Source organism: Psittacula echo, assembly GCF_963264785.1.
Source record: "Psittacula echo genome assembly, chromosome: 1".
NCBI lineage: Eukaryota > Metazoa > Chordata > Aves > Psittaciformes > Psittacidae > Psittacula > Psittacula echo.
In genome coordinates this window covers 164655069-164799247 of record NC_137735.1, presented here as the reverse complement: position 1 = coordinate 164799247, position 144179 = coordinate 164655069, and the positions used below count along the sequence as shown (strand labels likewise).

General features: G+C 43.7%; 1 protein-coding gene across 3 annotated transcripts; it reads left to right on the top strand.

Annotated features, from left to right (window-relative positions):
• The first annotated feature begins 63764 nt into the window (after positions 1-63764).
• On the top strand, positions 63765-128993 carry PRKCQ (protein kinase C theta). Of its 3 annotated transcripts, XM_080622846.1 has the most exons (20): positions 63765-63852; positions 80769-80933; positions 81027-81178; positions 82292-82417; positions 87770-87969; positions 89896-89956; positions 91660-91819; positions 92819-92850; positions 92945-93030; positions 94208-94337; positions 95040-95149; positions 96080-96203; positions 98537-98712; positions 101127-101300; positions 111935-112026; positions 114273-114335; positions 118326-118464; positions 122272-122460; positions 125515-125643; positions 127113-128993. In XM_080622846.1, exons 4-20 carry the CDS (start codon positions 82300-82302, stop codon positions 127266-127268), a joined length of 2139 nt encoding a protein of 712 aa, XP_080478972.1. In that variant the 5' UTR covers positions 63765-63852; positions 80769-80933; positions 81027-81178; positions 82292-82299; the 3' UTR covers positions 127269-128993. The 3 variants fall into 3 exon arrangements, with proteins under 3 accessions (XP_080478972.1, XP_080478973.1, XP_080478974.1); XM_080622847.1 differs by lacking the exon at positions 80769-80933 and having other exon boundaries at positions 63782-63852; XM_080622848.1 differs by lacking the exons at positions 63765-63852; positions 80769-80933; positions 81027-81178; positions 82292-82417 and having other exon boundaries at positions 87918-87969; positions 89900-89956.
• The last annotated feature ends 15186 nt before the right edge of the window (positions 128994-144179 follow it).

The following is a 144179-nucleotide window of genomic DNA, read 5'->3' as shown; positions in this document are numbered from 1 at the left end:
TCTGATTTTACACCATTGCTGCTTGTTTAATCAGATCAACACAGATCAGGCTGATCAGACTGGCGAAAAGGAATAAAGCAAAAGCAGCCCAGAACAAACACGTTTGTTGAAAAGCAACAGAGCGCTTGGTGGATTATGTAACATTGCAGTAAGTAACTGCACAGCTTAATTTTATGGTTTCCATGGAAACTATCAAAATGAAAAGTAAAGGAGTTCAGTGTTCTTGGCTCCGAGGAGCCAATCTCTTCATTGCAATAGGCGTTTGGGGGAGCAGGGATTTTGTCTGTCTCGCCTGGCTTTGGAGTGAAGGAAACCTTTTGCAAGCTGCAGGAGGGCTGCTCTGCAAGGTGTGTGTGTGCCCTTTCCAGCCCTGGCTGGGTCCCACAAGTACGTCACATGTAGATAGAGCCACATGAATTTTACATGTGATGTGACCAGCTAGAGATCCCAGCTGCATTCACATGGGCTCTTGGTGTGACAGTGGGCAGCCTGTTTTCCATGGAAACTTTTTGTTAATAAAAAAACATCCACTTTTGCCTCATTTGGGGATAATAAAAAGCCATGAAACAAGAAAGTTGGCAAAGGTAGAAGGAAAGGTTTCTGGCTATTTCTGTTAGTTTTGGGAAAGACCAGAGCTAGTTCTACTCTTTTTGCTGGGGTTCAGCCCTGCAAATCTCAGTGGTGTTAATGCGAAGGCTCCTGCTGACCTCAGTGAGTTGTGGATCCGATGCCTTGTGTCCTTGGATTTGACAGTTCAGGCCTGTGATTATATTTAAAGCAAGATGGAAACAGGTTTAAGAATGGGCCAAACCCATCTGCCCTCCCATAGCTTTGTCTCAAACACACAGACTGGCAGATGAGTGGAAAGGCTGTAACACATTGACTCAGCCTCTACAGGCAACATGGGCAAGAAGGTCCACTTTGTCCTTCCAGACAGCTACAGGACATGGCCAGAAACTGCCTTATAAGCAAAAGCAAAGGCTTTACGATAGGGGCAATGCGCAGGTGTGGTCTTCAGAGCAAGCTTAGACCTCAGTTTAACTGACAATATAAATGCACCTTCAACAAATTCATTTCTTCATTTGTATAACATAAAACTGTAATACAATGTCACAGACCCTAAGAAGTATTTGTTATAGTTCTACTAATTGCTGTTAGCACTGTATCAGTATTAAGACGTACTCTTGTACCAAAAAGTTGATGCAAACAATTCAAAAGGAAGATGAGGGGAGCAATCCACAGACAAGAGTGATGAGGTTTTGCTAATGAGGGAAAAAGCTCATTCTTTGTTTCAAAAACCAACTTCTGATGATTTTCTTATCTTATTAATACACACAGCTGTACTCTGCCTTGACACAGCTGAATTTCATGGTGGTGTTGAGAGTCTAGTCATCTGGGGTGATTTTTAAGTACCCCTGAGATTACTGAGGGTCTCAAGCAGGTGAAAAAGATGCATCTGGTATCAGAGTTGCAAAGCAAAGATGTAAAAGGTGGCCTGGGTGAAACCAGAAGACAAATAAAAGTGGTCTGAAACATTTCCCTCCTCTTTAAACCCATGCCATTATTTTATCAGTCTCCTGATTTTTCTTAGCCTGACTCAGCACTTGGTTTGAGTTGGTTGTTTTGGTCCAACAAGCACTGGCATTGATAACAAAACAGCTAAGTTTGAAATCTACAGTTGAGCCTCTCTTTCTGTGTCCTTTTAAAAGGCAGGGAAATGGAAAAAGCTAGGAAATCCCAAATAAATTAAAAAACCTTAAGCTGATCATTGCTTGCAAGCCTGGTTATGATACCTGGGAAAAGCCAGCCGAGATTTTTTCTGTGATATGGTTCTGGAGCAGTAAATCCTGGTTCAACAGGATCAAAAATTCTGGAAGTGTGCATTGCTCCAAGGATGATTTCAAACCTACCACAAGTGTGTTTAAAACCTTAAAAAAAAATAAGATTTTGCTTTATCGGTCCAGCTTGGGTGCCTCTGTTGGAAAGATTTTCTCTGTGGGATCCACACAGATTCTGCTGGAGTCTCCTGGGGATGATTTGGAGCATCTTAGCTGGGCTTCTGCTCCAAACATGGAAATAAAGAAAATTCAGATGAAACCAGTGCTGTCTAACACTCCTGATGGTGTGCTGCGCCCTATTCTGTACTGCCTGTACCCACTCTCCTTTATTATGTAATGCTGCATGATTCCCAGCCATAAAGCTCCCTCAGTCATAGAATCATAGAATCGTAGCATGATTCCGGTTGAAAGCTCATCCGATTCCAAGCCCTTGCCACGGGCAGGGACACCTCCCACTAGAGCAGCTTGCTCCAAGCCCCTGTGTCCAACCTGGCCTTGAACACTGCCAGGGATGGGGCAGCCACAGCTTCTCTGGGCACCCTGGGCCAGCGCCTCAGCACCCTCACAGAATTTCTTCCTAATATATAATCTAAATCCACTCTTTCAGTTCTGAAATACCCTGTTTCAGTCCCAAAATAAAATGCTTTTATAGTACTCTTAAACTCATGCAAACCATAGATACAGATGGGGCTGGAGAGAATTTGGAGCCCAGCTGTCCTTGCACCCGCTGAGCTGCTCTGCTGGTATTCTGAAGTGACAAGTGAGTAAAGTCATTCACAGATGTTTCTTGAACCAAGTCCTAAGGGTTTAACTCCTCACTTCTAATTCCATGTCTCTCCTGACTGTGCATTCAGCTCATTTCTTGACCTACTGCATTGTCATCAGAGCTGCAAGCAAGCTACCAGTTTAACAAGTTGCTGTGGAGCAGCTTAGCCATGAAAATTGCCCATAGGATCATAGAATATTTAGGGTTGGAAAGGATCTTAAGAACATCCAGTTCCAACCCCTCTGTCATGAATTCCTTCATAAAGAACCCAACCCATGAGGTAATACCACTTCTTTTTTTGCCTAAGGGCATAAGCATATCCCAGATCAAGTCACTACTTGTTTTTCACAGGCTGTAACCACAGATTAGCCAGTGTGGGATGCTCTCTAAGCCATGCTGAGCCCTACATGGATCCAAACCCTTGGTTTGGAGCCTCAAGCGAACAAAGAGGAGTTGTATTAGATGTGTTCTTTAACAGCTGTGAAGCCCCTTGCTCCTTGTTAGTCCCATGTTCGACATAGGACTGTGGTATGGGAACTAGTTGCATGAAATCCTTTGGGTATCTCAGTGGCAATATATACACTTATGGCTACTATTTCAGAAGGCTGAGAAAACAAGATTGAAGAAGATGTGTAAGTGTTTTGACCCTTATTTGCATGATTTATCCACCAACTTGCCTCTGGTGTAACTGATGGCTGAGAAGTGCAAATATTTAATTCTGACACAGATTTTCCTGCTCTAAGACAGCCTCAGAGATGGGGTTTTCTTGCTCTGAAAACACATCCTGCTGCATCAGTCAGTGTTACCACACTACTGCACTCTCATCTCTTCTGCTGCTAGCTCTCTTCTTGTCATTCAGCCTTATACTCAGAACCATCTCCACAAAATCTCTGCCTCTGCATTTCTTTGACTGTCTCGCTCTGGTTGAGTTTAGTCCAATCTTTGTTTTAGAGCAGATGTACTGGAGAAGTAAAAAGTCTTCTACATCAGCAACTCTTCCTGTTTCTTCATGGGGCCAGTTCCACACACACTGTGCCTCACCTAAAAAATCCACTGTGCAGGCCCAAAGGGTTTACCCACACTTGCAAAGCCCTGTAGCGACAGGCGAGGGATGAAACGGCAGGTGATAAGGTGCACTGGAAGCTGCAGACCCAACCCTGCATGCAGGTGGTTCAGGACATTGGTCACTCGAGATTGACCCAGGAGATGACAGTCTTGTTTGGCAACATCCTGAATGACCAAGCAGCCTTTTTTCCAGCCGGATTTGCCTATCCCACATTGTCCTTTTAGTCATCACCGCGCTTGTGGTAAGCGTGGGTAAAGCCCTTCCCAAACCTTTGTTCGCGAAGCCAAGCCATCAATCAATATGCAGGGTCAGCAGCATCGCCTTGGATTGTTGAGTGCTCCTCTGCTTCAGTGTGAGCTGGGGGTTATTTTTATCCTTTTACGTGTGGTTAGTCAAACTTCCTCTTCCTTTCCTGGTAAAACCAGCAAGGCTGGTGTTGGGTGTTAACAACAAAGCTATTTCTAGGGTTTGGGCACTGACACCAACACACCTGTGTGTTAAAACCAGAAACTGCTTTCCTATTTGAATAGAAGAAAACCAAATTAATGGGAAAATGCACTTAACAGAAAGCCAATGACTCACTGTACCCGTAGCAATGCACTTGGAGCAAAACCAAAATGACATCCAAAAAGAACCTGCCTACTGCACAGGGCTGGTGTCAGTAAGAGATTGCCATCCACTGGTGCTACTGAGCATTGCCAGCGTCACTGGCTTTCAGCAAACCTCTGCAAGTCTCAAGCTTTCAGCAAATGGAACTAGCAGATGCTAGTCTAGGAGACAGAAATGAGTAACTCTTCCCAGTTTGTACCGAAGTTGTGCAGGACTTTGCTGCAGGAGAATCTGGTTGCCATAACTTTACATGGGTTCAAAGAAGGAACAGGAAAAGGGAAGAAAAAGGCATTGAGGGCAGTTAAACATAAAGACACTGATTCTGGCTTGTAATATTGAAGCAAGTTGTTGGAGGAAAAAAGAGTACTTGGAGAGGCATATATATCTATAAAACACTACAAGGATTTATGCTTGATTAGTGGTGGAGACAGACTGCCAAGTTAGTGTTTGGAAAATGTTGTTCTGAAAAAGTTATGTTTGCATTATCCTATTTCCCTTAGAAATAGCATTGAGATCCTCAAATACTATAAAAGGGCCAGAGGGCTAAAACATACCTGTGTGCTGAAGGGACCAACATCTTACTCAAGGTACACTCTTCCTCTCACTCCTGATCAAGGGAGTTAGGATGCACACCCTTGTGCAAGTGTGTGAAAAAGGTTGTGCATCAGGCCGGGTGATGAGGCCACATATTGGCATCTCTCATTACAATTGCACTAGGACTCTGCCCCCTAACACACAGATCGCCTCCATCCAAAAGCTCTCCTTCAGCAGCAGAAGCATTTCTTTGCCTTCCCAGTAAATTACCATAAATGCCTCCCAAAATGACTGTTTCTGCCTTTATCTTGTGTTATGGCTACATCCCTTTGCCTGATTTGATTCCACATCCTCCCCTTCTCCAAGGTACAAGGTAATTCTTCTGGCTATCAGCATCTCAGCCCCCACTTCTGATCCTCCCTCATCAGTTAAGGATGCCATGAGGCTAACAGCACTTGGGGAACCCTCAAAGGCTTCTGTATGATGGGATACAAGCACAAAAAGGATGCTATTTTGATGGTCTAACCCAGCTTCTAATGCTTTCCATTTAGTAGGTCCCAAACAGAGGCCACAGACGGTAATTGTGGAGGCCAGGCTGTTTGTGCTTCTGCTTGTTCTTATTTCAACCACCAACTTGATTTTATTGATGGGAAGGTACTATTATCTTCCATGAAAAGTTCACACACATGATGGATGCTTCGCCACGGAAAATTAGATCTTCTGTTCACAAAATCCTCCATGGAATACACACTCCTATTGTGAAACATTTGCTGCCAGATATTAATGCAGGAGATCTCTTTTGCCAGGGGCATTATTAAACAGCATGGGGAGAAATTTTGCATCCAGAATCCACCTTAATATTGATATGTTCATATGAACAAATGTCTCCTTGCTTGCTTCACAATGTGTTAGCAGGTTAGAGATTTTACACAGCAGCCTTAATTAGAAGCGTATTATTTGTCAGTACAAAAAGACCCTTTTGGAGGTGTAAATCCCTGCAACACAGAGCTTCTCACCTGCCTCTTCCCCAAGGACATCTACAGTAAGCAACAGACTGCTCTCCAAACACTTTGCACTTCAGAAATGCATTTATCCTTAGTTTCAAGGTGAGACAGGGCTTGCCCAAGATAGGCGAGAAAACCAGTGTACAACAGAGGAAGTAATTCAGATCCATGACCCCTAAGGGCTAGGCTGATTCTGAAAGTCCTCTGTTATTTCACGAAGTCAACACGAGGTGTGATGCTGCACTGCTGGGACAGTAACAGCAACTTCTTCTTTCTCGATGAGACTGCCCCAACTTTATTCTATCCTTGTTGCATTAGAAAGCTACTCTCCACTCTTCATCCTTTCAACCCTCGCAGATGTTTCTCTGCTTTCTTCCAAGGAACAGCCTCCAAAAGAAAACTTGCAATGTAAATGATGGGGAAAAGGGCAGAGAAGAGACATTTAGCACCAACTAATGCTGTAAGGTAGGGAATAGTGTATTTCAGCTTAAAAGTCTGTTTTTTCTGCTGCTCCTGGCTGGATTTTCAGAAAAAAAGGCAGTTTCAATGTAGGTACCTCAACATAGCTCATGTCCCCAAAACAAGACTTCAGTGCCATGCTCTCCTGCCCATCAGTACTGTCCTGCCCATGCCCAATTCCCATCCTACTCTGTGCTCTCAGAGATGTTCAGATCCCCATGGGTTTCCTTGTACAGGAACCAGTTATTGCACATCAACAACTTTATCCAACCATTCTACAAGCTCTTGTCCATCCCACAATGTGTCATTCAAATCTGCTTTTCTATCTCGCACACTTCTAGGTGATGCTGGGAGAGTTACTTCTCGTGCTTTGGGTGAACTTGGGGAAACCAAGATGTTAAATCCTTTTTGCTAACTTGTGTCCCCATCGAAAATAGTCTTTAATGTCATTTATTGCCTCTAGACCAAAATATGTTTCTTTTTTGCCCTTGTGTCTTTCTGTAGGAAGATCTGTCTGTTTGCAGTGCAGTATTTTGTAAGAAACTGCTTTTAGATAGAAAAGCTTTCAGATGGATTTTTGTAAAAGAAGGAGGACCTACTTCTCAAACGGGTTTTGAGTTCAGACTTCCCTCCAGTGCATCTCCTCAAGCTTAAAAATTCCTTTCCATCTAAAATCCAGATAAATCCTTTTGACCTTAAGGAATTCATTTTCTGTTATCATATATAGCAAAATGGACAAAGAAATAGAAATTTATTGGAGAAAGAACACCAAAAATATGAAGAGAAGGAGTCTGAAAAAGTATTCCTGGCGATGTTCTCTGGAGATGTACCTTAACCAAACTTGATATCTGAAGCAACTTGAGATCAGCAGAAGTTATCTGAGCATTTACCACTCTGAGTTGCCATCGAGGAATGTGAGTCAAGCATTGTATGTCATGTTTAGATGAGAAGCTGGTGATATTCTTGTGGGGACAGCCCAGAGAAAGATTTGTAACCCATAGGAGCACACCTTATTTTGGAGCTAAAAAGCTTCATTATATTTGAAGAGGAGAAAAACCCATTATGACCTTAGTGAGAAGGGTAGCATCCTTCCAGATAACACACCACATGGACCTCTTCCCGCCACATAAAGGAAGAGGAGCAAGCTCCAATGAAGCATTTGAGACTTCCAACTAGGAACGAGACAGAACAGGATCTATTAGTTCTGATCCTTCAAAGCTCTGTTTTCCACTAGGTTACTTAAGCTTGAGAGATGCTCTGCTCCTGATGTTCAAGATCTTTTGCTTCTCCATGTCCTTGAAATTGCTCTAAATTCAACAGATGTTGTCAGGGCCACCTAAAACACCCTGATAGGGGTGAGCTGTCTGTAAAGTAAAGTCACAGCTCCCACCCACTTTTAAACTGTGACTGAATGGGAAAGGGATGCACACTTTAGTTTATTAACCAGGTGCTAATACCTTAAAATTGCCCATAGAAAGCCAACAAAGACAGCAGTGGGGAGGTTCAATGTACTCATTATGAGTATGGTCACATAGCCAAAGAGAGTCCTATAGCTAGCTGCAGTTTTCTTGGGGATAATGCCTGGATTTGACCAGGCAGCATTATGATCTGCAGCTCTCCGTGGTCCAGAATGGACTCAGATAGCCTAAGAATGGAAATATGTCAGTAACCATGCTCATTGTCAGGACTCCCTACTTGAGAATGGTTGCTTAACTCACACCCCACAGGAATGCATGTAGATGCTTTGAGTTGAAGTCCCTTTGCTGAGCTTGTCCAGTGCTGCTTCAGCTGCATGAGGAACAATGCTCCTGGAACTTACACCAAGGTGCAGATCCAAGAAATGGCTCTGTATGGAGCTAGAGGAGCCTAGGAAGAACTTGTGGGGAGGTCTGAAGGCCTCACGAAAGCAAATAACCTGATCCTCGGCTGAGCTGGGACTGGAAGCAGACTTGCTTCGTTTGCATGGCTCTGCCTCTCTGCCATGAGATAATCAACCTGACAGATCAAGTTGGCCTGAGCACAGCCAGCTCTGTTCTTAGGGTACAGTTTATCTACTTAAGTTATCTCCTGCTGTGACTATCTCTACAATCTAGACTTCATTTCCTCACTGGTAAGTTTCCAAAGCCTGGGGTGTTTTTCTTGGAAATGCTAAGATTTGGTGCTTACATTAGCTGAGTCCTTGGAAGGATGCTGCCTCTTATCTCAAAGAACATCTATGATGTGCTGTTTATTTGATTTTCTTTGCTTTCTAATCCAAACTCCTTTCCTACTCCACATCAGCAATCCTTATAGCTCCCTTGCAAATGCACTGACACATTATAAATGACCTGGAAAGAAAGCTGGATCTTAGACTTTCAGGAAAGTTCTTATGAATGACATTTAGGATATCTTTATATTTCCAAAGTCTCTGCAATTACAAAGGAGTTCACAGATGCCAGAAAAGCGTCAGCTGTTTCAACCTCTTTCTATCTTCTGTTCTTCATGTGGAGGATAGGAGGACGTGTAGGAACCAGTATCCCATTATCCTGAAACTCAAGTAAAACAGTAGGTAGTGCCTTATGGTTTCTCCTCTGCCCTTGTGCTTACTGGCCTTCCACCAAAGTCAAGGCAAGGTGAAGATGCTCAGCTCCTTTTCTGGGTCAGCTCCTTGGTTTCCAAGGCAACTGTTCTTCAGTGAGATTTAATGAGAAGGTGTGGAGATCCATGAGCCCCTTTGAACATGCCAGGGAATGGAGAGCTTACAGCAATGACTGCGCTTTTTAGTGGAAAAGGACAGGAGGGTGGACTGTAGGGACAATAAATTACCTGACATTTTAATGGGTTAAAATGATACTGCAGAAAGTAACCTGAATAAAGTGTCTCAATCCCCATGGAGAAAAGTAAAATACTTATAATGAATAAAGGAGCCATAAGAGGCTGAAATGTGGGTTTATTCAAACTGAATGGAAGTGAAAGGAGCAAGTTACTTCCCTTGTTACAGCCTCTTAACAGCAGTTGGTCTCAAAATGAATTAGAAAAATATATCTGTGATAACCTGACATAGAAAAGCTGGCAGGGTAAGCTCCATAAAGCACAGCCTTTACATTAGTGCCACAAATAAGAAGCTATTTGCAGGAGATGTTACAGCACAGGCAACAGGTACGTCTTGTTCTAACCTCAAACTGTGTCATCTGTTACAAGTGAAGTGATATTGCTGCTTGTACCCAGAATGTCCCAGATCATGTTGACATTGTGCCATGTGTTTTTGCATCCTCGGATTTCCCAGGTTTATTACAACATGACTAGACTTAGCTTTTAGCGGCAAGAAAGCTCTTGTAAATACAAACACCTATCAATCCTAGATAGGAGATAGACCTAACTCCTGTATAGAGGAGAGTTAAGCAATTATGGGATTTTGATTCTACAAGAAATACTGATATTTTAATACTTTTCTCATTGTAACTCAGGTATAAAACTGAAAATAGTTCACCTTTATCATTAGAATAAAGTCTGAGCTTTTTCAATTTAGTATTAGAAAACTTCTTTATCTAAAGTCAACTTTGACTTGAAAGTGGCTTTGACCACTACATCTCAAAAGGTTTCAACAAACTGTGAGAAGCATTGATATTGCAAACTCTTTCTTGGGGGGATGAAGGGAGAAGTGTATTGGTCAACTTGAGGTGAAAAACCAAAGGTAGTAATCTTTTTAAATTAATTAAAGAGAGATATTTCAAATCAAAACATTTTTTGTGGCTGATGGGAAATTTAAATTCTTTTCTTAACCATTTCAGATTAAGTATTGGCAATTTCAGACTTGAAAACAATTATTTTACATCTGAAAAAAGAAGAACATTTGCTTCTGAAAATGCTTAAATATAATGTTCCAGCTGGTGCTTGGCTGGAAAAATACAAGAAGGGAATTTTTGACAGAAACTTCTTCCTCATTTCCACCCAGTCACTAATAATTCCAGCCCTATTGTCACCCTGTGCTACCCCAGGTTTAGATGTCAGTGAATAAAGTGTTCATACAGCTTTAAAATAAAGGTAGGAGCTTTGAACTTGTGAGAGAAAGACAGGAGACCATTGCGAGGGAGACTATAGATCCAGTCTGCCTGGAGCAGTGCAAGACCATGTGCCATACTGATCACCCCTAATTCTGGAGGTAATGGTAAATCTGTGTCACCCTGAAGTCAACAACAGACTTCTCTATGACTTCCATCCAATAGCCACAGGTTTAGGTTCTAGAAACTGTCAAGGGAAATTATAGCCCAGAGAGCAAAAGTCGAGATGAAAAACTTTTCTATTGTATGGGTGACTGTGGTACCACTCACCCCAGGTGAGATGTCAGTCAGAGAAAGATGGGGACCAAATATACCTGGAGGCTCATGTAGTCTTCAGTGTTCTGTCTTTCAATTTGTAGTCAGGCTTTATCTCCTTGCTTTTAATATCTCATCTATTTTTGTTGAAGGGTCCTTGTAAAGAGTTCCAAAGAGAGTGTCATGCTTTAATACAGTCATCGTAGGGAGACAAGTGAGTGAACAATTATCCCTTCTAATACAATGCTGAAGGGCACAATTTTAGCATCTATGAAATGTTTTGGCTTTGTCGGCACTTTTTGCTCATGCACCTTTACGGAGTGACTTTAAAATGTTGTCTCCAACCATAAAGTTCTTCCCAGTCTTTAATCTTACTGACTGTTTTCTTCAATGTTATAGCCAAGATCACTTGACTAATTCAGCTTACAAAGTACTACTGGGAAAGAGTATTTATGGTAGTCCCAGCAAGGACAACCAAATTAGCTGTAGCAAGCAGCGAGCCCGAAGAAGAAATCAAAAGCGGGCTAAGATAACTTGGAAAAAAATGTAAAAGAAGCACAAATCATTTAATAAAGTTTTCCCCTGGAGGAAATTTTCCAAACAGCTGAACATCGGAACAGCCAAGGGGAATGAGGTCAATTGTGTTTAGACACAAAATGCACATCTTCTTTTCTAAAATGATCCTCATTTGTCAAACTTTATGGGCCAGATTCTTTCCTCAGTTTAACTGAATTAGAATTTAACTCACTAAAAATAAGATTTTGTCTTTAATAGACAGGAAGGTGGAAACAGAGATTTATTTCAAGGAAACTGTAAAACATTCTCCACAGTAGAATGATAATACTGGGGAGCAAACATGGAGTGAAAGCAAGAAGTAGAACAGACTAGCTCTGCTTTATCAACAAATGTAGCAAACAGACACCAAATATCTGTAATGCTTTAGCAGGGTCCTGGGTTCAACATTTCATGCTTTACATTCCTTTCATTATGTTCATAAATCTAAGTGCAGGCATACATAATAGAAGTATTGGAGTCCAGAAGGACAAGAGGTATGGGGAACAAATATTGCCCTCATTCTCAGAATAAAAATGCTTTTTTCTCCCTTACTTCAGATGAAAACCTTATGGCCATGTCTAAGTTCAAAAGAGACCATTTCCATTTTCCACTGGATGTTTGCTCCCCATCTGCAATGGATAGGGAATATTTGAAGATGCAGCTCACTCATGTAGTCCTTCGTACATCTGGTCGCATGTTTGGTGCTAACCCACTGCCATGAAAAGTGAAGTACCATAGTTTGATGTAAGCTGAATCTCTACCCCAGAACTTAATGATAGGGAAAAGGAAAGTGTTTGAGTTGTTATGATTTGCTTTTTTCCTGATCACTGGAAAAATCAGTTATTTTTTCTCTTTTGTATTGCAGTAACCACTAATAAACTCCAATTCCTCTATTTAAAAAAACAGAGCCGAAGCTTATTCATTCACTCTGAAGCTGATCTGACATGATCAACAGCAGAAAGCTCTGCTGCAAGATTTCAGCTTGATTTTGTCCGATCTGTTTTACATCTTCCGCAATTCCCTCTCCTCTAAAATGAAAACAGGTCAAATTAATTTTTACATTAAGATATATCATTAACCTTATTAGCCAAGAAAGACCAGGACTGCTCAGGGAGTTCAGAGAACAATACAGCAGAGAAAGATTCTGCCCTGGATAAGATGGTCTTGATGGGCCTTAATACATTAAAGACTTAATGGGTCTTTTCTCATCTCTTTCCTCTCTGACAGCTTCAGAAATTCAGCTTAGTTCTGGGAGAGGGCTATAAGGAACTCATCGCAGGAGACTGTGAAGGACCATGACTGATATCCATGGTAGCTGATTCCTCAAAGAGAAGTGACATCAGAAGGGACATATATGGATTATGGATGTGAAAACCCCATGAGAGCAGATTTCATGCCGCACCATGCTGGGCCTCTTCAAAAAGGCTGCTTCTGTCTGACCACTCTTTGGATGGATGGGAGAAAGTGGTGTTAAGTGTCCTCCATATTCTCATTCTCTTCTCGAACGTGCTGGTATAAGATTGAGTGGACAAGGCCCTCACTATGCTTAGTTTCACCTCTATCTCATACAATCTGCTCCTACCTAATCCCTACCTTCAACAAGCCTCTCTCTGCGAGAAAACCCATCTCTTTACTTGTGAATCATAGCCACAGCTAGATGATCCACCTGGACCTCCACCTAGACAAGGGAATGGTCCTAGGTCTACACTGCTGCCAGAGGGGCTGTCTCAGCTCCTTAGACAAAGACCTGTATGTCTTTGCTCCCATGTCCTTACACAGATGCACTCGGACAAGAAGCACTTGAGAAGTTTACAAGATGGATATATGAATAGCCTAAACCCCACAGCTCCCTCCAGAAGGGTCAAGCAAAGGAGAATGAATGAATTCCATTTGTTAGGACAATAACTAACTCTATTCCAGCCCAAACCAGAACAGAGAAAGCAAAGAAAAGCTGTGAAAAACAGAACAGACATGCCAAGGTTTAGCTGTGATTCATTTGCTACAAATTTGCCCCCTTCCTGGGCCACCAGGAAAGAGCTAGTGAGAGTCACATTAATTTAAGAAGTCTTTGCTGGTCCTAAGTTATATGGCCATCCATAGGAAGAGGTAAACTCCTCAAGCAACTGTGGCTTCTACTGTCTCCTCTTGGAGTTGCATGGCCAAAGTGGCATTAAATGTGAGCTCGTGACTGGTAAGGAGGACAAACTCCCTGATGGAAATCCTTGGAGAAGAGAAGATCTCTCACAGGGAAGATATTAGAGCAAACAAAGTCACTACAAAGCCGCATCTTCTTATTATCCTCTTGCCCATTGCCATGTTGAACATACTGTGTGTGTATGTTTTCTCTTTGAGGCTGAGTTTGATTTAATGTCAAAAGATGCACTGCTTGGAGAGATCATGAATCCTTTAAACGTTTAATGAGTGATGAAGGGGGTACTCTCTCCCTCTGCCCACAGACTCACAACTCACGTCTGGGTGTGCCAGCTTCCCCATGCACTTTGGGGAATAAGGATGCCCTTGAGACTGTGAAATGAAAGCGAAGCAATCTAGGCTTTGGTACAGCCTCAGATCTGTACCCGCACTAAGTTCTGAGGAACAGCAGTTTAGCTATGCTGACTTTTAATTGACAAAGCCCTCCATCCTTTGATCTTTGAAGGGCATGTTTATCCAACATTGTTCTTTGCAGCTCTGCTGCTTCTGGTTACAAATTGTGAGAGTCATGTTCTGTTTCATTGAAACAATGGGATTTAATTATTAGCAGTCTTCAAAGACAAACGCAGGGTTCACAGTCCTCTCTGATTACAAGGTCAGAGCAGCAGAGCAGTAGCTGGGAAGCAACAGAGTGGAACAATCTTGTTTACATTATTCCGGGGAGGTGGAAAGGCTTCGCTTCTCAATTTTAAATTCACTTTTCAATTTTTCTGTATTTGTAGAATAAAAATAAAACAGCCAGCATATAAATCAGCAGCTTGGTTGGATTTCACTTCTTCAACTTTATTCAAGGTTGGTTGTCCTCATGAAATAGCATGCGTTATGTTTGACTGCTAAAGTCAGGAATAGGGAGGTATAGACAGCTATTGGCAGGAGATCAAACAAATTGATGAGAATGTTTATTCTAGGCTTTAAAGATGGGAAGTAATTATCTTCATCAGTTAAAAAAGCAAGATGTTCTGCTAAAAGAGGAAGATTTTGACGTACTCTATTCAGAATAGTAGCTTGCTAAAGAATTGTCATAGGCATGACATTAGGTCACCCCCATGTGTGATGGATTCTCCACTACTGGTAAGGTAAACAGCTTTCAAGACCAGTTTTGGAAGAGACCTTTTTTCTATTATAGATATGTGGGCACAGATTTCTACAGTGAAGCTTGACTCAGATTCCCTAGCATGAAAAGGCTTTGCGTGGCATCATAAACCAAGGAATACCAACTACTGCTAATAATTGTAGTTCCTGAACAGTCATTTAGGCAAATGTGTCACTTCAAGCACATAGTCAGTTTATGGCCCAGTAAGACCATTCAATTAATGATAAATCATCTCTGATAGCAGCCTCTGAAGAAGTCTGTGTTTTTCCTGTGTCTATGTCTACTAATGACAGAGGTAGTCTAGACTAAAAACCTAACTGTTAGACCATTAAAGAAAGTAAGATGGATTTGAATTTTAGTGAAGAATATTTGCAACTCATTTTTACTTCAGAGTTTTCATGGATAATCTGCTGCTTCTCTTTCACTTACTTTCCTTTTTCTCTTACCTCTTAATGAAACAAGAGCTGAAGACAGCCAACGAGGAAAACAGAATACAAGCTAAAGCCCAAACAAAAAAAAAAAAGAACTATAAAAATCCCTTAACTCAAAACCACTGCTATTTCAGATTAATATTTCATTTAATTGGAGCTGCCACTATATACTTACAGGTTCTGATATTAAGTGACAAGTGGAAATTCCTTTAACCAACCTGCTGCTGTGAGAACACAGGGTGAGGAGGGGTGTCCTCTCTAGATGGTGGCAAAGATTGTCATGCCTATCACAGAGCTCAACAAGGACTTTGTCCACTGGTTCAGAGACCTCATTCTAACCTGATTTTCACTACTGAATGGTATTCAATGCTACTTCTTAAAGAGTAAGTGAAGAGTAAGATCAGACACTTGCTTGGATAGACATGGTACAGACTATAACCCAGTGAGGCTGAGTCTCATGAGAAAAAAACCAGCAGATTTAGGCAAAGCACTTCAAAGAAGTTGCACACAGGGCAAAAGTCACTTTCGAGCCCCCTAAGGTGTAAAGAATGGCAAACATCAGGTAGAAGAAGTGATAAAACTTCAGAGCTCATGCAGTAAACTCAAGCACTGGTCTTACCAAGCCTTGACTTACCATGTGTCTACTCATCCAGACATAGGCCTTTGCTTTATATGCTGATGAAGAGTTATTAACTTATAACCTGTTTTGTTTTCAGCTGAGAGAAACAGGAAATCATAGGACTTGCTATACATCACAGAAATAAGTTTTGGGAAGGGGATGTGAGCTGTGCTGACACTGAAGGCCTCTGGAGTCAGGTAAGATGCTTCCCACAGCAGTTCCTTAGCTTGATTGGGCGTAAAAGCAGAAGTCTAGGCACTCAAGTATATTGGGTAGGGAGGAAATATCTGATGTGTCTTTGGGTTTTCAGGCTGGCAAGTGGTTAGTAAATGATTATTTCTAGATCATTATATTAGGTTCAAGTACCTAATTTCCACTGAGATTAGCACCTTTTCCCTCTTTCTTTTTCATCTGTGGAAATCCTTGGACCTGTTCGAAGATGTCACATAGCATAGTGTCGTGCTCTGGGATTAGTCCCACTGACCTGGTGGGTTAGAAGAAATCAGGTTAAAGGAAATCAGGTGATTAAGGCCCCAATCCATTGAGGATTCTTTACTCATTAGCTGCCCAAAGCCTAGTCCTGCAATTAACATTATATTCCCAATACAATTGCTAGAGTAAACCATGCCAGGGATTTCATTTTAACGTGCTGAGGCAGTTCCTGTATTCCTGGCACCTGCAGACTCCATATTTCTGTTTCAGAAGGTGAACTCCCCAAATTAGAATTCATGGTTTGGGCTGTAATTCTATGGCAAAAAGCAGGATAAAACTTTAAGATAAGCAAAATCCCCAATCACATTTGTTGCCATGAAATCACAGCTGGGTGATGTCTGGGATTTGCTTGTTCAGGCTTTTTCTTATTGTATGTTTTGTGTTAGTGGATCCCTGTGATATAAAGCAGGCTCATTCCATACAGCATCTCTCATAATCCCAGCCCCCAGTGACATTATCGTATTGAAGACTACAGCAACAGGTAGCATTAGTATTTCATACACTTTTCAGTCTTTTCCCTCCAATGATTTTTCATGCATATTGTTTGTGATGGGCTTGCTCAGTGTGTGTGAGGCTGTTGAATCATCTTAGTGGATTAGACCAGGACATAGATCTATATTCAATTCCTATCACACATTTACTGACATGACTGTGGGCAGAAGAATCAACTCCAGAGTTGTTTTAAGCACTTAGATTCCTAAATCCCATTAATTTCAGTGCTCAAAAATAATGTAAAATTTACCTGAGGATGTGATTTCCAAAGATCCCTCTCTACTGTTGAAGAAAACAGCTATTTTCAGAGGACATGCAAATTACCCAAGAGCTTTCTGTCTCTTTGATATGCAGAGGTGTTTTGTCTCCCAGACATGCACCCTCAGCCTGGTACACAAAGTTAAATGGAAAGACAACAGGTCTTTGTGATAGAATTCATATTACCTAAATTTAGATGTCTGAAATAGGATTTCTGAGATGGGCAGACACTATCACCTCCCCTCGTAGTCAATGAGACTGTGGAGGGCAGCTCATCTCATCCCATCTTAGAACTCCTTTTAGGCAGCAAAGAGAATCCAAACACACTAAAATACTTTAATTGGGGATCAGCCAGAGCAAATTCATAGGCAAAATACACTCCTCCACCCAAAAGGCTTCAATGTGAATCAGCATGAACATAAATGTGCTGGAATGGACAAAGCTACTAAGAAGCCAAAGTCAAAGCAATGAACAGAGTGATGCTGAGAGCAGGAAGGAGGCAGTGGGTATTTTTGCAGGCTGAAGACAATTGCTTTAATTATACCCACTTAAAAACATTTAGAATTGTTGCTGAGGAACTCTCTCTTGCAGGCCTTTACTTTAAAAAACCTAAATAATGATTTTCATATTCATTGACAAGCCTCATTATCTGGAATTAGAGAACATATCTAACACACTCTCCTCTTCCCCTGTCCCCAGCCTATTGCCTATCAGGAAACAAGGGGAGTGGACATGTCTGAAATGCCTGTGTCAGCACCTCGATGGGAAGAACAAAAGTGTAATTTCCCTGGGGAATGGAAATCACCGCACAAAAATTATCCAAGTGATAAAGTGATAGCAAACACTGTATAAAACTGAACTGGAGAGAAGAAAAGAATATCCAGAGATAATTTGGTGAGGGGTGAATTTAGCCCAACAGGAGGTAAAAATCCAAGACAACCTTTGTCTTAGTCATATCAGGGAAATGTGCACTCTGTTTAATTACAGTCATTTTGGGTTTTTTTATTGGGCTATTTAGCAGGCAGCCACTCCGTGCAGACGGGCAGTTTATGCTATCCCAACAGCATGTATTTACGGCAGGGGTTTGGAAGAGATGGATTGCCAAACGCTGAGTAAATGTTTGCTGCCCTCCTGTGTACGACTGCAAAAAGACACATGCAAGGATGCGAGAGCCCTGGATCTGTCTCTTAAGCCTTTCATCTCCTGCGGGAATTTACCCCCTGATTTGGGTTGGTGAATCATCTGCGAGCTGATCCAGGTTTCTGCTAGTGGATCCGGGCCCTTGTTCTCCCGCCATCTGCTTGTTGTATCCATCGCTTGTCATATATTTAGGTACCATTTGTTGCTCCATGTGTGCAGTGGGGAAAAGGGCTGCGGGTGGAAGGCTGTTCTTTGAGCGCACTCTGTGAGAGCAGCCACAAGACAGATCTGTTTGGAGCCAGCCTCCGAGCTGGCCAGACAGTGTGTGTTGTGGCTCACTCCCTGCACATAATACTGGGGAAATGGGTAGCAATTCAAAGCAAAGAAATCATCTGCCCAGGGAAGTATTGGTCTCTCCCTTTGGGCAGCAGATAGAGAATCACTGACCCTCATCCTTGTTCCTTGAGATTAGTTTATGGTTTTGTTTGCAACACAAATAAATGACCCCTGAATGTTTTGTGTGTTCATTTCTGGCTGTGAGAATTACTGCACAAAGTTACATGCTTAGCTAAGCACAAATCAAGGTGTAGGGTTAGTGTCTGGGCAGTGATCATCTGGCATATTCTTCTTAGTACTGCTTGGCAGTGAGAAAATAATATGAATTCCAAACCCACTATACCAGGGAAAATGCTAAACAAAACCTCACGTACACCTTTTAGACCTTATTTAATCTATGCTATGTATTTACTTTCTGCATTTCTTCATCACATTATTACATTCAAATGTCATTCCCACTGACTATGCGAGCTGCTTTATCAAACCTACATCTGTGCTTCTTGTGTTTATTGCTAAAATCTTACTACAAAATAAACAATCGAAACAAAAGATATTGGAACACAACAGAGTAAATTTCCAGGTAATAAGCAGATATTTCTGTCTTGATGCATTTGCAACTCAATATAAACAATTTGTGATACTAAGACAAGGGGTGATGGGTTCAAACTTAAACAGGCGAAGATGAGGTTAGATATAAGGAAGAAGTTCTTTACTGTGAAGGTGCTGAGGCCCTGGCACAGGGTGCCCAGAGAAGTGGTAAATGCTCCATCCCTGGCTGTGTTCAAGGCCAGGTTGGACAGAGCCTTGGGCAACATCTAGTGGAAGGTGTCCCTGCTCATGGCAGGGGGTTGGAACTGAATGATCTTAAGGTCCTTTTTAGCCCAAACCCTTCTATGATTCTATGAATTTTCCTAGGTCTAAATTTTCCTTGTTTACATTTTGACAAAACTGGAAAATGAGGATAAATGCACACGCACACACACGATATGTTCCAGTACAATATGCAAAACAAATCTCTTCACCCTTTGTAGAGAATCAAACTTCTCCTTTTTGTTTACTGAATAGGTGGGGAATTTATTCACATCATCTCCCTTCTTCATGATTTCAGCTTTGGAGATGACTGGGTTTTGAAGCATTGGTTCTCAAGGTCCTGTTTATGCAGTGTGAGACCACACCTTGTTCTCAGCTATGCCGTCCTCCTTGGCTTCAACTGAGTGATTTCAATAGGAAATCAAGCCACACAGGTGTAATAAGGGGAAAAGAACAGCCCAGTCCAAGGATTCAGCAGTCCCAAAATGACCTTAATGAGGAGGACTGGTAAAAAACCACACTACATCTGCTTGTTTCTATGTGGTTAGGCTCAATGTAAGTGTTCAATCAAAATGCATCTAAAATGAAGATAAAACTGAAGCTGCTTTTATTTCTTTCAGGTCTCCAAAGCCCTGGTTTAGAGAGCTTTCCTTTTTAAAATCACTGCTCTGCAAAACACCAAGGTCTGGCAGTTTGACCGATGAATTTCCTTAGCTTAAAAGCTGCTCTGTGGAATTAGATCAGGACAGAGCAGCACGACATTACACAGCTGTTGTGTAGAGTTAAATAAACAGCCAGGGAATTGAATGCCGTTTCTCAGATAGGACTAAGCTATAATGGTTCTGGCTGCTTTCACATCAGGTTTTTATGAGTTGTTGGATGGAGAACCCAGCTGACAAGGACAAGTTTCCAGCTCCATCACATTTCCTATTCAGCTGCTTTGGCTGGGGGAGTCTGCAGGGCAGAGTTATGCAGTTGACACTTTCTTGGCTGCACGTCCCTGCAGAGGGAAGGAAAAAAGAAAGCAGGACTCTTGTTGCCAAGGCTATTGGCAATCTTGTCACATCGTACTGGCACCTCTGCCAGTGGAGGAGACACCAAGGGTGACAGGGAAGGCATGGCGGTGCCTATCTATCTCCTTCTCTGAGATCTCCATGTCCATGCTGGGGGGTGACGATGAGCTGTGGAAAGCCTGAAGTGTGCCCACTCCTTGTGGGAGTGGAAGGGCAGGCCAGCTCCTCAGGCTGTCTCCATCACTTGGTCCCTAGCATGTCCTCAGAAGACAAAGTGACGCCTCATTGAGCTCAAAATGGCCCAAGGATTGCCTCTCCCTCAAAAGACCTCTGCCCCATGGAAGAGGCTTTAGGGGGTTTGGGGGGCTGGTCAACAAGGGGTCAAAAAAGTACTGAAGAGGTGTGGAATTAGATAATCTTTCAGGTCCATTCCAACACAAACCATTTTAACGATTTAAAGCTCTCTCAGAAGTCTGTGTTCAACACATATTTATAGGGCTGATGACTCCAGTCAAACTGAGGTCCCAGCACAACTGACATACAACTTAAATAGGGGAGAGTCCAGTTAGGTGTAAGGCAGAAGCTCTTCCCTGTGAGGGTGCTGAGGTGCTGGCACAGGGTGCCCAGAGAAGCTGTGGCTGCCCCATCCCTGGCAGTGTTCAAGGCCAGGTTGGACACAGGGGCTTGGAGCAAGCTGCTCCAGTGGAAGGGGTCCCTGCCTGTGGCAGGCATTGGAACTAGATGAGCTTAAGGTCCCTTCCAACCAAAACCAGTGTGGGATCCTATGATTGTATGAATCATTAACAACTCACCTTTCAGATTTCAAAATTATGCTTGTCACAGTCCCCCATGCACAAGTCTTAGTTCAGATGTCCCAATGTCCTCAGATTAGACCTTATTTGTATGTTGTACAACCCTGCCCATGTAAAAATCCCCTTCCTTCATCTTATCAGAGAAGACTGAGCAAAACATTAATCACTCTGATTCATAGGAGGACTCCTGATATAGTTCACCACTGACTGTAAACCAACCCTGTGAGCAGTGTCTCTTGGAAAGATCTCAGCACCAGCTGCCAGCCGATGGACTGCCTTCACTACAGGATAAACTCAGCTGGTAGTGTTGCTCTCACAGAGCTTTTGTTTGTAGCACGAACAAAAATGATTGTACCACAGGCACACAAGCAGTGTAAATTAATCTTTTTCCATGGAAGTCGGCAGAACAGTGCCCATTGAGAAGCCTTGTGCCTTTAGAAGGCTCATTTGATTTTGAATTTAGGGTTGTCTACAGGTTGACATCTTGCAAAAAACTGGTTTTGGAAGCATGAAGAAGATGGAGAAGGGACAGGGCAAATACAGGACATCTTTGAGCTGCTATCTTATGGTCACAGTCATGCGCAAACTGCTGTATCACAACCCTTTATCTGAATTCCTAACTGTGGTTACTTGTATCTCACTATATCTTGTATGTCATTACCACACAATGGCAAGAAAATGAGGGAAAATTGGGATGGAGACAGGGGGCACAGCTCCTCTGATCATCCTCTCACATCATTAGTGCACATACAGACATATGGATGTGAGCTTGACCCTACCATTCCCTTTCTGGGTGATCTTTGGCAGGCTACTTTACCCTGGCAGCCTTTACCCCTGCCTTCTGAGGTCTCTTCATTAGCTGACAGAGCAAAAGGGTAGTTTTCCCATGGATATGAAATGTCGGGTGAAAAACAGCTTCAGCATCTCTTAAAAGGGCTGTCAGTCTGAGCTGGAAACATAAAAGAGCATTTAGAGTAGTGGGAACAGCAAAAGCTTAACTCAATCCCAACCATAGGGAGAACTCAGATTACAACCATGCGAGGTGCTAGCTGTCCAGATGGGACTTCCACTCATGTCTGTAAAAAAGAAATGCATCAGAACAATTCTGTTGGACATTTCTTCCCTCTTCCCTAAGCTGTTTACATATCGCAACTCACCATGCTCACCTCCTGCCTTGTGAATTGCTTTCCCCTTGGCTCTCTCTTCAAGGCATCAGTATTCCCTCTCCTGTTCAGAGAATGCCAGCATCTTTGGACACAGCTGTAAAGATCTTTTCAGCAGAACCTGCCTGTATTGAACTTGAAATACAACAGTGATGCGCACCTGAAATCTCCAATTGACTTTTGTGTGCAGCAGTGCTCAAATTGCAATTCTACTACACGGGAACCTGTCCTTCCAAAGGAAAACTGTTCCGTGGTTGATGTGCAGGCTTGTGCAAAGGAAGAATTAAAGCTTTGCTTTTCTTCTCTTCTCTCAAGTACAGAAAAATGTCCATGGGGAGTCTTCCTTGGAAAACAGCAACAAGAGAACTTCATGGAGTGAAATACTGTATTCAATGGGCCAGCACATGCAACGAAAACCAGGGTTTTCATCAAGACATTAGAAGTGGTGAAAAGACTTAAGCCCTTTCCTCCATTTGTCAACCAATTCGGGGTAATTCTGAAGGAGAATGAGGGGAGTCACATGAGGAATTTTTTAAATGGCTCAAAACTGTTGATGTGGCTACAGAAATAGGGGTTGGTTGGATGTCAGAAGGGTTAAATTCTATTTCTTTCCCTCCTGCTTACCCAGGAAGGAAACATTTCAGTTCTGTCTCCCTCTTTTGCTCATTCAGATGGTCCATTCTTTGCTAGAGGGACCTTATTATTTCTCAGTGTAGTTTAGTACCCACCATAAAAAGAACCTGATTTTTTCTGTTTATAAAAGTCTTTCCACCAAGACAAGGATACCCCTTGACTCTTGGACTGGTGTGGGGTTTTTGAGATGACAGGTAGGATTTCACCCCCTTGACAGTGATAAAAAAGCATAGGCCAGGTTGTTCCATTCTTGGAAGCAAAAGGAGAATGGAAAGACAGCAAGCAATACAGACCCAGGATGATTCCTGAAGAACTGGGTGGCTTCTCTCCCTGACCCTGTATGATAGGCACAACGATTGCTGCTGGGGGTAGCCACGCTTCAGCAATGGTCACCAGCGCAAAGATCCTGGCTGTGCCTTCAGCAGTGGCTGCTCTCCTGCCTGCTTTGCCCTATGTCCCAAAGGAATCTTCTTAATGCTTGTCACTTCTGGTTCCCTTTCTTTCTGATAGAGCTGGAAATAGGTGTATGGGACTCCATCGCATCCATTGGAAACATCCTATGGGGGTAGGCTGTAGCCAAAGGCTATTCAGATACTCGATAGATGTGTCAGTCACATGAAAACAATACACATAGGTTTTCTCAGGGTAACTCCTTCCTGTTCTATGTCTGAATAAGAGAAACTCACTGAACAGGAGCCCTTGGGGGGTGATACATTCCACAAGCAATGGAAAGCAATGCCAGCGTCTTCTCAACGAATGTTTTTTCCTACACACACAACTCTTTCTTCTAACAACCGATTGCAAATAGGTTTTATTGCTCAATGCCTGGCTCAAGTAGACATTTAACAGGCTTAATTCTTCATCAAGCTTCAGATTTTCCACCCAGGGAATCTTCCTCCTTTTCACCCTCTCTCTTTTCTTTTCCGTTGTTAAAAGCAGGACATGACAGCCTGCAGGGTGATGTCTATTGTTATGAGTTGAAAGATCTAGCACACTTCAGAGTCTGAGAGCATGAATGAATTATTAACATCCTTCCCTACTGCTCCTGGTAATGTATGCAACGTTTGAAAAGCCTTTTCTTTTAGCTTAAAGCAGCACAGATATTAGCAGCTATTCAAAGCAGCCTGACAGATGCTGTGTTAATATTGCTTAGCCACTGCTTGACAGGCATGAACTTTGGATCTTTCCACTTGAACAGGAGAAGGGCCATAGTCCAGGAATGGAAGCAGCAGTATCTAAACAGCTTGTGCCAACAGCTGTGGCAATTGCTTTTGAGAGGAGGAAGGTTACACTACCCAGTTTTCAAATAGAAATGCTACTCCTATCTGACTTGTCAGATAACCATGGCAGCTAACATATAAGTACAGCCACCTGTAGCTCACTCAATAGCCAAAAGGATGCTAACAACCTCCCAAAAGTGCTTCAAATCATTCTTCTATAGTATCTGTCCCTCTCCATGGAGTTTGCTGAGCCTCATTGTCACAGCCTGTCTCCTCCTTTGCAACACCTTCTGGCATTACATCCCCAGCTAATGGTCTGCCTCAGCTGTGGTTGTCCCCTCCAGTGTTTCTTTTCCAACCATTCCTGCCTGTGGGGATATTGAGCCCTGGGAACTTGAGATGGGAACCTTGTCTAGTAGCAGTGGGATGAAGGCTACCAACCCCAGTTGGTTGATGTCCCTTTCAACAGGCTGTCATGCACCTTTGCCATGTTGCCATCTCTCACTTGCTGAAGACAAAGCTAGTGTGATGGGCCTTCTAACTGCTCTTTTCCAGCCTTAGCCAGGCGTGATCTCTGCTCCAGGTTTTCTGTGGTCTTGTGGCCAGACGCAGTTGGCTTGGCCAGTGCTGCAGCAGGATGGGTTGTCACACACTGAGTCCCTGAGTTATAGACCCCCTGTCCCAACCTTCTGACTGGCACAGCTGGTCTGCCACAGCCAGTGAGACCACCCAAGACATATGCACGTATATATATACATCCCAAACACACACAGGGTGATATTTTGACACCACCACATGGCAATTGGCTCATACATCAAGAAAGGAGGAACTTGAGAAGATTATTTTGCTGGGTATGCACACCAGTGCTAAGCTACCTCCAGCTCAAGAAAATATGATGAGAAAAGTGTCCCATGGTTCTTTGTTCCTGAATTACTAGACAAGTATGAGATATAACAAGCAGCAATCAGGATCTGTTCAGGGATGATTATTCTGGTTAATGAAGTGTTTTCTAGCAGTTTAGTATCATTGGCCTCACACATTCTTTATCCACAGTCAGCCCAGCTTTCTGTCCAATCTTCTGTAAGGCTCACTTAGCAAAAACCTCTTGCCTATCCTATGGTACCTTCATTTTCTTCTGCATCACAATGTCCTTGCTCTGAAATAGCTCTCACTTCCATCAGCTATTTAGTTACTGGTTGTGGAGAGTGACTGTGTTGGTCTGGGGATGCTCCATGCCTGACTCAGATCATACTTCTGCGATTAGTTAGAGGTTCCCTCAACAAAAAAGAATTGGGCTCTTCTGAGCTCAGTCATGGCCAAGTGGGCAACCCCAACACAGCTGTTCTTAAGCAGAGGCAAAATCATTCCTGTCCCTTTCAAGGTATATGAAGGTCCAGCTCCTTTGCACTGAAGGACAGCATCACTAGGTGGCACTGACTTCATTGTGTAGAGGAGTCCAAAGACACAAAGGTGGACAGAGCTGTTGAATGGGGAGTCCTGATAAACCCCACTTTGGGGAGCCTCCAGCCAGGGGTTATCTTCTGCACACTGTGGACATTTGGATTCCCAACCTGACTGTAGTGCTTTGTAGATAAGAGTGCCAGGAGAACAGAAGTGTTCCCTCCTCTTCCTGAAGAGGATATAAAAGATGCAGGAAAATCAGGGCTTTGTTTTTCAAACATGCTCATCCTTAAATGCTTGGTGAGGTCTCACACATTCTTTTCCTACATTCCCTTTGTACTTAAAGCTAATAACACATATGAGCACTTTGTTAATAAATGTCTCACCCAGACTATACAAAATATGAAGCTCTTTGGGGTTTTGCGTCACTGAGGACTTTAATATGGTCTCCTTGATGTAGCCTTCTCCTGTGAGATCAGGTGCAGTTGTTGTGACAGAGCTTACCCAGCTGCTGCTGCAGATCAGGGTAAAGCATATGGTGAACACCAGTGATTCAAGAGAGCTCCCTCAGAGTGCATAAACCTCTTTGCTATGGGTACAGACTGTGCATGATGAAGTAGCATGAAGCTCTATGAGATCAGAGTAAAGTCTGCTTAGCCACATTTTGTCTCTAGCAATGGCCAACAGAAGGCGTATAAAGAAGAAGACCAAAAACATCCTGACAGCTCTGGGCTTTCAGCAGCTACCAGGATGGTTTTGGAAGTAAAGCCCTCAATCTATCACATGCAAGTGTTAGCATCCCCTTGTCTTCTGGCAAAGCATTTCACAGCTGCTCTTCACACTGCTGCAAGAAATATGTCATCTTGTTTCTTCTGAGCTAACCAGACAGTAATGCTATTTGATGCTCCCCTGGGTTTCAGTATTAGGAAAATTACATACGTGTTGTTCCCTGCTCCTGCTGTTTAAGCCACTCATTGATTTATATCAGATGCCCTCTCAGCAAGCTTTTTTCCCAGAACAAAAGAATCCTGCCGTCTGTAATTGTTCACCATAGATAAGCAATTCTACTTTTTAGCATTTTGCGACTCTCCCAGTGTCTTCGCTCCCAGGATATTGTGCTCTCAGCTAGGTAGAGAGGACAGCAACATAAATAACATAATCTGAAGGGCCTGGGAAGATTTATACAGTATTATAATGATGATTTCTCTTATGTTCTTATTAGTAAAGGCTACATAAAGGAACACAAATGGCACTTAGCTACAAAGCTTTGTATCATAATGAGTCAGTGCCAAAAAGATACCTACTGCATCCATCATGGACCTTGCATGAGAGCTGTAGTTTTTGAGCCCAATATGTCTAAGTTTGCCCATGGATCTCACTGGTCTCTTGGAGAATCATAGAATCACAGAACGGTTTAGGTTGGAAAGGACCTTAAGATCATTCAGTTCCAACCCCCTGCCATGGGCAGGGACACCTCACACTAAACCATGGCACCCAAGGCTCTGTGCAGCCTGGCCTTGAACACTGCCAGGGATGTGATATTCACCACTTCCCTGGGCAATCCATTCCAATGCCTCACCACCCTCACTATAAAGAACTTTTTCCTTATATCTTACTGAACTTCCCCTGTTTAAGTTTGAACCCTTTGTCCTATCCTCAGCAGCCCCACATGGCTCATTCCCTCCTACAGTGAGATTTCAGGTTGCATAGAAGTCCTCTGACCAGTGCAGCTCTGAAGCCTGCTTTCCCTTCTTTCCAAAACTAGTAGGAAATCTCTTTTTAATTAATAGAAAAGGGCAATTTTTCACTAGAAAAAGATCAAGACAGAATGCAGAAAAGCAAAGCACTAGAAATTCAGAGGACACATTTCAGTGCCTAGACCCAGATTCACAAAAGGCAGTGATGCCGTGGCTCTCTGTAAATCCTGAGAGCCTCATATTTCTCAGATAGTCCTGTACAGCATATTGTCCCTTATGTCTGGAACATTAATATTGTGTCTCATCAGCTAAAGTGGCTTCATTTTCAGACACAATGAGAGTAGGATTCATCCCACCTAATATCACCTCTGTAGATACTAATCCCCCTTTATGATTAAAGGAAAATGTGGTTGTTTGTAAAATGTGATTCATCTGACCTGTTTTATATATCTACATTAGTCTGAGTTGAATGTGTTCTGGAAACGCCTGTTTCTTTCAGAATAAAAACCTAAATTTGACCAGACAAATCAGACAATCCAGAAGTATGAAGGAATCCCAATGCAGATATCACAAATATCTTAGGTTGTCTTATTGCTTGGGTTCCTGTGTGTAGGTAAGTAGGTTGAGACCAGGAGACAACATAGTCAGTAGTGACCAGCAGATCATGCATAAGGGTGCAAGCCAATTGCCTAAATAGGGGCACCTAGGGCAACTGAGCTGCTGTAAGCTACCCAAGATGTCAGCACAGGGTTCGTAAATGTAATACAGGACTTACAAGACACCAGTATCCATCCAGAGCAATAGCTGAACGACAGATGGGATGTGTCTAAAACAGCGCAGCCCGTGTGTGGCCATTGACATCTGCTTTAGGATGATGTTCAATCACTCTTCAAGCTCTGCTGCCTGCCTGTGCTAAATCTCCATGGACTGTAGTGGATGCTGACCATCCGACTCACAGGTACACACTTCCATTCTAAAGAGGAAGATGTACATCTCTCAGGGTACCAAAAAGATATGCATTATCTGCTTTTGCTCTACATGTTACATACATTTACTTTTCCAGTGCAGGTGGTTTGATCTTATTTCATCACAATTTCTATGTGAAGAAAACAGTCTTCCCTGAAGCAAAAAAGCTTCTCTCCAACACACAGACACATCCCCTCAATGCTGATGTATGTTTTATGTCATGCAGTATGTGCCACTGTTTACACATTAATATGGAGTACAGAATTAGGCTATAAAATGAACAGACTGATTTCAGTTCTTTCTGTCAACAGGAATAAATTACACCATATGTCAAGTAATGGTAAAGCCTTGGTGTAGAGCATTAATGGAACTAACCTTTACCACTGAGGTACCACAGCCAAGAGAGAATAAACATTTGTTACTTGATGGTAGAGAATGCTTCCCAACAAGCAACAGCTGGAAATTAGCAGAATTAATGGTGCTCAGAGTAAGAAATATTGAAGGAAATCACAGAGACAAAATACAGACTGAGATTTTAATGGTGTTTATAGCTATTTTTTTTTTACTGTAGGGCATACAATCCAGAACCAATCTAAGCAGGACTTGACAACAGTCCCTCCGTAAGGCAGCCTTGAGCCACTGTCATACATATTCCCCAAAGTAGTTCTAACACAGTACTACAGTTAGGAGTGAGTCAGAGCCTTTTAGAGCAAGGGGTTTTGAACAATTGTGAGCTACAGAGGGAAAAACAGATGCATTACTTAGAGAAATGGGTTAAACTACCACAGATTAATTATGGAGGATAAAACTGGATGAGAGCATGTACATCTCTGTAGCAACACATGAATTCAACACATGGTTCTGGCTCAGAGTCACTGATGCTCAGGTATAAAATGGTCCTTTTCCATCTTGCTGAAGCTTTAAGTCCACATCTCAAACTTACTTCTGTTCACTGTTGGCTCTCCAGCAGCTATTTCATTTCTTCTTATAAAGCTAGGAATAACTGTTAGGATGGATCATCCATCCAGATTTAGAGGAAGATGATAGCCTAAAGGATCAAACGCTTTGGAATAAAGTGTTCCTCTTGGCTACCAGGAAAACCAATCTTTAAGGGACAGCAAGCCACACATATTATTAGTATTAAAGGAAAATAAAGCTAGCATGTTTTTTAAGATAATTAAACAGTGCCTAGGAAGAAAGTGTTCTCTTTTTCCCATTCTGAAGGGTAGGTGACCTCAAATTTTGCTAGTAGAATTCTTTCACCTATGAAATGTGGTACATCAGATTTGTGAAACAGCTTTCCAGACACACTTCTCATTTTATTCCATAGGCTTGTTCATGTCATAATTAGCTATATAGCAATACAAGAGGCACAATGCCTATAACTTATCACTGGCATTGCTTGAAGTGCATAGACCCCTAATTCATGCTATCTACTTTTGATTCCATTTATATAAGAAAACACGACTGTGCATCAAGGAATTTACCTATGCAGTCTTGCCATGACACCTATTTTTTGTGGCAACAGTGAGTTCACACAACAGAGTTGAACAGATAGAGAAAAACCATGAAGGTAGTCTTAAGAAATAAGTATTATGTTAGAGAAAAAAAACCTTTTAATGCTAATGCTCAGATTAGTTCCACACTCCACTGTGCATTTCAAGCTTCCTTTTCTTTGGGGACATCACTCAGGGACATTGCAAGTACGACCTTAGGCAAGACAGATGATGTACGTGAGGGTAAAAGGAGATGTCATTTACTGAACAACGTGTAGTGCTGGTATCTGACAACCAAAGCTGGTGACTCAGCCCATCAGCAACCCCACCTGCAGACCCTGATCACCCTCCACAAGTACTTTTGGTTTGAGATTGGATCTGCTTTTTCCATTCACACTCTGCACCAAGCAATCCATGTGCAATTCAAATAACAGCTGAAGCTATGCAGACCCCAGGGCCAAAACTACTTAAGGTAAACTGACTCCTGATGCAGCTTTCCTCTGCTCTTCTCTTTGTGCCTTCCTAGCATCTTTTAGAATTCAAATGCTTCCATTTGACATGATCTTTTCATCTTTTAGCAGGTGAGGCCCTGCTATTACAATCCTCTGCATGTTGTGTAATTATTATAACAGCTCCCTTTGGGCTCAAGTCATTATAACTGTCATTTGATTAGCTTTTGTCACTGGGACTTTTACAGAATGACTGCACCCTTCACACATAACATATGTTAATTTATTGCCACAAACATCCAAGTGCCTTTCCTAAGCTTGACAGTGACTTGATTAGATTTTGTGCTTCTTTTGCATATACTACCTTCTTCTAGCTGATGACCATGATGATTCCATGCCTCATCATCATTTTTGTTTATTACTTGGGCTTATGAACAGAACCAATGCACACATTTAACCTACACATTAGAATCAGCATGGGTTCTTCAGATAGCTGTATAATCATAAGATTAACATTCAACAATTAATAGTTTTCCTATAAATTTTAATATGGAAGAAAATCCTCTTGCCGAACTTTAAGCTATCTCAGTAGCCTGTTAGCTCCTTAAGCTACAGTAGCACTTAGGTTTGCCATTGGCTTCAGTAAGTTAAGTGTCTATGGCTATCAGCTCTGATGAAGCCACACTTGGAACATCAGTAAGCAAAGCACACTTCGTTCCTACATTATCCTTTATGATAGAATCATAGAGTCACAGAATGGTTTGGGTTGGAAATGACCTTAAGATCACCCAGTTCCAACCCCCTGCCATGGGCAGGAACACCTCAAATTAGATCATGTTGCCCAAGGCCCTGAACAACCTGGCCTTAAACACTGGTGGGGATGGAGTATATTACTAATGTTCTTGAAGAGATTTATGTTTGAGAAATGCTGATTTCACTTCCGTTATCTTTCTAATGGTTAACTTACTACACTCTGACCACAATAACAGTCACTTAAAAGGTGTATAATATTCCTCTATCTGTGTTTGATCCTATTTGTTAAACAAGAGGAGAAGTCCATCACAGGCTTTATGTTGCTCTAGCCTGTTGCCAAAAGTTTAAGGTGGTTTGCATTCATATTCGCACTTCAGTTATTCCTGTGTGGTAAAGCTCAGAAGAAAATCTCAAATGGAACCAGAATCAACATCCTAAACTTGCCCAAAAGCCACAGAAAGGGTGTGAGCTGGATGCTGTATTGGAGAAGCACCTCACATCAGCAGTGTCGTGGTGAGCCATGCTATGTGCTGTACAGACATAGGCTGGCCTGAGCCTGGAAATCTCTACATGGTGACCTGCTTCATTCCTTATAAATACAAGTTATTGACCCGCAGGAAGTATTTGCCAGGTCTGGTCCAACGGTCTGAGCTGGGGCAGTCATTTAATTTTATATAACATCTTCTATTCAAGCAGCTGTTATACCAAAGAACAATTTGGATTAGTTCCCTGGTAGAGGAAAACTAAAGGAAACAATAAGAATATCCTCCAACCGTTGCTGCTCAGCCTTGCAGCCCAAGTCTCACACCATGACATTGTGACAACCGCAGTTTGATAGAAAGATGACACAGAAATGAACCAGATGATTTGGACATCTGGTGCCATTCCCACCAAAGGAAAATAAAAGGACTTATAAAGTGACTCAGTGACTTAGAGTCAGTAACTGTCCAGCCACGAAAAAGCTGATGTTTCCTGCAAAAATGGACACAATGGATTTGATGCTTTGCTGTGTCCTGTGTGGCCAGTGCATCACAAATGCATCACAAATCCCAGCATCACAATACCTTGTATCACAGGTGCATTTGCCTTTGGCCTCACAATGTACAACCACACTACATCAGAAACAGAGAAATGCAACTCGGGCTTACAAAACGGTCCCTGATAGATTGTCAACCCCAAAGGGCTGAAAACCATGGTTCCTTTAACTGCTCACTGACACAGATGAGTGAGGTGGCAGCAGGGTGGGTTTTCGTGTTCTCTTCAGTTACAGAACAATAAATTGTGGCTGCTTCCTGTAAAGGAACTGTCTGCTGAGGCAAAACATGATGATCCGTGCCCACTTCAAACACTGTGCTCCGTCCTGCAGCTTTCGTTTCAGAGACCCAACAGTAACTCAAGTGGAAATAATTAAAACAAAAGTGCTGATTTTGTTTTCATTGACGTATTTAGAGGCAAACCTTGTCTGTGAATCAGGCATCTCAATCAGTTGCCACTATTTGCTGTCTAAATAAAACGTTGATGGTAGAAACTGTCTTTTGCTCGGTCCTGGGTCATGTAGAGTCCCAGTAAGGGAACCAAGTACAGGTAATGACCTAAAAGAGGCCCTTAAAAAGCCAAGAGAAGATGTGCAACACTACACCTGTAGTAGTGAGATAAAAGGGTTAGGACACCTTCTCTGTCCCCAAGCCCATTGGCATGGCCTGTCTGGTGTCTAAACCAAGACAGACATACAAAGACAGACCAACAACCAACCTCTCACATGCTAGGCCAGCATGGAGAAGGTACACTTGGGTCATGAACAGGTCTATGCAGACCTGGTGGTTAGGAATACTCATTTCTCCTAAAAGCACAGAAGTCTGATTTTCAGGGAGTTGCTTTGCCCCTGTTGTCTGCCTTGCTCCTCCAGAGCTGAGGACCACACATCAGGGAGGGCTGATGCTCAGCTCCTGCTCTGCGTTGATCAAGGAAAGACGTCTGATACCCCCAAGATGGAAAAGCACACAAATATCCTTCTGCAGGAGGCAAATAGCTGCATTTGGGTGTTACATTTTCCACCTCAAACCAACCCCTGGTGGGCCCAGCAGATAAAGCTTTGCCACAAGCTAAGATAGAGCTCATGTGACAGTTTTCTCTTCTGAGGACCCGAATACAAACGTTTGACACGTCTGGTTTCTAACCACAGAGACAATATCTTCTTCCTATGGGCTCCATGGGGTGGCAGAACCAGGGAGGGTTTCTCACTCTTCCCTCACCCACCCTGACTCATTCACCCATAGAGATACCCAGGCAACAGGAAAATAAACTAAAGCAGAAACCTCTTGAGCAGTTAAACTTGTTTCCCAACCAGTCCCAGCTACATCTTTGAGCCTTGGTCTACTGGGGTCTGCAGTTTTCCCAAGCACAGATGCCCCAGGTCCCAGTGAATCCACGTGGGGCTCTATCTGTTGGTTCTTATCTTCCCTCCTATGCCTTTACCCAAGAGAAAAGTAACACAGAACAGGGAAGGTTATTGGGGTTTGACAGGTGCTACTGAATCATCAAAAACAGGGCAAAAGAAAAACAGTAAAAATGTGTACCCATACATCTTTCTTTTACTTGCCACAGGAAATAGGCATCAAAGAGCTGTTCTGAGGCACCCAGAGTGAAAGGTGAAACAGAGCTGCTCTCATAACCAATGCACTTTGTGATTTGTGATCTTTTGCTTTTCCTAGAAGGAAAAGCAAGGTTTATGGTACTTTTTCCTGAGGAAACTCAAGAAGAATCATCCTCATGGATGCCTTGTCAGAGGACTTTAACCCTTTAACTTTAAAAGTCTTTGATTCAGAGCCTTTCTCAGATGTGAGGTGATCCAAATCAACTGCTCCAGATATGCAGGACAGGCACTGGCACATCAGGCTACAAGCAATATATGTGAAGAGGGTCAGGATGCCTTCCTGCCCCTGCAGCTGATGCTGGACCACAGCAGAGCATCCTGTCTTAAACCCTTCCATGGAAAGAAGTAGTAGTTTAAACTCTCCCTGGCTAGCAAAGCAGCCCAGATTGTCTATTGCCTGCAAGGACTCAGCAACCGCTAAGTTGTCCATACCCAAACTGGCTGCGGACATACCACACAACCAGCTCAACCAGCACAAAAGTGACAGATATTTCACTTGGCAACAGGAACCATGCTCCCAAGGGAGCCTTGCAGAGGAGGCATGAGAGATCACCATCACAGGAGGGACATTAACTTTCAGTTTCAGCCCCAGGTCTCTCCAAACAATTGCAGCCATTGCACCAATTCAGCCTAATGCCGAGTAGGATGAGAAGTGCTGCCAGACTGTGGTGGGGTGGGTTAGAAGACAGGGAGATGGGCTCTGGCTGATGACTGGGAATGTGCTAGGGAGGGAATGAAAGATAAAATTGGGATGGCCAGAAGTACTCGGCAACCTGGGCAGAATTCAACAAAGAAACTCATTCCTCAAACAAAAAGGAGTAAAAATGCCAAGGTGTATTTTTGCTTCTCCAGAATGAAACGCTGGAACTTCATGTAACCTGTTTCCTCTGAAAAGTGGAGCTAACTGCGAACACTAACAGTGTTAAATACAGGGGAAATAAAAGAAACCACTGAGCCTGGGGAGGAGCAAAACATTTCTAACTTAAAGCAGCGTTCTCTGGGTTGCTTTGATGATTTCCAGTGAATGCCCCTCGATGTCTTCCTCCTCTGAAACCCTCTATCACTCCCCACCCATGTTTTTATTCTGTTAATTTCAGCTACCAAGCCCTGAAGTTTGCGCCTGCCCCAGTTCTGTTCACGCAGTAGCTGGTGCAGTGCTGTGTTTTGGTTTTAGTGTGAGAACAGTGCTAATAACACACCAGTGTTTTGGTTGTTGCTCAGTAGCACTTACCCTGGTCAAGGACTTTTCAGTGCTCTGCCAGTGAGGAGGGGCACAAGAAGCCAGGAGGGAGCATGGCCAGGACAGCTGACCTGAAGTAGCTAAAGGGATATTCCATAGCATAGAATGTCAGGCTCAGTACAGAAACTGGGAGGAGTTAGCCAGGAGCCATCAGTTGCTGCTTGGGGATGGATGGACTGGGTATCAGTCAGCAGGTGGCAAGCAATTGTATTGTGCATCACTTGGGTGCTATTATTATTGTTGTTGTTATTGTATTATTAATCCATCATATTTTATTTCATTTCACTTATTAAACTGTTCATATCTCAACCCAAAGTTTTACTTTTGTCCACTTCTCTTCCCCATTCAACATAGAGGAGAGCAGAGTGAGCAAGTGGATGCGTAGTACTTAGTTACTTGCTAGGGTTAAATCACAACACCCAGGATCCTTTGGCAAAGGTCATGGCCTTGGAAACCATGTTATGTGTGCAAAATAGATATGGCTTATTTGCTGCAATCAGGGTGATCCAGCGACAAGACAACTCAGAGGTCCTTGGAAGATGTTTGGTCAGTAGTGACCAGGAGCTAAGTAATCCAGCAAAGATCCTTCCTACAACTGTACTCCTGGATCTGCCAAGGTCATAACAAAACCTTTTAGAAGAACAGTTCTGCACACACCCCTTTCCCAGACCCGTATGTTTAAAATTGCAATAAAGAGTGAGAAAAGTAACAATAGTCAATGCTAACAGAAAGTAGAACTTTAAATGACAAGAAGCATTCAATAACTATCAAGGTTTGGGTAAACAGCAAGATTCTGGAGTCAGTGGTCTTTCAGGTCTCCTGTGCAATAACATCACTGTTGTTGGCGGTGATATTAGTAAATATTTATATTGCAGGAGGCTAATACATGTATTTCCCTTCGCAGTATGTGATGAACATTGAAAGGGTGCTGGCATGCAAGAAGCAACCAGATTAACTGGTAGTAGTAAAATCCATAAAGGAGTATTGCATAAAAAGCCACAACTACAGGAAGCCTATGAACACAAATCTTGCTCTGCCCTGCTACTGGTTTGACTTGAACTCTTGTTCTTGTGCACCTTCCTAGAAGTATTCATGTGCATCTTTACCTGTTCTACTTCAGGACAGGTGATACTCGGAGTCTATAATGAATTTGTTCAATATCTGGAAAGTTGTGCATCTCATGTTGATTAGATACCATTACAGGCTAACAGTCCAGTTGGTTCTCCAGCTGCCTGATCATGTCTGTAGAGACACTTGGATATGGCCCAAGAATGAGGTGATTTACCAACATGTTTATTTTTCACCTAATCTAATATTACTGTTTCATAGAATTAGGTAGGCACTTGCTATATGCTTGAAATCAAACAGCCATCCATGCAAACCCTGTGGTACCCTTACATGGGATGCTTCTAGGTAGTACCTGGACCCACAAACAAACCCAAAAATGCAGGCATCAATTGCCACTGGTGTTGATGGCACTGGAAAGCCTTTACTCCACCCTTAGCTGTGCATGGGGCTTCATGGTGTCAAGTTCAGGTGACATAGTTCTGGCTGTGCTCTGAGGGTATTGTCTCCCAGCTTTTCCTCAATGCACCCTAACCACATTGTCAAGTGTTAATTCTTAAACTGCCAATACTTTCTGACTTTTTAGTTCCTGATTACCATCAGACTCTGATCTCCTATCAAGGAATCTAGCCTCCCACAAAGTGAGAATTTCTCTTCAATCTTAGATTGGTCATAAAGTCTTCTATGTTTTCAGCTTCTTTTGATAACAGCTCTTTTAAAGCATCGCTCTTACATGTCTCTTCTTGATGTGGAGTGCAGTACTCCTTCCATCCCTAATGCACACTTTCATATTTAACTTCCTCTGCTTGAGTTAGGTAAAAATCATTAAAAGCATAAACTGTTTTACAGCCAGCTGCTGACAGAAATGAAGCAACCTTCTGAGGATTTTCTTTTCTATGGCTTTCTTAACATGGTGATACAGAATGAAGCAGTGGCTCTCTTTTCTTCCTAAAAGAGCAGTTCGTTTAGGGTTTATAACCGAGCTCATCTTCCATGGTGTACTACTACTTTTTGTTAGTTTAGTTTATGCCTTATGCCATGAAATGTTCATGAATCACTCCCAAGTACCATGCCAAGGCCCCACTTTCTTGAAGGTCTGAGTTTCAATTCTTTTGCATTGCAGAACTGTGCTACTTTTTCACATGAGGATTACTGTGCAATAGTGTGTTATCATATATTAAATGTTCCTGATTGTGTTTCTATGTTTTTCAGTTCATGGTAGCTTGTCATACAAGATCCTACCAAATGCAATGCTCTTTGTTGCCTTTATTTAGGAGTAAGAAAACTGAAGCTACCTGGTGGCTTTTACACACTGTGATGTGGTTACATCTCCATGTTCATCCTAGTATGCAAAGAACATTGCTTCCAGGAAAATGGCTCCCATTGTTGGTGAAAAAATATGTAAAAGCCACTTCATGTATGAATTGGTTTGTTACTGTTTTGTGAAACGAGGATGAGCAGGGGCTGGAGCACCTCCTGTATGGAGACAGGCTGAGAAAGTTGGGGCTGTTCAGCCTGGAGAAGAGAAGGCTGCGTGGAGACCTCAGAGCAGCTTCCAGTATCTGAAGGGGGCCTACAAGGATGCTGGGGATGGACTCTTCATCAGGGACTGTAGTGACAGGACAAGGGGTAACGGGTTCAAACTGAAACAGGGGAAGTTTAGATTGGATCTAAGGAAGAAATTCTTTACTGTGAGGGTGCTGAGGCACTGGAATGGGTTGCCCAGGGAGGTTGTGAATGCTCCATCCTTGGCAGTGTTCAAGGTCAGGTTGGATGAGGCCTTGGGTGGCCTGGTTTAGTGTGGGGTGTCCCTGCCCATGGCAGGGGGGTTGGAACTGGATGATCTTAAGGTCCTTTCCAACCCTAACTAGTCTATGATTCTATGATTCATAACCTGAATTCTGTTACTATGTATAATACACATGTACATGAGATTGCTGCTGGAATAATATTTAAGATGCTGGCCAGCCTTATTAGCCAATAAATCAAGTTTTGAAAAACTCCAGAAAGTTTTCAAAGCCGAGGAGAGAGTTTCATTCCTTCAGGCATCTTCCAGTTTGTCAGTCCTTGTAGAGTTAATCTTCACAAGGACATATCTCCAGCACATTGCCCAAGAGCTGATAAGCTGCCATTGTTTTGGGAAGCTTCACTTTTGGTACTCAGAGCAAGAAGTTCAAGAAAACCTCACCTTCAAGGGATGACACCCAGCCTCTTTTGAAGTCTGTCCCTGTCATACTCTTTCCATGTGGACACAAAAATCCAGTAGCAGCTCCAAAGGATTTCTTAAAGTCCTGTCCTAAGAGAACTGCTTCGTTTTCCATCTTCTTGTCTTGAATTTCCAGGGTTTGAACTGTGGCTTTCCAGATATGTTCAGAGTGAATTAATTTGACTTCAGGTGAATGTGTCTCTGACATTTCATGGCCAAGCTATTTCAGTGTCAATTTAAATATGACCTTGGTGCTGGTGCTGGTGTCTATTTAATGTTGGTACTTCCTCCTGGTGCCCATCTTTATGAAAAAGAACATCACCCACGGTATTAAGATCAAAAAAGAGAAGCTCTTTCGTATTGTCAGTAAAGAAACTTCAAAGTTCAGTAAGCAAATTAGTTGTATGCATACTGAAAGAGGTTTTTCATGCACTGCCCCTTTTTCCCATTACGCTGTTGCAAAAGCATATTGTATCCACTCTCGGGATTGGAACTCAGGCTAACAGCACACTTTTGTTAAGCTAGTTATAATTAAAGCTTCTCGTCTACACCATCCAAATGTACAGACGTTTTCTAACACCTTTTGTTTTCTATGCCATTGTTTGGTCTCTGACTCAGATGCATCATTTCCATTAAATGTGATGTGGGTTGAAAGCTTACGTAGTGCACTGAAATTCACTGTGTTGCTCATCTATGGTAATTGCTCTTATTTGTGCTGTACAAAAAACATTTACAGAAAAGAATAAAGCCAGACTCATAGGTATTGTAAGTCTGTGTTCAGAGAAATCACAGAATCACAGTAAAATCATAATAAAATAGGATCTCAATAGATTAACTCCTCCATCCTCTGTCCCAGGGCGGGATCAACCCTACTTATTTCATTTCTCCGTATAACTTTGCCTAATTCCTCTTTAAAATCTCCCACACATTTCTGTCCACATGCAAGTTCACTTGACTTGTTCTTAAAACCTCAACTGATGGAGCCTCTGCAACGTGCCTGAAGCAAACTCTTCAGAGATCCTTGGTCACAGCTGATGAAGCATTATCCCCAGTGTTTTCCCTAATTCTCCCTTATTTCAGTTTAAACCCATTATTGCCAGTCCTGTCCCTCTCATTGAAGCCAGTGAACTCATATCACAGCAAAGGCCCTTCAGTATGTTAGGGTTATAATTGCCTTCAGCGTGGACCTTATTTTTACAAAAGAAAAATATATAATAAGGCACCACATTTTCCCCATGAGTGCTTACTATCAAAGAGGAATGACATACTGATATTCCAAGAGTGCCAGAACACAGAAAGACAGCAAGGTAGTGTACTACATACTACCCCATATTGCTTCTCATTTAATTAATAATGTCATCCTGCAAACACTTGAACAGCTTTATTCCTGTAAGCTTGTAGACACATAAATATTGGCAACATTCATTTACAGAGATATCTTTCTTCCTTTTTAAATATTAAGGGCTGTTCACAGGCTCCAGGCTTGATTTATAAACTCAAACAGTCAAAGTCTGAATTGATCCTCATATTTCTGTAGTGATGTACTGGAATAACAGCTTTTCCTTGAATTGTTGCATAAAGAAAAATATGAATATCCACACTTATTCAAAAACCCATGAGTAATAGGTTACCAGGATGTGCCATTGACCAGTTAATTCTGGAGATTTCGTCATCTGTTTTATTTTGGCATGTTATACTGTCAAGGTCTTCAAAATCTTCACATTTGAGATCTGACCCAAACATAAATTCTCTTTAATTAATGGTTCATTTCAGGAGCTTGTCAAAAACTCGGGGTTCCTATGATTTTAGTGGCATTCAAGAGAATGCACACGTAAGTATAAGCACACATATAGAAACATAGAATAGTTAGGGTTGGAAAGGACCTTAAGATCAACTGCCTGCCAAGGGCAGGGACACCTCACAATAAACCATGTCACCCCCTCATCCAACCTGGCCTTGAACACTGCCAAGGATGGAGCATTCACCACTTCTCTGGGCACCCTGTGCCAGCGCCTCACCACCCTCACAGTAAAGAATTTCTTCCTTAGATCCAATCTAAACTTCCCCTGTTTAAGTCTGAACCCATCACCCCTTGACCTATCACTACAGTTCCTGATGAATAGCCCCTGTCCAGCATCCCTGTAGCTCCCTTCAGATACCGGAAGGCTGCTCTGAGGTCTCCACTCAGTTTCTTTTCTCCAGGCTGAACAGCCCCAACTTTCTCAACCTATCTCCATACAGGAGGTGCTCCAGCCCCTGATCATCCTCATGTCCTCTGGACTTGCTCCAACAGCTTCATGGCCTTCTTATGTGAAGGATGTCTCACGAGACCTTATGTTGAGGACATCAGAACTGCACACAATGCTCCAAGTGAGGTCGGTCTCACAAGAGCAGAGCAGAGGGGCAGGATCACCTCCTTCGACCTGCTGGTCACGCTCCTCTTGATGCAGCCCAGGATACGGTTGCTTTCTGGGCTGCGAGCGCACACTGCAGCCGGCTCATGTTCATTTTCTCATCCACCATGTCCTGGGTTCAGCAGTAGCAGTCAGTTTTTCTCCTTTTTAGTAGCTGTTGCAGCACTGTGTTTTTGACTTTCAGCCTCGGAACAAAGCTGGTAACAACTGATGTTTAGACTGACCAAAGACTTTGTGAGTCTCATGCTCTGCCAGGGAGGAGGAGGGGCCGGGAGGAAGCAGGGACAGGACACCTGACCCAAACTAGCCAAAGAGGTATTCCATACCACAGCACGTCATGCCCGGGGATGTAACTGGGAGCTACCCGGAAGGGCACGTGCTCTTTTCGGTCGGGCTCTTTTCCGGCGAGCGGTATCATATTTTCTTCCCTTGTTATTTCTCTTATCATTATTATTATTGGTGGTAGCAGCAGTGATTTGTGTTATACCTGAGTTACTGGACTGTTCTTATCTCAACCCGTGGGAGTTACATTCTTTCGATTCTCCTCCCCATCCCTCTGGGGAGTGGGGGGGGGGGAAGTAGACTGCGTGGTTCTAATTTACAGCCGGGGCTTAAACCACGACACACCAACACCCCCAAGTCCTTCTCTGCAGGGCTGCTCTGAATCTCTTCTCTGCCCAACCTGTAGCTGTGCCTGGGATTGTGTGTGTATATGTATGATTTTTGCAGTTTGAAAACCAGATTCAGCCATCAAAACTCTACACACTGTTCTTCTCTCTGTAATGGAAAAGATGAATCAATCACTAACCCAAAGCGTAGGCCTGAAACTCTTCTCTCCAAATCTGGCACAAACACAAGTAACCCAAATGAATTATTTGGAGTTACACCAGCACAGAAGTAGAGAATCTGAGAGAAGAATAATAATTCTCTGTGCATGAAGCCGAGGAGGTTTATTTTAGTTTCATTTATTCCCGGGCTTTCCAGCTGGGAACACTATGGGGGTTTTAGCTTCATATGGTGTAACTTGAGGCTGCAGTGTGAACTCCTCTATTCTTTTGAAAGTCAGGCTTCCTTCTTCCTTTGCAACATCTGTAACCCTTGACTCTCTCAAGGAAAATGTGTTCCACAAAGACTCCTCACAAGAGTGATTGATTTGAAGCTGGTTTTCAACTTGATCGCATTGTCTGTGACAGGGAATACAGGCAACATTGACCTAATCTTATCATGTGGGGCATGAGAAAACAAATACATTGAAGTGAATGATTTGCATTCACTATGGCTGCCCATTAGATCGATTTTATGGACTTGTTGGCCCCACGTTCTGCAGGATCTGGGAGCTGTATCTACATGGCTTTTATATAAGCCCAGCTCTCATTTATCCAGCTTGTCTGGATCCAATGCATGGCAGCCTAAACTGCCCACAGATATCCAGAGCTCAGCTCACTCTAAGCACCATGTTGTTGTGTTGTACATTAGCAATCCCCTAAACAACTGTCAGCTTCCTCTAGTAACATCCCTGCATCCATTTCAGGCTTTTCTTATGTAGCTGGGATATGCCCACTGTGTGGACCATATGCAGCACCACATAAGGGTACCTTAGGGAGGATGGATGTCACACAGACCTTTGCTGTGTACCTGCAAAGACCCTTCTAGCGCTCACATTGTGTTGGCTTTTCTGGTGTCATGATAGCTTTATCATCTTTCACTCTATTCTCAGTTACCCATCACAGTCAGTGTATGGACTACCTGATGCTATTTGACAGGAGTTGACAGGAGTCTAATATATTATCCTAACCATCCCTCTATCACAAAGCATGATCAGCCCTATCCAAGACCTTCTCAGTAAATATTTGTCTAAGTTGCTTTGAGAAGATAAAGAAATATTAGAGTTCTATCCCTTCCCCATGAAAGCTATTCCAATGCATCACTAGTCCCAGAATAAAAAGCTTTTTCAATGTCTAAACAAATAATATGAGATAAAAAGTTCACACTGATTTCTCAGACACAATCTCTACAGATGTTTCTCTGGAACAATTCTCCCCAAAGCATCATTTATCATCATTATTATTGTTGTTTTTATTATTGCTATTGCTTTCATGTTACTAGGATTACATCAGTTGCAGTGCAATCTGATGATCTCAGAGTCAGGACAAAACTGAAGCAAGTCATCAGTTCAAACCATCAGTCAAAGCTGCAGTCAAACCACGGCTATCAGCCAAACTGAGCCAATCTGATCTTGGGACACCCAACACAGCCAAAAGCAAGGCCAGCCCAGGAAGCCACTGAGGATAACTTAAAAAGCAATGATGCAGACAGAGATTAGAAAGTAAGCCCAAATATCTAATGTAACCAGCCCTTCCTCCAATGTCAGTCCAAAATGTCTTGTCCTCAGCAGACACAGAAAAGACATGCACCTCTTTTTGTGCCCCTATTGGCTTATTTGAAAGCTGTTGGCACAACTTGCTTTGCTACTTACTTCTTTCAAACTAAACATCCTCAATGGCTTCCATCCTTTGCCATGGCCATGTTCCCTGCATCCTGATCTTTGCTACCATCTGCTGGCCTCCACCTCAAGAAACCTTGGAATGCACCTGGAACCCACTGCATTCAAATATAAGATGACCTCAAGACGGTCCAGCCTTTAAATAAAGGTTTCCCAGGCTGCATTGAAACAGCAGCTTTTCCTTCACATGGAGTCTGTGCTCAGCAGGACTTGTCCATTGCATCTAGTCTGGATGGATAGGGTTCAAGCAACAAACTAAGCTTTCCTTGAAAGAATTTCCATAATACTTTGGTTTCCTCTTTAGTTCCTGTCCTCTTGTTTTGTTTAATTAAATATCTCAGGATGATTCAGGAACTCACAGGAACCCAAGCCACCGAGATTCATTTGTTGCAGCAGCCATGGAAGTGACACAAAGCATCAAGCCATGTTCTGTGCCATGTTTCAGATCTTGCCATTTCTTCCTGCCTGTTGCTCTTTTTCCATTAGATATTCTCATCCCTGGAGCAGGGCTGGCAGAATGAATGTCAAGACTGGTTCCTGATGCTGTGACATCAGTCCTTTGCACTGAACTGTTCTAGCAATACCTGTAGTGAAAGCCACTGGTCAGCTGTGGTAAAACTGGCCAGAATTGTTAACTTTAGTAATATTTATAAATCAGATCGACAGAACTAAAGTTTGGCAGCATGAGGACATCACTACAGTACTATTGAAGGGGCAAAGTGGAATAAACAGGGTGAAACTAGTGAAAACTAGTAAAACTGTAGCAATACGATAAGGGGTGATGGGTTCAAACTAAAACAAGGAAAGTTCAGGTTAGATATAAGGAAGAAGCTCTCTACTGTGAGGGTGGTGAGGCACTGGCACAGGGTGCCCAGAGAAGTGGTAAATGCTCCATCCCTGGCAGTATTCAAGGCCAGGCTGGATGGAGCCTTGGGTGACATGGTTTAGTGTGAGGTGTCCATGTTCATGGCAAGGGATTGGAACTGGATGATCTTAAGGTCCTTTCCAACCCAAACCGTTCTATGATTCTATGAAATTTTCCAATGGACATTCTTATTTTGATGCAGGTCATCTTCTCTTGTAGAGTAAGTCCATGAAATCAGGTTAAAGGCAAACCATATATCAGCCTGTCAATGAAAGAAATGCATCTTCCCAGCAATTAGTATTGACAAGACTGCATTAGGTTATTTAACCTGGTAGTCAATAGCATTGCACATCTTTTAACCTTTGCATTGAACTTCTCAGAGGCGCCGTTTTCTCTCTTAATGCAGAAAAAGCAATGTTGGCAAAGATGTCAAATCTTGTACAACTCCGGATAGCAGCTAGAACATAGATAGGTTTATGATTACAAAAACCTGTCTTCAAAGGACTTTTAATCCAGGTTTCTATGTTGTGGTGGTTTAACCTGGCAGGCACAAACACCACACAGCCATTTGCTCCTTTCCCCTCCGAAGTGGGATGGGTGACAGAATCAGAAATAGATAAAACTCATGGGTTGAGATAAAGACAGTTTAATAGGACAGGAAAGGAAAGGAGAATAATAATAATGACAAAAGAATATCCACAGCAAGTGATGCCCAATGCAATTTCTCACCACCTGTTGATGGATGCCCAGCCAGTCTGTGAGCAGTGAGCTACCACTCCCAGCCAATAGCCCCCAGTTGTATTGTTCAGCATGACATCATATGGCATGGAATATCCCTTGGGATCAGCTGTCCTGGCTGTGTCTCTTCCCAATTTCTTTTGCATCCCTAGCATACGCACTGGCAGGGCAGTGTGAGATACTGGGAAGTCCTTGACTCAGTGTAAGCGCTGGTCAGCAACAAGTAAAACATCCCTGTGTTATCAACATTATTCTTATCCCATATCCAAAGTACAACACTGTACCAGCTACTAGGAAGAAAATTAACTCTATTCCAGGTGAAATGAGGACATAGGTCCACAACTTGATAACTTTTTTCCTTCCTAAATCTATTCATTGCTCTTATAAAAACATTACTTCTTTCTACAAACCTTGTGTAACTTTTATCCTCAGGATATCAGGGCTACAGAAACATTCCCATTAAAAAGTCAAATTAATAATACATTAAGGAAGGCTTCTCTGTAAACATGTCTTTCATGTCTTGTGTTTACTTACCTGTAAAGAAACATGAAAGAGGGAGCTTTGCTTTACAGCTCAAGAAAGGTGCAGAGAAAGACGACAAAGATGGTAAAAGAGTGTGGAATAGAAGCCTAAGGAGGAATAGTTAAATAAGCTTGGACTCCTTTTCAGGCTGAAGAGGTGGTTGAGGGGGTATAAGAAAGGTCTATCATACTATCATCCTATCATCTCTCTCCTAAATGGTTTTCTGTTGTTTGACATCAAACCAACAGACTGCAAGGATCATTCCCATAGCAGCTCTCCTGTCTCCACAGATGCTGTAAAATGAAAGACGGACATGGAATAAGCTCAAGGGATGGGCTGCTGCTTGCAGGCTTCACACCCATCAACATATTATCGTTCCGCATCCCAAGGTATAAAACGTTTGTGGTCAGGTTCTTGCAATGAAACACAACTCTAGCACATTCCAGTGCAGCTTTACTGTTGTGACCTTGACCTGAAATAAGATAATAAAGGTATAGAGATAATAAAGACAATGCAGACAACAAACCTGTTTCGGGACCATGGGAAAAGAAGACATGTCATGGAGAAGAGCTAGAGCCCAGTGCAGTGTAGTGTGGACATAGCCAGAAATGAGTGCCAGGACAGGCAATAGGTGCCTGTTTCAATGAAACAGTCTAGATGTAGCCACTGGTGCAGGATCAGGTATTAATAAACATTTTTAGGTGTTTCTCCACACAGCAACAACCTTGGTGAGACCAAAGGCCAGAAGGGACCAGATTCTGGGAAGGAAACAACCTTCATGGAGGCCCAGTAAAGAGCTGTCTATAGTAGAAAACCACCTTTTATTCCTTGCCCAATCTGTGGTCCAAAGACGACTTTTAGATGCTGAAGTTGACTCCCAGTTCCTCCTTCCAAGTCATCCCTATTTTTGAAGCATTAGTCTCCTGTGTTTCTAGCTACCTCTGACAGTGCTAACACATTTTGGCCATGGAAAAACTTTGGTTCCTCAAGAATGCCCTGTGTACCTGGCTTTTTTTTCAGCTCCAGACACACTGTACCCCATACCGTAAGGGGACCTGTGATTCTGCAGCAATAGAAACAATTCATTATAATAACTAAATCAGTGTTTTATTTCTCAGTATGATCTTATTTTGCCTGGCTGTGGGCCTGCAAGGGCACCTCTGGGATTAATTGCAGTGTTGCACATTGCTGAGGGAGGTATCTTTGTTATCTTACAGCTTTACATGGCAATGCTTCCTCTGGAGCACATGCTTGGTGCCATGTCTCAGCCCCATTTCACATAGCAATAAGGCTTGTGGAGCCATTCCCTATGCCTGTCCTTTGCTCCATACTTTTGGGACAATTTGGAGAAGATCAGACTGAAGGCTCTGAGTATTTCATGTTTCATAGAAAGATGCAGATGTTAGAAGATGGAAACCCATCCCCATCTACAAAGGATGCAGTTGTAAACACAGCCCTTATTAGACCTTGGAGAACCCACACAGGGGAAACTGCTGTGCTGCTGGTGAGGCACTGGAATGGGTTGCCCAGGGAGGCTGTGAATGCTCCATCCTTGGCGGTGTTCAAGGCCAGGTTGGATGAGGCCTTGGGTGGCCTGGTTTAGTGTGGGGTGTCCCTACCCATGGCAGCGGGGTTGGAACTGGATGATCTTAAGGTCCTTTCCAACCCTAACTATTCTATGATTCTACTTGGGCCCTGCAAGTGGATGAAAGCAACCAGTCCCCTGCAACAAATTCACAGTTAATTCATGGAATGACTTCTTTCTTCCTTAAACTGTCAGCTTGGAAACAACCAATCCCAGCATTCTCCTTCTGTGGGAAAGGGAGAAACTGAGGCAGGGAACTTTCTATGTGCTCTCAAAAAGGACATCAGATTTCCTGATTTGGATGCTTCATCTCCACATTGCACCACTGTATTGAGCCATACAATTGCCGGCCCTGCTTTCATGAGACAGTGGCTGCAGGGGGTGGTTACAGAGAAGGAGCCCCAAAATCCCCTTTCAGCAGCTTTTGTGCAGCATCTGGACAGCCCACAGTTTCTCCAGTCTAAAGCAATTCCCTCACCAACATCAAATATTCCTTTCCTTGAGGGGGAGGGAGGCTCATCTATGTTTTGAGGAGAGGAGGCAACCAGTGAACTTGAACGAGAAGAATCATGAAAGATTGTGGTAGAAAACACAAAAGGCAGGATGTCATCTCCACCAGACATGGTTAAGAGCATTGTTCAGGTGTCAGAGAATTGGTCAATGGATATTTTTGCCTTCCAAGAGGATTGTGCTGCAGGATTTCACCAAGCCATATCCTGCATTTTCGATGAGCGTCAGACAGCCTTTGAGTGAGTGAGAGTTTGTGATTCCCTTCCGTAGACTCTGAAAACTAACGATGACAGGGTAAAATCAAAGTGTGGGGAAACACTCGGAGATGAACATTTCAGTGAAGAGCATGGATCACAGAATCACAGAATGGTTTGGGCTGGAAAAGACCTTACGATCATCCATTTCCAACCCCCTGCCATGGGCAGGGATGCCTCACACTAGACCATGTTACCCAAGGCTCTGTCCAACCTGGCCTTGAACACTGCCAGGAATGGAGCATTTACTGCTTCTTTGGGCAATCTGTGCCAGGGCCTCAGCACCCTCACAGTAAAGAACTTCTTCCTTCTGTCTAACCTGGACTTCCCCTGGTTAAGTTTGAACTCATCACCCCTTGCTCTATTGCTGCAGTCCCTGATGAAAAGTCCCTCTCCAATACCCTTGTAGGCCACTTCAGATACTGAAAGCTGCTCTGAGGTCTCCATGCAGCTTCTCTTCTCCAGGCTGAACATGTTTTAATTGCCACCTTTATTTCTGTATTTCAGTGGAACGCTCCTAAAGCAATCACTAAGAAATTGAATTCTCATGAAAATGGGCCAGGGTTTGTTTCACTTACTTAAATTTAGATGCCTGGAGCTATCTGAGACCCAGGGTATGTGAGACATTGAGCTATGGCTAGCTACATAGGACCTGTGCCTTTCTGGATGTGTGGCTGGAAGCTGAGAGTGATAGCATGATACTTCACCTTGTCTAAAATTGCACTAGAAACGTATGACAGAGCAACAGTCTGACACCCTCAAAGACCAGGCACCCTGCTACAAAATCAGCTCCATTTTCTGCCAAGAATGTGATATTTAAGTGCAATCCAGCAAGTGATAAACCTGTAAATGCCAAGAAAAGTTAAAGAGCAGTCTGGCACATCACAGCCAACCAGCTCGTTCCTGAAGTATTTTACTAACTTTGATTTTTAAGCCTTTCTTTAGCAAACATAACATGTTTAAATACAAATTACGACAAAGATCAAGATGTTCAGATAGGAAAATACCTCAAAACAACTCTCTGCTTTAACCTTTGCATGATTTTTCCTTATAATCGTATTCCATTCCTACAAAATTTCCAAAGGCAATGCCTCTATAGAGGGTATTTGTTAGAACATAATGTTTGCTGTAAAGTGTAGCTGGGAATTATTGGAAAGTGTCATGAAATAATTGCTCTTCATTAGATCTGTGCTAATTCAGAGGAACATATGATTGAGAAGCAAGAAAGTCTATGCAAATAACATCTGTCTCATAACTAGAAATTGACCCCAAGCCTAAAAGCTTGAGTTTAGGTCTACATCTGAGACCTCATGAAGAGTCAAGAGCTTCAGGGTTGGGATTTAACTGAATAAAAGATCAGAAACCAGTCAAAAGTAAGACTAACAGCAGCACAGAGAGGTCCCAGCACTCGGAGTGTCTGACAAGCCCATCGGACAAGACAGATGTGGAGGCACAGGTGTCCTGGGTTCAGCAGTTGCAGCCATAGTCAGTAGCTTAAACCACGACAACAGGTATCACATAAATTCATCAGTCAGGAGAGGGAGGCCACACACGAAATCTCTGGCAGCTACAAGAATTAAATGTAGATGTGCTATAACCATGCTCTGGTCCTTTAACCATAGAACTGACGTAGTTCAGTATACCAGCCACATTTACCAGGGACAGGGTGCTATATGCTAAGGACAACTAGAGATGGATAGCCACATTTTCATAGAAATGGATTTACCTGGAAAGCTCACAGGACTTTGAATCCTTCCCTCTCCTTCCTCCTTTAGCACGCTGGCTGTCCTGGTTTAGCAGTAGCAGTCATTTTTTCTACTGGTGCAGTGCTGTGTTTTGACTTTTGGCCTGGGAATAATACTGATAAAGCTGATGTTTTCAGTTGCTGGTCAGAATGTTTACCCTGACCAAGGACTTTGTGAGTCTCATGCTCTGCCAGGGAGGAGGAGAAGCTGGGAGGAAGCAGGGACAGGACACCTGACCCGAACTAGCCAAAGAGGTATTCCATACCACAGCACGTCATGCCCAGGATGTAGAACTGAGAGTTCCCGGAAGGGCTGGATCACTGTGGGGTGGGGGCGAGGTACCGGTTGGTGAGCGGTTGTATTCTCTTCCTTGTTATTTCCTTTATCATTATTACTATTAGTGGTAGCAGCAGTGATTTGTGTTATACCTTAGTTATTAAACTGTTCTTATCTCAACCCATGGGCTGCATTCTTTTGATTCTCCTCCCCGTCCCTCCAAAAGCGGAGGGAAGAAAGGTGGGGGGGGGAAGTGGACTGCGTGGTTCTGATTTACGACCTGGGCTTAAACCACGACACTGGAAGAGCAGATGTTCTTATATCACATTGATTTGCATACCATAGATTTACACTGGCCTGTGTCTGTTCACAGGAGATACTTATACCCGAAGGAAACAGCACTTTGGGGTGTAGAAATGACAGCACAAACTGCAACAAAAATCAGGTGAGGTAAATGTGTTGGCTTGATACCCGTGGAAGATGAGGTCCAGCCTGGAGCCTGCTCTTCAAGAAAGCAAGAAAGCTGTGGAATGGAAGAGGATGGCAAGAAAGACCTTGGAAGCTAATTAAACATCATCTACAAGGAAAAGTAAATTGAATTGGAGTGATTTATCATTAAGATAAGGCAAATCCAGTGCAGGCAAGAGAGTCTCTAGTCTCCGAGTGTTACTGATGGCAAATGAGCTAACGAAAGTTACACACAGTAAAATATTTTCCTTCAACACTCTTGGCCTCCAGCAACTTGTATTTCCAGGACTTCCTAAGCCAGGGAGGGTCTCTACTGGAATTTCATAACCCTCAAGGGATTTTTAATCTGTTTATTTGCCTAGGTGCTTTCAGGGGCCACAATATACTCCAGTGAGAGGTTTCACAACCTAATTACAGGTCTTGCATGCTGCATGAAGAACGACATCTGAATGTTTGCTCGAACCTATTCCTTTCATATAATTAGATGATGATTTGACATTCTTGTACTAGAAAAGACTGTGGGCAGTCATCTCTTGCATGTTGTCTCAATGATACTCGTGATTTTGTAGGTCTGTGTCATATCACAGGATAAGAAGTCAGAGGCTTCAAGTTTATTGTGGTGGATTTGGGTTGATGTTAATGAAAATTATCTTTCTAGTGGTAAAGAGAATGAGATGCTGAAATAGATCGATTGGTAAAAGGATTAAGCTTGATTGCATATGTGTCAAGAAGGCAAACAATCAATGATGCTTATGGTGCGGTTTATCACACTCTGAAGTAAATGTCCACGTCCAGTCAATTAAATTGCACTTTCAATTCCACTATTGACTAGATCTCCAATGACAACCATGGAGCCTCCGCAGGCTCCTCACAGGGAGATAACTAAATTTAGAGGAGAAGAATCTGACCCATTTGAGTCAAATAAAGCAAAGCAGGACTGCCAAACTTCCAGCTTTAGCAAAACTGCAGCAATCATTAGAAGCTACTGAAATGTCATGACAATGATCTATTGCCTTCAAATACTTGCTTTTCCTATGTGTTCTTTGATGTTCAACTCCCATATATACTTTTGATATTGCAAACAGTGTAGTAAACACAATTCGCACTGTAGCACATCAAACAGTGGTTGTGCTCTGCCAGGTTATGAAGTAGAACTGAAGCCAAATACTGACCTCCTGTACGAAAGGAGAGCATCACTTCAGTTTCCTTGTGCTAAGCAGAGTCCTGTAAGAGATATTTTTGCCATTGACAGTCTAATGCTGTCAGGATGCTCTCTCCTGTCCCAAACCTCCAGGGACTTGAGGGATCCACAACTGGCCTTCTCCCCTCCCAGTTGTCTTCAGTACTTTTTCTATCTGAGTTTTGCCCTTCAGGCTTTCCATAGGACACAAGCCGAAAGCCCTTGAAATCCATGAAGAGACAGCCACTGACTTAGTGAGGGCTTAGCTCACCCAAAATTACTTCCATGGTGGAAATGACTAAAAGAGGAACTTGACTTTGACAAGCATCGTCATCTTAGCCAAGAAACAATCATCTTTAGTGCCAAAGACCCTCCTGGATTCCAAAGCACAGATCGACATGAGTATTTAGGCTTCTAAATCATAGCTACATTAAAAGCAATAGACAAATGAAGCCTCAACAGTTCCATGTCCAAGGTTCCCCCTGGAGCTGATTCCTCAATCACTGCCACACTATGGCTAATTCTGTGTCAGATTCACCACCTCTCCATTCCTTCCAGGTACCTTTCATTATCACTATGTCTAATTAATTAGATCTAAAAGAATGAGAAACTAAATTTTTTCATGAATAATGGCCCCTCTTAAATCTGTGTACCATAACAATGGCAATTAATTTGAACAGGCCATTTAAAACCTATTGTATTGAGCTGAGCACAAGCCCAATTGACATGCAAAAGTCTTTTATAACTGGGTACTCTCTGTACTATCATCAATTATCTCCTAATTAAACAACAAAGTTTCCTTGCATTGCAGATAAACATCATTATTAAACATTTTGCCATCACTTAGTGGATTAATGTGGCTAAATAAACAACTTGCAGCATGGAGTTGAGCTCCTGGCATGATAATTGAAATGAGGTGTGTAAACCTCTGTAAACTGTTGGCCTATATTGACCGGGAAGATTGCTTTAAAAGACAATAGCTTTATTCTAGTATGTTTTTCCCCATCCTGGGGTAATAAAAACTGGCCACAAACTCCAATAACAGATTGCCATTGGAAACATTGACTTTTCCATGCCCAAAGAAGAGACAGTTTATTGGCTCAAAGCTTTCAGGGGGTGTGGATTTTATGACAACGGTTTGACCAAGGGCTTGTTAGCTGTTGTTCAGCTATCATCCACCTTGCAGGATCTTTGTTCTGAATTGTACACTTCAGATCAACAGCTATGGGAAGACATGAATCATAGAATCAACCAGGTTGGAAAAGACCTTTAAGATCATCAAGTCCAACCGTTCCCAGCACTGCCAAGGCCACCACTAACCCATGGCACTGAGGGCCTCATCTACACAGTGTGAGAACACTTCCAGGGACAGTGAGTCCCCCGCTGCCCTGGGGCACTATTAACAGCACCTGAGGCTGTTTCCTCTTGTCCTACTGCTTGTTACGTGTTTAACCTAAACAGAGAAGATTCTGAGTTGCAAATCCTTACTATATGTGAGTCCACTCACATACTTGATGTGAGGCCACTTCATTCTTTGAATGAAGACATCTGACATTCAAATTTTAGAGCCAGAAATTTCTCATAACTTACAGCACCAAGCACAATGGGTTCCTAATCCATAATGAGGAACACATCACTACTGAAGTGCTTACAATCTTTAAAGGAAAAGCCTCACCTAGGACAAAGCATAGCATTGTTATTTACTGTTTACAGCAGCTGAGAGTGTGAAAAAGCTCTTTTAGGACGCCTGAGATTCCTCTTTGGGGCCTGTTCACATGTCCCAGTGACTCTGATGACTATGTTGACACTCAGCTCCATGACAGCAAAGGGCAAACCCAAATCACGGCTCTTCTACCCTGGGAAGCAGTGAGCCAACAACCTGCCAGTGAAAAAATATCTTAGCAAAACATGATTAGGTGGTACAGCAGTAAACAGCATGCTCGGTGTTTTTGTGCCCTAAGCTATATGTGAGGATGTGCGGAGGGTTCAGATTTGTATTCAGATAAGGCGATCACAGTGAAAGTGAAACTCCCTGCATGATAACTAGTTCTTACTAATGTCGAGCATGTTGTTTGAGTTATTATAGAATCTGAGGCACTTACCAAAAGCAAGCATATCCCATATAATGTTGTTGGGTGGCACTCCAAAGATACCCATGAGACTGCTGGGTGACACACTTTAAACCAGGAGCTAGTCACTAAATCACTTTTAATTTGCAGGTGAAGACCTTGACTTTTCATTTCTTCTGCCTGCTGGGTTGAGCAGTGGCCGCTCCGTTCTTCCCTTTGTGTCAAACTGAGTGCAGAAGGATTCAAAGTGAAAGTCACACACACACGAAAATGATCCCTTTGATTTTATTATGGTCTATAGTTTAACCACTGAACTGCCTTGCAAGACTGACTGCACATTTAGCAGGTTGGATGGAGATCTGGTTATCCATCTTTGTTCTACCTTGGCCTTCAGTGTGCTCACTGCTCTAGGTTGCCACTACCTTACCCCAGACTAGCATGGATATATGTCACATGAATTAGAATAAAACCTATTCATACAAACAAGCACTTCCTGCCTTTCCTTTCAGCCTCACATGTATCATCAGCCTCTGCTTATTATAGTGCCCAGTGCCCAGTCACAAGTGACCGCTTCCCCTTTCTGTCTTTATACTGCTGAATATTGCACAAACAGAAAACCAGTCCCTACTCAAACGGAACAAACTGGTCACAGGGAGGGAAACCACACTGTCTGAGCAAGTGGTACAAATGCTTGCTAACGGGCTCAGCAGAGCAGGCTGATGAAGAACAGGCAAATGGACCTGTGCAATCATAAAAGTGATACCTCAAAGTTTAGGTTGGAGGAGAAGGCCAGATGCAGTGAGTGGCTTGGCAGTGTAGGTTAGATAGTGGTACAAGTCCTCCAACACATAGGTGACAGTCCTCTGCTTGGTCAGCTGGGGAGCTAGTGCCATCTCTAAAGCAGAGCCTGGAGAATGAGATGTGGGACACACGGGCAGGTTAGACAGGAGCAGGCACCTCTGGCACAGTCCCACAGTCCTTAACAGGAACAACAAAAGCAAAACTGCATCAATTCTGTTTAAGTGGCAAGGAAATGGCCGTGCAACGTCATCCTGGGATGCTGCTGTAGTTCTCAATCATCTCCACCTCCTGCTCCATGTTTTCCAGATTATCCCCCCAAAACAAGACATGCACCCTCTGAACAGTCTCCTGTACTGTCTCTAACTGTGCATGTCTGTGCCCATCTCTGCCATTTTCCTCATTTGCCCTTGTGTCCATAAGTCTTCTCAGCTGAGGGACTGGTGGTGACTCAAGCACAGTAGCACTGAAGCAAGGATAAAAGGTTCATGCATGGAAGAGTCAGTCACACTTAGAGAGGAAAATGGCTGTACAGGTATAACAGCCTGAAATAGCTTCCCTGGATTTGTTGGTATTACAAAGCATGCTCCTTCTCTTCCAATATCTGGACAAGTGCAATAAGAATATTTGCAAAACCAGTAGTGAGACTGGTGAAGAATACAAATACACACATGTATAAATACTTGCCTAGACAGATAGGACACAAGACTGTTCTATTGCAGCTCTCCTCAGCCATCTGGGCACCGCTTCTTATATCCCTAAGCTGCTGCCACCTCCTGTTTGCTCTGCTGCTGCAGATGATGAGGCCTTCTACTTGGTCTGAGATGCAGACACTTGTGGCAATACCCTGGGTTGTTTGAGGGTGTTGTGTATATATACACAGGCTCTTTTGAGATCATGTGTAGATGATGCCCTTGCTACTGCCCTGCGTCTAAATATGTCTGCAGATTATACATGGATATGATTTGGCAGTGTTTTTTAGGTCAGTTAGCAAAGTTAGGTTTATTTTTGGTTTCTATGATCTTTGAGGTCTTTTCCAACCTAAATAATTCTATGATTCTATGTATGAATATGGATTTGTATGCACGAATATCTTACTTTATGTTGTTTGTTTGCCTTATGATTAATGCAAAATGGTTTCACTATTCAAAGTTTTCTGGCTCTTAAAAAACGTGGAGTTTTCCTCTTAAACCAGGCTTGTAGCCTGCATCTTACATTACTGTCTTAGTAAACTCCAAGCACAGATCAGTCCATATAGCTTCTGGTTCTAGACATGAATTTCATAAGCCAAAGGTGCAGTCCTTAATGGGAATATATATACTGCCTTATCATCACAGTTATTGTCTACCTTTCGTATCTTCATATTGGCCATGGCGAAAAGCTATCATGCCAAAACATGTCCAGACCTGTAGAAGTGAAAATTGCTGTCCCAGAGAGCTTGAATACTCAACTGAAAAAGAACTGAGGGAATAGAGGGACACTACCAGAATGAAATTACAAAGCCAGATGCATAGCCTGCGATGCTAAGTGAACCGACATCACACACAGTCAGGGCCCTGTGTGCTGCATGACCTTGCAGCTGCCATACGGAGCTGTTTCCCCATTATTGAACATGCAGTGGCCTAAGGAAGATCATGAATTGAGAGTCTGTGCAGTGACATTTTCAAACATGCACTGACTTTTAAGGAAAGTCCACAATTAATAGTAAAGGAGCTGCTGAATTTCATAGGGTTGGTAGGTAGGACCTGACTTCATGTGCGGTGACCTTTTAAAACTGCTTTTGCCACTGCACAATTCCTCTTGTTCTTCAGCCTTATTCATTCTGGGACTTCAAGAGAATGAAGTCTCTTCTGTTGCTAAGAAATGGAGCCCTGGATTCCCTCACATGGAGAAAGACTTCTGACTAAATCTGCTGTGCATGGAAGAGTGCTCAGAGATTATGAGAGCATTTGAGTATAATCCAGAGGCATAAATGAAAAGAGTTGCGGGTTTCAGTTGTTACTTCTGAGTGTTATAGCACCTTGATGCCTTACGCGACAATTGGATTAAGTCCAAATCTGCAAGGCTGTGCTGAAAGATAAAACACAAAGCCTACTTATTACCTAAGTCCCACTTAAGCCTTCAAAACAGACATCGAGTACAGCTGGAGTGCTGTACTTGCCTCCTGCATGGGGGACCTTCTATACAGTCATTTCATTTCAGGGGATGTTTGAGCTTTATCTTAGTTATACCCAAGGAAATCACAGGATAAACTACTTCGGATTAGACAGCAGAAAAGCAGTTGTAGTTTTGTTTTTACTCTCCATCTTTTGTTTTTCTTCTCATTAGCAGGCACTACCAAGCAGGCTTCCAGCATCTAATCCTTCCTAAGAGCTCACTCTAAGAAGGAAATGAAGCCAGAGGTAAAAGATGATTCATACGCTTTCGTGTTTATCATTGTCTGGAAAGCAAAGTGTTCAAATCAAATCCGCCTAAGACAAAATAGCCTGAGCTGCTGCTGTGATGACCTACTTAGAATAACAAGTGAATGCTCCAGGACTGGGTGATTGAGGTAAAGGTGTAAGTGCCTTTTCCTATGGGAAAGGATGTTCCAAGGTCTTTTCAACCTTGAGATCCTGATCTTCTCTAAACAGAGATGGGACCAGATGACAAAGTAGTACCATGGCTTCCATTTTTTTACCAACACACTACAAGAACACTGAAGATACAGTATCCCAGGGTTTATTATGTACCAGGGGTCCAGAGGACTTGCAGCCTGTTGTTAGGTTATTCCAAAGCTGCAACTCTGCTGCTGCAGTAACAAGGACAACACATGACAAAGAACATGATCTAATCACAGATATGGGCTTCTGATGTGATCAATCAGCTCTTCCTTCCCCTCATCTGTACTGTCACAGAGCAACTCCTTGAAAGAGCTACAAGAGCTTGTTTCAGATGAGTTCAGGTGTTTCCGCACTGTACAGGCAGCAGAAGCACCGGCATCCCCAAAACCAACCCGAGTGAGGCAACATCCTCTGTGTTCACACCTACCCAAAGCAAGTGTCTTCACTGTGTGCTGCCCTGAACCACCACCACACTGTACATGAGCTCTTCCGGTCCCTCCCTCACCGCCTGCTCATCTCTCCACACTTCATGGCTTAGGCAGGGTACTGAAGGTCACCTACAGCACTGATCTGTCCTTCATTTCCTTCTCTTCTCCTCTGGCCTCCTAACACAGTGTTGGAGGTTTTCTTGCTTCTGTCTATCCTGCCAGACCCCTTGACCACAGCAGACATGAGGATCACACAAAGCAGAGAGTTACGTTTCTAAAGGCTTGATGGAGTGGCCTTGAGTCATCTGTAGGAAAGTAGCAACGAATGGTTAGCACACAGCCATGAAATACCTGGGGATCTGCCTTTTACTTCTTTCCTCACTGAAATCCTATTCCTGCTCCTGATAGCAGTGCTGCAGACACTTGGGTATTTAAGTGGGTTATAACCCATTGACTGTGGCCAGTGACAGAGAGAGACCATCATAGAGTCCACAGGAGGCCATGGAGATGCTGCGAGGGCTGGAGCAGCTCTGCTCTGGAGCCAGGCTGAGAGAGCTGGGCTGGGGCAGCCTGGACAAGAGAAGGCTCCTGAAGGGGAGACCTGAGAGCAGCTCCAGTGCCTAAAGGGGCTGCAGGAAACCTGGAGAGGGGCTTGGGACAAGGGCCTGTAGGGACAGGCCAAGGGGAATGGCTTTAACCTGCCCGAGGGGAGACTGAGATGAGCTCTTAGGCAGAAGCTCTTCCCTGTGAGGGTGCTGAGGCGGTGGCCCAGGGTGCCCAGAGAAGCTGTGGCTGCCCCATCCCTGGCAGTGTTCAAGGCCAGGTTGGACACAGGGGCTTGGAGCAACCTGCTCCAGTGGAAGGTGTCCCTGCCCGTGGCAGGGGGTTAGAACTGAAGGAGCTTTAATGTTCTTCCAATCCAAACCAGTGGGATTCTGTGATTGCTTTGCTTACCTTCAGGCACCTTCCTAATGTTGCAGTTGCTCAGGACATTGCTCCAAGTACCTCCTCCTGATCCTATATGAGATCGCTGTTGCATCTACCTCTGAGGACCACCTCTCCTGCTGCCAGAGCTGGCCTGAGCACACCTGGTTTTCAGAGGGAAGCTGACATGTTAAACACTATCTAATCTTATTCTCTTCCATGCTGCTGAAAATTGAGTTCTTCATGTCTCTTGCAGGGTGTCCCAAAGTTGAGGTCATTGGTGGAAAGAGCATCTTTCCATCCTCCGATGAACAGAGGAAATTGGAAGTTCATAATTTTGAGGATTTTACGGCCATAATAAAAAGTATGTACAACGGTTCCCTTCACCAGAGCCTCATATGTTTCCATTAGCCAGCACTGGTGGTGAATACACTCACATCAGACATTTTCATAGCACTGAGAAGAAAAGGTTTTGACTTTTCACCTTAACCACTGAAAGCAAGCAAGCCGGCATACCCACTCCTCACCCAAAATATTCACCACAAGGAGGTCAGGTCTGAAATGTTACCATCAGCAGCCTTGGTTCTCCCCAGCTTACGTTAACCCTGCAGCGGAAAAGACAGATTTCTGGGAAATGAAGGAACATGCACACCACAAGACCCAACTGAATAAGTCATTATTAGCAAAATTTCACTGGAAAACAACTATTTCTGCTGGAGTCCTCGTTTCTTGTGAATGGGCCAATTCAAAATAATCAGCAGAATTGTGAGAAACACAAAAAGAGTTCAGAGAAATAAGGCAAAGACCTTCACAGGTCATCTTTGGCTGACACCTGATCACGGAGAGGTTACAAAGGAGAAGTGGAAAGCACAGAAGGGGCTGGGTTTCTGCTGGCTGCTACTAACTAAGAAGGGATACTGGTGCAGAAAAGTGGAGTATAAGGATGGCAGCACAGAGAGGAGATGCTCAGCATCCCCACGTTGGGTTGGGAGGGAGGCAAAGTAACTGAGTCAGGGGTTAACAGGCTTAGCTCACTGCACCTTTTGAGCCACATCTCACTGATGACTTCTATCAAAGCCTTTCTTAGAAAAAGCACTACTGAGATTGTGAGACCACTGCAGAGTGTCTGCATATGCCTTTGGTGAAAGAGTCCGCTTCATGCTTACATCTCCACCCGCAGTTGTGTGGGCATCTATCAGATACCCACAGCTCCTGGAGTCTTCCCCATGACAAATCAGCTCATTCTTTGGCCACGTCTTCACCACCCAGAGCTGCTTCTGTCATTAATTCATTAATGAATTGTGCTGAATACCAATGCAAGCTACAAAGATAAATGTGGGTACACTTGAAATCCTATTCGTCTCTTAACCACTTAACCACATGGGCAAAGACTTGTACTAATCCCAACAGAATTTAAATGGAAGTTCTTTTAACTGGGAAGACAGTAAATACAGAGGATACATAAATACATTGCAAAATGAGCCCAATGTCATTTGGTTGTTTAAAAAGGTTGTGGAGTCTCCATCCTTGGAGGCATTCAAAAGCTGTCTGAAAGTGGTCCTGGGCAACCAGCTCTACATGGCACTGCCTGAGCAAGGAGGTTGAATGAGATGACCTCCTGAGGTGCATTCCAACCTCAACCTTTCTGTGACTCTGTGATTTCAATGATGACTACTGTTGATTTTGCTTCAAATTTCCCTGTGCAACACATTCATGTTACCAAAGCAGTCAGGAATGGCAAAATATGTGTGTCAGCAGCCCTGTGACCCCCAGATTGGGCAATTTGTCTCCAAGGGTGGTCAACAGGTAATGTCCTGGCATAGGAAAAAGCCAAGCTTGGAGATGGCCTTCATAGAATCCTGGAATCAACTGGGTTGGAAAAGATCTTTAAGATCATGAAGTCCATGATCAGGTTTCAATGATCTCCTTTCATAGAGATGATGTCTATGCAGAAGACCGTGAAAGGGTATTTATTGCTTTCACACAAGCAATGGGGGACTATTCTCCAGGCCAGGAGCTTCTAATCACAAATTACTTCGTATTTTTCTATCAGTCTCAAAGCAGCACACCTCTCATGCAGTGTCAACGAAAGTGTGTAGCAATGCACCGTGAACCTTTTGGCTATGGAGCTGGCTGGGGATGATTTCACCCACTCACACCTCTCTTCACCACTGTTATGTTAACTCAGCCCTTCAAGTGGCTGTGAAAATGATGCCTGTTGAAAGCAAAGAGCAACCCGCTTTCTTATTCTTCTTCTTTTCAGCTTGCTTTGCTTGTGTTTTCCTAAATCCAGACAGCTTTGCTGCTCTGGCTGAGAGCATGGCGAGGCAATTGATTGAGTCAGCAGAGTGAGGAAGCTATGACCCAGGGTGGGAAGGTAGAACGCAGGAGGGAGGCAAATGTGGGAACCAGCAAGTGACGGCAGGCGGCAGCTTTGCCTCCCACAACCTCTGCCCTAAAATGTACCTTATGCACCTTCTTAAATTGATTCTTTTGAATATTTTTTGGACTTGATGATCTTAAAGGTCTTTTCCAACCTAGTTTGTTCTATGAATGCTACCAGCTCATGACTGCTGACAAACCATAGCATAGAGCCCAAAATGACTTTGAACCTTTATAAAATCACAGCTTCGCAAACTTTATGGACTGGGAACACATCTTGCATCATTTCTGTGGTTGGTCTTTGATATGAGACTAACAACTCATGGAGGGTACTGCAACACCACCACTGATAACACCAGCATCCCAGTCGATTCGTTTCTTTTGATAGCTTGAAAGGGACAATGCACATCTCCAGCCAAAGAGTTCCAAGGAAGTAAAATCAGGTTTGACCCTCTAGAAAGATTCTCCCATAATTACTCAACCTTTTCTGGTGAAGCCTGGGAGATATGCACCATCACACAGTATTTTGGAAGTGGTTTGGTTTGCTCACTGCATTTCCTGTCCTCTTCTGCAGAAGCTGGAGAGCTCCCAAGATGGAAATGTGTAACAGGCCTCACTTGGGAATGGGTGGTTTGGGGAGCATTAAATCCACTGTATAGTAGAAAGGATGAAGTGACCTCTCTAGTCCTTTCCAAGCTCTTTATGATGGAAACTGAAATGTAAACCTGGTGTTAACAGGCAATGCACACTTTCAGCAGAAATTAAAACCTTTAGGGGGAGAAAGAAACCAAAAAAAGCCTAATTTTCACGTTATTTTAACATTGGAAATGTTTAACTTGCTGTATCTTCTTTACTTTTCAAGCGCATTGACTCATTAACTGTTTCAATTAATATAAAGCACAGAGGAACATTTTACCTTCTTCCATAGCAGTTACTACATGTGTTCCCTTGTTATTTTTTCCCCACACCTTTTTTCAATGAACAGTAACGTGCAAGTAATCATCCTTCAAACCCAAACAAGTGATCAAATATTTTGAGACTGGGACTCCCCAGAATGGCCCATTGCCCAAATGCTCAATCAGTATGATTTCTTCTTTCTTACTGAAAATGTGGCTGGTTTGCAAACACAGGAAAGAAAACACGATGGCTTGTGGTGATATTTTCCACCAGAAAGATGCAGCTTTAAGGGCTTTTGGTTTCCAAATACCTACACCCACAGGAGTGGCCTCGCCTGTTGTAGGAGGCGATGCCTGATTAATTCTACAAGTTAAATGACAATAATAATATACAGCGCTTGAAGCGTGTTTCAGTGGAAGATCTGTGTCAACTGGGTAATGAATATGGAAGATGCCTCCCAGACTACAGGGCTGTTGGGTTTAAACAGACAAAAAACAGCTGTGAAAAAGCAGGGGAAAATCTGTTCTCCATGTCTTTGGTGGATAGGATTGAGTTGAAGATGTCCCTGCTCATTGCTGGGGATTGGATTAGATGACCTTTAAAGAACTTTTCCAATCCAAACCATTCTGATTCCATATCTAAACATCGGCTTAAGTCACAGCAGGGAAGGTTTAGGTTACACGTTAAGGGAATAGAGCTTTGGGACAGGATGTACCATGGAGGTACAAGACGGACAGGATGGGTGAATGCCCCTTCAGAAAGGTCTCGTATGGTTTTTTCCTTGAGGCAGGCACTGTCCTGGCAAGGAGTTTTCCTGCTCTGAGACCTTGTTGTTGCACAGCCAAATGTTTTGCTAAGAGATAACTCAGGCCAAAACCTTTTTCTGTGCCTATGCTGAGCTAAGTGGCCTGATGTGCTGTTTTATGGGATACACAGAAACAATCCTGAGCCTAAATCTTTATTTGCAAAAACTCCTATAGGCAAAGTGATCCCCATGTAACCAGCTGCTGTGTCATGTTCTCCCCCAGGTGGGATCTGGTATGTATGGGGGCAATATCAAGGGGATCAGGGAATGGGGGAGAGAGCTTGGGGCTGCATCCCAGCTGGATATCCCACTATGATGCTTGAAGCTTGCACTTCACTAGTGTAAGTGCAGGTAGACACAATGGCCCTCCAAACATCACATTCCTGTACAAATTGTAGCAACAGCATCAGCAACCAGAGGAGATGAAAACTTAAGTTTGGGACGGGAATACATGGGATTTGAATTATCTACAGCTCACCATTACCTGGGGAGAAAGAACCGCTTCTGAATGCTTGTGGTATCAACATATCTCTTGCCCCTCAAACATAATGGACTCTGATGCAGACAGGAAGGATGGATACATGAGTTAATGGTGTGTGAGCACTTAAAATGCAAAATCATCTGCCTCATGAAATGCCTTTTTCTCTCCTGCTGTTAACAGGAATAGGTATTATACTCAAATGGAAAATAGAAGAGAACCACTCTTTGAAAGCAATTCATTTCTCCTGGTTTCCAAAATCCCAGAAGTGTTTCCCTTTGCCTTGCCTCCCCTTTCTTTACTTTCATGCATACTTTACATTGTAAGGAACAGCAGCATGGGCAAAATGATCACAATGGCATTCAAAGAACCATCTCAGCTGTTCAAAGTGACCATTTACAAGGGCCTAAACCACCTCATTTGCCTGATTTCAAACAGAACATCTTTTACAGGTCCATCAGGTGGTTATGTTTTGCATCTCTAATGATGCATTGACCTTGCAGAGATTTGATTTGAGATTCTTCTTCATTAGAGCCTTAAGACCCACAGAAGGCACCTGAACATGATCTCGTATCTTCTATGGTTTCATCTGGGGTGCGAGGGACATCTGCAGATCTCCTTGCTATAGCTGTAGTCGTATTTGTTGGACTTAGCAGCAGCAAAGCCCACTAGTCTCACTAGTTCCTGCAGGACAGGAGGATTTCACACAGTCTTCTCCAAAATCATTTGGCTCCCACATTTCTGGGGTTTCCTTTCCTTCTTGTTGCTCCCCTCCTAGGTTCCCAGACCATTTTGCCCCTCCAGATTCACCTGTCCACAACCCCCAGCATCACACCTAATCTTACAGCACAGGAGGAAGCCACAGGATCAGTGGAGCTGAGAAGGTCTCCCAGGGGGTGTCCTGAGCAAAACCCACCTCAAGCCCTAAAAAGGGCGCCCTGAACAGGTATTGCCCATCCCTGTTTCACACAACAACCTCATCTGAGACTGGGCCTGCCTGGAAGAGAGAAGTTTCAAACACCCATGGCCAAGAATGTAACACGATGGGACAGATGAACAAGGAAAGACTTCCCTACTGACATCCCCTCTGCATCCCCCAGCAAACCTCCCCTGCCAGCCACAACAGGGCTCTGCAGCCTGAAAACATCGAGTTTGCCCTCTTTATCTCATTCCCCTTGGTAAGCGTTTGTTTGCCGCCGTTTCCCTGTCTGCACAAGGGGTTACATGTGCCCAGTCCCAAAGCAGAGTCCCTCGCAGGACAGGACACGATGCTCACCCCCAGCCAACACCGAGAGCTGTGGGATGGGACATTCTGGGGGCAAACAAAGGGAGGGAGCGCAGCGGGGAGGTGCCGAGGAGGAGGAAACGGAGGAGGAAGAGGCGGCGAGGGGAGTCCCGGCGGTGGCAGCGGGCAGCTTTGCGCCGAGCCGAGCAGAGCAGCGGGAGCTGGGCTGAAGTGGGCTCAAGCCGTGTTGAGCAGAGCAGAGCTGAACCAGGCTGAGCTGAACTGGGCTGTGCAGAGCTGAGCTGAGCTGAACTGAACCAGTCTGTGCCGAGCTGATCTGAACTGAAGCCTGGCTGCGCCGCGCTAAGCCAAGCTGAGCCGGACCGGGCTGATCCGAGCCAAGCGAAGGTACTGACCGCGGGGCGGTGCGGAGGGCGATGGGGGTTGCTCGGACCGGGCGATGTGCCGGGGGAGCAGGCGCAGGAGTAGCAGCGCCAGAGGGAAAGCCTGGGGTACCCCTTGATGCTGCTGGCATTTCATTGTACCCGGGGCGCTGCTCAGGACGCGGCTTCAGCTGCCAGCTCTGTTACCTGGTTTCGAAGCTGCCAACTTGATATTTAGCCAAAGAGTTCTTTCTTATTTTCCCCTTTTTTCCTTTCGCCTTAAATAATTGTTTAATTGACTTTCACGCTCTACACCTTCTGTCTTTTGCCAGTGTTTGCGGTTTCGTAATCACTTTTTCCTGCCTTTAACAAAGTGTTGTTTTCTCCCATGTGCCTTCATGCAACACAGAGGGGGGAAAATGAGAAAGAAACGATAAAAACCGTCTACAACCAAACTGTTATTCAACAAACAGGGGAAAATATAGAGGGGAAACTAGCTTCCCCCGCCAGGTTCTGTGATGTTTTGTAGGTGTTTTTTGGTTATAGCACTTAAAAGAGCCAGATAGAAGCCTGGTTTTAGAGGTGATGCTGTATCTCAGTGGATGGGTATATCACTGTCAAATCGAGTTCGTAATATGCTACCAACCAGCACTGTGATAAGTTTGAAAGCAGATCTGAGTGGTAAAGAGACATGAGTTGCCTCCATCCCTCCTCCTCTGCGTAGTGTTGTGAGCTGCATTTACTTTTGAAGGAGAGAACACCCAGCCTGGCTGCTGGGTCTTGGGACCTGGGTTATGTTCCCTGCATACACGCTGAATGCTAATGAAGAACTCTTGGGTGCAATCAGATCCTTTTTGATTGTAACTACAATGCAGCTAACTTGTCAGCTGTGCTTTCCCATCTCCAGCAGTGTGATACTTTGCAGGGGTGGAAAGCGTTTTACAGGCGGTTTCTTCATATCCACCCATGAGACAACAGTAGCAGAGAAAATGACTGCAGCAGCTGAAAGCCACTAGGTTGGGTCATGCTAATAGCAGACTATTTAGTAGGGTTATGAGGGCAGGAAGAGATGAAGTTTCACTGAACTTGCTATTAGAAAAAAAGAAGAACTAATTGCGGTGAACAGGGCAATGTTCTGACTTCTGTGTTTGTGACAGACAAACCCTTGAGGCCCTGGACCTGTGTTTTTTATAGTTCTCTCCTTTTTTATCCTTCTTTTTAATTGAAGAAAGGACTCCATATCCCAATTGAGGCCACCAGGTATTTATGAGTTATTCTTGAGGAATGTGCTTCAGAAGTTGACTCAAGGGACCAGCAAGGAGAGCCAGCTCCAAGAAGGTTCCTGTCCCATCTGGTTGTGATGGAGCAGGGCTGCATTCACTGGAAGTATGAGCTGGCCTCATAGGGCAACTGCTGTCCTGCAGCTCACAGGTCCGCTGACCTGCATGTGGCTAAATGCCTGATCAGAGTTGATCTGGATCCCAGTGTGGGCTCTGCCTTTACCTCTTTATTGCTATCCAGGCTGGACATGAGACTTTGACATCCATTCATGTGGAACCCCTCATTTTCCTCGCATGACTCTTTGGCCAACCCCTATGAGGACACATGATGAGTGTAGCAAGTAATCTTGACTTGAAAGACTCCCTGCTTTGAGATGATGCCACTGTTGCCCTCACATAGGCAATCACTCACTATTTAGACTTTCTCCTCACTTCTACATGTCCTTTGGGATTTGTTTCAAAGCCCTACCAAAGGTTCAGATCCCCTTCCTGTATCTTCATCTTATATCTCAACAACCCCCCTGTGCCCAGGCTGGTTTTGTCATCACTCTGCTACACTGGGTAGAACTTTTCAGGTTCACAGGGGAGCTATGAGCAGAGGGTTCTTACACTGCAGGGTAGAACTAAGTTTTTTCCCTATCTCAAGTGTGTTTCCTTTCAAATAAAGCGACTCAGTTGACTCTCAGAGCTTCTCATTAACGCAGTGTGTGGATGCATCACATCAGAGGTGGAGAGTCTCAAAGGAAAAGCTTACAGGGAGAGATGAAGAAGGAGGGGTGGAAGGAAGGAGAGCCCCATTGGCTTAGCTTCCCAGCATGGGAAGTTTTTATTGTTCCTCCTTGGGTTCCTTTCCAGGATATTCTCTGTATATCATAGAATAGTTAGGATTGGAAAGGACCTTAAGATCATCCAGTTCCAACCCCCCTGCCATGGGCAGGGACACCTCACAGTAAACCATGGCACCCAAGGCTCTGTCCAGCCTGGCCTTGAACACTGCCAGGGATGGAGCATTCACAACTTCCTTGAGCAAACCATTCCAGTGCCTCACCACCCTCACAATAAAGAACTAATTATATTCTTCCACTTTGTTCTGAAGAATATAACTTCTGATAGCAACTTTTTGGTTCCTTCTCTTACTGTAAGGGTTTAATTGCAAAGAGCTCTGCAGCAGCCTAAGAAGGAGGTAAAGCACTGACCACCATCCAGGGCTTTGTTAGGAGGCCTGCTCTGTAGGAACTGCTCTTGGCTTTTTACACATATGTTTGTGGATGTAAGTTGAAACACTTGGCTGCAACTTGTGCTGTTGCTTTTTGCCAAAGCCAGGCTTTGTGGAAGCAGAGTGCTGTTCTTTGCCCAACCTTTGTAAAAGTTATTCTCAAAGTAGAAGTCAACACATTAGTATGAACATCCAAAACCTCTGTGTGTGAAATCATCTATAGGACAAACCAGAGCCTTGATCCTGTAATCACAGATACTTTCAGCTTGCACAGGTGGTTACTCCCATGCTGTCTGCCTGTTCTCACATGGAAACATTCACTGGGAGAAAGAAGTGTGTGTTAGCCTGCACTCTAACACCTAGCCTCCCAGTGACTGTTTCCATTCCATGGTGGTGTTCTCTGTTTGCCTGCACTTGCATCCTAACCAGAGCATCTGATTCCGGGTTGCAGGAAGGAAAACACTGGCAAAGGCAGTGTAAGCTGCAAAACCAATTGCGAGGTGCTTTTTGTATCGTTGCTTGTTTGTGTTTGGCATTTATCGAACCTGTTGGAGATTTTTCATTTGTCACCACCATCCAGGTCACATCCAGCAGCAGCAATAATGTTTATTAACTTTAATGATGTGTGTGGAATGAACCCAGATTGCTCTTCAAATTATGCACAGCTTGGTTTCACAACGAGTAACTTGTCTGTTTTGTATTTTGTATCATACCTTGTAGCTACGCTATTGCTTTAGAGCAGCTCGCTGGGGCAGAATTGTGCTGTTCCATTATGGGGCATTTTAGTTCAAACTATGTGTAAGAATCATAGAGTCACAGAATGGTTTGGGTTGGAAAGGACCCCCTGCCATGACCAGGGGTGCCTCACACTAGATCACGTTGCCCAAAGCTCTGCCCAACCTGGCCTTGAGCACTGGCAGGGGCGGAGCATTTGCCACTTCTCTGGGCAACCCAGTCCAGCAGCTCAGCACCCTCACAATAAAGAACTTCTTCCTTATATCTAACCCAAACCTTCCCTGTTTCAGTTTGAACCCATCACCCCTTGTCCTATCGCTACAGTCTCTGATGAAGAGCTCCTCTCCAGCATGCTTGTAAACCTCCTTCAGATACTGGAAGCTGCTCTGAGGTCTCCATGCAGCTTCTCATCTCCTTTCCTGTGTCTGCTGAATGGAACAAGTGTACAGCTGTATAGGATGTAGCCAGGACAGGATGAAAAGGAAATGGTGCAGCTTTCACCTAACCGTCCCTTGTCTCTCTCACCACAGTGCCGTGTGTGTGGTGCGGATGTCGGGCTCAGTTATCTCTCAAGTGAATTTCTTGATGGTTATCTGAGCTCTAAAGAGCCCTGAGATTTACATGTGATAAGCTCTACATACCACTTTTCTGTGTCTTTTTTGTGAACGGTCATTTCCACATCGCATTGGACCTGTTGTGGGCTGGATTGCTTCTCAGTTATTGTGTCTTTGCCGTTTACTATTATTGCCTCTAGTTATTATGTCTCTTATGCCTCAATTATTATGTCTTTTAATTTGCTTGGCATTCATTCAAAGGGAGCATATCTCCTTTTCCTTATCACTGTCAAGTACAAATGTCCCACTTACCGCCAGGAGATACAACAACATACAGCATATGTATAGGAAATAGCAACCTTAAAGACAAAGACATTTCTAGTTAATAAACGAGGGAGAACAGGGACGTTATGAATGTTGTGGCCATCTGTGTATTGTTGTCGGTTGGATTGTATTGGTCCTGTGACTTCTGTGACATCTACTGAACTTGCTGTTTCAGCAGGGAAGTGAAAGTGAAATGCTGAGACCATTACAGGGAATCCTGACCCTGCCAGGTCAATGGGCAGAGAATGGGATGGATTCAGCTTTGTGCTGTGTCCTCTGCAATGCTTTTCCTGCACGGCCAAGTGGTTTAACCTGTAGGTATTTGACTGACACTTTGTCACTAAGCTGTCAGGCAGTCAGTCTGGACCTAGCTATTAAAATAGGGGCTAGACCTCCATGCTTTGCATAAAGATTATGGAGAAAGTAGCTCTGAACTGCCTGGGAGGTGCTTGCAGACAAAGAGAGGCATTTCAGCCAGCAGAACAGTGTGAAAAACCTCACAATATCCCCAAACCAGGCCCTGAGCTTCACTGAGCAGTGTTAATGTGTGTAGCCTTCAAACAAAACAGCAGGAAAGATCATTCAGACTCATTCTGTCACCCAAGGCCAGGGCTTTCTCAACATTCCATCAGATGATGACATCACTTCTCCTTTATGGAGAAGCTGTGTCTTTCATGCGTGTGTTTGCATCTCATCAGTAATGTCTAGTGAATACCTGAGTTTAGAGAAAGAAAAAGTCCCTGCATCTCATCCCCACTGTTTATGAATTAGAAAAACAGAAAAAGCAATTATAGGAAGTGTCCTTTTTTTCCGTGAGGAATATGTATTAGTTTAGGAAACCACATTGAAATCATCTCCTAGCGCAGGCAAGGCACCAACGATGATGCATAATTTGGACAGTTTTCATCCAGGGTTGCCAAACTATGAACAGTTAAAGAATTTGATGTGACATCAAAGAGAGGTGCCTATAGGAAATGGTTGGAACGTCTTCCATGATATATAAAGGTGGCAGTAAAAACCTTTCTATACTTAGCACCTTGTCATTACTTACCAACATGACAGTAGGAGGACTCTGTCCATGATTACAACTGCCCTGACCAGGAGCTGAGAATGAATGCATGAATGCATAATAAAGTTGATCCTAAAGAGTTTATAATGTACATAACTGAGTTATAGCAAAGGTAGCAAAAGCATGGTACGTATGCAAGTAGAAACGATGAAGGAAGGAGACAGAAGGAAGGAGGAAGTCTTGCAACCTTGTGTATTGCAGGATCACAGCTCTTTATGGGCGCATTGACATGCTCCGAGGTAAGATGTTAGAAGATCAGAGTCTAAGCTGGAAGCTTCAGGGTTACAGATTCAGTTGGCTTTAAAGGTCAAGAGAAATAAAGGTGTTTTCCTTTCCAAAACACTGAAAATGTTCAGGGGTTTTTAGTTCTTTAATGGAAATATTTTTGTCCATAAGAAAACCATTTTCATTTGGAATGGTATTATTGTGTCACAGGAAGTTAGTTAGAGATGGTATGCACTTTTCCATTCATTTGCTTTCCTGGAGCTGCCAGGATGCACCATGACCTCTTTACATGGTGCAGAAAGGTGTTGAATCCATCCCCAGTGTCCCTGGCAATAATATTCATGGAAGATTTGGCCCTTTGGATAAACCTGTTTGACAGAAAGAATGAGGATATGGGGGAACCTTTTGTATAGTTTCCGAGAGGCATTGTGATACATTGAATGAATCAAACCGTTTCAAACTTTGCACCTCAGTTTCCTAGAGCAAAAACGGTAACATTTTCATCAGCAAATGTTTTCTCTGTGAGTTGAAAAGGTGGGTTTTATATCAAATATGTTGGACAGAATTGTCTGTAGCAACAAAACCCACTTTCGTTCCACCTGCTGCCCAATAGAGGGCTTTGTCATTTAGAAAGGCAGGAAAATGATGTTTGAAACCGACTTGAAAAGGTTGTTCCAGGCACTGATAATAGCATGGGAGATGGTGTGAGTGTGCCTCATCGCAACAGCAATCTGGGGCAGGGAAAGCCCTGTGTGGACAGATAGCCTGGGAAGGCAGCACTGGTTACAGTGAGGTGGGTGTAAGACAGATAGGTATATAGTGAGAGGTGAATGTGGGGCTGGGGAGAGCTAGTACATTCCTCTCTATTGCAGAAGAGTGAAGGTTTAAACTAGAGATCCACTTCTGTTTAGGTCTTTTCCTTGCTGGACCATCTCTGGGGCTAAGCAAGGAATCGGGACTTGCTGCCCACTCTTTTCTGTTGTGCAGGATGCACAGCTCCACCTGATAGCTTTTGTGAGCTACTGGATGTGCTCCTGAGAGCATGTGTATCTCATTTGGCTGGCTGTGCTAATAAAACAGGGCCGGGTACCGTGCTGCAGTCAGCAAGACCATTTAAGTGTCAGCACTGTCCCAGGTCAGGTTGTGTCCTGTTTGAGCATTGCTCTGGCATGGAAACTGAGCAATAGCATACGATAGGAAGTGTTCCTGTAGACAGGATGGACGAGGATCTTTCAAGGAAGGGAGATATACCTAAAGGATGGATGTGCTTTTGCTCTTGGGACCAGAGAAGGTATCTTGGTCCACTCAGTGTGGGACATATGTGCCCACACACTGCTGATCCCAACAGTACTGGCTTCATTTCACAAGATCAAATTGCCTAGTTTGGGTTTAGTGGGACCCTTGTGACCATCACAGGACATAAAGGAGATTCACTCTGGCACTTAGGAAGGAATGTAGCCAGAAAGGGGTAATGAAACTAATGAATTCTCCTAGCAATATAACAAATTTGGGACCTCAGCAGAGGTGAGAGAAGTGACTCTTCCTGGTCCTAGTATGGATCTGCTCCTCACTCCTATGTCTGGACCAAGTATTGTGGACTAAATCACAGCCCTAAAAAGTCATTGATGAGGGCATAGACTCCTCTGGACTCCTCTGTTGCTTACCTTGATAAGTACGAGGCATTATAAAGATCCAGGACAGCAGACAACTTACAATGCAAACAATAGCTCTAAGTCAAACCCAGATTCCTCTTCTGTTGTCATGCCTGGATATTTCCTTGCAAGCAGCCACCCCCCCAGGCCAGGAAGTGCAATTCCTCCCTCATATGGCACTGCACCACATGTTTTCTGGAAGAGCAAATAAACCCAACAGGCAGAAGGGCTGTAGCACCACTATGCAGACACGTACTTAATGGGACAGACATGAATTAATGTGGCTCGTCTTGGGGACACAGGGATCAAGGGTGAAAGAGAATGTATTCTCAAAGCAGGCTGGCTGAAGGGCTTTGGCTGACTCATTGTTTTGTGAAGTTATTCTGAGTTTTTGTGGGAGAAGAATCTATCTAACAAATGTGCTTATAACAGTAAGGTTTTTCTCAGAGTGTAGATATTTATTCTGTCCCTATCTCTCCTCATTGATCTGGTTCTGGATCCAATTCTGTCCTTGGGACCAAACACGCAGTAGCAATAACCTCACTGAGAGCTGAATGTTTCTGTCTGAGAGGCCAAATGTAACCTGTAATTGAATAAACTGCCCAGGTATGTGGCCTTTATTTTTTATTAAAAAAGAGAGAAATGCAACTGGCAGCAGGATTATCTGCAAGCACACACGTCAGGCTGGAGTAACGTTCCTGAAACATGGAATCACAGAATGGTTTGGGTTGGAAAGGACCTTAAGATCATCCAGCTCCAACCCCCTGCCATGGGCAGGGACACCTCACACTAGACCATGTCACCCAAGGCTCTGTCCAATCTGGCCTTGAACGCTGCCAGGGATGGAGCATTCACCACTTCTCTGGGCACCCTGTGCCAGTGCCTCAGCACCCTCACAGTAAAGAACTTCTTCCTTATATGCAGGCTTTTTGGAGTTTTGCCTTGGCACAAGGGATGTTCTAGTTCGGCTTGGACTTCTAATGACACTGTGATTTTGTAAGAGCAGATAATAATCTTTAGGGATACTCAGGAACACCACAGCCAGCAACAGGATGGCTGTCCCATTAATGAAGAAGCCATCTAGCACCATAAATCCCAATGAACCTTCCTCCAGACTCCTGTGAGTACGTTAGGAGTGGAAACATCTATTTTGTTTCAAAACTAAACTTACAGATGATTATGTTTTCAGTTGGATCCAAGCTTTTTCTTCTGAGGAGTTTTTTGATGTAGTCATTTGAATTTGCTGTGGAGTTTCTATGTAAACCAGCAGTACAAGTCAGGAGTAGCTGTGGTAGGGGAAGAATCAGCCTGAATGAAAGTGGAGGCATTTTGGGTCTGATACATTGAGAACAGAAAGAGCAGTTGAGGCTTGTAGAGATTTGTTCTGGCTTGGTTTGTGAATGGGATTTAGACAAGGTTGTACCCTACTCATCCATGGAAACCAGTGAGACCAATGCTGATGTAGGAGTCACCACAATTTGTCTTGCAGGACAGTGTGCGTGTTGAGAGATGAATTTACCCGGGTTTCCCCCTCCCACCCTTGCAGTAACACTTGCTATTTGTGTTTTGATTTCTAACATTGGTGCGTCCTCCAGGTTCCGTTTTCAGCTCTCCCATCCCTTCCTCGCCCTTGTACGAGGGGCGGGTGTTTATTAAGGCAACTACAGATGCTGTTACGAAAACATCAGAGCAAATAAGGTAGAGAAGGTCTCTTGAAAACAGCTCATCCCTGTCAAAGGAGGGTTGTTCTCTACCTAGTAAAATTGGAAAGGATGATGAATTACCATATCTCATAATTAGAAAATCCAGTTATACAGCTTATGTCAGTTTTGCCAGTTCATAGTTATTAACACTGTCCTTCTGCTGTATTTGTAGACCAGATGCAAACCCCACAAAAAGTAAAATAAAGGTTTGAGTGAGTTTTAGTTCAGAGAATGATATACTTAGGCAAAGTTCTAGACTAGGTTGGACAGAGCCTTGGGTGACATGATCTAGTGCGAGGCATCCCTGCCTATGACAGGGGGTTGGAACTGGATGATCTTAAGGTCTTTCCAACCTGAACCATTCTGTGATTCTATGAGCATGGTGTCCTCAGCTTATTTGTCTCTTTCTGCAAGGCATATGTTAGTTCATTTGTGCCTTGATGCAGATGAAGACCCGTAAGCTGGTCTCTGCATTCACTTAGCTGCTGTCAGGTGAGGCACCATGTCTGGGAGCTGTTCCCTTTTGTCTCAGAAGCCTAAATACCAGACAGACATCTCTACCTGGATTAGCTGCCTAGTCTCTGTGGGGAGAAAGAGGCATTGGAGGTCACCAGGCGTTTGACCCATTTTAGTCAGCTACACGGAGATAATGGAAATTGAAAACACAGCAGGTCTGTTTCTTCCTGTCTTTTGTGAGAACGGGGGGTGAATAGTCCATATGCAGATCTATACAGGGTAGGCAGTAGAGTGAACTTCTAAAGCTAGGTGTCAGGTATCCCAGCTGTATGTTGGCTTGTTTGGGCAAAGAGAAGAGGGAAGGGGACTTCAGTGTGTCAAGATCAATAGATGGATCCATAGCTCTGTGGGAGAAGTTCCCATAGTGTGGTTCCTGGGGACTGTGGTCCCTTTTGGGCAGAGGACTCCAGTAGCAGAAGCATCACCAGCTACAGCCCCATATGTTCATGGGCCACTTTTGCTGTGGTGATGGATGAGAACTAAGCAGAGGGCAGTGGCATAGTAGACAAGGAGGATGTAGTGTTAATTGAATGAACTTTGGACCACAGTACTGAGGTAAGCCTCTGAATTCAATCCTTTCAGAAAAATATGAAGATATAGATCGAAGGTGTCTCAGAAACCCACCTGATGTTCTAATGCTATCAGCAGGAAGAAGGTTTTCAGCCTAACTGAAGAGAGAGTTTCTTTATTTAAGTGTAGTTTTAAAATGAGCCTTAGTATGACTGAGGAAGAGGGAATTATATGTCAGAGATTATTGAAGAGGTGGCTGGAGTGCAGAGGCATTGGGAGTGGGAAGGACGTAGAGGTTGGTGTTGCGATGGTGTCGACAAGAGGGAGCACAGATATGGCATTTGCAGAAGGGACAGCTGAGATTGATGGGTGATTTTGGTGAAGCCATGGCAGCAAAGACTGATGAAGCAGAGAATGAAGGCAGAAGCTGCAGGTCTGCCCGCAAATGAGTGCAAAATGAGTGTTTCTGGTTTAAAGGTATTAGGCAGAATAAACATGGAGCTGTGAAGGTGTGGAGAAGGCTGAATTACCTGAAATATCTGTGGTACTGTTCATTATAAAATGTGGGCTGAGTGTTCACAGGATAGATTTTCTTGCAGACTTACTGGAAGGACTGAGGGCAAGGAGAAGGCTCTGGACCAGAGCTGGGTTCATGCTGTTGGTGTGCCTAAAATGAAGTTATCTGGCAGTTCCTATCTGCTGAGCCTCATAGGAAATGTTGAGTGCTGTGGAGGAGGGTGGAGAAAACACTAATTCTCCTTAAATAATAGTGCAAGCTCTGGAGAAACATGGGACAATCCTAAAGTCCTTTGTGTCACACAGATGGAAGGTGTGGATGTCCCGTGTGGACTCCAGTTACAATGCGAGGCTCCTCTGTGACAGATTTGGCCATGTTTCTAAGGATTATGTGATAACACGAAGCACACAAGTAGCTTCGCTCCTGACAGATGGCTAGAATGACATGTCAAGGGTGAAGTAGTCAGTCTGCCAGGAGGCAGAGGGATGAGTAAAACACTCTTTTCCAGTCCATTTCCATGATTCGGGGTCCAAATACCTTTAGCAGATGTCTGGATTAAATAGTGACGTTAAATACCTCTACTGCTGACTGAGGTTGACCATAGACATGAAACAGTGCCTGCAGAAGGAAGGATGTTAACATGCCCTGTTATGGTCCTGCCACCATCCTTGGGACTTTTTCTTCCTTTTTAAGAGAAAGAAAATCAAAGGTAGGTGCAGATGTTGGCACTGGCAGAAAGTTTGGTGCATTAACAACCATCCTGATACAAGATGAAGTATTTGAGGCACGCTCCACCTGTGGCATTGAAATTAAAAAACCCCGAACAAACCAAAAACCGAACAGAAAGACCATAGCAAGAAGTCTGTGAACCAGTGCCAAAATCATACAGAAACACAGGAACTGCTGTGCTAACGAACAAAGAGGCCAAAGGAAAGGAGATGTTGTAGCTACATCTCAGTTCAAAATGGTTTTATTTCCCTTGTTGCACTGGAAAGCTCTTTGAAAGAATTTTGGGTGCACTGTTTGAAAAACTGAGTGCTGTTGCTTCAAGTTTGGCTTCCGTTTGTTAGAAACCAACTAAAAGCTCAGAAGAAAAGTTGGTAATAAAAACTGTAAATAAGTACAATGGGGATGGTTATTTTGAAAACCTTTCTTTTGAGTTTGTGTGGCCCAAGTGTTGCAGAAATGGAGTGATGCAGGAAATTACAGTAACCAGAAGCCCTCCAGAAAAATAGGAAAGTGAACCTCACAAATTGCTTTTGATGATCTAGACCTAAACCAATGCAAACACAAACACACACATGCACAAACAAAAGTAAACCAAATAACTGTATCTTTCCAATGGGACAGGTGAATGTGCAAGTTTGCTCTGTTTCAGGACCACACGACAAACATTCTTTAAATGGGATGAAATAAAGGGACAGGACCTGGAAGGTTTTAGTCCAAGTAGAGCTTTCATGGGTCTGCTGTGCTTTTCTTTACAGTTTACAGAAAAAATAAGGGGTTTAGCTTTAGAAGTCTTGTGTCCCCAGAGAGGTATGAATTCACATTGTCTACTAGAAAACAAAAGGTTTATCTGAAAGAGATTCTCCTTTTGATGTAAGATTTTGGATCCTTCTATTTGACCAAATCAAGTGCTGAGGACTGGCCCTGGGCATTGGGCCCCTCTTTCCATTACTAGAGGGACTTTTGGAGCAGATAGTTTTGGCTCCAGCCAGGCAGGACATCCCCACACAGCTGTATTTCATTATCTTTTCATGTTATTGTAACTGTTAGACACAAATGCATCTGCTCCTGGATCAAACCCTGTCCTTTTCACTGGACATCGGAACATCATGGTAGGACTGATCCTGGCCATCTTTGGGATAGATGTAATCCCAGCGGGGAAACAGCAATTCCAGGATGGGATTGACTTATTTGAAATGCCTTCTTTAGGATGAAGTAATGCGCCCCTACAAGTACTGGTATCCTTTTACTGGATATGACAGGAGCTGGGGTGATAGCCCATATGTGCACTGCAGTTGTCTGCGTATATTCATGGGAATCCATCCTTCATCTCTTCACCGGCAGCAAGGCTACAATTTCCCAGTTTCTTTATCCCAACCAAAATGCAGTTGCTGCATATCATCTCCCGTGTCATCATTCCTGCTTAATACAGGTCCCTGCATCCATGCCGGGTCAGTCAGCTCAGCTGCAAACTGGCTTGTCAAGTAAAGAAAGGAAGGGCTGCTTTTAGAGAAGTCTGTTCCCTGATTCCAAACCATACACAGACACCAGGATGTGCTGGAAGAGGTTGGGAGCTGCATTGTCAGATGAGATGGAAAGCTGTGCCATGTCTTTGGACATAGCCTGCATTTAGGTCAGGTTAAAGCAATTGTTATGCAGAGACCTAAGGATGGCAAAGCACAGATTCCCTCTTTTTAAGACCCAGCTATACATGTATATGCTAGAATGGTGTTAGCTGCTGTCCTTGAATCCATGCATTTATGCAATGACCACTGGCATTCCTAGCAGCAATTGTCTGCATCTTCCCCATTGGGATGAATACCAACTCTTCCACAGCCGTAAATCTGTTCACCTGCATTATCTCTACTGTAGCTAAATCAGATATAAGATCTGAAAATAGTCCTGAGGTTCAAGTCTTAGCTTGCGCATAACAAATGCAACAGGAAGAAACCTCATGAACTCAGCAGAGTCCAAACAGACGTGTTTATAGGCTATATATAGGAGACCAGACCCAGGTACATGCAGCGTGCTCTAAACATGGCACCACAAGATGTCCCAGAGGCTTTTAAAGAGCCTATTCCATTGCTTTGGAAAGATGAAAAAATAAATGGCTGTGCAAATTCCTTGCCTTTTCCTTCTCCTTCTTTGATCCACATCCTTGTAAAAGGAAAATGTGAGAAGTGTTGACTGGAACTCAGTGGGGTTCTGAACTTCCTCCAGTTTGACCTCCATTGAAATAAGGAGTGACACAGGCACCCAAATTGAAAGTAACTCAAAGGAGTTATTTAGATCCCTGGTTCTTATTGTATAGTCTTGGGATATGAGGAGTCAGAAGGCAGAGACAGAGACTCCAGCCGTCATTGCTGGCGTTCAGTGTTGCTCTTGAAATCTGCAGGAAGACCCTGAGATGTGTTGAGTTATGCTCATGTGCAGGTCTCCACCAGCTATATAAACAGCTCTTTGCAGGGTCAGGACCTGCCTTTTTGGCTTGGAGATGCCTTTCGGGGGGTGAAAGAAAGTTTATCCGCTTTCAGCTATAACTCCTTGTTTCTTTCCCTCTCAGTAATGCTGATCCTCAGATTATGAATTCATTTTGCGTGCACAGTTTTGCCTCAGAAAGGGGAGAGAGCTGGAAGGATTCCCTCTGACCTCTGCAAAATGAGAGGTTGATGACATCAGGAAAGCAGTATCTCAAATCCAGAACTACTTCTCCTCCTTTCAGCCCTCATTCAGTAAACTGGGGTCTTTGCTGCATCATTCATGCATCAATTTTCATTCAGGGGAACAAAAAACATAAATCCCACTAAAGGCATTTGTCCTCAACACAGTTCTTCCGCTGATTTAGGAGCAGGACCTCATTCCCTCCACTCTCCTTAACCACATTTGATTAAGGATATTAAGGAGTTTATTACTTCCTGATATCATGCGGGAATGATTTCCATATGTTGCATCATTCTCTCATAACCCCAGTTAGTGTTTTACTGCAGGAGAGGTTGCGTGTGGCCCTTTATAAAAAGGTGCATTTCATCCTTAGTTTTTAGATAACTTAGAGTATCCTTTCCGCTGGGAAATTAAGCAGACGCTCTTCATATCCAGTGCAGCTGCTTCTAGCAGTAAATTGAACTGCTGCTATTAGAGTGAGAGGTTGCTGGAGCTGAGTTGTGTTGTTCCTTAATTGTTTATGGCTGTGGATGCAAGCCAAGTAGCAGTCCTGTAGTAGCAAACACTGGGGATATGACCTGGAAAACAGATGTTTGGGCCAAAGCCAAGGTGGTTTCAGGAAAGACAGTAAAAGAGAAGCAGGAAACCAGTTATCTGTCTGATTTATTGGGCAGGGTGAAGGAATTCACCCCAGGGCAGAACGCTCACATGAGGCTGGTATAACAGTAAACTGATTTTAGCTAGCTTTTACCCAGCCTTTCCATAGGCGAGACCTATTTGCTAGTGCCAGCGCTAGGTGTGCCAACCCTACATGCTTTGCAGATGGGTAGAAAACAAAGTCTTTTAGATGTGATACAGTGCAAGGGATTTTTGGAAGTTGAATGGCTTGAGGAATCTGATCCAAATCAGATCTCTACAGTGAGTACTGAATACAGTGAGTACTGAGTAAACAGATCATCTTCAGGCATTCCCCTTTGCTCTAAAGGAGAGAAACAGGTTCATCACATGCTAATGCAGGGTCTAAAATGGATCCAGCTCATGATTTCTCTCTGTTCCTCTCTTTGGAGCCCAGAAGACTGCTGCACATGGAAACATGGATCTAAGGTTAGGTGAGATCTGTCCTACCGTGTTTTCACAGAGTCGCAGGCTGGTTGAGCTTGGAAGGGACCTCTGAAGGTCGTCTTGTCCAACTCCTTCTCAAGCAGGACCACATAGAGCTGATTGCTCAAGACCATATCCAAACAGCTTTTTAAACCTCTTCCATGAAGTGCTTGATTGCACAAAGCTAAAATGAAGTGTTGCACTGGAGAGGAAGGAGGGGGTGTCCAGCACTGAAGACTAAGAAAAGTTTTAAATGACACTGTTTAGGGAACAGATCCACAGATGTGAAGAGGCATCTTGTCACATCCAACCAGTGATTTTTGGAGCAGCGATTTAGCAGCACAAGATGCTTTCATTTTTAACGATGTTGTAACTACCTTGATTTCATTGAAATGACATGATTTCCAACCCTAACCATTCTATGGTGCTATGGTGCTATGATTCTATGAATGTCAGGCACAAGGCTGCACAAGACACAGTGCTTGAGCTAATAGTGTTACTACATATTAGTGCTGAAGAGACATCAAAAAACTTTCCTTTTAAAAACACTCGTGTTCTTAGATCTCCAACACGTTGACTAGCAATTCTGGTTGGTCTTCTGTGTTTTTAAAAGTGAGTTTTCAAAGTCCTGGGGAGGGAATGCTTACAGATCTCCTGCACTTCCTCCTGCTCCTGTCCATGGAACGATAAGTTCTTAAAGCCAGGAGTATGGGAGCTGAGCGTTTGGAAGAGGATACATAATCTTCCCTTGCCCAGAAGTCACCAGAAGTGTTAGTGGAATATGTAAAAGCAGAGAGAATACATCTCCATTCACACAAATAGACATAGTGCAGATGTAACTGTTGGATTTTAGTCTTTGTCTCTTCTTCACTTTCCACACATGCTACATTGTGCAGACAGAACATGCAACTTGGATTTCCCTTCTGCTCCAGAGACCCTTTGATTTGTTTTTCCTTTTGTCTTTAGACTAATGAATTGAAACAAAGGAAATGGCTAAATAATTGCATTAAACAAGGGGACATATATATACATTCCTGTTAAAGAGGGTTTTTTACGTAACTTGATCAGATGTCTCTGCTTCTGTAAGTTTAGCTTTTTTGTGCCATGAACCACTCATAAACCATTCACTGCACTAATGTACAGTGCCACAAATGCACCTAACGGAGCTACCTGTGCTCAAATACCTAAAGACAAGGAGTCACACCGGCAAGTTGAGGCGTGATGGCACAAGTTACTGCCAGGGAGATTCCAACTGGACACAAGAGGAAAGTTCTTCCCAATGACAACAATCAGACATTGGAATAATCTCCCCAGGGAAGCAGTGGATTCCCCAACACTGGACACTGTTAATATTCATCTGGACAGGGTGCTGGAACATCTAGTCTATGCCATGCTTTGCCAAGAAAGGTTGGACCAGATGATCCTTGAGGTCCCTTCTAACCTGGGATTTTATGATTCTCAATGGCTTTCTAGAGTAAGTTCATCAGGCACTTGTCTAATGTGTTTCTGAAACAGCCCTCAGAGAGATTCTGCCTTCATCCAGAGGAGAACAGGATTATCCTGATCTCCACATCCAGCCCCAGGTGGTGCTTTGCCTTGCCCAATAGCTTCCGTAAAATTCCAAAGTGCTGATGTTTTCCCAGTTGAAGGCAATGCCGTATGCAGAGGGCCTTGGCCAGTCTTCAGAGAAAATATGAGAGCTGCTGGTAGCCCATGATCTGCACATTCCTAGGGATACATATTAGACATGAGCCAAGCCTTTCTGTCCTATCCTGTCTTCCCCAAGAACCTGATGGTTTTCTTCTCTTTTAAGTGCACTGTCCGAGGCTTGTGAGTCTTTGTTCTTTTCCTGAAATCTCAGGTCATCTGTTAGCTAACCTATCCAGGAGCTGAAATGGGAAGGAGAGTTTTCCTATGCTGTCCATTGTATAGATTTGCTTTATTTAGGGTAACAAATTTAAGGAAACCTCCTGGGAAGCCTTCTTTGCCGAAATCTCTGTGAGAGAAGAGCTGCAGTTGGCTGCATGGGCTGTCTGTTGCCCAAGTATCAGGAAGTGCTGCAGCGTCAGTACTTGTGAATATTAAGTCCGGAGTAGCTGGTGTTTGAGTCCCTGTGCTAACCGTAGCTCTTTGTGTTCATTTTGTACAACAGGAAGAAAAAGATCTCACCATATCCTAGCTATTCTATGATTCTATATACAGGACAAAAGCAAAACAAGAACTGGCCACGCAGTATCTGAAAGTTGGTATGAGTTTTACAGCCACCCCAGACTTTCGCACAGGGGGCTGATGGAAACTCATCGCTCCACACTGCTGGGTAAGAGAGAAGACACTCAAGCAAAGGCTTACGTCTTGGTTTCTCAAGTTTTCCTCTCTCCCTGATGGTCCTGCCTCCTGTCTCTTTGAACAGAGAGTCCAAGTTTTAAAGTGAGCCCAGCCAGAGCAGTTATTGTCATTCTTTCAGCTGAGAAAATCCTTTCCATGTTGTCCACCGCTGTGATGAAAGGAGAAGCTCGTCTTGCTTGAGACTGAATTTTTCTGTCAGAAAACCACCGTTTTCAGGTAAGAAAGTGCCCTTCCCAGCAAAGAATCTGACCTTCTTCTGTGTGAGGTTAGAGAAGCTGCTCTTGGAATAGAGCATTTTATGTGTAAAATGAAGAGACCTGGCTGCATCCAGCACCACAAGACATTCAACTTTTTGCTGCTGTAATTGAACAGTATATTGTTGTCAATGTATTTGACAGGAGACAGCTAGTGATAGGACTTTTTAGCTTTGGTGGTCCAAGATATAGACATCTGCAGCTGCATTCAAAGTGTCTCTTGCTCCCCATTGGCTAGAAGGGGAGCCAGAAAAAACAAGCTCAGAAGCTGACACAGAAGTTGGGTGGTAAATCCCAGTCCTTGGACCCAGATGGCACAAGGATGGGCACCAGCTACAGCAGTTAATAACTTCTGTCTTCACAGAATGTTCTCTCTGAAAGCTCTGAAAGAGAAGACCAACCCAAAGGCTTTTTGTGTTTCTTGGCATCTTCATTTTATATGTTCCTGTTTCCAGCTGCTTAAAATTATCCTAAGGTCCTTTTTCGTTCCACTCTCTAGACAGTGAGGTTCATATGAGCTGAACTTTCTCTTTATAGCTTCACTTCTGAATATGGGTCAGCACCCAGGCAGTTGAATGCCCAAGATCATTTTCCTGCAGTATATAAATAGTACACAGTTATTTCACAGTTTCATGTTCAAGCTTGCAGGCTTCCGACAGCCTTGTGTTCCCGAAAGCCTTTCTATTCTCATCGCATTTGGGTTCTTGAACCCATGATTCAACATCAATTACAGCAGAGGTTATCCCAACTAAGAAAGTCCTGATTTGGCTTCTGTGTATTGTCGTTCCTGATGAGGGGTGTCAAGTCACCAGTACTCAGAGTTGCTGTTGTGGGTCTTTCCAGCCCTGCAATGAGTTCAGCTACACAGTTGAGCTGAGTTACTCTACCTTACCCACATTAGGCTGCACTCAGTCAGTCCATCATCTTGCTAGACAGTAGGGGAAGTCAGAGAGTCTCCAGCTGGATGGATAACTAACGGCCGGCGTATTCCTGTCCGACGGAGATAAGAGGCTGGTTAAAACCAAGGGAATTTTTAGACTCTTCCCAACTGTCGCCTGTCTTCTGTTTGACACAGGACTTGTCATGTCGCCCTTCCTGCGCATTGGTTTATCCAACTATGACAGTGGCCCTTACCTGCCATCCCAGGGGGAGGTGATTAACCCATACTGTGCTGTGATGGTGAAAGAAGCCGTGGAATCTGGTAAGTGGGGAGGAGTTGAATATGCATGTGAGCTTTTGTAAGATGTGTGTGCCTTACTGTGTGATTTCTAGTGTGTAAAAAGCATATTGATAAATCTTTATAATGGTTTGTGAAAGTGCTTTTCTTGTCTCAGCACAGTGCAAGTTTGGGTTTGTAATATCCTGCGATCAGTCTGATTTTAAGATGATGCCCAACAAATCTATGTCTTCAATTTGAGGTTATTATGAACTGAATTACAGGTCCCAGCATGTGACATAGCAGATGAGCTGAGTATTCGGTTTCACTTTTCTATGAGCAGTTGCTGGTCTGTCAGTGGGACGGCTGACAGATGAAATCCATGCGTCCTAGAAATATCCTGGGAGGGCTGCCTTTGTTTATCACAGGTTTTGAGGAATTGACAGGTCCAGCAAATTCCATCATTTAAAACATAATAGCTCTCAAACAGCCCCAGTCTTTGCAGAGAGAGTTAATTCTCTGCGTAATTGCTGTACTATGTAATATGTACCAGTTGTAAAATGTTTGAAAGTGAAACCTCCTGCTAAGCTGTTTTCTGTGTCTGGATACATGGATTGTTCCTTTTCCTGATTGAACACCCCTGATGAGTCCTCATTGGGAAAACATTTCTTATATGTCTCATGCATGAAAATAGACCCAGTGGTAGGATGAAAAGTTCTTCACTTCTGCTATTCAGCAGTCATGAAGACCAACTTCAGTGTTAGGGAGCTTCAGCCCCATATTGGCTGTTATTTATCTTCAATCTTTAATAAGTTCCTAACTTGACTGCTGTGATTCGTTATAAAATTAAATCAACTCAGAAACACTTTTGTATACCTTGAGGATCCCCATGGCTCCGATCTCCAGAGGATGTTAAAGCAGTTTAAAAGAAGAATTTTTAGACTCTTAAAATAATTCAGTATTTCACTGGGTTTTTTTTTTTTGTCTGTGTTGGTTTGGTTTTAAGAGTCTGCATTTATCACATTGAACTTTAGCTTGGCTTAAATGATCTTTTAAAGTTGTAAAGGAAGTTGTGAATGCTCCATCCCTGGCAGTGTCCAAGGCCAGGTTGGACAGAGCCTTGGGTGCCATGGTCTAGTGTGAGGTGTCCCTGCCCATGGCAGGGGTTTGGGACTGGATGATCTTAAGGTTCTTTCCAACCCAAACTATTCTATGATTCTATGATAATGGAAGATGTGGTAACTGATAAATTGAAAAGGAAATACTGTGTGACAAGATATCCCTCAAATCCCACTTTTTACTGAAAATGTATCCTATTTCAGCACTGTGCAGGGCTTGGCTTTAATGAGGCCTTTGAAAGTCATGACTCAAATGGAAGTCTCTGTCAGTTCAAAAGTGAATGAAATCAGTTTGGTTAGAGCAGAGCTACATTTATTTGTCTTGCACAGAGCTGAAAGCATTTTGTGGCATCTCACAAACGCAAAAGTTCTGACTAAGTGATATAGTTCTTTGTTTTCCTGAGAGTCATTATTATTATCATTATTATTATTAATATCTCTACCAACAAAAAATCAAGAAGTGTGTTTGGGGGAACTCTTCTCCATTAACGTGCACTGACTATAAGACAAACTACATCCTGCTATTAAAAGATTTCTGTTTGCTGGGGTGTAATTGCACTCGTCTAATGATAGCTCAGAGTATGGTGGGGCAGCCAGAGGTGCTCCTCATGTCAGTGACAGTAAGAGGAACCTCCTGAGGTTCATCTCAGCCTTCCCTCTTAGGATGGATTGAACCACCCTTAGGAGGTGTTAATCTGCTGCTGGTGAAGGGTCTTTAAAGTTGTAGATGGCTAACCTTACCTTTAAGGTGACTAAGACAAGATGAGGCCATGGTGGGACTCATTTCCAGTATAATTCCAGTATTCTGCAAGAATGTTGATAGCTGAGCAAATCAGCTATCCTTGTATATAGCCATGGGGAACAAACAGGGATTTCCGTGGTGGGATTCATCTTGAGGAAGACATCCATAATGGGTCTGATGAATCATACCCTGGAAAAGGCCAGTGCTCAAGGGCAGTTTAGATTAGTACCCTCAGAGGTAGGGGTCTGACTTTAATGAGATAAGCTGACTCTAAATGCCAGAAATGCTCTGAACATGACCATCCCAAGGAGCTGTCATGCTCAAGCAGGCTTACAGAAGGCAAAAAGCAATGAAGGTCTCAGGACAAACATTAGCTGAATATATCTGGAATAGCTGCATCCCTGCTTTGTGATATTTTGATTATAGCTTGCTTTCCAGCTCCCAGGCTTCACAAAGCATTTGCTACTCAATGGCACTGGGATTAAGCCAGAAGAAGTTATATTGGTTAAAGTAGCATGTCCTAGGGGTAGGAATGGACCAGCTCCCAGCCTTGTGCTCTGACACATGGCCGTTAATGTTTCTTCAGGGTAGATGACTGCTATTCAGCACTGAGTGCAGAATGAAGGGCAGGATGTGCCCAAACCCAGAGCTGAATCCAGGATAGATCCAGTCCCATATCCCTGCAGGCTCTATGCTGGAACTGGTTTGATAGATGACTCTGCTTTGACTTTTGCAATGTCCTGTTATGGATCAGATATGTGTTTGTGCATTAGGAAAGTGTGAGGGGGTTGGCTTGATTGGTTGGTTTTTGCAAAGACAGCAGCAGTAGATGGTAAATGTGTTTGATTCCCCCAAAAAAGGGAGTTTAACTTTGGCTTCATCCCAAAGACCGTCCGTTGTTAACCAGCTGTGATGAATAAGCCACTGGGACAGAGGTCCCCAGGCGTCTGGGGGTAATGCACATCATGTGTGGACACAGCGCTGTCACAACAAGGCCACCCTAAAGAATTTCAGAAGCTCAGGAAATATCTTGCCCAGATTTTTTTTTGGGGGGAGTGGCGGTGGTTTTTCCACTTACTTATATTTTGAAAGGGATCTTGGTATTTTAGGATATAATCTTTAAAAACCGGAAAACCCCCACTTTAGAAGTGTTCTAGCAATTTATTACTGATGACAAAACATTTCAGAGATCATAGCAGCCCCTGGGTTTAAAAGAATCTGCCCTTTAAGAATAGCTTCTTCCTTCACAAGCCACCCAGGCCGGTGCCATTTTACGACCTGACTTGGTGACATTTGCTTCATGAAAGCTCTTACTCCACATTGGAACTCTGCAAGGAACAGCTCTCGCAGCCACAGCGAAAGCTACTGCCTGGGAAAGACAGCTGCTATTTTAACTGTCAGGAACCCAGGGTTGGGTTAATCCCTGGCAGAATTCCACAGACATCAGCGGGGATGTGCCGGGCTGACTGTCTGATCCCTTACATTGGCTGCTTCATTCACATTCCAGGGTTGTTTATTTAAAGCCTGGTGTTTTGGAGTGTGATGCAAACAAAAGCACTTGTTTTGCAAGTGCTGTCTTTCACATCCATGGAGTTTCGTTGATGTAGGAAAGAAATAATGGTCCTTACCGAGATTCCTGTTCTCTGTGGTGCTGGGAAGTTTATGCCTCATTTTTAGGTCTGAGTTTGTCTGGTTTTGTTGAAAGTGTGTGTTATAGATATGTATAAAGGCTTGATGGGAATGAAGTAAGTCTGCAGACAATGAACTTAATATATGATTGCCTCAATCTGCATATGTGAAAGTGAACCCCTCTTATTGATAGAGATGGATTCACCTTACACTGAGGTGCTCTAAACTTTGGGGAAACTGAGTTTGAACCTAAAATAGAGCTGCACGACCACTTGTCATGCCAGGCACAAGGTTGAGAAACTATTTTAGGCTGCAGGAATGATCTCATGCTCAGTTTGTGATGCAGACCAGTGCTGATGGTCAGTGTACTGCAGCTTAAATCGAGTTTATGTGATCAAACCAAGTGCAAAACTACTACAGGTGGTCAGTCCTGGAGTGAAATCTCATCAAGTCAGTATTGGCTGGAGGTTCCTGCATGCTTCTACTCAGGAAGCTACTTTCTAAATGTAGAACTATCTAGTAAGTACAATCTATGTAGTGGCTCTGGCAGTCATTTCTCCATTGTACACGGTGAAGGCAGGTTTTTTGTTATCTCACAGCCCTGACCTGATGGTTGTTCTCTCCCCAGTAAACATTCTTTCCTTTCCTGAGATGAATATTACACGATCAGGAATCAGTACTTTCTTCTCCTTCTCTCCTGCGTGCTATAACTTTGGAGCTTGTTTACAAGTTTTAGTCCATCCTGAAGATGTGGTCCAAGCCTTAGAAATACTGGAGCTCCCATCTCTGTAAATCAAAGCTGAGCAGACGGAAGAAACCTGAATTAGTCCTCCAATTGGGAAAGACTTTTCTCCAGCATGTGTCACGTTCCAGGCTATTGGCTGCATGTGATTTTCCAGCTGGATGAGGGAAAGGCTGGGATTATTGGAAACAGGAGCAGGTCTTTAGGAGACAGATGTCGCAGGTCTGCTGCTTACACAACTGCTTTTTATTCTCTTAATCCACCAGCTTTGGCATTTGATGGGTTGAAAATTTGCAGAAAGTAACCGTGAAATAGAGTTTACTTCGAGTAAGCATCCAAGCCTTTTACAGGGCTGTATGAAATAAAACAGGCTGTATGAAATAAGTAGAACTAGCTGAAGCTCTTCTCAGAGAGAACTAACTAGAGAGAACTCTCTACAAGCTAATGCTAAGCCTCCGAAATACCCAGTTTTTACCCATCACCATGTTAAGATGAATCTGCTGTGGAGGAAGAGGAATTAATGTGTGAGGAAGAAGTGCAAGAGTTTGCTAGGTTGAAAACTGCATCACTGTGAATGCGGTTGCAGGTCTGCAGTTCATGTAGCAACAGCCCAGATGTGAGATGCAGCAACTGAATGGACATGAGCTCCAGCTGAAGATTAATCATGAAGTGCACCCAGCTGTTGGGGGGATTGAAGCAAACCTGGTGGTTTTGCATTGCCATGGGACATATGATACATGTAGCTGGTTATCAGTGATGGGATTCATCTAATTAGGAGCATCAGAGTCTACATCTGAGGTCCAGTCAAAGTTAATGGAGTCAAGAGTGGAAATTATCTTTTCTATGGTAAATGCCTGTATTTGGTCAAAGGAACACACCCTAACTCCATTGCCTTATATTGACTATATTCTGTTCACTGTCTCTGAATAGAACCAACATTCAGACAGCTCAGATATGGGCATACACATTGTAGACACCTAAAGTTAAGTGAGATGAATCCCATCCTGGCTTTCACTTCACATAGTATCCTCCTAAGACACTCTAACATGGTCCGTTACACACCATAGAGAGAGACCTTTAAGTGGGGAAATAACACAGACCTGTCTCTGGGACTTGGTGCAGATGAGAAGCAAGTCCAGGCAATTCACATCACTTCCTGTTGACAGAAAATGGCCAAGTGTACGTGCAGAAGAAGCCCACCATGTACCCACCTTGGAACAGCACTTTCGATGCCCACATCAACAACGGCAGGGTCATGCACATCGTCGTCAAGGACAAAAGTGCTGAAATGGTTTCAGAGACCACAGTGGAACTCAAGGTGCTGGCAGAGAGGTGCAAAAAGAGCAATGGGAAGACAGAGATGTGGGTGAGCACCTTTATTTCCTCTTGTGGGATGTGATGGGGTATGGGAATGCTTTGTGTCCGTGCCATGCTGTGACTGTAACCAGCAGGGCAGCAGGAACTGGTTGCCATCCAAGGAATAATGTTTTCAGGCTGCTTAGGTATGATTTGAAGGAAAGATTTCCATGCATGTCAGAAAAAAAGAGCATGGCACATTATATTACCTGCTGCTGTTACATCAGCTGATATATCAACTCGGCAGGGGGCTTGGAACTGAATGATCTTAAGGTGCTTTCCAACCCAAAATATTCTATGATTCTATACTGAAACATATGCCAATATATGTTTCAACATATTCTATATTGAAACATATATGAAATATATATTCAACATATTGAAACTTGTGTTAGCAAGGATTCCGGTTCAAGGGAGCTATGCCCACGTGTTAATCTTTGCTTACAAAACCCACTGGGGACAAATAGTAATATGAGTGGCTAAATGTGAATTATTTTATGTGCTCTGGGGAAGCAGCTTTAAAAATTTAATCTAATGTCAAGTAACCGATTCACAGTTACCTGACTTCGGATTTATGTCAGAGGAACTCCTTTAAAATCGTGAGTTATAGTGGAGTAGGTTTGAAGTAGCGGTCTTCATAAGGATGCTAAATGTAAGGCTGTATTCCCTGGTAGCCCAAGCAAGGAAGCTCTTGATAATAGTCTATAACATGTAGTAGTCATGCTGTGAATAGCTATAAAGTGAAAAGACATTTGGAGAGAAACTAAGAAACTTATTTCCTTGTTTGCTTGTTTGTTTCTCATGCCAGTTCTCAGGCTAAGCTGCTTGGGTTATGAAGAGAGTAGAAAAGGCAAAAAGGCCTCAGTCACTTAGCAGACCTAAGAGCGAGATATGGTAGAGATTTGCACATTTAACACATAACTTGGAAGTAATTAAGACGCTTAAGGAGGGGATTGAAAACCAAAAGGCTTTTCTCATGTTGACTCCAGTCCCAGCCTTTAAAGCCATGGGAAGCAGTAGCCTGGTGAGGAGAAGAGGGGTTACATAGTCTGGTCTGCTGCTTGCTTGCATCAAGGGTAACAGACCTGAGGTCAAGTGGAGCTGGGAGATCCTGATCCTGTTGTGTCCCAGCTTGGTAGCATCTCCTGAGATCTTCTCTCTACTCACTCCCTGGCACAACCTGGGGAAGGAGGTCCCAGATATCTCATCCTGCAAGGGTCATGAGGAGAGAGAATAGCATTTTTCTCACTTTTCTGTGCAAGGGCACTGTTTCCTCTGGAAGGCAGAGAGGTAACCTTGCTCAGGCTGTGCTGGAGGTCACTGTTGTGATCCTCAGGCTGAAGAACTCTTTGAATGTAGGCGCTTTTATACCTAGGCAAGTGGATACGGATTTACAAAGGCATCTATGGATGGAGGTTCAGATAGGTGGGAACTTCCAACTCCAGTGGGAAGGCCCAAAAAAAGCCTAAGTAAGCTTGTAGCACCACTCATGCTGACTGTAATGGAAGTTAGACTTGCAGAACCAAGTGTCTAAAAGATTTTAGCATCTTTAGCACCTTTCTGAAGCTGGCTTATTTTGAGGTGCTCTCACTTCCAACTTGCAGGATCTACTGGGAACAAGCAGCTTACTCTATAGATACTGCTGATCCTGCACTAGTGTCTAAAATCCTTCCTACAGCTTCTGTGATTTAGTCATATTTATCCCTTCTATCATGCCACTCCAAACGTTTTATAAGAGGTGATCTAGCCTCCTTTCTCTATAGTTGCTCCTACCGTGCCTTGTTGGCCCACATTGATATAAGCAACCCAAAAACTACCATTAACTGACATTCATCAATTCCCACTGGGAAAAGGACATCTGAAATGATTGTTGCTTCTTTGAATGACTGATTAATGATTGCACTGGTCTTTCTTGTTTTTCACTTACCTCAACCAGCTAGAACTGAAACCTCAAGGACGAATGCTGATGAATGCAAGATACTTCCTGGAAATAAGTGGCAAGTGATTCAGTTTGTCTATTGATAGATGTGATTTCTGGTTATGTGGGGCAGAGCTGGTGTCTTCACTGGAAGTGGTGCCTATGTGATTACTGATTTATTCCTAGGAACCATCATAGTGGTTTGAAATGAGCAGTCCAGAAAAGCAGTTTTTATTTTATGGTGGGGATGAAGACTGACTCTTCCTCTGTGATTCGCAAGGCAGATTTTTGGCTGGTTTACCACTAAAATGGTAGATTTTCTCATTATAATCAAGACAGAATAGATACGTAAGCTCCCTCTGAAATCATTCTACTTGTATGTAAGCATGTAACATCTGCTATGGTGTGCATTATAGTGCAGATGTAAAGGTGCAAATGTAAAGGTTGAGGTATGATTTAAGATTGACAACACTTAAGCGTACTTGTTAGTTGGGCATTTAAGATCAAGAGCAATCTAGGCAAAACAGGAAAAGAACCTAGAGAGTGATTCATCTGATCACGTGCAGGTTTCTGCTGCAAGGTGAGCTGAGTCATTCACTGGGCTCCATTAACTGCTGAAGCTAGACCTCCAGGGACGTAGCAGCAGCTTAGTCACCCTGGAGAGGGGACACACAGTAGTTTATGTGTCTTCACTGGGACCCAAATCCCACCTGCAGAGTTTGATGTCCATGTAAAATACATTTTGCTTTGTGGAAGAAAATGGGTTGCAATCCAAATGCTCGATCTTATCCTGCTGTCTTTGACGCCGAAATTCTCACACCCTCAGATGTGGGTGAAGCTGTAAGGTGTAGATACGTAGAAGGACCTCCCATTCATAGAAACATAGAAGTACTGAAAGCAGCTGAAAGCATGTCCATACTGATATTTTCTCCATCCATTAATACGGAATAGACTATTGTTGCCTCCTTGTATGTTATGCCAGAGAGGCCAAAGCATAGAAAACACAAATTGGCTTTGTACTGCAAATAGCAAGGTCAGCATCAGATCACACATGGGGCCAGTTTCCACAGAATACTTGTGAAACTTGCTGTGCATTGTGTGAGTAAAAGGAAAGAGTGATTGAGAGTGAGATAAAGCACACATATCTAGATTTGTAGACACAAGCACATATATAAGTGCGCGTGTGTATATATATGCGTGTGCAGTCAGAATTGGTTCGGTTGCTGTTCTAAAAAGGTTAAATGTGAATAATGGCATGGATACAGCAGACAGCGAAGCAATTATTGGCATGGAAAAATAACAAGGCAAAGAATATCTTAGGAACATACATAGGTGCTTACTCACACACTTGTACACATAAAGGATTCTGTTAAATACCCATATAAAAGATATACAAAAGTGCGTTTGTGCATATGTAGATAATTAATAATTTTTATGCATTTTCATCTGGTTTAGGTCATGGTTCTTCAGTGTTATACGAAGTTAGAAGTTCATGTTTAATTGCAGATTATCTCTCCTTGGGAAATTTCTGGTCTACATTTCAAAAGCAGCATTATGACTGTTCAAGAAAGCTCAGGGTCCCAAGTTTAAAGTCATTTTAGTGTCCTTTTAGGGATGGCAGATAAAACCCCATCCAAACAAGGCTTGTGTGTGTTTCAGAAAATGGTATTTCTTAAAAATACTCATTTCCATCAGTGAATCAGCTTCAGTCTTCTAATGTTTTGGTAGCTGCATTTTCTCAAGGCACCTTATCAGACAGTTATCTGTTTCCTTTCTCCCTAGATGCAAAGGACCTGGCTGACAGTGAGACTGAAGCATTCTCCCTGCATCAGCGCAGAGGAGCCATCAAACAGGCCAAAATCCATAACGTCAAGTGTCATGAGTTCACAGCCACCTTCTTTCCACAACCCACCTTCTGCTCTGTCTGCCACGAGTTTGTTTGGTAAATGAAAATAGATCTCTGCCTTTTCTCCTTTTAATCCTCGGGACCAGTTCTTGGGTAGATGTGGCACTTCCTTAGAGACATGGTGGACTTGGCAATGCTGGGTTAATGGTAGGACTCAATGATCTTAAAGCTCTTTTCCAACCTAAATGATACCATGATTCTATGATTCTCCAGTGGCTATCTGTGCTCCGGCTGTCAGTAAGGCAGCAGGATGAGACCTTTGACATCTTACCTGTCAAGTTATTGCATCACTTCCAGGATGTGGTTCACAGTTGTAATTCCAACTGTGAAAGTTCCCTTCATTTCTTAGTATGAAGACAGGCTGAGAACATTGGGGGTGTTCAGGCTGGAGAAGAGAAGCTGCGTGGAGACCTCAGAACAGCTTCCAGTGTCTGAAGGGGGCTACGAGGATGCTGGAGAGGGACTCTTCATCACTGACTGTAGTGCTAGGACAAGGGGTGATGGGTTCAAACTGAAACAGCAGAAGGTCAGGTTGGATATAAGGAAAAAGTTTTTTACTGTGAGGGTGCTGAGGCGCTGGCACAGGGTGCCCAGAGATGTGGTGAGTGCTCCATCCCTGGCAGTGTTCAAGGCCAGTTTGGACAGGCCCTTGGGCAACATGATCTGGTGCGAGGCATCCCTGCACATGGAAGAGAGTTAGAACTGGATGATCTTAACGTCCTTTCCAACCCTAACTATTCTATGATTCTATGATCTCTGGCCAAATGCACAGGCATCTCTTATCAGCCCAGTTTGCTCTTTGGGTGCTCTTTGGGTATTGTGAAATTCAGACTGTATGTGCTGAAAAGGCTGTGAAAACCACAGAGAATCACTCCACAGTTAGATTGAACGAAGATATTTTAATTAGAGAAGCTCTATAAAGACTGATTAAAAGCAAAGCTGTTTTATTCTGTTCCTTTTATAAGCATTGCTCTCTTTTTTTTCTCTCAAGGCTTTCAGACAATTCAGCTTTAACCATTTCTCTGTTTCTTTCAGGGGACTGAATAAACAAGGCTATCAATGCAGACGTAAGAAACCTTTCTGATGTCGTTAGTATCTTTATTTACTTCTTCTTTTCTGGAGGAATATTTTGTTAACACCGTGAAACGCTTGTTCTTTCAGAATGTAATGCTGCCATTCATAAGAAATGCATTGATAAAGTAATAGCCAAGTGTACAGGATCAGCAGTCAATAGCAGAGAAACAATGGTATGTATTATTGTTTGGCTGTTTTTAATAAAGCTTGAGTGTCCTTCAGGTCTGTCTTACATCGCTGTAAAGCGACTTCTGATGAAGCAAAAGGAGCTACTGAACTAAAGGCTGTGTGATCTGATCTGTGACCTTTGTCTTTTACGTTCCTAGTGGTTCATTACCTCCTACTTGTGCTTTACTCAAATGCAGCTGCTGAATAAGCAGTTGCTGAATCAAGACTGACATTCTTCTAATGTATGAAGTATAGCTCAGGGGGAAGTCATGGACATGAGGTGGAGATTTACTGGAGGAAATTATTCATTCCCTGCTGTTAGACAGCACGTTATGTTGAATTTTCAGAGCAGCACTTTAACATCCCACTCTGGGTTATCTGAGATTTCCAAGCAGTGAGTGGAAGATCTGGCATCTCCACTATTATTAGTTTTATTTTCTCATATCACTTTATTATAAGCCCTCTTTTTTGGTAGGCAAACGTGGAACTTGATCTCTTGATAGGACTATTCCCTTTTCCTTGATTGTGTTCCAGAACTTCTGTTTGCTTTCAATCCCACCCTGGTTCATGTTCTCCTTCTGCAGTCTTGAGAGATGAGATTCATCTCATTTGTCTTCTGACGTCCCCAGGGTAGCTGTATCCAAATTAGTCACCACCTTTGACTCCCTATGTACTTAAAGAAGAGAAATAGACTCTTCCAAGAGTGATTCATTAAAACAAATGTAGACATCCTTTTCAGGAGGAGACGAATAATTTTTGGAAGTGCCATGGTTTTTCCCTTGAGCATTAGGGGAGTCTGGTTGCATAGATGAGGTGTAAGCAGCTCTCTGGTCAGAAGATCAAGCCCAGGGATGAAAATACCCAGTTCCCACTGAACTAAGGTTATTATTTGGCTTTGTATATTTGAAGTGATAGTTAAAGATAGTTTCTTTTGATGGTCATACCCAAGGATAAGAGGGCAATAGACATCCCATCTTCTGTGGTACAAGTCCAAGGCCAGGTTGGATTTGGCTTTGAGCAGCCTGGTCTAGTGGAGGGTATCCCTGCCCATGGAAGAAGGTTGGAACTAGATGATGTTTAAGGTCCCTTCCAACCCAAACCATTCTATGATTCTATGATAAGTCTGGTTTTCCAAGCAAAGCTGAGGTGGGCTGAATTGCCGACATGGCTTTTCTCTTGCAGTTTCATAAAGAACGGTTCAAGATCGACATGCCTCACCGCTTCAAAGTCTACAACTACAAGAGCCCAACATTCTGTGAGCACTGTGGCACGCTCCTCTGGGGCCTTGCACGGCAAGGACTGAAGTGTGATGGTGAGTCCCGGATGTAGTTGGCACAACCTGAGCATGGGAGTGGGCCATTGTCTTTAGAGGGTTGCAACCTGAAAAGCCAAATTTCATTTATTATACCTCCAAGACCAGTATGAGATGCCAGCCAGGGTGGTGAAGGAGTGGTCAAGAGGACTAGCCTTCAAGGAGTATCATTCTTCAAAGAGGAATAGTTGTCAGTATACAGAAAGATATGTGGTCCATGAGACTGAAGAGTCATTTCCCAAAGAGGCAAAGAACATCTTCCAAAATCACTCCCACTATTAACTTCAATGCTCTATTTCCACTAGCAGACAAACCCAAGACACTTCATCTACATAATCCTGTCTCAATGGGGAGATCCTGTTCTGTGATTATGGTTTATCTCTGAGCTGATATATTCAAACTATGAGTTTAAGTTTTGGTACCACTGTGAGTTTTGGTAGCCTGTATCTGCAAAGGCTGATGGATGTTGAAATGGAACTTTTGTCCCAAAGGAGATATAAAAAAACATTGTCTCCATCGAGAAACAAATGAAATGACCCGAGTACCATTCCATGAGACATAAATAGTGCCCAAGCTTTAAGCTTTATGTGGCTATCTCTGCCTTTGGCCAACAGCAGCACATGCTCCTGCCCAACCTCATGTCAAAGCATTTACAGACTCACAGTCCTTTGTTGTTCTGACGCCTCTTGTTCTTCCTTTCAGCATGTGGCATGAATGTCCATCACAAGTGCCAGACGAAAATAGCAAACCTTTGTGGAGTTAACCAGAAACTAATGGCTGAAGCTCTGGCAATGATAGGGAGCACCCAGCAGGTAAATACTTTAAGTCTTGAGTCACATGGAGAAAGGAGGATCAACTGTTCAGTGTTTGTTTCAGTTCAAGTAGTCTGGGCATTGAGTGGAGCACATATCACAGAAGGCTGCAGGTTCCTTTGTTACCAAACCCCTGAACATTAGGTACAGAGATGCTTGTCTCATAGCAAAGACCTCTTCTAGATCTTGGCTCTTGTGACAGTCACAGTCAAGAAGCCACAGTGTCCATAAGATCAGAACTAGAAGAGGGTAGATTTAGATTATATTAGGAAGAAACTATTCACTATGAGGGTAGAGAGGTGTGGATGATTTTCTGGCAAAGAATGGCCACATAGCCAGATCAGCAAGTGCCTACGTGGAGTTCGACATGAACCAAGGAACAACAAAAGGTGAAGGAGGATGGGAGCGAGACACTGGGAGTGAGAATCCCAGCAAGATAAAAAGGAGCTGGAATTTACTGAGTTAATAACTTGAGGACTGTTGGAAAACTTTGAAGGTCAGGTTCTCACACCTGTGCTTAACCAATTATATGTTAGTTGTTAAGGGCCTCACAGATATGTATCCAATCACAATGTGCCAAGTTAGTGCAAACAACTTTAAGAAATAGTATATAAAGGGTTAGTTTTCTATAATAAATGGCTTTGTCTGATCACATTGATCTCTGACTGAGTCCATTCCATGACAGTGAGGAGCTGGCACAGGGTGCCCAGAGAAGCTGTGGCTGCCCCATCCCTGGCAGTGTTCAAGGCCAGGTTGGACACAGGGGCTTGGAGCAAGCTGCTCTAGTGGAAGGTGTCCCTGCCTGTGGCAGGGCATGGGACTGAATAATCTTTAAGGTCCCTTCCAACCCAAACCACTCTGTGATTTAATGAACATGACACATGGTTCAAAATGTCAAAACCATGACATTAGCTGTGTTCTGTAATCCAGGCTCGCTGTCAGCGTGACACTGAACAGATCTCCAGGGATGGACCTCTTGAAATTGGCTTCCCAGTTACTGTAAAGGAGGTGACACCGCTTCAGGCATTGTCAGCATCTACAACAGGAAAAAAAGGTGATATGGGGCAGTGAGCTTTGTTAAGTTTTTTGCTTGGTCCGTGGTTATGTAGAGGTGACAAAGGAATTTATTAGCCAGTGACTCTTTCATGCATCTTTCCAGCCCGGAGCAAGACATACCCTTTCTCATTTCAGGATAGCAATAACTCTTCCTGACAACATCACTTGGGCATGGCAGATAGGATCCGAGCCTGATTCCTTCTCTATAGACCAGCATTTCCTCCATGCCATCCAACCTCTAGTGAAGTGAGACACCAACCTTCATTCATTCAGCTAACCCCTAAACTCTTTTTCTGACCCAGTGCTTGAGCACATCTCATACCTCCACTGGCAAAAATATGTTTGTTCCCTTTTGGGAACTCATAAACTGTAAAATCTGAGAACTTTAAAGAAAAAACAAGTTCTAAACAGGAGATTGGGAATCATTCTGATCACCATGGCCAATTCTCTTTCTGATTTCGTGCTTTCGGTTGTGGATTGACATCCAGTATCTTTGAAAACCATTGACAGATTCCCACTTCATTCATTCATTCATTCATTCATTCATTCATTCATTCATTCATTGCCCAGGAGCTGATCTTGGTCTCAGGGCCTCTGTGCTACAAGAACAAATGTTTAGGAGGGTGAATGAGAGATTGGGGAGAAGCTTTAACAGACTTTGGACAAAGCTACTGGGGGCTCAGTGGCCTCAAACAAAACTTAAAAGTCTCCTGGGGAAATGCCTTGTTTGTCTGCTTTGTCAGACAAACTTTGTTTGAGTCACAGAACTCTGAATATTAGGAGCAAAAATGTCGCCATCTTTCATTATACCCATGTGACCCACTTAAATGGTCATTTCAGAATCCCTCCACCTTCATGGTCCCCCTCCAAGCACTGTCCTGTGACTGCAGCAGCCCTATGATGGTACTGACACGATGGGTTTTGGCCTCCCACAAGCTTTAAAATGCATCTACCAGAACGTGAAGGGAGAAAGAAGAGTGCAAGTGAATCAGTACTTAAGCCTAGCAAGGACTGAGACAGTGGATCTTCAGCTGCAACCCCAAATGTCAAGCTGAGAGCACAGGCCCTGCTTTCTTAATCATAGCATCATAGAATTGTAGAGTTACAGAATGGTTTGGGTTGGAAAGGACGTTAAGATCATCCAGTTTCAACCCCCTGCCATGAGCAGGGACACCTCACACTTGACCATGTCACCCAAGGCTCTGTCCAACCTGGCCTTGAACACTGCCAGGGATGGAGCATTTTTTACTTCTCTGGGCAAGCTGTGACAGGGCCTCAGCACCCTCACAGTAAAGAACTTCTTTCTTATGTCCAACCTGAACTTCCCCTGTTTCAGTTTGAACCCATCACCCCTTGTCCTATCACTACAGTCCCTAATGAAGTCCCTCTCTGGCCCCATTCAGGTACTGGAAGGCTGCTATTAGTGCAAGTTAATACTATCCTGTCTGAAGATAATATCCTGGAAACTGGACCTAAAGCAAAATGTCAGAAAGCACTGGTGAAAGCATGGCAGAGCCACTTTATACCAGTGCTCTGGGTTTAATACTGTGCAACAGCAGGCTGCCGAGCCCCAGAGGCTGGTTTTGGTGCTATCTGAGCTCAAGGGATAGCGCACTTTGGCCCCCAAGGGGGAAATAAATTATATCCCCCTCTGTGCTTACTTTCTTTTCTACAAGTAGGACTGGCTATGCTGATATGAATCAGTAAAGCTCCAGATGGTTTCACATCTGTTTTACATGTGGGTCTATTTGTCCGATGGGTAGTGTTCTTGCTGTTCAGCAATTTAGAACACTACAGCAGTGTGTATTTCAGTGCATGGGATAAATCCAGTAATGGCCAGGGTATCTTAGAAGTTCACATATATCCAAGTGCATATAGTAGTGAAGAAAATCTGAGTAGTTCTACTCCAGGACAGCTGGAATACTTGATCAGAGCTTCGCATCCATAGTAGGCACCTAGTATGAAAATGCTGTTCCATCTTTTCATCTTGCTTTGCCAAGGGTCTTGAGAAGACGTTGAAAAAATGGGACCGCATCATAACAGCAATGAGCAAGGAGGACTGAAGTACACAGGCAGCCAGAAATGAATGTCATGGTTTTGCTGCCATAAAACAAAGAGACAGATGAAGGAGTTTGTAAAGTGGGAGTAATGCCACTGAAAAAGGTGGAGTTACACTGGAGTAAACTTTGGGAGCAGATCCAATCTACTTAGTAGATGTGGCCACTGTGTATTTGAAATACCCTTTTGACACTAAGCACAATGCCTGTAAGTGTTCTGGGGATTTTCCACTCATTCCAGGGGTTTATTTGCATGCTTTGATGTGTGTTGCAGAGCCACAAGGCATCTCCTGGGAGTCTCCGGTGGAGGGCACAATGAAAGGGGAATCTCTGATAGAGTCAGACTCAGGAGAACAGCCCCAGGAGCAGCAAGAGCATCAAGTGCAGCTAAAACTAAGCATTGAGGATTTTGTCCTGCACAAGATGCTGGGGAAGGGCAGCTTTGGCAAGGTAAGCATCAGGGGACTGAGACACCATTGAATGCGTCTGTATATTGCTTTCTATGGCGCTAAATAGCATGTGGTTTGAGGGCCACATAGGAAAAAGCATCTCCAAGACTCCAAGGAACCCTTGGTGTGGCATGGCTGACTCTTTCCTCAGACAAAGATCTTCCCTCTGCCCCAATAAGTTGCTGTTTCAGGAGTGCCCATGGCAGGAGAGGAAAGCAGCCAAATAAAGCTGCACCTTCCCCTGCTGTGCAGGTTGATGTGGCCTGGATATCCAGTGAAAGGAAGATCTCCATGCTGTCCCTCTCCTGCTGGCTTAGCTGAGCAAGTTCAGAGGGAGTTGAAAGCATTAGCTGGGAAGCTAAGTGTGGATCGCCTCTCCTCTCCGGAGCAGCAGGTCTCCAGCTGGGAATACTGACTGGCCTTTTCCAACTCCGTCTTCCCATTCAGTTTGCGCTGGAACATAAAGCAAACTTTGTAACAGCCAAGAATTTGTGCTTTTGGAACAAGAACCACCTGTTTTCAGTGGATTCATTAATCTTGATGAATTGTGGATTGTTCCTCCTCCTCCCAGATGTCCCCTGGAAGGGGACTCATGTTATTCAGTGCCTGCATAAAGCTGCAGGAAGCAATTTCAGAGGAACTCACCATTGTATTTTTGCAGCCAATAAGGAGAATGTGTATCATTATGTATTGCTCATATCTCACATCTTTCCAAGGTAGAAACCGTGCCTTAAAGAAGGGCTGCTTTTTGCCTGCTAAGTGAGCTGGAGCAACTGCTTTAGCCAGTTCTTAAACTGGCTTAGGTTGTTTTCACCAGTTCTTAAACTGGTGAAATATTTGCTGTGTTGGCTTTCCATACTTGGAAATACTTGGCATGACTACAGTTTGCATGGGAAGCAGAGCTGAGGTATCTCATTTAGAGATCTGAGCCAGAATACATCCAAAATCCATATCCCAGACATTAGACTCAAGACAATAGATGTCATGCAAGCATTCACGTTGGAAGGGACCTCTGAAGGTCATCTAATCCAGCCTGCTGCTCAAAACAAGTCTAATCAGATGAGTCTGCTCCATTGTTTGTCTAGTCGAGTCTTGAATGCCTTCACTGATGCAGATTCTGTACCTGGCCTTAGCCCTCTCTGTTAACGTGGACTCTGCAAGCCTCTGCATCTCTCTGCAGTGCACCATGTGGGTGTGGATGGGCTATTTCATGCCCTTCTGCAACAAACCTCACCCACAAGTTTCCTGTGTAGGTGTTGCTCCTGGTGCCTTTATTTGCTTGGAGCAAGATTCACTTCCCCATATAGGGTGTGCAGATTTGAGTGCCTGAGGGTTCTCTCCAGCTCTGCATGGACCAGGGAAGTTGAGGGCCAGAGGAAGTCCTCTCTCCATGAGTGGGGATAGCATTGCCTGCCTTGGAAGTCCCTGCACAAGTCACAAATATACTGTGTTCCTCAGGAGAGCAGTGCCATGCACAAAAACAGGGGTAAAAAGGGTGCCTGCAGCATCAGCACTGTTAGCATGTCTGGTCAGTCAGTGCAGAGACCAAGGGAGGCTCTAAACTCCGCTCCCTGTCTGGTGCTACAAAGTGAAATGCAGCAGTAGCCAAAAGGGTAAATAAAGCTTTTGTCAGAGGTAAAACATGTCTGAGCTTACTCAGTAAATAGTGTCGGGGAGAGAACTTCAGAGACCCCTTTGATGTGTCTTGTGTATTTATTCAGTCTATGAGAAATGGTGTCAACAGGCAGCATAAAGGCACAGAACTGGAAACGTCTTTGCTCCTTGGTCCCTAGGAGCCCCTTCTCTGCTGCTCCATGTCTCATTTTCCCTGCCCATAAAACCAGACAGAGGTCCTAACTCCTCTGGGATGTGTTTTGCTGTTCCCAGAGAAGTAGTTCTGCAGAAGCATAGAGGACCCATCCCTTTTACTCAGGCATCTGGGAGGAAGAGGAGAAAGTTGCATCTGATTTAGATCATTCTAACTACGGTGGACATCAGTTTACACCTGCTGAGGATCTGGTGCAGGGCATTTGCATTTCACATGTTGACAAAGCAAGATTCTGTGTTTTGTTATTTGAAGACATAAAAAAGGAAATGTATCTCAAGAGCATTTGCATGAAGTTGGTTTCTGTTATCAGAAGTGTTTGCTCTCTGACATGTCCTGTCCATATGGGCATGTAGCCCCTGCTCTTGTATTCACCAAGGCCTCCCTAGGGTTCAGCTTCATAAAGCTATTCTGGGTGTGGGGAACTAAATGTCTACATGGTCTTAAGGTCAGAACTGGGCCTTAAGCATCAGCTTTTTTAAGGTCTACCTTAGTGAATTCCCCATAGCTCAGCTCCTATACTCATATGGTTGTGTTGCCAGCTCTGAGAGGTTAGCATCACTCTTTCTGAGCAGCTGTTTCCACCATAGGTGTTCCTTGCTGAGCTGAAGAGCACAGACCAGTATTTTGCTGTGAAAGCCCTGAAGAAGGATGTGGTGCTCATGGATGATGATGTTGAATGTACGATGGTGGAGAAGAGAGTCCTCTCCTTAGCTTGGGAGCACCCATTCCTGACTCATGTCTTCTGTACGTTCCAGACCAAGGTAAGACAAGGATCTGACACCTAATTCTATGGGCTGAGGGTGCTTTGTTGAAATACGGATACTTGGTGAAGTGCTTAAGTCTGCTAGATGTTAGGGAACAGCTTGGACATGAAGTGGTGCTAAGCGAGGGGAGCTTCAGGTTAATCACTTAGGAAGCGGCTCCAGCAATTTCATCTGCCTTGCCCACATTAACCTGGGTGCAGAGTGGGGCATTGGAGGATGATGGAATCCAGGACTGATTGATGATCCAGGCTATGCAGAGACCCACTGTTAAAATCTGTGTCCTGGTACCCTGGGCTGAGGACATGCAAAGGCCACATTCACAGCCAAGGGTGCAGATGTGGCCACACCGGGGTGTCGTGGTTTAAGCCCAGGCAGTAAATTAGAACCACGCAGTTTCTACTCCCCACCACCACCACCTTTCTTCCCTCCGCTCCTGGAGGGACGGGAAGGAGAATCAAAAGAATGCAGCTCCCATGGGTTGAGATAAGAACAGTTTAATAACTAAGGTATAACACAAATCACTACTGCTACCACTAATAGTAATAATGATAAAGGAAATAACAAGGAAGAGAATACAACCGCTCACCAACCGGTACCTCACCCCCACCCCACAGTGATCCAGCCCTTCCGGGGACTCTCAGTTCTACATCCTGGGCATGACGTGCTGTGGTATGGAATACCTCTTTGGCTAGTTTGGGTCAGGTTTCCTATCCCTGCTTCCTCCCGGCTTCCCCTCCTCCCTGGCAGAGCATGAGACTCACAAAGTCCTTGGTCAGGGTAAACATTCTGACCAGCAACTGAAAACATCAGCTTTATCAGTATTATCCCCAGGCCGAAAGTCAAAACACAGCACTGCACTAGCTACTAAGAAGGAGAAAAAAATGACTGCTACTGTTAAACCAGGACACGGGGTTATCAGAACATCTTAGACCATGAAGCAGTATGCTGCAGTGAGTCAGAGCTAACTCAAGAAACCCTGGTTATGGAGAATAAACAAGCTGTCATTCACTTTGGGAATCTTCTTTATCCCCCATTACTGTTAAGTTGCATTAGACTTCCTAATTCATGCAGGACCACTGGTGGTGAAGACTGAGGTTCCGAGGAGTAACACAAAGCATCTTCACCTGAAATCCCACTTAGGACTCCAAACCAAAATTGAAGTGACAGTTAAGTCATATGTGTATCTTCATGGCTCTATGTGGCAACAAACCACCAACAGATGAGCTTTCCAGAGCCTTTCCTACAGCGATAATCTGTCACCTTAATGCTAAAACGCACACAAGGCATAGGAAAACACAATGGAAGGAAATCTGAGAGATTGTCTTGTCTGTCCATCCTGTTCCTGAGAGGTGCTTGCTGTCCCTGAGCTCAGATTCAGGGCAATACCACTCTCTTAAGGCTGCTTGTTGAGGGTTTTGTGTGGATGCTCCTAGTCCCTGCTCAGTCCCAGGGTTTAGTGACACAAAACACTGTTCAGTGTGAGGTTAGCACCTGCTTAGCAATAGGCTCACTGCTTTTGCAGAGTCAGGAGGCACAAATATAACCCCTGCAGTAGGTCACAGTTGTCCAAGGGATGCGGCACCTGTTTAAAGACAGATTAAATTTATAGCAGGGAATGCTTGGGAGCAGCCTGCCATAGGTGATGTATCACTGAGACCAGGTGTTCACGTTTAACCCCTTTGGGATTATCAGTGAGGACAGCATGACCTGGGAATGGATCATTGCCTGGAAAGGAAAGAAGTTAATTCCCTTTTCGGGGCCTAGACTTCAGGGGAAAATATAAATGACCCAATCCTAAAGCAAAGGAAATCAAGACTTAATTAAAAAGACAAAATATTCGCAACTGTCACAGCTCTACAAGGGAACTTACACTCCAGGGGGAGATGCTTGTGCTGCCTGTAATTCCTGGGGACATGGACTGATGCCACTGACTGCAGCAGCAGAACTGTGCTGTCTATGGTCCAGCCTGGTCCAACCTTGGTCTGGAAGCTGAAGGTCCGGTTGGGGATGGATGCAGTAGTGGCAAGTGGCATGCAAGTGTTCACATCCCTCATGAGACCAAAAAGATGAGAGACCACACGGAGCCAGATGGGATTTACTGACCATTTAAGGGGGTGACTGTGCTTCCCGTGGTGGCTGAGGCAAGGAAAACCTGCAGGATGGAAAAGCAATGAGTACTTGAAAAACTCATGGGTGCCAGGCTCAAAAACCCAAGTGATCTTTTCCTACACTGTCTCATGGGCAGCATCACAGTATTGCTCTCTTGACATAGTGAAAGAACTCGCATCCATCTCATCCCAAGTCACCACTGCCACTTTAAAGTTATTTGATCTCTCCATTTTGCCCTCAGGTTCACAGATAGAGAAGCTGCAATGTGGGTGCCCTGGCCAAAGGTGCTCGGTTTGATTGATTTCTAGCTTATGTTCTTCTCCTCTGACCTTTGCAAGCCAAGAGGCGATTGCTCAATGCATGAAAGTCATTCAGAGCGGGAGAGCTGTGACAAGCCATGGACAGGCTTTCACGGCTCAAAGGACATGCTGCAGTCATAGTACCTTTTAGAACAGTCATTTTAGAAGCCAGGGCACTGCTGTGTACAGCCCCTCTCTGGACGTTGGTATTGAAAACTTCAATTTTCAATTGAAGCATTGGTATTGTTTTAAAGTTTCACTGGACAGAAAAGTAGTTTCAAACAGAAGTGCATGTGTCAATGCCTTTCTGAATCCCTAATGCTTTGCCTTGCAAGGTTTCTGAGCTGCTTCAGGTACTGAGTGCCTCTGCAAAGGACAGTAAACCAGGACCATTCCTATGCTGAAACAAGAACCCCACGTCTCCAGAGGGGAAAAAAAAGCCACATAATCTGTTGTGAGTTCTCTGGGATAGGTTTCTTCTTGGCCTCAGCCCAGGTTATCTGTGAATGCTCAGATATATAAAGCTTGACAGCCCTTCAGACTGGTTTTTCTAAGGCACCGGACACCTAATGCTCCTTTGTATTCCTGCATAGGCTGAACAATCAGTGCATTTGAAACCCCGAATACTCGTCATGTTTTTCTACACTAGAATAAATCCAGGCAGAAAATTCCAATCTGATTTTGAACTTGACTGTTTTATTTCACTGCAGTCACCTTTGTATCCAGATATTCGGCCAACACAATTATATGGTGTGAATTTTAACAAGCTCAGAGAGTTACTCTGTTGTATTAGATTTAAAGGAACACTGTTATGTTCGAGAGGAGGAAAAACATGTTTATAATTCCATGAAATCCCAAAATTAGTAATGCCAAAACAGTGAGTAGCATCCCAGTGCTTCTGTTTTATTCTTCTTTTGGCATTTCACTGATCTTCTGTGATAAAAATAGGCTTTCCCTTTTTGAAAGTCACTTTTGTTTCTGCTACTTTACTTCATTTACTTCGCACCCTTTACCTAAATGCAAATGAAGTCTTGAGGCATTTTGGCTTATAGCATAAAAAAGCACCAGAGAACACTACCTCAACCCAAAAGAGAAGTCCTCTTTATTACAATTTAAAAGCAAGTCTTACTGAAACAGGTTTTTTTCTGCTTACTAATGTATTCTGTCTTTTCAAATCCTGGTAGTGAGCCATTTTTACATGACCGACTTCAAAATCTCTTACATTGGCAGGAAGGAGAAAAGGATTATACATACGGAGTGTGATCCAAATTCAAAGATCCTTAGGCTCTGAAGTGTTATCCATGAGTATTTTTAGGAAATTTCCCATTAAAATGTCTCCTCAGAGGAAACTACAATTCCTGCAAAATTTTCCAAGAGCAATTTCAGTTTTCTTCTATCTTTCTCTTGCTGTTAGAGGGACAGAGATGAATTATTTGACGTGAGTCAGAGCGTGTGGGTTGGCACATGTGCATTTCACACCTATTTGACGTTCAGCTCCACTGCATAGTTGTGCCATAGACCTTATGAGCAACCCTGGATCAGGCCCACATGCCCTTCCCAAGCAACGCAGGATCCTCTCTGACCACAGCATGGCTGCAGGATATTAATGTGTTGCTGGAGAAGTCATCCTGCAGAGCAGTGAAGTTGCAAGTCTTGATTTCAACCACTGAACCACAACAAAGTGTTGGATGGACTAAACAAAACATGGTGTGCTGGTTACAAAATGAGGTGTCTGTTAAGGTCAGACCAGATGTCTTTGTAGTCAGCATCCTAGTTTTGGCATTGACCAGTAAGGATGGCTCAATAAGAGAGTATACAGCAATGCAGTGATTTTTTTGCCTTGCACAAACCATCCTTGTCCGTTGCACAAACCATCCCATGCCTTGGTGTTCTGCCATTTGGCAGACAGGATCTTGAAGCTACAATGTTCCTAGGTCTCCATCCTCCTGGTACTTTGGGGTGATACATCAGCTTGGAAACAGCTGATTCAAGGCCCAGTGGGAAAGTTGGGGAAGAATTGGGAAGCTTAGGTTGGCTTTGAGGATTTTGCCTCTTGCAACCAGCAGCAAGAAAACGGGCAAGGTCTCATTGAGTCCTGGCCAAAATCTCAACATGGTTCAGTAGAAATAGCAGCGCCTCAGCAGAGCTTGGGGATTTCAACAAGGTTCTGCCAGAGAAGGTGTGAGCAGCTGTAATTACAATATCAAAAATAGGAAGTCTTTACAACACACTTCTTGGTTGTGTCAGCCCATGTGGTGGGAACAGCTGGAGTGTTTTGGCAATGAAAAGAGGGGGCCAGCTCATAAGCATGGGGTTAAGTGATAGCTGATCAATATATTCAATACACATATTCTTATTGCCTTCTTCTTGTCCGGCTGTAAGGGAAATCAGCCCAAAATGCATTCAGCTTTGCCTGAGATGTCTGAAAGTCTGCACTTTGTCCTGGAAAAAGTTGACTTCTTAAAATGAAAACATTTACATTTCCCCTCCTATTTTTCAGCTGATAAAATACTTGTTTCCTAAATCTGATTTTTTGCTTAGGTTTTGGTCTGGTGATCTCAAATTTTCACAGAAATTTGTTTCTAGCCTTGAGAAAACTAGTTCCTTTCCAAGATCCCACCCAATACTGATCATAGAATCATAGAATAGTTAGGATTGGAAAAGACCTTAAGATCATCCAGTTCCAACCCCCCTGCCATGGGCAGGGACACCCCCCACTAAACCATGGCACCCAAGGCTCTGTCCAACCTGGCCTTGAACACCGCCAAGGATGGAGCATTCACAGCGTCCCTGGGTAACCCATTCCAGTGCCTCACCACCCTCTCAGTAAAGAATTTCTTCCTTAGATCCAATCTAAACTTCCCCTGTTTAAGTTTGAACCCGTTACCCCTTGTCCTGTCACTGCAGTCCCTGATGAAGAGTCCATCCCCAGCATCCTTGTAGGCCCCCTTCAGGTACTGGAAGGCTGCTCTGAGGTCTCCATGCAGCTTCTCTTCTGCAGGCTGAACAGCCCAAACTTTCTCAGCCTGTCTCCATACGGGAGGTGCTCCAGTCCCTGATCATCCTCGTGGCCTCCTCTGGACTTGTTCCAACAGTTCCATGTCCTTTTTATGTTGAGGACACCAGAACTGCACACAATGCTCCAAGTGAGGTCTCACGAGAGCAGAGCAGAGGGGCAGGATCACCTCCTTCGACCTGCTGGTCACGCTGCTCTTGATGCAGCCCAGGATACGGTTGCTTTCTGGGCTGCGAGCACACACTGCAGCCGGCTCATGTTCATTTTCTCATCGACCAACACCCCTAAGTCCTAGGGAGAGCCACTGTCCCTTGCAAGACAGGGCTGATTGATAGCAACTCAACTTACCACTGTAAGTGGTATACTCTGCCTGCTTGGAGCTGTGAGGAAGGGTCCTGGGATCTCAGAACTCAAGTGAAAGGAGTTATTGCCAGCCATGTCTACACCTTTATGTATACGTATGTATTCTTACATATGTGTATGAATATATTCATATTCTTCATACCAAGTAGATGGACACACAAAGCTAAGCATCACCAATAAGCAGTTCAACATGCAGTCAAAAATGCTGACAGTGAAAAGAGAACAGAAAATAAGCCATGAGATCAGAGACTGGACTGAATTATTTGACAGCTTTAAGAAATGCTGCCATCTCTAGAAGATAGACTGATATTACACAAGAGCTACAAAAACATCTTTAAATCAGAGAACAAAATTAAACGTAGAGTTTAATCTGTAACACATCTGTAACCATGGCTGGGGGGTTGGAACTAGATGATCTTAAGGTCCTTTCCAGCCCTAACTATTCTATGATTCTATGGTGCAAATAGCTATGTAAATGACTCCTATGGTCACCTACTAGGGAGAAGTGACCCTGTGTTAGCTCATCCCCATGAGAGTAGGCATAGTGAGGAGCACATGCATTGCTTGTTTTCCCTCTGCATGGGAACACTCACTGAGTAATGCGGTGGAGAAGGCTGAGAGGCCTTTGGCTCCCATCTGTCCCATGAAATAAAATAGATCTGAAGCTGAAGGAGACCTACAAGGATGCTGGAGAGGAGCTCTTCATCAGGGACTGTAGTGATAGGACAAGGGGTGATGGGTTCAAACTGAAACAGGGGAAGTTCAGGTTAGATATAAGGAAGAAGTTCTTTACTGTGAGGGTGCTGAGGCACTGGAATGGGTTGCCCAAAGTAGTGATGAATGCTCCATCCCTGGCAGTGTTCAAGGTCAGGTCAGGCAGAGCCTTGGGTGACATGGTCTAGGGTGAGGCCCATGGCAGGGGGCTGGAACTAGATGATTTTAAGGTCCTTTCCAACCCAAACCATTCTGTGATTCTGTGCTATGCTATGGATGAGCACCCAGACAGGGCTGGCATGAAAACATGAGACAAGAATCAGGAGCAGGAATTGTGTGGTGTCAAACCTTTCTCTTGGCAAAAGCTGCCTAATTCAGTGGGCATGAAGTAGGGTTAGGTCACTTAATCTGACTGAGGACCCTTCTACATGCACAGCCATGTGTCAGGATAACTGCTTTAAATAAGAGTAGAGGCACACTCTCCTGCTGCATTAATTATTCCCATACTCATCCTGAGGAAACCCTGAGAAGAAGTTTTTCCTTTCAGTAGATGGTGTTAAATGGTGTGTTTCTATGTATGCAAGTTCTTTCACATGCAAAGAAAACCAAATCTGAAAATCTCTGCAGAAAAGTGCTCTAGAGGGCTTCCAGCTGGCTTGAGGGGTTTAAGAGCCTGTTATAGGATGTACCTTCAAAAGATAAATTTAAATGCTGCCTGCTTTATACTCATTGTTGATAAAGTTGAAAGCATCTCTGATAGTGACTATTCATTCTCACAGCAGCTGCATGCAGAACAGAAGCAGGTTGGTTTAACTCCATCTGTGCCATGTCCTGGGGAGGCAGAGGGAGAAGGTAGCTCTGCAGAGAGGAGCTCAGCACAGGCGTTGTGGGACTGATGGAGCAAGAAATTAAGTTCTTGGAGTAATCAAGTCTTTCAGCATCTGTCAGGATTGACTCAATGAGGGAGCAGTGTTATTTTGAGTGCAGGACGTATATCTGTGTGTCTAACTGTGCTTTGTACATCATGTTGCATGGTTCTGATGGCTGTAGGAGCAGTACTTCATCCTCCCACGGAGAGGTTTGTCATATTCCATCTGCTGCCATGGAAGATGATCTAGAAGTAGGGAATGGCTGATATATGGATGTCCTCAAGACAACTAGTGACAACTATCCTGCGGTGGTGTCCATTGCCGAGTGCAGAAAACGCCTCTACATCCATCCTTGAGCTCTGTGGTTGTAAAAGATGGCCCCAAACTCTTTCATGAGACCAGACTTGTTCTGTTCTGTAATGTGAGTCTGGAACCATGACCAGAAGTTGGCTTGAGCGCTTGCTACCTGAGGATGCTCTCATGGATGAGCAGGAAGTTGTCTGTTGTCTATGCACACGGCAGACAGGGAGAGTGAAGGTGAAGGGCTCTTCCCAAGCCTCCTTCAAAGCTGTGTAGGTCTCAGCACTGAGGAACAGCATTCCTGTTTGTTTGCCCAGCACCCTTGAGCTAGGACCATTGCAGAGGATAATGGCATGATAACACCATCCTGAGAAATACCCGCTTAACCCACTCTCGCCTGGTCCACATGCTGACAGACTTCAGAGCCTCACAGTAGCAGACAGGAGTCACAGAGCAAGAGGAAGTGTAGGTTGGAGGCTGTCTGCAAACACGCCCTCTGTGCCATTCCAGCCCTTCAGTCTCTAGCACAGAGTTGGCTTTTCGGTGGTTTCAAGTATGGGTTTTGCCACTTCTCTTTTTTAATGTGTTCTACAGATCTCCGCCTTGGGAAGCTGTCTGCAATGATTTATTGCAGCTTCCACTGCTTGATTATATCTTGCTACTCATAATGGGCATGAAGAGTACTTAGAGCAGGTTTTTGCCGTGGGCCATCCCAGACACCTGACCTTTGGAAAAAGCAAGGGAAACTTCCAAGTCTCAGAGCAGAAAAGTCAGAATGATGCTGTTTTTCTTTTATGTACCACTCTATAGTACCTGGTAGTCCATGAACTTCAGTATTAATCATGCCTAAGTCAAGTCTGTAGTCTTCAGCTTCATGGCTTTAGACAGTTGAGCAATGGAGTTCATATAATGATCTTTGGATGCTAATTAATCTGAGAGGTTGTCCACCTTTTCTTTCCTCAGGTGGTAGAAGGATGCTGCCAAAGTGCCCAGTTTCGAGTCCCCAGTTCAATTATATAAGTGCATCAGTTGGTTGCTCAGATCCATGAGCAAGCAGAGCAGAATTGCTTGTTCAGCTGAATAAACACGATTTTTTAAGCTGCACTTAAAGATGTGAGATAAGGTGTAGCCAAATTCAGTGGACTTTCCAGGGAAACCCAGAGGTTTTCTCCTTCCCATTAACTGAAGTTGAATCTGGCCCATATAAAGATCCATGAGATTTCTTCTATCACGGCGTGATACATGTGGCTGCTGGTCTGTTGTTGGCTAAATCTCATCACTTCCTTGTATACCTTCACAAAGAGCATCTGTTCAAGTGTTTTCCTGAGCAGGCTCCTGAGATTGCTTTCAAGATTTATGCATTTCTATACTACTAAATTGCCCATCTCTATTTGGCCTTCTTGCTTGCTTAAACTGATTTATGGGCACAGACCTCCACAGATGCAAGACCTTCAAGCTGAAAACCTGCACCCATTTGGTTTATTGGCAGAGTTTATATTTATTCCCTGGGAGGCCAGTTCTGGTCCTGTGCTTGTTGGATGACATGTGTGGTTTCCAGCCAGACGTCCATTTAAATAAGAGTACTGTAATTAAAAGGATCTGGCTAAGGAAATTGCACAGATTAGAGCAGACAGCTGTGATTTGAAAGGAACAAACGTTGTTGTTTTAAATAGCCAGCTCTCGACTTGCTGCCAGAGATGATTACATTAGATCTTATGGATGAAAATTTTCCTTCAACTGTTAAAAACATAAGTGAAAAGAACGCTGTTTCCCCCTCCAAAAGATGCGACAAGCAATAGATAATAAAAGGAAGATAGTCATCAACTTCAGCATAGCCTGGAGATTACTAGCTTCAGATGCGTACACAACAGAGAGAAGCTTTTGAGGAAAAGAAATACTGCATCCATCCTATTTTATTCATGCATTTATGAACGAAAGCTGAGATTCCTGAAACTGAAGTTTAATTTGGGAGCATAACTCATTGCATAGACACTCTTCTTCCAGGAAAAAAAAAGCCCCCTCTCCTGCTTTGTAGGTACAATTCAGTGTGGAAGGGATTGGTCTGAATCAGCCTCCAGCTTCTGAAGGGACCTGATGGTGAAGTTATGGGTGATGGAGCAGCGAGGGGATCAGTGTGGTGTATACCAAGGATTGGGAAGCAAACCTTGGTGATCAGTTCTGCTTTTTATTCAGTATAGAGACCCACACATCTCTCATCATTTCTAGGTAGCAGGAGGAAATTTTTCATTGCCCTGCTGAAACTGCTGATAGTTGCATGCAACTATGGATAATGACTGGATCTTTTTCCAAGCTTAGCTGTCCTGCAAGCACTCAATGGGCATCCAGAAATGTGATTCATTCATGAATCTTCCCACTAGCAACTTACAGCTTACCTTGGTTAATAGAGCCCCTTTCAAGCTTGAAATCAAGCATATACTTAAAACAGATTGTTGCATCTGGCCAGTGTCTTTGATAACTTGGAAAAGTCAGACCCAAAAAAAAGTGCAGGAATTCAGGCAACACCAGCTTGAGATCACTCCAACAATGGGGTTGGGGTTGGCTGGGGACCAGAGGAGACCTGGGGTTTACTCCTGCCTCTTCCACTAGTCCCCCAGGGAGCTTGTTCTGTCTCTCTGTTATACAGCACTGTAGAGTTAGTCGTCTCCTTCTAGCGAGCCTTGAGGTCTGATGGTAAGTATCAATGGCACCAGCTGGTTATTAAGTGGATTTGCTATGTTTGCTAATACAGTTCGTACAAATCAGAGCAGAGAGGGTCATTATGGGCTTAGAGAACAGTGAGGAGAAGTGAAGAATCTGAAAAGAAACTGCTTTCTTTCCAAAACCCTCACAGTCGTCTTTTCCTTCCTCTTTTTGAGTGCTTTCTGGGTGGGTTGTTTTGGCTTTTTATTTTTGGCTTACCCTTCCCCACCCTTTATTGTCATTTATTGTCTCATTCTCTAGGAAAACCTCTTTTTCGTCATGGAATACCTCAATGGAGGAGACCTCATGTTCCATATCCAGAGCTGTCATAAGTTCGACCTTCCTAGAGCAACGTAAGATGTTATTATTACTTGCAGGTCACACACATTTGGTTGGGAGAAGCAAAGGCAGCAGCTGCAGATACCAGTTGATTTTATTCCCAGCTCTGCTACTGTCCTGCAGAGGAAACCTTGGGCACATCATTTGACCTCTCTACACCTTACCCAACTGCAAAGCGGAGATAATGCTTGTGCTGGAAGTGAAATCATTCCTTATCCCATCTATGTCAAAACTGAACATATCAGACATGCAGTTCACCATGTTCACCACCCCAACTCAACGATGGGTTTGGAGCAAGTCACTTCTTCTCCCTGTCCTCTTTCTCCTTCCACAGAAGGCTTTTTAGAGCCCATCCACACAGTTGATTTCAATCAGACGTGCCCTTGATTTATATTCACGGTCAACCAAGGAAGCTATTTCTGTCTGGGAGAGTTGCAGATGCTGCTCATCAACATTGCATCTGCCTGCAGGCTTTTCCTTAAGCCTGAAAACCAGGGACCTCCTTCTCTCCCTTAGGCTGCCCTGTTTGCTGGATTAGTCCCCTTCCCAGGGCAGCAGTCCCTCAAACAGAGAGGGCATCCAGAAGGACCATTCAGTCCACCTGGGGCCTAACCTCTGGAAGTGCCTCCATCATCTGTAAACAGCCCCAAGCATGCCTAATATCTTATCTCCATGGCCTATAGATGAGGGTTATTATAAAGCAACCTACAGTATCTGCTGTGAATCTGGGGTTGTTCCTTGTTACTCCTTGTGTTCTTGCTCAGCCTGTACTTGGAGGCCCAAATAATGACATCGTGGACCCAACCTCCACCCCAGCTGTGCCATCATTAAAGAAACCCCACAGGTGCATTTTCAGCCATCTGTGGAACCAGATATCTTGTTCTTTTACAACACAGGTGGCCTGTAGCCAAGCTGCGGGACCTGCTTAAGCTGAGGTTCCCGCTCCAGTGATCAGAGGTGAAGCTGTTTGCTAGAAGTAATGGGATTTTCTTGTTTCCCCTTTAAGGTTCAAGGGGGGGGAAGCAAGGGGAAGAGATAAAACTTATTGAAAGTGCAAAAGGTAAATTTAAACAAAAAATGAATACACCAACAGCAAATTAAAAATGTATTTATCTTTGATGAAAGTAAATAGAAGAATTAGAACAAATGAAAGGGGCTTTAAATCCTTCTGCAAGCAAAAGGTATTTTGAAAGTCAATATTGAAACCACTACAAGAATTAGATTTTTATTTAATAATTCAAAAACCCAAACTAAACCCGCATTGAAATCAGTGTTTGATGTAATGGTTTCTTTCAAAAGCATTTGAATGTTCAGAATTAAGGTCCAATGCACTGAAGACTGAGGAAGCATCACCGGAGGGGCTCAGGATCCTGTGATTACATTCCCTACTGGGAGAGCATATTCACTGCACAATAATGCTTCAACCTTATACTGCCCCTTTGCAGCAGGATGTGGTGTTGTTCTTCCAGTGGAAATGTGTGGAGAAGAAAGATCTCAAGCTCAAAAAGACCCCAGAGAAAGGCTACCACGCTGCTGGGTAGTTCATGTCTCCGGTAAACTTTCAACAGCAAGTCATAAATCTGAGCTGCAGAGAGGTCTCTTTGACAAGGCAAGGAGAATGCCGGTGGTCCCCAAACCCAGATGCCCACCAGCCTGCCCATTGCTGGGATCACTCCACTGTTTGTGCAGATACTGAGCATGAAAAACTACAGCTTTACTTCTGAGGTCTGAGGCATTAACTGTAATTTGCAGTTTACTGCCTGGTGCATCACTAACTCATTGATTTACTCTGGTTATGTAAATCAGTGCATAGATACAGACACCACGAGGTCTGGCTTCATTGTGTTGGGGGCCATAGCTTGAGGCAAGGAAGGGTAAACAATAGGAACTGGATGGTTGTTTTTCGCTCTACAGTTGATACGGAGACAGTCTTGGGATGGAAGGACATGTCCTCAGAGTCAGTTACATGTAAAAAGAAATGCCTTCCAAATCCCTGAAGACGAGTAGGCTCCAGGTGTCTACCATTACCCCAAGTGGTTCCAGCGGGAGCTGGGCCATGTGGCACGCTTTTGGGATCCTCACATCATCCATCAGCTACCTGTAAAACCCAGTTACACCAGGTTTTCTAGAGACATTCCAAACCTTCTGAGAACTTAATGGAATGTTGGCTTCTGTTGAGACCAAGCTTCCATCTTTCTGGGTCTAGTTGAAAACGCCTGTTGAGAAGCATCTGTTCTAACCTGTGCCTTCTCTCACTCAGGTTTTATGCTGCTGAAATCATATGTGGCCTCCAATTCCTCCATTCCAAGGGCATAATTTACAGGTAATTTTACTCTTTAGTGTCTAATATATTAAAATTTCCTGCTTTCCCTGAAAGCACTAATGGAAACAGAGAGACTGCTTCTTGGATGTACTTACTGATATTGCATTTCTATGCAGATTTCCTTTTTACAGAGTCTGGCTGTTTTATTTGGAAGGGAGAGTGTAGAAAAGGCAGTTTTGAGTCCTTTTAGAAAACCCAGCCCTGTTTCAGTTAACATTAAAAGCAAGTGCTTTAGTGCATTTACACTGAGTCATTCATACAGCACCCAGCACAGGCACTCAGTTTAAGCTTTCCGTATATGAAGGTCAAAGCTAGCCATGAGGAATTTGGTACATCCGCTATGCTGATCAGTGGTGACAATCTCAGCTTAAGTAACAACAGCAGGAAGACAGTGATATACCTTCATTTTGAGGTTATTAGCGGGTCTGTTGTGCACAGTTCCATGGGGAGATGGGTTTTGTCTCACCTACCATGAATCTCAGCTAGCTGCCCAAACTCTTCTTGTAGCTAGCAGAGAGGAGGGGGCCTTTTTAGGTTCATCAAGCCTTTGTGAGTGTGTGTGAGAAATGCCCATTTCTACCATCAGGCTTTACAGGGAGCCAATGGGGATTAGGTGGGTCATTACAGCTGCATTCAGACAGAAAAGTCCTTTCCCAAAGTTACTGGTATGAACTTACTCCACAATGCATCAATCTGTCAAATCCCAAGAAGTCCTCTACTGCAAACCCATCCATTCCAGCTTCTGCTTGACTTCCTTAGGAGAATCAAAGTTACGCACAGATGCTTTAGTCTAATGCACAAGTGTTGTGCTTCAAACCTATAGAAAAGGGCAGAGACAAGACAAGAGCAAGAAGGGCTGCAGAAATCAGGCCACAGTCTGCTTTCCCATGGCCAAAAGGAGGGACTGAGTTTCTGGGGAGCTCTAGTCCAACTCATCTTTATTGCAGAAGTTGGTTACTACATTGCAGGCTTCTGTAAAAGCAGGAAGCAAATAGCTTGTCACAAACAATTGAGAAAGCTCACTAGAACAGTAATGTTTGCTGAAACCAAAATGAGCTTATTTCAATGTTTGTCATGTAGTTTCAACATTAGAACGAACGCTAAAAGTGAATGACTTGTTTACAATCCACTCTCCCATTAAAATCCGAGCTTCAATTTACATAACTCACCTTATTATGCATTATTAGTACTCATGTGGGAGCCATTTATAGTGTTTATTGACCAATGATGGTGATTGCATAAACATGCAATCAATATCAATGGTATTAAGCTAAGATGATATTTGTGATTCAAGCAAGTTTCCAGCTCCAATTATTCTTCTGGATGACTGAAGTGCCAAGATCACTTTGCCATGTCTGTCATTTCTGCTCAGACTTCTCAGAAAACTTGATTAAATAGATCTGCATTATCAGAGACAAACCAGTACATTGCTGCATATTTAGCCAAGCGTTCACTGAGGACAATAGCTGATCTGTCACTGGAGGAGGACTTACTCCAGTCCATAAAACCCTTCCCTGCCATAAAATAGGCAGTCATCTATCTGAATGGGGCCTACAAGGATGCTGGGGAGGGACTCTTCATCAGGGACTGTAGTGATAGGACAAGAGGTGATGGGTTTAAACTGAAACAGGGGAAGTTCAGGTTAGATATAAGGAAGTTCTTTACTGAGGGTCGTGAGGCACTGGAATGGGTTGCCCAAGGAAGCTGTGAATGCTTCATCCCTGGAAGTGTTCAAGGCCAGGTTGGACAGAGCCTTGGGCTGCATGGTCTAGTGTGAGGCATCCATGCCCATGGCAGGTGGTTGGAACTGGATGATCTTAAGGTCCCTTCCAACCCAAACCAGTCTATGATTCTGTGACATTGTGACTTTGTGTCGGGATTGTTAATGCTGAATGTTTTGTTTATAATTCACATTTTTGTTCAGAATTGCTAAACCAGTGGTGTGTCAGGATTTGTGGCCCATTTCCTCATGAAAGGAGAGAGATGTTTAGAGTCTGGAGCCTCAAGAAATGTGGGTAAATTGGGATATCTAGTCATAGAGTATCATAATGATAGGAAAGAAATAGCTCGTTCCCAGGAGTCGGTGTGGCATTGCTTTGAGTATCGAGGTTTGAGAGAAAACATTTAACCAGTCCTACTCCTTTTTCCCTTTTTTTCATTGAAGACAATAACAACAAGGTCAGCTGAGCACGCAGTCATGAGTATCTCAGTCAGAGCTAACTAAGCACTTAGGAATAGAAATAATTTTTGCTGCTACATCACTTGTGATGTAGTAAGAATAATGAATCCAGCTGTTCCGTCTCATGCACCCACGTTTGAAATGTTGGCTTAAATGTTAATGAATGAGCTGAGGCTTTTTTGGCAGAAACTCCAATCCCTGGAGCCAATGAGTTTGAGACTCATCAAAATAATGAAAGCAAACTGTAGGTGATGGGTTTTCTGTTTTGCTTCGATCTTCCAGATGAATAAAAGCAGTGCTGGCAGCCAGAGATTGATCTCAATGGTGTAACTAAAATAAGTCATTCCAGCTGGAAATTGTGACAACACGAGTGTCTGCAACTTGGAAGGCAAATGTCTCATTTGTCTTTATATTTCTTTTTGATTGATGACTCCCCCTTTTTCTTGAGCCATATTCTAGCAGCAACAAACAGTTGCCCCATGACGAGAATTTAGTGCGTAGACACTATGAGGTCTCCCACCCTGACTGGGATCTGGCTGAAGGAGCTTTGCACAGAGGGAGGCAAGAGCTACCATCTTTCCTGCAGCTGTAGGTGATCATCTCAGGAGCATCATGCATTAGAAACTACCTTACTCGAGGGAGTCAAAGCCATTTTGGAAAACAAAAACACATTGTGAAACAGTTATCATCAGGAGGTAGCCATATACCAGCCTTGTGGTTAGGACTCTTGCCTGAGAGGTAGAAAATGCGTGCAGGCTGTGAACCAGCAGAGGCTGGAAAAGACCAATTATATCCTCAGCTGAGGGCACGAGCAAATGTTGCGTCTGGGTGCTTTGGGAGCCCTGAGAAGGAGCAGTGATTGACAGCATGGGATAGGCAGTGCAGGAACATGGGTGCTCTAAGACCAGGTGACCCAAATGCTACCTAGATCCCAGGTGAAGTGCGGCATCACCGATCCAAACATCTCCCTGAGTCATTATTTCAATGAAAAGCTAAACTGGTAGATAAGATATAAAACATTTACCATAGAAGCCATGCCAGCCTTCCTTTCTTTCTGCCTTTTTCTTTCTTTACATGCTTTTCTCTCCTTTCATGTTGTTCCCACATGAGGCCCTCTTTGTTCTCTGTCAATGGCCATGATTCATCAGCTCACTTGCTTTTATTTCCTTCTCTGTGCATTTCCTTTTTTACCTCTCTCTGACCTCTTTGCTTCCCACAGTAGCTCAGAGCCTGAAACCTCTGCCAACAGATGGGCAGCTATGTTTGAAGGGCTTTGTAAACCCCCAGGTCTCAGATAGTGCAGCACAGAGGTGAAAAGGTGGTGGGTATTTTGCTGATATCTGGGATTCTTCTGACCCTCTGCAAGCCGTGCAGGGCTTGTGTATCCCTACTTACTCTAACATTTGTACAGCCTGCACTGAGATCTAGTAGAAGCTCCAAAGAGAGTACTGAGACTTCCAGGGAAGGAGAAAATGAGCATTAGCTGGTCCGTTCTTGCTCACTCTTTCCAGGCTGTTAGGGCAGAAGCACATACTGGCTTCAGTATTCTGCATCCTTGAAGGAGGCAGCTTGTAAGAGATATCTTGGGTAACATCTCCAGCAAATGGATCAGTGCTGGGATGGGAGGAATGAGAAAGAGGGATGTTGAAGTCCAAGAAAGCAGCCCCTCATTCAACCCTCAGCCTTCCCCTGTGATTGCACCCTATAGGCACTACATAGAAGGGCATAGCAAGTTAATGTGGAACCTGCTCAAATAACTTGTGTGGCTTCATAACACTTTAAAGGAGGGGTTTCCTTCTCTTCCTCAACAGAGACTTGAAGCTAGACAACGTCCTTTTGGACAATGAGGGGCACATCAAGATCGCTGATTTTGGGATGTGCAAGGAGAACATGTTTGGAGATGCAAAGACAAGCACTTTCTGTGGGACTCCTGACTATATCGCTCCTGAGGTAGGTGTGGGGTCCAAGGGAGGTCAGCAAGATGCTGTGGGACAGACAACATGTCTGACCTGCTTTTGAGCAGTTCCAGGCTGGAAGCTGGATTTCAGTTTGACTCAGAGTCTGTGTTGCTGTCTGGCATTGCATATTTGTGTGGCTTACTCATTTTTTGTGCAAATGGGCCTGGAAAGCAAGTGGTGCTTGACTTAAGAGTCAGAATGCTTCATGGAAATTCAGTTTGGGCCATGGCCGAAGAAGCTTCAAGAGGTAGTTCCTGAAATTCAGAGACAGGAACAGCATGAAGAATGGGAAGCATGTTCCCTAGCAAGCTAACAGTAGGCGGCTTCAATGGCTATAAAGGCTCCTTTATAGCTGGTAGGAAGCTGTGGGGACTTTTAAAGCATGATGTTCATCATAACCTAAGAGAGAAAATAGAGAAAGGTGGGATAGAATGTCCATCTGGACCTGATTCTCCCTCCTCATTGATTGACCACCTTATAGACAAAGAGAGGCTACATCCATAATAAAGCAGAGATTGGGGTTCACCTTCCCCTTGGGATATGCTCTGATGCTTGAATTGGGATAGCACTCGTAAGCTTGGACTTCTTTCTTACCCAGACAGGTTCTCAGCTGGCTGAAATCACAGCCTGTATTGAGAGCATCCTCCCAGAGCTGAATAAGACGCTATATGCTCTGTGGTATAACCTTGAAACTGAGCACAGGCTTGAAGGTCTGCCTAGACAAAAACCAGCTAATGGCTGCTGGTAAAAGGGATGGAGATGTTTGGAGGCATAAACAGGAGGGTGGCCATACATCCTGATTTTCAGTTTCTAAATGCCAGCAGTTAGGAGAGGCATTGCTGTCTGGAAGACAAGTGGGAACTGACTTCTTGACTCTGGGGTTTGGATTACCTGCTTCTCTGCTTTGTCTGAGCACAATGCCAGAGCACCTCACATCGCCGCACAAATCCATCCCTGGAGCACAAGTTGTCTCCTGGTGAAGGAGGCTCTAAAACTAAACATGATGGAGTTGTATCAAGGCCAGGCTGAGCTTGAGCTATAGAATCATAGAATCATAGAATAGTTAGGATTGGAAAGGACCTTAAGATCATCCAGTTCCAAACCCACACCCTACACTAAACCATGCCACCCAAGGCCTCATCCAACCTGGCCTTGAACACCGCCAAGGATGGAGCATTCACAACCTCCCTGGGCAACCCATTCCAGTGCCTCACCACCCTCTCAGTAAAGAATTTCTTCCTTAGATCCAATCTAAACTTCCCCTGTTTCAGTTTGAACCCGTTACCCCTTGTCCTGTCACTGCAGTCCCTGATGAAGAGTCCCTCCCCAGCATCCTTGTAGGCCCCCTTCAGATACTGGAAGCTGCTCTGAGGTCTCCATGCAGCTTCTCTTCTCCAGGCTGAACAGCCCCAACTTTCTCAGCCTGTCTCCATACGGGAGGTGCTCCAGCCCCTGATCATCCTCGTGGCCTCCTCTGGACTTGTTCCAACAGTTCCATGTCCTTTTTATGTTGAGGACACCAGAACTGCACACAATGCTCCAAGTGAGGTCTCACGAGAGCAGAGCAGAGGGGCAGGATCACCTCCTTCGACCTGCTGGTCACGCTCCTCTTGATGCAGCCCAGGATACGGTTGCTTTCTGGGCTGCGAGCGCACACTGCAGCCGGCTCATGTTCATTTTCTCATCGACCAACACCCCCAAGTCCTTCTCTGCAGGGCTGCTCTGAATCTCTTCTCTGCCCAACCTGTAGCTGTGCCTGGGATTGCTCCCCCCCAGGTGTAGGACCTTGCACTTGGCATGGTTAAACTTCATCAGGTTGGCATCAGCCCACCTCACAAGCGTGTCACGGTCCCTCTGGATGGCATCCCTTCCCTCCAGGGTATCAACCGAACCACACAGCTTGGTGTCATCAGCAAACTTGCTGAGGGCGCACTCAATCCCACTGTCAGAAGGCAAAGGCAGAGCTGGTAGCTTGTGTAAAGGTCCCACTCCGTTCCCCTGTCTCAGGAAAGCTGGAGTTTGCGTAGAGGCAGTCTCCAGGCTCCATGCAAAACCATACCAACAGTTCCTCTTTTGCAGTTGCTGTCTACTGATACCTGGTGGAGAAAAGCTGAACTTGGGCTCTATGTAGTCACGCAATAAAATTGGGCGGTCACAGACACAGACGTCAGCTTGCCCATAGCAAGGTCCTTGCTTCCCCTTATTTCATTCCATATCTTCACAGACAGAAACTTGTTCTTTTTTTTTTCTCTCTTTTTTTTTCTCCTAGTAAATTTAGATCTTTTGGACTAGATCCCTCCAGAAAGGAGAAAGCTTCCTTAACCTGGTGACTTCACACAATGATAGATCTTATTATGGAGAGGCTTTGACTAATTAGTTGGCAAATTGGGGCCAAAGAAAACATTTTTCACCTCAGAGAAGACCGTAAGAGTCATCCATGCATCATGTCTGACATCACTTCTGAAATCCATTTATTTGCCTTTCAAGATCTCATTTCCCGATGTTAGTGTTTTCCTGATGGATATTGGTACTTTCCAAATAGCTTTTAAAGCTTTTGGTTTTTCCCCTCTCCACTGTAATTCATTGATCTTTTACTGTGCACCAAGGGCTCGATTCTGATCTAGGTTACATCACTGCTGACAATCTCTTCAAATCAATTGGATTTGTATTGCCTAAGAGCAGACAGAAACGTGCTCTGCAATCAAGTTGCAATTGTCTTTTATTCCACTTTAGTATGCTTTTCTTTAAGAATAAAGAAGCTATTTTCTGATCCTAAAGAAGAAAAAAAGAGAGAGACAAGTGATAATCCATTATCTGTGATTTTATTTCATAGAAAAGAGAAAGACTAAACCAGCACAGAGTTTTGTTTCTGCGCCATCATTTATTTTAGAGATTCAACGGGTGCATATGAAACATTTTACCTCTAAATGGAAAGCACTGATAGAGTTTATGGATCATCTCTCCCACGAGAGGCAGGAGCACTGGACTTGCTGTCAGTGTTTCAATGCAGCTGCAAGCACTATAATCTGTTACAGTCTCAGCACCTTGGCTAAAGCCACACACGAGGGGGCTTTGGATCCGCCACACTGGCAATTTAGGGAAGGTCATCACTCCAGCTGACTTGCCCCTGGTCCCCACACACTGGATGTAGCCCTCACTTTGTAGCTGAACAAAAAGGAACAAACCAATGGATAGACTGAGGACAAATTCCCATCCTCTACTCAACCGATCTGAAGATGGCAGATCAACAACTGCTTTCTCATGTTTTTCCTGGGGCAGGTTTTGCTGGGGCAGCTTCACACCATTTCACTGACTGATAGCCCTACAGTACCCTTACACTGCCACATTTGTGATCTTAAAATACAGTGTGAGTTAAGTCAGTCCCAAAATGCTAATGCCTTACCATTTGTCTTCTTGGCTCTCACAAACCTTATTTGAATCCTTGGAATAACTTGGAGAGCAGGCCAAAGATGACTTGTCTCACTTCTTAGGTTTGAGACCTCCCTGGTAGCCAGGGGTTCATTCATGTAACTTCAGAGATACATTCAACCTGTTATCTGCAGTGTGAAGGACTGTTTAGGCACCCAGAGGTGGCTGTGATTTGGATGGAGTTCCTTGAATCCCAGCCTGTGCACCACCAGTAGATGCTCTGGCTCATGCTTCAGGCAGAGGGAAGCATCTCTGCTATCCCTCTCAGTGCAAAGTCAGTTGGAAGGTCAGGGTCTGGCCACCCTTTTGAAGTTGAAATACTCCTCACAGACCTTTTGCATCTGACTTTGTTACTCCTCTCTTTGGGCAGATATTGCTGGGGCAGAAGTACAACACCTCCGTTGACTGGTGGTCCTTTGGTGTCCTCCTGTATGAGATGCTTATTGGCCAGTCTCCTTTCCACGGCCAAGATGAAGAGGAGCTTTTCCAGTCTATCCGCATGGATAACCCATTCTACCCTCGCTGGCTTGACAAAGACGCAAAGGACATTTTGCTGAAGGTAAGGATTACCACACATGGAATGAAAGTCTTTTTGCCACAGCTATCATCTCTGATTTGTGCATCTTCAGCTGTTGTTTAGAGAAACACCTTTAGTGTGATAGGCCCAGAGAGAATCACTTTATTGTCTGTAGATCAAAAAGCACACCTGACCTAAGTCAGGAGGCTGTCTTTGTGTCTTCTTTCTCCGGAGTTGTGATGGTGCCTTCTTGCATCCAGTACATAGGATCACAGGGTATCAGGTACCAGCAGAGATCAGTTTCTTTGCAGAGAAATGCCCGAGGCACAAAGCATGTTAAATCCTGGAAAAGTTATTCTGCCATGCTTCAAACTAGGGGTTACAGTGACTTCCTCAATAACTTTGGCTTTGAAGCAGTTCTTGTGCCTTAGATATGAGGACATGCAGGGTAGATTGCTTTGGTGTTCAGCTTGATTTTTAGTAGAGGATATTTTGCATCTTTGCACTGAGCTAAAGAGCAAGCAAACAAAGCCTGAGCCATGTCCTGAAGTGGCAGAGCTGCTCAAGCTAGTAGCACCATGTCATCTGATTTCTGGCCCTTTGGATCTCTTACACAGTAATGCATAGTGTCCTGTCTGAGTAGAGCACTCTTCTGTTTCCCTCTAATGGGCATCCTCCTCCTCTTTTAGGTTCCCTTCCATTAATACACTGATTTTTCCATTTCCTCCTTCTCAGCTCCATGCCATCTAGCACTGTAGCCTTTCTGGCTTTGGCATGCAAATTATTCTAGAGTTGCAAAAAAGAAATGCAATGAAGTCACAACCGGTCTAACAAGTTCCCTCCCCTCCGTTGGGCTTTGGGCTGATGTTGAACATGATCTAAGCTAAGGCATTGTAACTCAAGAGGGAGCACAGTAAGAGAGCATGTGCAGTGTTATAATGGTTCAGCTGATGTGTGGTAGCTTGTTCCTCATAAGATTTTGGTTATATTTGATGTACGGTCCCTACCTTCACTTCTGCATTTACAAAGTGACAGGACAACATAGAGCATTCCACTACCAAAAAATGGAGAACAGGAATCATAGAATCATAGAATAGTTAGGGTTGGAAAGGACCTTAAGATCATCCAGTTCCAACCCCCCTGCCATGGGCAGGGACACCTCACACTAAACCATGGCACCCAAGGCTCTGTCCAACCCAGCCTTGAACACCGCCAAGGATGGAGCATTCACAACTTCCCTGGGCAACCCATTCCAGTGCCTCACCACCCTCACAGTAAAGAATTTCTTCCTTAGATCCAATCTAAACTTCCCCTGTTTCAGTTTGAACCCGTTACCCCTTGTCCTGTCACTGCAGTCCCTGATGAAGAGTCCCTCCCCAGCATCCTTGTAGGCCCCTTTCAGATGCTAGCATCGGTGCAGTGCACAGCAGGGCTCTGGTGTTCAAGTATCACTATAAAATGATAATGAAAACAATCAAAAGCAGTTTTGCAGGAAGATATTTTGAATGTCTGTGTGTGGGACATACACTGCCGTCTTTCTGTACAACCGACCTGTACTTCTGTCAGGATTAGAGACAGTAATCACCTCTATAGCAATCAATGAACTTCCTGGCTTAGGAAAAAACTCCATTAAGGGCTATTCTCATTGCCACTGGCTCTGGATAATTACATACTCCACCTTGCTTAATGCCTTAGTGCTTAAAACACGACAATTATCAGCACAGAATTTAACCTATGGACTCCGCATTGCTGTGTATTAGTTGCCTGTAGAATACTCCAGTTTTGGTGAAGCTTTGCCCACAGTGTTAACAAAAGCCCAATGCTTGGGGTTTTTTCCAGTCTGGCCCTCAATGGTCCATACACCAGATTATTTTGCTGCCACTTTTGGCATTAGATATTTCTATTTGTGTTGGCTGAGTGGTATCTCTTGTATGCTCACTCTTGGCTGAATAGAGTAGCAAGCAACTTCTACTGTATGTAACCCAACTGCATTTTGAGATGAACTCCCATAGTAAAGTACTTCTGAAGATTTGCCCTTATCTCTGCAGTTAGACATATTGGCTGTGTCCAGGTCCCCTGCTGTCAAGTGTTGCCATTATTCCTCTCCATTGACTTGAGGGATACAGAATCTGGTGCTCTATGGGCCAGCTGCAGATGTAAAGATGAATTTTAATCTATTCACACCCACCATTACAGCAATACTTCAGGATAACATCCTGCTCACACACTGTAAGAGGACTCTGAAGCATTCAGCACTCCTGAAACTCTCCCCCAAACCCACTTCACTGCTTCCAGAGCTAAATGGCTCCTGCATCACCATAAAAACATCTATGGCAAAACAGGCTGTGTTTACTCTGAACTGAAGAGTGAGCTCACACCTACATGTAGCTGATGGTGAGAAGATATGCTCCACTTCTAGCTTTTCCCTATCATCTTAAGCAGAATTAGTCATCCACCAGACTTGTAGCCTGCAATGTGCAACAAACACAAGCCAGCTGTCTGAATTGGGAGTCTTTTAACAAAGAAGACTTTGTCAGCATCTGAGCTGGTCAGTGGAGAGAAGCAAGCACTTCCAGGGTGTCTTTTATCTCATCTTTAAGTGTGTAAAGGAGGTCAGATGATTTGCATCTAAAAGATGACTGTTTTTCTTTATTAGTTATTAGGTGTCAAATCCTGATAGTCCAAGTGTCCAAGGCTGTAGGAGATGAATGCAATCCCACATAGTATTTGCCACAAATCATGCTTATATTTAAACCATAAAACTATTTCTGATAACAAGAAATTGTGCAAACAAACATTTACAAGTGCAATATTTCACCTGTGTAGCTGCATATTTGCGAGCTCAACATGCTCAGATGCGCATGTTGTTGCTGCTGCAGCAAATTGTCCTCTTTCTCCTGCAAAGGTCTCTTAGTTTTGGCATTTTCATCTTCGAACCCAAATTGGTTCCCCAATCAGAAATGCAGTAAGGTAGAAAAGTCCACACTCTCACCAACCGTGCTTGAGTTTGAAGTCTGAGACCCTATCTGGTAGCACTGTCCTAATGACTACAATGTTATTGATAAAAGACTAAGTTACTTCTCTTCCACATTCTAGCTTTTTGTGAGAGAACCTGAGAGGAGACTGGGAGCAAGAGGAAACATCCGCCAGCATGCCTTCTTCCGGGAAATAAACTGGGAAGCTTTAGAGGAAAGAAGGATGGAGCCTCCTTTCAAACCAAGAGTGGTAAGGATGCTTCTTCAAACTCCACCCATCTTATGTCTTTCTTCCTAAATCATTCGTTCCCCAAATATTGAAACCCCCCAGGACATACCAAGACCCACAGTAATGTTATAAACCATCTCTTTAGGGGCACTGTCAAAATCTTCAGGCATGGGTCTTTAATGTCAGAGACCTCAAATCCTGTTTAGATTCATGGAGTCAGTGTTTTAAAGGTGACTAAATGTCTGCTTTACATTGGAACAGCTTTAGGCACCTCGTGAAGGCTTTCAGAATGCCCTCAAACTTTCAGAGTTATCTTCCGGAGTTGCCCTGCACATGCAGTAGTCTCTCTGTCTAAAAGTAGATGCAGGACCTTGATCTTGGGCAGGCAGAATGGAAAGTGTCGACTCTCACTTTAATGTCCAAATACAGATTAAATTGTTCAGAGGCTGTCAGTATGTAATGTACTTCAGACACAAGCAGCTGAAACCATATACAATTTAGATCTGCTACAGCCTTACTCACTGTGAGTTTGTTTATTGGCTGGGCTGCCTGACCTGTGCATCATGACTACTATTATGTGATGGCTATAAGCACAAGTCTGGCATGCCCACACCTGAGAAACCATAAATTACTCATTTTCTCAGTTACCATAGAATGGGTCTGGATGCCACTTTAAACACCTTCACTTAAACACATAAGTACAGCCCATTCTGTCAGGATTATCTTTCATTGTACTGCAGAAGGTAAAGAAGGAAAAGCACTTCAGATAATGAGGTGATTGGCTAAGTCAGGATCCTCCTGACTATTCATAATAGTCATAATAAACTATCAAATTCCAATTAACAACAATAACAAAATTTAATTTGACAAGTGCATCATGCTTTCATTTTACAGTCTTTCACAGGTGTTATTTAATTGATGGGTCTAATCCACTGTGTTACAAAGCTTCAGCATCCCTGCCTGGCAGAATTCACGGATCACAGTCTCAGTGCCTCCTATGTAATATTTATTCCCATTACTACTTCAATAGGATTGTAATGAGCAAGTGATTAGCAGTGGTTGCTGGATATTAAGAGCTCAGACAGAGGTTGACAGGGTGCCCAGAGAAGCTGTGGTTGCTCCATCCCTGGCAGTGTTCAAGGCCAGGTTGGACACAGGGGCTTGGAGCAAGCTGCTCTAGTGGAAGGTGTCCCTGCCCGTGGCAGGGGTTGGAACTGGATGAGCTTTAAGGTCCCTTCCAACCTAAACCAGTCTGGGATTCTATGAAGTTCACTGCAGTTTCATATCTTACTGTGCCTCATTTGGGCTGGAGCAACTAATCATTGCACAAAAGGCCAAGAGAAATGCATTTCAGGTTCCCTGGCTGAGCTGAGCTTGCTCCCAGCTAGTTAAGCTGAGCCTATAGGAAGCAGCCTGATAGGACCAGTACCATTGTAATGAAGATCTGGATATTACTGGTTTGACATGATTTTTGTCTCCTTTTCTTGAAGAAATCTCCAAGTGACTGCAGCAACTTTGACAAGGAGTTTCTAAATGAAAAACCAAGACTGTCGTGTGCTGACAGAGCACTAATTAACAGCATGGACCAAAATATGTTCAGCAACTTTTCTTTTGTGAACCCTAAAATGGAGAAGATACTGTGCTGAGGTCTGCCTTACTGAAAGAACTGTCTTTAACGGTAAACACTCTGCCACATGAAGACTGTGCATGGTGGTTTCTACCAAGAACCCTCCAGAAAAACACCTCAATGAAAGTTTGTACCATGCCTGGAGGCTTCCAGTTTATTCCAGTCCATAGCAGATGCCAGCTACCCTTCATTATTGACGAAGTTACTTTGTGGTATCTTTTGGTCTCTCTTGTTCTTGAAGTTGAGAGCATCTGAAGAAGAGGAGGTGCCAAAACCTGTTCCTCACTACTTGTATACACAGCCAGTGGGTTTCTCTGTAAGAAAAAAACAACTATGTTTGAGTTTCTGGTGATGTCAGTGCCCATTTCTGCAATTCGCACCTAAACCCACCTTCTTCTGAAGGGCAAGTGGTTTGCTTGAAGGTTTCTGAAGGTATCTGGGAAGACTTTGGGCTGGATGTTTCAGTAACCTCCATTTGTACATGTGTGGAATTGTGCATGTATGCACAGTTTTAAGAAGCAATTTTGCTCCCTACACAAGTAATGTTCACAAGTGTTGGGGTTCGATTTTGCTCTGCTGGGACAAAGACACTTTGCAGGTGCCCATTCCAGCATTTGTACATCTCAATCAGAGGCACTGGAGCTAAAGACTCAACCCCAAAAGAAGAGCATCGCCATGGCAATGTCAAGATCGATGCAGAAAGCCAGTGGTTTACACATAGGACTTGAGCAGGAAGGATGTGAAATTGCAGTCCAGCAGAAAGCCTTGAGAGCCCCTGTTTTAAAGCTTTAACTGTCCTTGCACAGACTCAGCAAAACCTGGAGTGGGCTTTCTGGAGTTTCATCCTAAACGTGGAAGAGGTTTCCTCAAACCATTGTAGTTTGAGTTTACTACACAAACAAAGTGTAGCAAAACAGCACAGCATTGGTATATTTCACTTGAAAGGTAGTAATCGGTCCTTGCAAAGGCTGGTATACTTTCTTTTGCCCTATATGGTGTCTGAGCTCTTTGGCATATATGATGGACACGGGTCCACAAGCTGCACCCAACAGTCACAGGGCAGGACAGCGCATCAGGTGAGGGTGATCTTGTTCTTCACCTCATGGCATTTTGCTGTGTTCTATCCCTTTGCAGTCTATGGAAATGCAGATGAGTTTTTAAAAGTCTTTTCTGTGATCCTTTCGTCACGGGATCCTTTTAAATAAAGATGTGCTGTTTTCTGAGGTTGGAGGGATGTAGAACTGCCCAGTTACTGCTTGTCAAAGCCCAAATAGAGGGTTCTGTCATAGCTTAGACTTAGGCAGTCACCCAAGTTGTTAGGCTCTAATTGACATGTATACATTTGGAGCTTCGTTGCACCGATCCATCTAGTCCATGGAGAAGAGAAGTTCAAGAAGGTGATCCCAAAACCAGATTCCCTTCAGAGGTGCCTTTCTGACCAGGCTATCACCTTGGATCTCTCACCAGGATGAACGCAGCCTTGCAGGCAGTGCTGGGATATTGCTGGCAGTGACCGCAAGCATTGAGTCCTTCAGGACCAAGATCGGAAGAAGTGCCTAACGTCAACAAGGTTTCAGTCCAGTGACTCTCATGAAATCCCAGTTTGTGCTGTCTGAAACTCAGGGGGCATCTGTGCTCAGTTTGTGCAGCTGGTCACCGTGTTTAGTTAGAATGGTTAATGTGGGTTTTTTAAATACCAGTGCTGTTTGTACAGTTTAATAAAACATTGGGTACAATTGGAAAATGGGCTTTGAAGTGATTAAATAGGAGCAAAGAACAGAAGTGCTTAGAAAAGCCATTGAAATGGTGCTGCACTTTCCGGGGAATGTTCTTCAAGGGAATTTGAACCTATACATACACAGGATCAGCAAGCATTTGAGCAACTGTAACTACTTCATCGATCAGTATCTGTAACAAGCACTTGGTGCTTGCAAAGGTACCAAGAAGAGAGTAAAATGTTCTTTTTTACTACCGGAAGGTGAAATGGCTGTAAATGGGGTCTGATATCTCAAAGGGGTTGCAGAGCCAGATGTGCAGAAGTCATTACTGTTAGAGGGTGATTCAGACCATCTTCCTTTGACACTTGAATGAGGCTGGATCAGCCAAGTCCTGAGACACTGTCCACGTGCTATAGGTGGCGTCTGGATGGCCTGATCCAGACTAGAGATTGCATTTCTAAGCATGTGAAGATTGGCAGTATCCCACTTTAAATGGCTGTTACGGATGTTTCCTTTGCAATGGCACAGTGGTTTGTGCTTAACACCAATGCAGGGACACCCCAAGAGGGAAGACAAAGGAAGGAAGGTGCTGAGTCACCTCTTACGGTTACCTGAAGAGCAACAGGGTTTAACACCTCTCTGACCAGAGGCAGGGTTCCCTGCACCCCAGTTGTGGCCCTGTATAGATAAAGCAGCCAAACATAAGACTGACTTGTAAAGGAGGACAGTGCTAGAGCAGACATGGCGTTGGGCTTACTGTAGGGCTTTTGATGTAAACCACAAGAAGTGCCTGCTTCTCTCTGCAAGGTGTCTTCAGCTTAAAATCCCAATAAACCCATTGAGGATGAGGGAGAGGGAGATGGGAACGCGCATGCTGTGTGTCTCACCAGTGCCACAGAATGAAAACCCTCCCAGCTGTGCCTGTGGTAGGTGAAGAGTGACGTGGCAAGCAGCAAGCGTCTTCCTGTGGTGGCGGCGATTGAGAGATAGGAGCTGGTGAGGGCTGAAAGCCAAACACCCCCACGGAAATAAGCAGCAGGCCTGGTATTCGCAGAGATGTTCCTTTGCCTTGGATAAACCTGACCCCTTTTACCCTTCTTGTCTTTTCTTCTTCTTTTCTTCTTTCCCCTCCTCCATAAAACATGCATTTTATGGCATGGTAGATGAGACTTGCCAGGTCTGGTTTATTCATTTAAGGAAGTGATCCTGCCCCTCTACTCTGCTCTCGTGAGACCTCACTTGCAGTATTGTGTGCAGTTCTGGTGTCCTCAACATAAAAAGGACATGGAACTGTTGGAACAAGTCCAGAGGAGGCCACGAGGATGATCAGGAGACTGGAGCACCTCCCGTATGGAGACAGGCTGAGAAAGTTGGGGCTGTTCAGCTGCATGGAGACCTCAGAGAAGCTTCCAGTGTTTGAAGGAGGCTACAAGGACATCAGGGACAGTAGTGACAGGACAAGGTGGGGAAGTTCAGGTTAGATGTAAGGAAGAAGTTCTTTACTGTGAGGGTGCTGAGGCACTGGCACAGGGTGCCCAGAGAAGTAATAAATGCTCCATCCTTGGCAGTGTTTAAGGCCAGGCTGGACAGAGCCTTGGGTGACATGGTCTGGTGTGAGATGACCCTGCCCATGACAGGGGCTTGGAACTGGATGATCTTAAGGTCCTTTCCAACCCAAACCATTCTATGATTCACTGAAGGCCAAATTCCATTCTGGAGCCCCGTGGGATCACAACACTGCTGTAGGAGCCTGGTGCCTGCAAACATCAGAGTCTGACCTCCAACACCCTATGCTTCAGCTCAAGATTTGGAAGTCCTCACCATCCAACTTCTTCCCCAGTCTGGGCTCTTCAACTGACTGATGCACAAATTCCTACTTGTTGGCGTTCACCAAACCAAACATGAAGCTGACAAACAGGTCAGGATAAGTGGGAATCATCAGTGAGTGACAGCCCTGACTCCAGTCCTCCTTCAGAGGCCTCCAAGTTGCTTTCCAGTAGCGGCTGGTTGGTCTCACAGCTCCTCAGCTCGCAGCCCAAGGGTATGGTTGCTTCTTCGTTAAGGAAGACCAAGCTTCATCCTATGCCCCATCATGCTCTTTGCTGCCCATGTAGAAAGAAAAGGCAACTTTGCCCAGGGGTTACCAGGCACATCTTACAAATATCACCAGGAGTCCCTGTCTGCCAGTACAGCTCCAAATAGTGAATACTACAGGTAGGTATACTCTTCCCTTTACTATTGCATTTGTATCTTATGCACTTAAAACCCAAATGAGAGATCACAGCTGGGACCTAAACTGCTCTCTCACTCCAAGAGATGCCAGCTCAGCAAGTGCATCGCCTACATCAGTTAAGATCATAATCAATATGTGACCCAAAGCATGCTTTGTGGTGGTGTGAAGACAATGGAGGTCTCAGTGCACACCACAGGAAGCCTTTCTACCTTCCTTGCTTACAAAGACATTTTATCTTTGCTATCTCACAGACAGCACATGCAGAGCTGGTGAAACTTGGGAATTAACGTGTTTCTGGCTCTTCTGTAACTGGCATAGGTTGCAAGCCAGTAGCCCTGTACAGTTCAGTGACTGTACCTGACATGATGGGGTCCGTTCTGCTGTTTGGTAATGGGCATGATGGAGTCCTTTATCCTCTATATTAACTTGATATTTATATACACAAGGATATGAAATGATTAAAAAGAAAATGAAAGAGAAACAAAGAAAAAGCCATCATTGAGTTGTAGAATATGAAACAAGCACAGAAAAGGAAAGTAGGGAAGAAAGGAGGGGTACAGGTTGACATAATCTTATACAACATTTCTCTTCATTCAGTGGTTTCAGTTACAACCCTGCTGTTTTTCTTCAAGGCCACCAATCCTGGAGCTGCTTTTATAGCTGAAGCAAAGGATTTTGGAGATATCAGAGAATCAAACAGCCTAGGACTAGAACAGATGAATGGCTCTAATTTGGCCTCTTGGATAACAGAGAGCAGCCGTCCTACCCTGACATCTTCCCCAGAAATCCCAGTATTTCTATCCTGAATCTGGATTCAGATCCCAGTTCAAATAACTGCATTTAGCTGTCTACGGCATAGGAATGCAGTTTAAGTGTTCACTTTCAGTCATCTAACATCATTGAGACACCTTGGGGTGTTTTCTGCTTTTGCCACTGGGCTGCAAAAATACCATCTTATTGACTCCTGTCCTAAAACACACCAGAGACAAAAGCCTTTTCCAAGAGCAAACCTGCCTCTGCTGAGCCTATGGCGGGCAGACTGGGTTTATATGCATGTGGTAGCTGCTTGTGGGACATTTGCTGGCACTGAGCTACTGAAACAGCCTGAACTAGAGGCTGGCAACGTCTTCATGTTTTGACCCTGTTAAAGAAGAGCCTTCTAAGAAGAAACATCAGAAATTAGTCATCAACATGTTTTCTGTAGTTGCTAAACTCCATGGGGGAAATTCTCCATCCTCCTGGTCCATCCTCATTATGGAGGACCAGATGATGGTGCATTCCCGTTCCCATTGACAAGCATCTTCCTTTCTCCATGCAAAAGCAGTGATAATCAGCGAGGCACAAAGCTCCCTATTTATGGTCTTTGGAGAACTGTATTTGCTGCCAATCTCCACAAGGACATTCAGTTTCATTTTGAGTCTCAGGATCTGGTGAGTCAAAAATTCAAAGCTGTGCTAGAAATCTTTGTCCACCTCCACGAAAATGGTGCACAAGCTGATTGCAAAACCCTTAACACCTTTTGAGACTTCCTCAAAAGGCCAACAAGGCCTACATGAACTCTTGATGGGGTTAAGTTGAAGCAAAGCTGAACAATATTCAGCACAGCTTTGCAGAGAAACATGTCTTACAGGAAAGACAAACCTGTGGTTAAGGTGCTAGTGAGTCTTTGTAGACCTAGATTTATTTCCAAGGTCTGCTATGCGTATCTCCTGTGGCCTGGTGCAAGCTATCTTGTTAGGCTTTGACTTTTCTTCCTCTATGAGCATATGTCTAGAGTATATATGTAAGTACATAGAGTATGAACATTAGTTGAGTATGAACATTATACATAGAGTACATAGAGTATGAACATTAGAGTATGAACATTAGAGTATGAACATTAGCAACTCTGTTGCTCTGAGTTGTTCAGAACAGAGGCTTACGGAATGGAATTCAAGCCCAGCTAACCACAGTTGCCGGAAAGTCTGTAATCTTTGAAATTCATTCAAATTTAACTAGCTGCATCCAAACTAATCGTCTAAATTTCCTCTATTATCAGTGGAAAGAGTCTAGAATTATGATTAATCTTATTCTAAGTCAGATAACTGGAAAAGTAGGCAAATGCTGCCCTCTGTTATTGTGTATCACCTTGCTCATCACTTTGGGGTTCAGTAGGGCCTTACCTTCAGGGAGATACAGTAGCACCGTTGTATAAATAAGGAGAATATTAGAGTACCTCAACTGGCTGTGAGTCAGGATTGGTTTTCCCAGGACTGGTTCTGAATGGCTGTGCTGTGAGTGTCATGGGACTCAGGTCTCTGTTGTGGTACCCTGGTTTGGTAGCCAGAGCCAGGAACAGTCAAGGGGTTGGTCCATCTCACCATCCCCCTGAGCAGTCTAAACTTCATCACTTTGTCTGTAAGACTTACGGACTGTGTTGCAAGAAGCTTTGCTAAACTCAAGAAGAGCAGCATCAGCTGCTCTCTTCTCTTTCACCAAGTTAATAACCTCATTGTAGAAGGTTTTTGTGCAGGTTGGTCAGACATGTTCACACCTTTGTAAACCCATGCTGACTACTCCTAATCACCTTCTTGTCCAAGGCAAGTTTTGAAATTGCTTCCCAGAGGATTTTCTTCATCAGCTTCTTAGGGATGAAGGTGAGGCTTACCAGCCTGCAGACCCCTTACCCTCCTGTGGCCCTCCTTCAAGATAGGAGTAACATTTGCTTTCTTCTATTTCTTCTATTCTGCACTTCAGTTGAGGACCAGACTCATGATATAGGTCTTAATCACTTCAAAACAGAAACCTCACACATGTCTGGGTGGCTGGATATATCCTGGTTGTCATCTGCCTGCAACTCAGCTTAGAAAGCCCCAGCTATCAAGCCAGACATTTGCTACAGTCCATTGCCATGAAGAAGCTGAAGCCTTTTAGGAATATTTGGTAAAGCTACTGATGGGTTGGGATCCACCACAACTGCTCATATTTGCCTTGCTTGAACAGAGGCTGGGTCCATGCTCACTCAGTGGGTGCATTTAGGCTCTCCAGCTTCAGTGCAGCTTAACCTGCAACTGCACCCAAGGATGACTGTGGGCTGTGAGAGATGCATTAGTTTTTAAAGCCATCCAGGACCCCAGTGTGACCAATAGGTAGCACCCCAGAATATGGTCAATCCCTTATCCTGAGATTTCTCATCAAAGCAATGGTGTTGCCTCCAAAGCTCAAGTGATTGAAAGCTTGCCTAAATAACGTGTCATAGCAGATGCTCAGTTAAGATGAAGCTGTAGGAATGCTTAAAGGCACAGGCTCCTTTTCATTCTGCATTTTCACATGTTCAACTGGAAACCCCTTAATCTCTGTTCCAAGAAGCAGCTGGGCTCTGTCTGTCTGGGACCCAGCTATCACTGATCTGCTGCCTAAACAGAATCCTGGCAGTATACAGCAGCTGGAGAGGTGAATCATAACTTTAATAATCACCTAGAGGAACATGCTGTTTGAGTGGAGAGAAAATAAAAACTACGCATCACATTTAATTTATGATGTGGCTCTTTCTTTTGAAGGAACATAAACAGAAAATAAACAGACACCAAAGGAAAGATCTCAGCTTTCACTTCGAAATTCTTTTCATTATTGTTGTTAACCTCCCAGTAGCGAAGGAAATGAGTTCTCCAGTAATCATTTCCATGTAATTTTCAGCTCCCCTCTGTTGATAGCATTGTGTATAACCCTTTTACTAACAGTGACTTCAAATTGTATACTTTGATATTCCATTCACCTGGTGGGGAAAGCAAAAATCAGTTCTAAAAAAGCCATCTTATCTCTGCTGTACATGAGCTCAGCGGGGTAATGTGAGATCTCAGGGAGTGTATTTATATTCAGTCATTGGCATTTTCCACCAGGGTGAAATTCTTCAAGCTAGCACCTCTCATTTCCTCCCTCCTTCCTTCCCCAAATGCCATGGGGCCAAAGCAGGGGAGAAAAAGGGACAAAATAGCAACCCTCATTCAAAAGAAGAAATAATCCACCCAGTGAATCAACTCAGTCTGGTCATACTACACAGAAAGAAAAGAAGGAAAAAGAATGAGAAAATGGGGAAAATGGAGCATGTGGTTATCAAAAGGATAATAAATCCCAGACCATGGTGGCATTTCTGAGATAGCGAGGTAGGTGTCAGCAGTGACACAAAGTGACCTTTCTTGGAAAAGGTGATGTTAAAACTTAATGCATTTTAGTTCTTCAGGAGATCCAGTGGCACTGAAATTCAGGTGGGAGGAGGAACTTGAGCTGTTTCTTTGTGCTGGGCTGTCTTGACACCAATTCAGATGTTTGCTTCTCTTTCTTTGGGTGGATTGAAAAGAAGGGAATAAATAGAAAGAAACCACAGCAGGTTTGGCTGAAAAACATCCATCTTCGTGCCAAAAGCAGGGCTTGAACCTGATAAAATGAGCCATTGCCTGAAGATTTCAATTAAACATCCTGTCTGTAAATCAGCAATGTTTTCACATGGATTACAAGGAGACATCTGTATCAGCTCAAGCCACTATTTTTGCAGCATCAACCACCTTGAAGCACTTTCTGTATTCTATATGGAGACTCTTCAATGCACCTCTTGGGAACTGTGATGTGGAGCAGAGGAGCATATGGGAGAATAAGATTTCCTGCACCCAAAGTCTGACATAGCTGAGAAGGTGACTCAGGAAGTTCAAGATGCAGGCTGGGTCTGTAAAGGACCACTGCAAGAGAAAAGATGCATTTGTCCTTGGTATAAAGAAATAATAAAGTCCGAGTGCTAAGTGTTAACTGTTTATTAGCCAGATAACAAGCACCAAAAATGCTGTGAAGTAAACCCAGCTGCTGTGATCCCTGTGCTATCTCTGGCTGTGTTCCTGTTTTGGGTCATGCTAACTGGCTGAAGATACTACCCCAGTTCCTCACTTCCTAGTCCTGCAATCGCTGAATGAGGAGAAACCAGCTCATCCTGAAGCGACCTCATCCAAAAGCTTCAGTGTTGTTATTCCAGATTTATACCACTGTAAATTAGGCCAGAATCCTTTGGTTCCCATCATTTGCCTTGACAATGGCAGGGCAGCAACAGACTGAGACCTCTTCCCTTCGTATCACCCGTCTGCACTTCTGCATCCTTCTGCGTGCATGCAGATGTTCATCCTCTCGCCTTTCACCATGCAAAGAGGTGATTTCATCTGGCCAAAATGATTTCATAAGTTACTTTGTGCCAACCATGGAGCAGAGGGGCTGGAAATGCCCAAGTGAAGACCCTTTTTCTGCTCCAGGGCAAAGTCAGATACCCCCAGAAGTCCCAGTAAATGAATTCAAAAAGAAACTCATTCAAGCAGCTTTAATGGATATCAGAATATTCTTCTTCTAACTGATAGAAGTCACTTTGATTTACCCCCAGACATAGCATCTTCCTTCAATGCTCTCAGCAATGTCCTCAGCAAGTTTATGACTTGGATCCAGAGTTCCTGAATGCCTGGCCATCTTGGACATGGAGATTTAGTTCCTGTCAGTCTCTCTCAGGCTCTTTTTCTCTCATTCACTCACTGTGTTTAAATTACTCCTTTTTTACTCAGTCAGCGGAGAATTGAAATCTGCTGATGTGAGTATCTCTGAACAGATGGGAGAGCTGTATTGATTATGCAGTTGAGAGGAGGGCATAAAGAGTTTGTTAAAAGTAAATAATAATAGTTTAAATGCTGTGTACAAACCCTTATAAAACCTGGTGGAGCAAATCAAATAATCCTTGCAGAAACATACCTGAGTTTCTAACAAGGTGATGAAATTCAAGAGCCTTTTTCCACTTACTTATGTTAGTGCTGATACAAGAGCTGATTGAATTAACAGTGTGGAACTGCTAGAGATGAGCCTGCCTTCAACATCCCAGCCAAATGAGATGTTTGCAGCTGATGTGTGAAAGGGAAAAGAGAACTGATGAAGGGGAGAGAGCAGGACAGGAGCTGTGCAGTGCAAGCCAGTTTTGCTCACAGTGGAGAGGGAAATTTATCTTTCATCACAGATTCAGAGTCTGGACCCAAACTCAGTCTGTTGAGCGTGGCATGCAGATTGGGGTCTAAGGAAGGGCATGGTGTAAAGCCATGGGTGAAATGAATCCTTACTGATTTTAATTCAAGTTTGATATGTATAAAGTCCTTCTGAACTGAGAGCATTGTGAAGTCCATGTTCAAAATCCTCTGTCTCTCCATCCACTAACCACACATTACCAACTGCTCTATATGGTCATAACTCTGAATGACCATGTTAGGTAGGAAAATCGATTAAAATTTTAAGGTTAGGCAAAAAAAGAGGAGATTTGGAGGAGGAAAAAATAATTTGGTGCTTGGTCTGCTATATATTGCTATATGAAATGCTTTCCTGGTTTATCTGTGGTGATCAGTCAGTCTCAGGGCAAAGTCTGCAGCAGAGACTGAGCCATTCCATGAGGAGTGTTCAAAATGATATTAACAGCTCAAGCTGGTAAACAGGGTATTTTTACCAAGAAAGTGGCATTGCAAACTATTTGTATGGGAGGAGACAGAATTTTCCCAAGGACCTGTTGTTTTCACATGAACCTATTTTAGCTCCAGATCAACCAGCAACCAAGAGACAGTTCAGCAGTGTAGACATGTTCACGTACACTCGAGCATGAGGACATGCACCTGTGCAGATGCTCCCTGCATCCACACTGATGCTGGCACTTTTCCTTAAAATGCTGGAGATGCCTCCTCCAGAAGGACATTGCTTCCCTCAAGTGTTCATCCCTGCTGCTGCAGAAGGAAATATTCTGGATCATACTGCTTCATCTACCCAGTCAAGCGACTGAACAGAGCAAGGATTCAAAGCAAACGGGGCTCCCCTAGTTGTTAAATGAATTGAGCCATTTATCCTGAGCCCTCATTTTCATCCACCATGTGGGGCTGGACACCATGAAGTAGCTCCCTGCTTGCTTCTCACCCCAACGGTATGAGCAAGGAGGAAACTCTCTCATTTGCTCCTATGACATTTTGAATGTCTCAAACAACGGGTTTCACACCGTATGAAATACGGTATGAAATATACTACTATTATATTTCCATATACCATTAGCAGATTCTGATGAGAAAAATCTTACAGATCCAAGGTGCTGTGGAAAAATCCCCATTTAAAGAAAAAGCAAGAGATTACAACAACAATTTCAAGCCAATTTGCCCTTCCAATGCAGAGGTAAATGTCTGGCCTCAGGACTTCCAGCAGAAGCCACAACCTAGGAATCTGGGCTATGGATAGGCTGGAACATGGATCTGTGCAGTGAAGGAAAGATTCCTACACACTTTCATAACAACAACAAAAATCAATTAAAAAATGAAATAACTCTGCATGTAATGAATACCTAACTTGTGGAACTCACTGCTGAAGGACAGGATGGAATTTAACAGCACACCAGATGTTTTAGCAATTTCTAGCGAAACACTTCTGGAATCGGAAAAGAAATAAGGAGAAAATTCATAGCTGGGTCAGATCAATAGTCCTCATGTCACAAATCATGGTGAGAAGTCCTTGCACAGGGAAAAATTCTAAGAACAGAGGGAACCTCCCGGTTTTTCTTCCCTTTTAGCTCCAAATGTAAGTAAAGAAGGAATAGAATGATCAACAGAAAAGATGGCTTTGTGACAGTGGTAATACAGGAGGGTTTGGGGTAAAAATATCCATTTCCCAGCTTTGCCAGTGATTCCCAGGGTGATCTTAGCAAAGGGCAAATATTACCTCTGCACACTTCCTTTCCTATAAGAAAGAGATGACAAGTCTTCTTTGAAAGGGATGTGTGGTAAGTATAGAGCCATAGCACCTTTGAGATGCTCTGCTAATACAGTGATGAAAAATAGACATTGTATGAAAAGACAGATAAAGGAGAAGCTGTTTAAGTCATGTTACTGCTGATTCACATCAGGAATAGAAGGAAATTCCCACAATGAAGAATTCTCCTTTGGAGCAGAAGGATGCTGTGTAGCAACACTAAGGCATCGCACCAACATTAAAGGGAATTGCTGTTATAAACAAGTTAGTTGAAAAAATGAGAGTCATTTGTTTGTTTGCCTTCATTATTTACAAGCAGGTGATGGTTTTACTAGCTTATTCTTCACTCGAAATAGTTGGTGTGAACATATTGTTGTCTTTATGATCGCAGGACCGCAGTGTTGTTCTCATTACTCCTTCCTGGCTATTTGCGCCGCATGTTGGATATTGAATCACGCACCAGGGATGATGCCGCTACAGCATCAGCTGTCTTTAGGAATCCAAAAAACCTTTCCTTTTTATCTTTTGTTGGCAAATCATCTGCAAAAAGCTCAGCATTGTTTGAATAATAAAAAAGGTTTTACAGATGGCCACAAAAGCAAGAGGATCCTCATGAATATTTATTCTCACCGATTCTCCTGACTTCACTTTCTGCGCATTCTTACACATAAACACTTTTGCAAATAAACACAAGAAAACTCACAGATCATGTATTCTGAAGCACTATCTAGAGATCTCCCCCGGAGGAAAAGCCCTCTTGTGTTCAGCTCTTTGGATGCATGGATGAAAAATTACCTCTTTCTTGAAGAGCTTGAGGTGCACAAAATCTGACATGATACCGTCCTTATCTTGCAGACGAGGAACTGGTGTTGGCCACAATGGAGAGACTTGCCCTAAATTAGATGGCAAATGGTAGAATCCCAGGATTAACCTCTGCTCTCTCAGAATTCTCATCCTTGCACAATGTTCAGATCTAGGTACTTTTTACCAGGCAGTGATTTAGGAACTTTTTAGTGTAAGGATTATCAGCTTCACACTCTTCATAACTCCAAGCAACGTGCTACCCTATACAGGGTACCCTATATAACTACTTTATAAGTAGTGTCAATGCACTTCATATCCTAGTCAAGGCAAGAACTGGAATTATTCACTTCAATGAGCACGGGCTATTTTGCCTGAGCTAAATTCCGCATTCAGACCATGATTTTTGAAACAAAGGCAAAGTCTTTTTATGCACTGCTGTAGTAAACAGTACTTGAATGGCATAGCACATGGAGTACGAGGCGCCCAGGCAGGAGGGATGGAGGGTGACGTATTCAGCTGTGCTCCTTCTACCCCCATGGCTGTTTTACATGAGTTGAATCACTGCAGATTATGCCCGGTTGAAAGGAAACAGTATATTCTGTGGTGTTTAAAGATGTCACACTCGTTGCAGAGCTTTTGGAAACCAGTGAGTCAGCAGGAGGAACACAATGGTGGTTCCAGCTATTAGGCAGCTTTTTAAAACCAAACAGAAACAAAATAAAAAGCCACTTGTGAATTCAACAGATGCAGTGAATTCCCTGCTTTGCAAAAGCTAAAGTGTTTGCACAGAGGAGAGGGGCACTTTTATTAACATAAAGGTCACGGCAGTTCAATTCAAATGAATTATTCAGGACTTTCTTTTAATCTCATTAAATGTGAATGTCTGTAAACAAATTCTGAATATGCAGAGAAAATCAAAGCCCAGCAAAAAATCATGTTCACTGATGGCAAAGCAGCAGGTCAGACATCTTATGGATGCACAAAAGAGCACAGCCAGGTTTTAACCCAACCAAGGGAACACAAATGAGAGCTCAAAATGCCAGCTGACTTCTTGTGAACCACATCCCTTCTCATGTGTCTGTTGCCTTCCCCATGAATGGCTGGCTTGCTGCAGATGTTTCCAGCAGTGCTTAGACAATGGAAGTGCCTATGGCCCACAGAACCCATCTGTCACTGAATCTTCTAGATATCCAAGCCCCCAGGTGACAACAGGATCAAAGTCACTCAAGACAGGACTAGACGGCATAAGTCCTCCTCAACCCATGTGTCTCCTGTTTCCCAATGGTGTTTTAAACCCTTCTGGGATGCTACCTGGTCAGAAAGTTTCATGTAATTAAGTAGTTTCATGTAATTAGGTTTAATGTCTTTAAGTACCATTCTGTAACTCATTGCCTTGTGCTTCCAGGAGATTGAGTTGCTTAACTTCCTTTGAATGGAAGCTGGAAACCTGAAGACACCTTACGATATGATAAAACGTAATTATCCTATGCTCTCTGGCACAGATCTAGTTTCTTTATGTCTGTACATCTATAAAAACTCTGAACTTGGATGTACTCTGGAAACATAACTGGAACTTAAGAAATAAATTTCTTCACTTTTCTATACAAGTAACTAATGCATTGCAAGGACAGAAGCTCCAGAGCTGTTTGTACAGCATCTGATTATTGGATCCTACTAAAACAATCAAAATACTAGGGAGGAAAAAAGACACCACAGTTCAAGAATTGTCTGTGCACAGACTTCATTTTCACCAGCTCATCACTCACAATTATTTGAGGAGGGTTTGTGCAGCCATCTCACAGTTTATGTTTGTAGCCTATTCTTTTGCAACAACTGCAAAGAATACAGGGAAGAATAGAGGGATGTTGTCCGGGAGCTAGGGACTAGGTTAGGAAACCTAAGGCCCAGTTAGAATTAAACTTGGCTAGGGATGTTAAGGAATAGCAGGAAGGGATTCTATAGGTACATAGCGAATAAAGACAGACTAGGGACAACGTGGGCCCCTTCTGGAAGCTATCAGGAGAACTGGCTACCCTGGATTTGGAGAAGGCTGAGGTTCTTTATGACTTCTTTGCCTCGGTCTTCACTGGCAAAGTCTCTGACCGCACCACCCAAGTCTTGGAAGGTGGATGCAGGTACTGTGAGAATGAAGACCTTAGGCCCACTGTAGGAGAGGATCTGGTTCGAGAACATCTTAAGAACATGAATGTGCACAAGTCCATGGGACCTGATGAAATCCATCCACGGGTCCTGAAGGAGCTGGCGAATGAAGTTGCTAAGCCACTGGCCGTCATATTTGAAAAATCATGGCAGTCAGGTGAAGTTCCTGATGACTGGAATAAGGGAAATATAACCCCCATTTTCAAGAAGGGGAAAATGGATGACCCAGGGAATTACAGACCAGTCAGTCTCACCTCTGTGCCTGGCAAACTCTTGGAGCAGATTCTCCTGGAAGGCATGCTAAGGCACATGAAAAACAAGGAGGTGCTTGGTGACAGCCAGCATGGCTTCACTAAGGGGAAATCCTGCCTGACCAATCTGGGGGTGGTCTCACTGTGAATCTTCCCTTCATCCACTGGTTCTGGAGCCGTAACACGCTTCACTTCTAGGCAGCTCTATTTAGTTAAGAACTGGAACTAGTATCTCTTGGGGTTAAAAAGAACTCTCTGTTTATAGGAATAACTATGTGCTATATCATCATATAATGAATTGACAGTGTTCAGCTATTAAAAACTCTTGGTTTTATTTGCAGCCCTGCTTGAGCACAGAGGTAAACCTAAATCCAGGACTCATGTCCACTGTAAGCTCCTCCATAGTGTTCTGGTGGATAGTAATTTAAAGCTTGGTACAGGCGTACCAAGTTATTCTTCTCAGATTGAGAACAAGCTCAAATCAAAAGAAGTATTAATCTAAAATTGCAGAGATTTGCTCATTGTCCATCTGAGCTTGTAAACAGCGGAGGGTCCCAGCAGAGCTGACGTCTTGCAGATAACTTCTTATGAACCTTCTAGTTCTTACGTGCCAGAGAAACGTTCTCGTTTCTCAGACTCCTCTTCCTTGTAACTACAACTACTTGTTCACATGGCAATGACACCAGCCTTTTTTAATTTATAGTTCACAGATATTTTTTCTCTGAAACAGAAAAACACAGACACATTGCAAGCAGATCACCCTTGTGTATAGTTGACTCAAATCCAAAAAGAACAGACAAGACCAAAACCAAACAATGGCATGAAAGAAGGGTCTCCAGGACAGAGTTGGTTCATAATCAATCATTTCCCAATACAATGTCAGAGGAAGCTTTCAAGGAGACCAGTCTCAGTCATATTCAGCTGGCACTGAAGAGTTTCCTTTTTAACCCTTTTGCATAGAAAACCCATCTACTGCCATCTTCTTCCCCTCAAAACACTGCTGTCTTAAATAAGTCTTACAGTCTTAAATAAGGCTTGAAAACCTGTTCTCTGATTTCTTCTGTCCATATCTCTTTCTTTGTGCTCCATTCAATTTCTGGACCTGTTTAAAACACAATGAATAGACTGAAAGAAAAGAGTGCTTACAACGAACGCCTCCATGGTCAGGGCCATTCCTGTAGTACCGAGGTCCCATGCAACAACCTGTTCATCTCCATCAAGCTCAACTCTTTCAGGAAAGGTGTCATCAAAACTGACTTCTGAATTGCCTGTTGACCTGTGCTAAGTTTGGGCAATGGTGCCTGGAAGGATGTCAGACAGCAAGGGCTTAAAATAATAATAATAATTATTATTATTATGATGATGTAATAATATTCATTCCAGTGCCCAGGAAGATCTTTTGCTTTTTGATTTCTTACTACAGACACAGCTACACAGACGCAACAAAATGTGCCCACTCATGATGAAGGCACTAAGAGCTCAGCTATTGTGAATTTTGCTTTGTAGCAGCAAACTGCTCAGTTAGTAAACATAGGCTGGCTAGTCAATAAGGTAATTGTATTGCCTGATTACTCCATAGTTATCTCACTGCTTTTGGCCAGTGAGAGTCTCAAAGGCCCACAGGATACTGACAAGGGAAGAGGAGAGCTTGTCTGGAAGAAGCTGGTCCCCACCTCATTGCTCTAATGTGGAGGACAGCACTAGCTACATAGAGAACACATGACCAGTAACCTCCTCAAATGGCTTCTTTCCCTGTGTTCCTATATTCTTGGAATCAATAGATGGGGATTTGTCTTCAAACTCGAATCGCAGCTGATTGTCAGTGATTGCCTAATTCCCGTGAATCATTTGTAGTTCTTCCACCAGCAATACTTTCCGACTATCACAAACTCAAGCTCACTGTAGGTGCAGATCACGTGAATTGTGACCTGATGGCATTTGGTTGGAAATAGCTCTAACTTCATGACCTTCGGCTAAAGCTTTTTAGCAAAGCTTTT

Coding starts and splice junctions, on each gene's coding strand:
- PRKCQ (XM_080622846.1), top strand. CDS start 82,300: ATGTCGCCCTTCCTGCGCATTGGTTTATCCAACTATGACAGTGGCCCT. Junction 95,150..96,079: donor TGATAGGGAGCACCCAGCAG/GTAAATACTTTA, acceptor TCTGTAATCCAG/GCTCGCTGTCAGCGTGACAC. Junction 101,301..111,934: donor TCTGTACGTTCCAGACCAAG/GTAAGACAAGGA, acceptor CTCATTCTCTAG/GAAAACCTCTTTTTCGTCAT.